The sequence below is a fragment of the Lathamus discolor genome, chromosome 3 (assembly GCF_037157495.1).
Source record: "Lathamus discolor isolate bLatDis1 chromosome 3, bLatDis1.hap1, whole genome shotgun sequence".
Taxonomy (NCBI): Eukaryota; Metazoa; Chordata; class Aves; order Psittaciformes; family Psittacidae; genus Lathamus; species Lathamus discolor.
The window spans coordinates 43,009,328-43,153,506 of record NC_088886.1 but is presented as its reverse complement, the minus strand read 5'-3'; the positions used below and the strand labels follow the sequence as shown (position 1 = coordinate 43,153,506).

At 37.4% G+C, this 144,179-nt stretch overlaps 1 long non-coding RNA gene across 2 annotated transcripts; it reads left to right on the top strand.

The window, feature by feature from the left end:
- Positions 1–37,350: 37,350 nt before the first annotated feature.
- LOC136010953 (uncharacterized) lies at positions 37,351–133,904 on the top strand. Of its 2 annotated transcripts, none has more exons than XR_010611103.1 (3): positions 37,351–37,491; positions 102,787–102,949; positions 133,460–133,904. It is a non-coding gene; the product is annotated as an uncharacterized LOC136010953 (long non-coding RNA). The 2 variants fall into 2 exon arrangements; XR_010611102.1 differs by lacking the exon at positions 133,460–133,904 and adding an exon at positions 112,030–112,184.
- The last annotated feature ends 10,275 nt before the right edge of the window (positions 133,905–144,179 follow it).

Sequence of the window (144,179 nt, the reverse complement as noted above, 5' to 3'; positions counted from 1 at the left end):
TTAACAGATGGAACTGCTTAAGCCTCTTACTGTAAAGCTTTTTTAATACCCTAGAATCATTACTGTTTTTCTTTGCATATTCTTTTCTATAATTGTAGCAATTACAATAAAGGTACTGGTGCAGCAAAGTTTTTTAGATAAACACTCTTTTCCTTCTCAGAATTTTCTGAACTTTTCCTTGTGGAGGCTAAATAAATCTTTGATAGCATCTTAAAAAACATTAATAATGATTTTTCTTCCTGTAGCATAATTCGACAGTGTTTAAATAGAAGGGGAACTATCAATTTTTTAGTTGAAAGAGAAAAATCTATCTCTAAAATAGCCATTTTGAAATTGAAATGTGAAACTAATGGACATTTTGAAAAGAAAGTTTGGAATTATAATAATTATCAGAAAAAACATACAAGTAAAGCAGTATGTATACAATTACCAAGTTAAGTAATTGGAAGCAACTGTTCTCTTTGTTCGCTGTGAATACACAGGGTATAGAGACTTCAGATTATTATAAATTTGGACATGTTGGGAAAATTTTCTAATAATAAGTACACTTAAGTACTAGAATGAATTTCCAACATAGACTGTGGAATTTCTATTACTACAGGATTTACATACAGATTTGCCAGGAATGGTTAATGGTTGATGGGGATTTGGATTTGGGTGATGAAGGAGCAGATGCCATTGAAGATACTTTTAGTGTTCCTTTGAAATTTTTTGACAATAGATATTTCTGCAGAATCCTGCGAACCTGTGATCCTATCAAAGTCATCTTCCACTGAATTCACGAAGTGGGAAGTTGAAACTTGAAGCTATCAAACAATCTGATGACCTGAAGTTACTCATATGCTCTCATCCCCTAAATGTTCACAGGGAGAGGATGATGCTGGTGACTTCCTCTTACCCTTAATCACCTGAAGCTGTTTCGGAGCAGTTGAAGGGATTAGGTAGAACACCAAAGTTCTTTTTTATTATTAATTTTTATTAATTCTAAGATTTAAAATTTGCTTCTGGGCAGCTTCGTGAAATATGGCTATGCATACAAAGGTCTCATAAAGAACAGCCTGCAGTAAGGAATGCTATGGATAGGCAAAGCCATGACATGTCTTTTTGGTTTTTTGCACATTCTACTCATAAGCGTTATTAGGTGTTTCCCTTGCCACCTTATATTTGTATCTCTGCTGAGCCTCAAGTTCATTTTACACCCGTTTTAAAATAACACTTTTCTCCTTCTTAAAAAGGGCAAAAATTAGATAATTTTCCAATCAGAATAATTATTACTTCTTTCAGGCTTTCCATTAGCAGGAAGACAGTTATCATAATAAAAAGAAATACCTATGAGCTACCCAGTGTCATTAAGGTGACCAAAAGAAAGATTAAGTTTTGGGCAGGGTAAGCAAGGAAAACTTAGTGGCAAAAGTAGGAAACACTTGCAGTGAGCTTGCTTTATTGATAGATGTAGCAGGAAAGATCTGCCGGATCAAGTGTCTCAGAGCTTGTCTGAATGAGGATAAATTGTACTGGCCTTTCTTCTTATGGTTAGCTCTGCTGAATAATTGCTGTCATGATGCCTTGATTTCTGAACCTTTTTTTTTTGTTGTTGTTAAGATTTCTTATGTAGCTGTAAAAGCTTCTCTGTGCTTCAGTTCCTTTTCATTTCCAAAATTAGAGTGTTATTTGCCTGCCTCAAAGTATCTATGAAGCAAACTAAGATCCTTTTAATAAAGTTACCCTAATCTATAATGTATCCAACTAGCATAACAGCAAAGGTGTGAAACTGTGCCTACAGAGGGTTTGGGGGCTGACTTTCTAAAACTGTTGAAATGACACATACAAGAAGCGTCATTTTTTTGCTTTGCAAATGAAGACTTGAGGTGATACAAGGATTACAAAAAATAGTGTCTTAAAGTTCTTAAGATTCTTATAAATTTTGCAAATGAAAAACAAAGTTGTTATTTTTTCATGATAATAACTCGTATACAATGTAATAACTATATCCTAGTATACAACTAATAACTAGCTCACTGGTCCTGTTTGAAGACTGAGTTCACATGAGGATACTCAGCTTCAGACAGCCTCTTATAATCAGATTTTGGAATGTATTTATGTACTTAAGAACACAGGGAACTCCATAGAAGGATTTCTAGAAGCCTCCAGGCACAATCTCCGAGTAGGATTAGGTGATTTTAGACTTGACTGTAAGCTTAGAAAAGGGAGACATGCAGTTCAGTTGTGGCTTCAGAACAAGTTCCTGCCTGCTAGCTCAACCATCACAGTTGTCTTTGTAAATGATATTTTACCTGTTGTGAGGTAAAATGTCATTAAACCTCAGTTTAAGAGTCTTAAACAAATGTACTTTGTCTAACATCTAGGTGGGTTAGGAACATTCATAATGACTCTGCTGCTAAATTTCTCTTGATTACATTCAGTTGTGCATTCCTGGAAAATAATGATACCGTTACATGCCATTTATACTGATTACGTATACTGAGAAAATGGCCTCCAAATATTCTCTGACAGCATTTATTCAAATATATGGTGAATTACAGTATTTTTTTCTCTAGTTATTACTCTATTTGTATAGATGAAGATAAAGCTATTTACCAAGTGATCAAGTGAATCACAGGTTTGTTGGTCTGCTATAAAGATGACTTTGTGCTCTAATAGGAATAATCTTGACCCATAGCTTTAGGGAAGTATCTTTAAAGAAATGAAAAAGGCAAAGACCCACAACCCACTGAAATTTTGTGACCTCTGAAAACTTGAGCCTGAATGTTACCCATAGTTTAATGCTGACCCAAAGGTATGAGTTCTTGTGTTTTAAACAATTTTTCACAGTCAGAATTAGCCTGGTGCTGTGCTTTTTGGTTTTGGGGAGGTTTTAGGTGGTGTGTTGTTGGATTTTTCGGGGATTTTTTTGTTTTGTTTGTTTGGCAGTTTTTTGTTTGTTTGAGGCTTTTTGTTTGGTTGGGTTTTTTAATCCAAATTGCTTCTCTGAAGTAAACAGGATTCCTTTCCCTCTTCATTTGCAGGAGTTGAGTTAGAAACTCTGGTTTGACTTTGCTCTTTAATAAACATTGCTGACTAAAAGCTGAAGTTGAAGATTTAGTGATGAGATCTAGACTATTAAAAACACAATTGGAAAAAAAAAGGCATAAATATTACTCCCTTCGAATTTTCTGATGTCGTTTGCCTGTGAGATACTGCCTAGACTTAGTTCAAAAAAACAAATTTAAATTGGCAAAAGAGGGAAAAAAAATGCTTGAGGAATCTATTCTACTGGTACTACTAATTCAATACCTACACTTAATTATAAACTCAATTTTGATACTTTACTGAGGTCCATAACTGAGTCCTGAGTTATAGGGCAGCTCTTAGCTTTCATCGTTCCATAGATATTTCAGTAACTTACTATATTGCTGGTCTCATGTAGATCTCAAATGATTCCAATAAATAGCATTTGTGCGCAAAAATTAATATATAATTAAACAAACAACAAAAAAGTCCTAGAACATGTTTAGTATAATACGGGATATCATCTATCTATGTTTTCAGTCTGATGGATGAGAAAATTTTGCCAGGTTTTAAGGTGATTCTGAATTTACTACATCAGTTGAGTTACAACAGTCCTTTGAGCATCTCTAGTAACACTGAAATCTTCATGTCTCTGGATTTCGTGCTCTGCATTGTTAGGGAGAATTATTCATTCTAATGTGACATGGACCCAGCAAGGTGAAACAACTGTTCATGTGCTCATACTGGACTGTAGGAAAACCTTCTTTTTAAAAAATAAAAACCAAACCAGAAAATAAGGTAGACTCAGGTTCAGCAGGCAGTCTGCTTGTTTGTTAAACAAAAACTAGTACTTGTCGGGTAATGGGAAAAACAATTTCTGTAATATAGAGAGAAGGAAAGAAAATGTCACTTGTATGACTTAGGAATTGCTCCTTGGTTCTAGTTGTCCTCCTACAGAATCATTTAACAGAAAAGAAGGGTGATGGTGACTTAGAATTTTAGATTTTCATGAGAGGAAGATACTGAAAGGAATGCAGTGGATAGATTTGGGGAGAGTTTCAGAAGCTCTTCAAAATAAGCTCTTCATAGCTAACAATATAACTTTACCGCTTTCTCGAAATGAGAAAGCTGCTTAAGCATTTTATAAGAACTAAAGAATGTTGGTGAAGTTAAACGATAATACTTTAAAAAGCTATAAACATTTTTAACATTTAATTCCAGGTAAACTTGTGGAAAAATTGTTCATGTCAGGATAGATCATTAACCCTTCACGGTATGACTCCTACTGAAATAACAGATGACTGGAATTCCAGTAAATGGTTCTTGTAGCCCAGTAATATTTAATTTATCAACTTCTGCTCATTCTGAAAAATCTAGCCTGGATTTAAAAAGCTGAACTGATGATAAATCTATACTGCCTTGAGTTCAGTGCCATAATTTCTGTTTAGCTAAATATGTTCTGAACTAGAATTTGGTTTATTCTTTCTTAAAGTATATGCTGGTTTACAATGTAAAATAATTATTATAACACTTTTTCTAAGGTTCATGAAATTCAATAACTTTTTGAAATGTGGACACAAGAGCTAAATGCCACAATCTACCAAAACCCTCATTAAAATCCTGGTACAGAGATATAACAGTGCCCTGCCCTTCAATCCATATTTCTGTACTTAGTTTTTGAACTCTATTTAAACTCAGTGGCTTGTGTAGTTTTGTCTCTGCTGTGGTCCTGAAATCCTTTTAAATACTACCAATTTCTATGAGTTGATTTTTTAGGTTTTTTATAGCATCACCTCTACTCTTTGTTTCGGTGCATGCATTTATTTATCTAACTACATTAAAATAATAAGAATAAATACCACCTTGAAACAGTATTCTACAGAGACCAGGTCTTAAAAGCAGTAAAAACCATCTTATAAATTTCTGTGGACATCCACATTTAAATGAACAAGGATAAAAACCCATAAAACTCAAGAATTCTTATGGTTCAGCATAATACAAATTATAACTGACAAAGACTGGAAAAATCCAAATACTGCAGGAGTAAGGATAAAGGTAAATGCAGTTGAAGTATTGTCTGAAATCTCTGATTCACTTTAGCCTTAAAATCTGTCCTGCTTATGCTAAAATGTGTTGAGTCAGAGCCCATTTATAGGGTTTGCTTGTTGGTTTGGGGTGTTGTTTTGTTTTGGGCTTTTTTGCTTCTTTGTTTTGCTTTGTTTCCTGTTACCAAGTTTCAGTTCCTGCCCTTAATTTTTACAGAAGTGTCAAAGTGTTTTCTAACCTCAGGGTCCACCTGGAGAGTATCTAGATCCTGCACTATATAGAACACAGACAAGGCACATCATGGGAAAAAACAATTACAAAACACTGATTATATAACTAAAATGCAATATGGGAGGTTCTTATATTTTAAATTCAAATTATATATAGTTTTAATAACCTGCAGCTATCCTGAAAAGTTGTGCTGAGTGCATGAACATGGAGGGAGGAAAAATCTAAGTCATGGGGGCTGGAGATATAAAAGACATACCTGATTGCCCACCTGATCTCTTGGAAGTGCAAGATTGTTTCGTGTTGCCCATGTTTGACAAGTTGCAAGAATGGGATATCAGCTAAGTGGTTCTGGTTCCTTCAAAGAAGGACTGTTTCCTGAAAGTTTTGTGATATTAATTCCAGTATGACAAGAAGCATACTTTTTGAATTGCACTGGGATAACAGCAAAATCTGGTAGCCACAGATCTCAGGAGAGAGCTTAGATGGGAGTCATGTGGGAAACGTCTAGTTTCCACTGTGATCTAACTTTTTTATCAGACTAGGGACATATTATATTTACTACTTGCTCAGAAAAGTATGTAGATAGCTGCGCGGCTTTGAAATACAGACTGCATCGCTGACAGGATGAAAATTTCTGTCTTGGAATAAAACTGGATTAGAACTGTAGGAAGACGCATTTCATCACTAAGGGCTCACATTAATTGAATAAATCTTAAAACTCTTGTTCTCCTATTCCACTTGGGCACTGTAAAGATTTTTCTAGGCTACTTCTGCTTTTTGCAAGATTAATAAATCTGTTTCTCAATATATATTCTATTGAAAAAATTATCCCATTTACATTTTAATTGTTTATGTGAAAATAAATCCTTCTATTTCACAAAATAAATATGAACATGAATTTATCTTTTCCCCTACAAGGAACATATTTGCCAAAGTGTAGAAATGGTGCTGCTTTCTAAAAAAAATATGCCTATTAGGTGTTTTTAACCCATTCAGAAATAGAAATTATGTTCCTATTGAGTCAACCGAAAGATTCTTAAAAGTTACAGTTTGTGTAGGCGATAGCAATGGAATTGGAATATGCTCAGCTGGAAGAGAGAAACTGCTCCACGAGGCAGCTCACATTTCTGAATGACTTTTTTGCAAGGTTACTAGATCAGGTGTGCTTCTTGCTGTTCAGTGGTAGTGGAATACTCAGAAGCTTGCTCCAATGTTACCATTTCCTTTGAAAACACCACTCATGTTAAAATATCTGCTCAGACACTGGCTCTCTAGAGCCTCTAATTTATGGCAAAAAATATCTTTAACAGGGCAGAAAGATTTCTTGTATTATCCCCTTAAATTTTTTTTTTTAAATATCATATTGAGTATTTGTAGCTGAATGTGTACCTTCAAGCATTTCCATTTTATCCCCTAATTTTTCCCATTCTTAGAGCATAAGTGACCAATTTAACATTCAATTTCTCTTCCATGGGTTTAATAGCACTTAGTTTGGTATTTATGGAAATTTCATAGGTAAAACCAATCTCTGTCAGCTTCCCCAGGGTGGAAATTACAGGGTGTGGGAGAGAATATGGAGCTACTGAGGGAGAACTCCCTGGAGTGATCTCCCCTGTCTTCCTTTCCAAAGCATATTAACAATAATTTCTGAAGTGCCACAGCTATATTTGGATTATTTTTTTTTTCTGACAAATATAAGAAAAGATAAAATCTTTTGCAAAATTATCAAAGCTAAAAGCTTTGCCCTTCAGAATCTTACTGCTGGATGTGTCAGCTGTGCTCGTAATTATGAGATACTCCAGTGATGTTAATAAGATGCCACTATGTCCAATAGTGTTCACAGCACTGGAGTTCAAATTACAAAATTACACCATTGAAGAAGATCAATCCTTTTCCACAGCTGTGAAATTACTGACTCTCAGAAAATGGCAGAATATTTTTTTTAATTACTTCCCAGCTTTTAAATTAATACTATCACTGTGGATTAAAATCGGTCACACGAGTTCTGCTGAAAATAGTCTCAGATTCAGTGGTTGCCGGTTTCTGTGGCAACATAAGTCTTATCAAAAAAGCTTAATTTTATTGTGAAAGTTTGTGACGCTTTTAGTGCCATAACCCTTGATATTTTGTTTTGAAATTACCTTTTATCCAGTACAGTATGATGCATATATTTTTTCTTAAACAGAACAGCAATGATTGAGAGAAGTTAGTAATAAAATATTTGGGTTGATGTATTATCACCACTAGTAAAATATAGGATGTATTTTAATCAGCTGTCGTTGCCTGCAACCTTGATAGTATAGGAGGGGGTAGTGTTCACTGTTAGGTCTTCAGTTATTTTGAAATGGGCTGGATGTTTTTCATAAGTGCAAAACCTAAACCAAACAACCCATCTCCAGCTATCATAGATATGTACATCCTTCAAGTACCAGGTGATATTTATACTTGTTTCTTTATAAAATTGTAAGAGTAATATCTTAACTAATACTCACTGCCAAAATGGGATTGCTGTTCCTCATGCAACTTCATGGGACAACTGGAAGTAATGGGGTAAGAGCTCTGGGAAAAGTGGAGGTTCCTACTGGGGACAAGTTCTTCCTCTGCAGGCTTGAATGGATATTTCGAAATATGTTACTTGCTGATAGTAGCTGAATGAGATTCATACATACAAATTTTCCTGAAGATAATGGTAAAATTCTGTAGAAGTTGGTATTTGCTTTCTACTTCTAAGCAAAGTTGGCATGATATTGAATTCACACTTGTTTTACACAGCCATAATTTTTTTTCAGTCAGGACAGTTTCCATCCCTGTTTCTGCACAGTCTTTTTTACGGGCAGGTAGTACTCTTACTTGTATGTCTTTGATATCTTTGAAGTCTCCCACCTACCTCAACTACATGTAGTATACCGAACTTCTAGTCTTTGGGCCATTCAGTTCTCCTAACCCTGATTATGTTGAGGTGGGCTGTGATGAGAAACTGCAAATAAATAAGTACGTATTTTTCCATTAACTTGTTTTCATATGTTAATATTCAATGGGAAAGTGTGACCTGTGTTCCTAAGTGAGTGAGATTGGCAATAAAATACAAAGTAAAGGATTTATAGTCCTCTCTCTCATACAAATATTGGGCACTATTTCGTCTGAGGTGTCCCTTTGAAGGATATGGGTAAGACTCTTTTAATATGAATGGAACAAGATCAGCCTAAGCTCATTTGTAAGATACATATTGCAGATCACCATTACAATCGTTCAGAACTGAAATTTCTTCTATGAGTGTTTGATGTAAACCATATAATCACCCTTGTACACAGAACAATTGGAAGTCTGAACTAGTTGTCTACCTGTCCTACCAGAACAAGTATGACGAAGTAGCTGTCAAAAATTGCTAATGACATGCACTGATAAAGCTGCGTGAATACTTTTATCCACGTTATGGCTATGCAAACTGCAACAGATGCCGAGTTATTACGATAAATTATAGAGGAATTTTTATATAATTGTATATTCAGATCTGTGAAATATAATTTAAATGGAATGAGATAGGCCTATAGATGTTTGATGCTTCATATGATCCCACAGTGGTCATTCAGTGAAAATATGACCTCTTGCCACAAGCGCCATTACCAAGTTTCATTATGCCTTCAAAGAAGGCTTACAAGAATGTGTTTTCCCCAGTTGCAACAGATGCTGAAGTCACTACATGAAGAGGATGGGGTTGATTTCTGACTCCAGGTTGTGATTGCTTTGGTCTACCTGCCTAGATCAATGATGAAAAAGTGGCTGGTTTAGCAAAATATTTAAGGCACTAACTTCAAGCACCTAATTTAAACTTAAACCTAATTTCAGTCTAATTTAAATCAATGGGATGTTTCATGTGCCCAACTGCATAATGCAGCATTAAGATCTTTCTAAGTAGGATTCAAGCCAATATCCTTAAGGTTCAAGGTTAGTTTTTCTTTAGTGGTAGATTCTAATTACTGGTATTCTAAGGTTCTGTGGAAAATGTTCTTTAAAACCTTCTGAAAATGTTCTATAGAGAAAGGAAGCCAAGAAACTAGTATAACAATATCCGTGTATTCTGGTAAGCTGGTAGTACAAAGCACAAGCCTTATTGATTTTTGATAATGGTCAGACTGTAGACAGCTTTTCCTATTTTTCTCTCTCAGTTTCACCCTTATTCCCTTAAAATATTAATAGTGGTCATCTTTAATACATCAAAATAAAGAAACAAAGAGTAAATTGTCATGGTTACAAGTTTTTCTTTTTTAACATGGCATTATGGGAGGGTCAGATTAGTTTAACAAATGCATAGCTCATTGTCTGGAGGATAGTCACATTGCTGGATACTGACAAAATTCTGTTAATCTTTTTCTAGCTAATTTGGGTTTATATGCCCTTTTCCTGAAAGAAAATCCTATTCATAAATCTAGTACGTCCAGGACTTATGTTGTTTGCTTTTACTATTATTGCATCACTGTTTCAGTAGTTCAGTTTTAGAACTGCAGTCAAGGAGATTTACAACTGACAGTTATCCTAGCATTTTATAGCTCAGATTGCACTACAGTTCCTTTAAAGACTTAACACTTATCCTGTGACTTCAGTTTAAAAATATAGTTTGTGTCTTTCTGTTGATAAAAGCTGTTGGTACCATGAGATACTGGAATAATCTGTTGCCCACAACACCTTTTTACTTATTTTGGGTAGAATTCTGAGTTTCCAACAATAATGATTTGCTATTAAACTAGAAGTTCAGTATCAAAATGCACTTCTTCTTTCCAAGCACATCTTTTCTGCCCACTCTCACTCACTCTTAGCACTGCTGTTTCTTTCCATGCTCTACATTCCAGACCCTGAGAGCAGTGAGTGAAAAGCTATGCAAAAAACCCCCATGTTATTTCCTGTCCCCATTTTTTAAGGGTTTCTAGAAAGAATTCTGAAACCATAACCAAAACTCTGCTTTGTCAGGGTTTTTCTGTCACTGTCTTCAGTTTTTTACCAATATCCTGTGCTTTCCTGAATGTTTTACTTCAACTATCTTTCCCCTTTCTTTCTACCTACAAAGAGCCAAATTAATCAATATATCAATATCCTTTCTTCTTGTCACTGTTACTAATCTGAAAAATCTCCCTCCACCTATCCACTCTCAAAAAGGAAATATCTACGTCTTCTCTTTTATACTCTGAAAAATATTTACCACTCAAATGTTCTGCTTGATAGGCAGTTCACCTGCTGGTTTTCCTGAAGCAATCTTTCTTTTATAAATCTCTCACTGAATAGGTTATCAGTTCAACATCTCATTAGTGAATACAAGTGGGGGGGAGGAGGGGGGTGAGTGTGTGGTCAACCTTTGTGAAAATCATGTAAGGAAAGAAAAAAGAAAGAAGGAAGGAAGGAAGAGGTAAAATATGCAACCTCTTCTTACCTGTGTATTACTATTTTTACTAATCATTTGTGTGTACAGTAAATTTATACATGCAGTAAAATAACTGAGAATTGCAATTCTAGAGCAAAAAAGAAGTTGTTCAGAAAGGGCACATCATTTCAATATGAACAGGGGAATTAATGAGGCATGGCTTCCTATGGGTTTATGTCCTTGAGCTCTCAAATCCTCTTTTCTGACTCCACGACTTCTGGTCCCTTCCCAAGTCTCTTGTGATGATCCCACTGGAAAGAGCACTTTCTACAGTTAACATGTGGCTGCCAAAGAGAAGTATATAATAGCTGAATCCTGTCTGTCTTTCCCTCTGTTACAGCACTAATGTATTTCCTTCCTGTACAGCTGCTGATTTTCTGAATGTGTGCAGGAGCTTCTGACTTTAATCCATGTTTCAATTTTGTACTTAGCTGGCCAGTATTTACTATGGGAAAGGAAAGTTAACAGGCATGTACCATTATTGAAGATGTCCTTCTCCTTAGTTAGCAAATTTAAAATGAGATCAAGCTAAAACATACAATTTCTGTAGAATAAAGTAATTTTAGAGCATTGTTATTCTAAAAGAGTCTTTTACTCTTGTAATAATTACTGAGTCTATTGAATAAATAAAGTGTTAGTAAAAGGATGCACAACTCCAAGAATTTGAACCCACATATTTTATTAACATGACTGAACATGAAATATAAAACAGCCACCTCATTGACTGTTCTGAGTAATGGAGCTCTCAGAATTCATAACCACTAAAAGATACTTTAGGCAGGACAACACTAGCTTTCATCAGTGCTAGGTCAGTTGTCGTGGTTTAAACCCAACCACAAACCTCGTTCACTCACTCCCTCCACTTCTTGCCCTCCCCCTGCTCCTGGAGGGATGGAGACGAGAATCAAAAAGAATGCAACTCCCATGGGTTGAGATAAGAACAGTTTAGTAACTAAGGTATAACACAAATCACTGCTGCTGCCACCAATAATAATAATGATAAAGGAAATAACAAGGGAAGAGAATACCTCAGCACCAGCCAACAGATAACTCGCCCCACTCCCCCCAGCCGAGCACCGACCGATACCTCGTCCAACTCCGCAGTCCCTAGCCCTTCCAGGTCCCTCCCCTTACATCCTCGGCATGATGTGCTGTGGTATGGAATACCTCTTTGGTCAGTTTGGGTCAGGTGTCCTGTCTCTGCTTCCTCCCGGCCTCCCCTCCTCCCTAGCAGAGCATGAGGCTCAGAAAGTTCTTGGCCAGACCAAACATTCGAGCAGCAACTAAAAACATCGGTGTTATCAGCACTGTTCCCAGGCCAAAAAAGCAAAACATAGCACTGCACTAGCTACTAAGAAGGAGAAAAATGACTGGTACTGCTGAACCCAGGACATCAGTGAAAGCTAACAACTGGGCATGAGTCCTTAGCCCTTGAGGTAGTGCTCTAGTATATTGGCAAAAGATGATCAGAGAACTGAAGTCCAACTGGATGATAAGTCTTGGATTCAAAAGAGATACTAATTTTATGGCACATCACGACTTTCCACATTGTCCTTTCCACTTAACTTTTCTACATTCCAGAAATGGTCATTTTCTTTCTGCATCTCAGAGAAACTAAGGACTTCATTGCTCCCCCTGCTTCTGTTTTCTTGGTGTTTATTTCTCTTCCCACCAGCCCCACTGTCTGAACACAGAACAGTTGACCTTGCCTCTACCAGGCCAAATAAGCCAAGTTTTCCCATATGGGGAAGTGTGAAATTAAGCCAGTTCTTCTGTGCACCTATATCAGACTAATGTTTTTCTTTAATAAAATATTTGAAAAATTACAGCCTAATATTGTTAAAGAAACAGTCTTGAAATAGTATTGATACAAATCAAAAATTGCATAATAATCCCTCAAAAATAGGTACCCAGTGCCTCGGAGGTTACAGAATGTCATTTCTCCAGCTGAATCAGTCAAGTGTAATGGTCTGTGCATGCCAAGTAGCTGGATGACAGAATATAAATATTGTATAATAAAATATTGCTCTCTAAAGAACCCAGGCACACATAGTATAGAAATGGAACTCTTAAGGAAGCATAAAAGCTGAGTATTTGCCTCTATTTGCTCTTTCAAATATATAACATAAAATATAAATCCATATAAAAATAGCCTTGAAATGGTAGAAGGAGTTTCCAGAATTAATGGATTAGAAATAATTAGTCATTTTAGCATATTTCTGAGTACTGTGTCAATTTATTTAAACTGTTTTGGTGCCTAAGGTTCTCTAAATCATTGTAGCTGTTGTAACTTGTTTTGATGAATGCTTTAACACTAGCTCAAGGCAGGAGATTTCAAGGTGTTTACTAGATTACTAATAATTAAACATAGCTATAAATATAAAAATGGAAACAATGAAAGGGGTGAGAGTAGGACAAAATGCTCTGGAGATCTGTAGAAGTATGGAGACAAGTTCATTTTAAGGCCTAGACCCTTGTGGTATTGAAACCGCAAAACACCTCATGAAGAGGCAACCAGAAAGTTAATTTGAAACATAATCTACTAAATTGGAAAAGCCTTTTACTGCAGTCTTCTGAAAGTACTGTTACAAACCTGAATCTAAATTCTGCTCAGTAAAGCAGGTAAGAAAGGGGAAGAAAAGTTGGCATGAATCTGAAGGAAAGTTTTGGTTTGGTTTTGCTGTTTTGGAGTTCCTGGGTTGGTTTTTTTTTTTGTCGTGGGAGTTGTTGTGTTTTGTTGTTGTTGTTTGTTTGTTTGTTTGTTTTTTAAATTACCTCCCTGTGTGAATTAACCTTTTTATTGAATTAATTGAAAAAAAAAAAAAATACCAGCGCTGCATACTCACATACTTTGCTGCAATGAGACACAGCTTGCAGGAAGAAAGATGTGGCACAAGTGGTAGCTTTTTAACTGCTTCTCAACAATGGAAGCAGAAGATACTTTGTCATGGTTTAAACCCAACCACAAAGTCAGCCATAAACCACACAGCTCGTCCACTCACTCCCTCCCCTTCTTGCCCTCCCACTACACCCGGAGACGGAGAGGAGAATCGAAAAGAATGCAACTCCCATGGGTTGAGATAAGAACAATCTAGTAACTAAGGTATAACACAAATCACTGCTGCTACCATCAATAATCATAATGATAAGGAAACAACAAGAAGAAAGAATACAACACTTCAACACCAGCTGACCAATAACTCGCCCCACTCCCCCGAGCCGAGCACCGACCGATACCTCGTCCAACCCTGCAGTCCCTGCCCTTCTGGGTAACTCTCTGTTACTTCCTGGGCATGACATGCTGTGGTATGGAATACCTCTTTGGTCAGTTTGGGTCAGGTGTCCTGTCTCTGCTTCCTCCCAGCTTCCCCTCCTCCCTGGCAGAGCATGAGGCTCAGAAAGTCCTTGGCCAGACCAAACATTGGAGCAGCAACTGAAAACATCAGTGTTATCAGCACTGTTCCCAGGCCAAAAAATCAAAACACAGCACTGTACTAGCTCCTAAGAAGGAGAAAAATAACTGCTACTGCAGAACCCAGGACACACTTTTAAATACTTGAGCTAAAACACATTATCAGGAATGCATTGCCTTTTAAAAGGGTACATGGTAGGAGCAGTTTCAAGAAACTCCATGAATATTTACTAAAAATTTTAACTTAAGAGCAAGAAAAGAAGAGGCTGAGACACTGTGGGTAGCTTACTGTACCATATAATGTATTCTGTTGTTGATTCATTAGGTTCTGTTTGAAGTTGGTAAATGATGAATCCTTACTTTAATTAATAGTAAACATGCAAGCAAGGAATTTGTGAGAGTGGACAGTAAAAGATGTGTGTGACTTTCGAGCAGGTTATGCAAACACGACATCTGGATCTTCGTTTTGGTGTCAAAATTATATGCCTTAGAAGGTACATGATCTAGAAAACTGTAAACTGGATGGCAACTAGATGGAAACTAGAACAAGTAGAAGTTCCTCAGATATTTCTCCCAGGGACATCTGGATTCAAAGCAGTTCTATTTCCCTGGCAGATTACTTCCAGCCTTTGAAGAAGCCTTCCAAAACTCATTTTCCTCACCCTGGTGTTTCTGTCTATATTAGCCCATCATAGTAGTTATACACTTTACCTCTGGAACTTCAGCCCTTAGGATTTTCAGTGTTTTCTAGAGCCATTGATTTAAATTTGTATTGCAAGCGGGAGACTACTTCCAAATTCTACTGTCCATTAATTACTGCCAAAGACAATCTCTTTTTTTCAGCATCCTGTTGGACGAAGAGTCAGTCTGGCAGAGATTAACTAGTTTTGTTTCATTCAGTCATTGCTGGACAGCAGGCAACACCTCCTCATACACATCTCATTGCTCTCTTCATCATCATTGCAGAAGTAATTTAATGATCTTGTCCAAGCATATCTTGAAGGAGGAAAACTTTTGAGACACCCTCTCCTCTGCATCAGTGGTAAAAACCAAAAGGAATTTACTAGAAATTAAAAAAACCAAACCAAACCAAAGACAACCAACCAAACAAATAAACCCACAAAAGAAAACAAACAAAAAAACCCCACCACCAACAGAAACATCAAAAAAACCCCAACCCCACCCCACTGCAACCTCCACTCCCAAAGCAAAAGATCCCAACAGCTGTAGCTTGTTCCAGAGTGTCTGATCACAAAGAAGTGTTTATCATAATACCTCAGCCAGCTTCCTGCTCTCTTCTGTCTGTTCCCAGTAGGCCAAATGGACTATCAGTATTCCCAGGCAGACTGCAGACTAGTTCCAATGTGGTTGGATAAATGTGATCATATTTTGCCCTGTTGATTTTGTAAGACTTAGGGTTGTCATGATGTCCCAACATCTAATACTTCTATGTTTCACTTCCACTCCTCTGTAGTTACAGTAGTAATATGTTTTCAGTTCATTACCAAGTCTGCAATATGAAATTTATTTCTTTAGGTGTTGAATCTCCATTTTTCCAACATTCTTTTTAAACTCTTCTGAGTCTCCTCATTTTGGTATCTTACCCAGTCTTCCGCATAAGCCAAATCTCCATGACCTAATTACACCATAGATCTTTCTAACTAGTCTGTGTCGTACTTAAAAAACCCTGCTAATTTTTGCCTTTTGCTGGTTCTATTTTTGTATAAAGAATTGACTAGCATAGGACTCATGCTTTCTCCTCTCCTCACCATTTCTCCAACTCACTTTCTCCCTGCTGCTGTGGAAGTGACTCTGGTTGTTAGTTACTGGTTAGTTTTATCCTGGATTGCTGTTGCCCAAAATTTAACTCTTGACACTGTTCCATAGAGTATTCCATAAGAAGAAATAATGTTCCGTATATGTTTTTGTTTCTTTAAAACAAACAAAGAAAAAACCCAACAACAACAACAAAGGAAAAATAATCACTTTCTGCCATGTTTGACTACTGGTTTCAGGTTAAAAAAGTATATATATACATATGTTAGCCAAACTCATGTGCTTATGTTTGCGCTGTCATTGTTGCTTATTTTTCTCTTAATTTTCCCTCTGTGATAATCCATTTGAGGGTAGGGAAGCCAAGCAGCTGGGATCCCTTTCTAGAGAAGGTGGCATTGATGAGGCTGTTGGAAGACAGACACAAGTTCTCAGCTTCTGCAGGTGACTCATGTCCAGTGCGAAAGGAAAGGTATCCCTTCAAGGAAGATGCTGTATATTGCCCAGGCAAGGCAAGTGGACTGCAATAGACAGATATCCAGTACACAAGGGAATTAGCTGTGCTAGAGAAGATTTATTATGGCCCAAACAATGCACAGTTACCCCTGATCCAGACATCACCCACATGTCAGAAATGTGTACAGAGTACCCCATTGTCATACGCCAACTTACTGGCAGTAATAAACTGGAGAGGTGAAGTGCCCTCGATGGTAGATGAAGCGGGTCACCAACTCTGGGAATACAAAGACAGTATCTCTTCCTCCCTTGTCTCGGTGGTGGGGAAACTGTTCTGGAGTTCCAGCAATTTTAAAAGGATGTATCCTATTCCCTGCCTGTATGAAGCAGCATCTCAGCTATTAACAGTAAGTGTCCTTTTGCTCAAGAGGATATAAGTGCACACCGTGGGGTACCCTGTAGTTTTACCTCTGGGACCACAGAGAGGACATGAGGAAGTGGGATAGAAAACCAACCTCAATTCTGGAGGCACAGGTATGTGAATTGCAAGGAAAAACAGTCTCAGATGTGGAACCTTCCAGGGAATTTGCTGCTCCAGTCTCCAATGGGCAGTTTCTCAAACGGAGAGGAAAGGTAGATTTTACTCCTAATCCTACAGAAAGGAATTCTAATCAGATTTTAGAAGAAGTAAGTGGAGAACCCTATGACCAGGACTAGAGGGGCCCTGCCTCCAGGCAGGTGGAGGAGAGGAACAACCATGTTAACTGGACTGCAGGGGTCAGATGCCCTGGAATGTCAGACCCACAGAAGTGTAAGGCTCTAGTAGAGAACTAGGGTTCACTCTTTCTGGAGTTACAAGGGGATCCCAACAGCTGACTGTATTGGAGGCTGAAATCATCCTGATGAAGAATGAATGGCAAAAGCACCCCATTGTGACTGATCCAGAGGCTCCATGCATCCTTGGCAGAGACTATCTCAGGAGAGGGCATTCCAAGGGTACCCCAGTGGGTACGAGTGGGGTTTCAGTATAGCTGCCTTGGAGACAGAGAAAATTAAGTAACTGTCTAACTTGCCTGGTCTCTCAGAGTACCCTTCTCTTGTGGGGTTGCTGAAGGTCAAAGAAAAACAGGTGCTCAATGTCTCCTCCTCGGCTTTTGGAGTTGGAGATACAGAGGATCTGAGGCCCACTGTGTTCCAAAAGAGATACTGGCAACTTATGAATGGGTTCAGCCTGCTTCAGAAGTGGTTGGTACTGAAATACAACTCTTTCTGGCACTTCAGTTGCCCATGCTGGCCTGGATGTTCAAAGGAAGGTCTCCTCTACACATCATGCAATAGATGCTATGTGGAGTAAGTGGATTAAACTGATCACATAAAGAGCTCAGACAGGAAATCTCAGTTGTCCAGGAATCTTGGAAGTGATCATGAAGTGGCCAGAAGGCAAAGATTTCGGAATGTCACCAAAGGAGGATGCAACGCATGCTGAAGAGAACTCGCTGTGTAACAGATTACCAGAAAGTGAGAAATACATGCCTTGTTTACACTCATGGGTCATGCCATATTTTATGTGCTGCGCATAGTCAGCCGTCACAGGAGGTAAGACTATTCCAGCAGTATCTTTTACCACTGGGAACATTTACAGAGTAGCGTGAGATGTATGGGAACTGAGAGGTCTTCAGCTGTCTTGGAGCAGAAAATTAGACAGGCTGGAGGACTAGAACAGTAGTGCAGAACAGGGACACTGAAGTGAAATTGTACCCATATCCTCCTCCTCTCTAAAGCGCTTTCCTCTAACATTATTTACAGCAACTATACTGTTAAATAGTCTCCTCAAATCTATGTCAGAACTTGCAACTCTAATTTGATTATTTTTAAACATGTAAGAAGCACTATCACACTAGAAATTAAGTAGTTGCAGGGAGGAAAAACTGTTACGAAACAAGTAAACCGAAGCAAAGGTGCTGCCAGAAAAGAAGTGTGATTTTAAATTTTATTGCAATCCCAGGAGGGGTAGATAACTTGTAAAGATTCCAATAAGAAGTAGACAGCTGACAAGACCAATGAGTTTATTGTTTCAAAATATTGAATTGAATAACACTTTAGATTTATATTACAGATCACATTAAGTGAACAAAACAAATCAGACTGCACTTCTGAGACTTGAAGAATGCTGCATTCTTAGAATAAAAACCAAAGCAGTTTTATAGGAAAAATCAAAATGAGGGACAAATGTATGAGACTGAATTTGGTCTTTTGGATTCATGTCTTTCAGATTCATGGAATTTCTAATTCGAGGACAAAAAAAAAGGACCTGAAAATACAGAGTGTGTGATTTTGTATAAAATAAAAATGCAAATAATATGGCAGAATGCTCAGAGCTAGTGTTGTGGCTTTACATAAAGGTGCAATGTTTGCATTAAGCAACAACAATTTCTGAGAGTCCATATACAAATGGACAAATAAGTATACTTATACACATACTCATACATATTCTCGCAGAACAGATTGAAACAGAAGGTGCTTGCAGAGAGAAGATGAGTGGATTTCTTCGCGTAATTTGTTGAGGAAATGGTTGCATCTCTTTTTTGGGCATAAATTGTCTTTCTTTGCTTTATTTATAAGACGTTCTTCACACACAGAGACAGAACTTGCAGGTCTCATTCTGTCCTCTTCAAACTCCTTTTTTGTTTTTGATGCTCAGTAGTATAAATGTTGCTGTATTAAATGTTTGCCTTGTTACATAATTGCGCTCAGTAAAGATCACACAGTTATGGACTCAGACACAGACTTGTGACTAATACGAGTGCACGAGAGCAGTAGTAATATTATGCAAGTCTTGCATTAGGGTTTAGTTCATTTCTGGTTGTTCAAGATGAAGGAAGATAAGTTAAAGCTAACACCCATGAAAAGACTGCAAATATATGTGAGTGGGAAAAGTATTGTGAGACTAGCAAAGCTTTGTGTAGTTTAGCACAATAAAAAAAAGAGGAGTTGAGATAGGATGTATTTGCTCATTGTAAGGGGATTTAATTTAATCACCTTAATATATTAATTTAAAATTAATTCAAATTAATTTAAGGGCGTAAGAGAAAGTGAGAACAAAAGAAACACCAGGGAATAGAAGGAACTGTTTAAGTGAAAAGTCAAAACCTAACACGGGCAAAATTCTGTATAAGTTACTGATGAATAAATATATCACTCATAGAGGAAATTACAGGAATTAATCAGTCCTGTACTGGTTCAGTAATAGTAACATTGTGGTTAAATCAAGAAGTCTGATCTCCAGATAGACTATATGAACGTTCATAGATCTTTCGAACCTTAAGGCATTATTACCTTCAGTACTAAGAAGGATTGGAATTGAAGCTATATTCAAATTTTGCATTATTGTTCCTCCAAATTTACTGATTAATCTGATACATGAAGTCTCTATAGGTCAGCCCCCAAGGCAGCGGTTTGTCTTGGCTCTGCCCCCCCAGAAAGTACCTTAACTTTATTTACTATTTGCTCTTTCTCTTTCATGAATAACTATTTTATAGCCTTTCTGTGAATTACTATGCAAAATATTGGAGAATATTGTTGTGACCATTGCTTTGTTCAAGGCTTTTAAAGGTGAAGGTTTGATTTTTTTGTTATTGTTGTATAGGTAGAACTGGAAAAATATTTGTATTCTCGGTAGCTGCCTTGTTCAGGGCTGAGGTTCTTCTGAAGAACCAGCCTCATGCTGCAGGGACACAGAGTCTGCTTCAGTGTCTTCGCTTGCATTCAAAATGGGATTCTGTTATCTCAGAAAATACTGTTCTATGCATGCAGTTTCATGTGATTCATGAAAGTACAATTGAAATTTAATTTAGTATTATTTTGAAGATATTTTTTATTGCTGGCAAAGAAGTGAATATTTATATGCATGTAAAACAGAAGGCCAATATGCCTTTTGAAAAGTAATCATGAAAAATGTCAGAGGAAGTTTTTAAAATTGCAGCTTATTTTTGCAATCAGATAAAATAACACGTTTGAATCTGGATATTATTCTCTGTGGACGATGGAAACAACAGTTTGTTTCTTTCTAGATCTACCTTTTCATTATGTTATTGTACAGGCTGTAATACAAAGGACAAGAATTGGTATTTCCTCATTGTTTGATAATAAGCATTAATATAAATAAAATTAAATAATGTATGAAACCTCAACAATAACAAAAATCCTTTGAACAATCTTTCTTGAATGAAAAATATTTTAACTTTTTTTATGAATCTGGGCATGTGCTATTGATTTATTACTCCCACAAGAGAAACAATCAGTTCAACCAATATTTCACCACTGGCAAGCTAGTTAATGGAACTTTCTTTCCAGCCCATATTATGACAGGCCTCATGCTCCTAAACAAAAGCGTATTTTAATCAATTCATTATTAGTTTTCATTGAAGGTCTAGGTCAGGTCACAAACTTTTTTTCAAAGACCCTGTGACTATTGCTTTCTATTCCAGAGATAAATAAGGAAATGATGGATGAAACTTATTTACCACAGTGAAATTGCCAGTAGAAAATTCATCAGCTAGTCCAACAGGGTAAAGAAACTTCATAAATTCAATAAACCACCAGCAGTATAACATGTATACATGAGATGCAAAAAACCCTAGAGATCAACCAAGGTGATTAGAAAGACAGAAACACATTAAAATGCGTGACTGGTAAACTCTGAAGGAGGCTGTTTGATGTGGATAAGCTTCACACTGTGCATCTATGCTTGAAATAGCTGGAAATTTTATAAGGAGAACGTTGTAGAGGGTGCAAGTTGCTGGTGTGGAAGTCAAAAGAGAGAAGCCAAATACTTTTCAGTTATTTCTACCAGGTCTTAGTAGCTGCCTTCTCTGCTAGTCATAATGAGCAAGGGTTTTTCCAAACTACATTAAAGACTTTGGGAAAGAAACACCTTTATTTAACATGGAATTTTTCTCAGCCATTTTCAGATACTTCTGACAAGCGAGTAATTTCTTACTTGTCTGTCAGTTCCATTGATTTTGTTAGGACTATTTGCAGATGCCTCGGTACAATAAATATTGAAGACTATATTTGAAGTTAAACAGCAGCTGAATGCTTTGATGGATCTGGTCCAGAATGTGAAGTATTAGTACTACTTTTTAATAACAGACTTTGACTCTCAGTGCCACCTTGCTATGTTAGCAACAGCTTTAGCTTATGGCAAGCCAAAATATGTTTTGTCTGTTTCATTCCTTCATATTAGCCTGACAATTAATTTCCTTTATATCCATAATAACTTGCAACCATTTCTGGAGGTACAAATGCTTGTTATATACACATAGCTTTTCGCCCTTTCTCCCCCCCTCCCCCCCAAGTCAATTAATGCACTTCTCCCTTCTGTGTCAATTCACTATTTTAGAACACTGAGGGAGAGATGAAGCCCATGATAGAAACAAAGAGCATTTTATAAAGAAAGAAAATATGAGGTTTTCTGTGATATTTTTGTCTCAAGCACTTGCGGTGTTATATCTGTCCACTGCACTGATAATTGGTATTCTGTTTCTGTTCTGAAGTAATGCTGAATCAGTAATGCTTGCATATGACTTTTTAGGCTTTCTGTAGGTTTAATACAATAACGTATTACTCCTGGTAGTATCCCTCATTGATGATACCAAAGCAATGCATATAGATTCCACCACAAACTGAGAGCCTATTCTGTAAACACTTCTATGTTTGATTAGTCACACAGTGGAGATACATACTTTAAGACCTACCTGTAAAGCATTGCTGATGCACGGTGGAACTAAGTAGTATTGTATACAAGGAGAAACAGCACTACTCCAACTTGCAATCTCGTTCATCCTTGTTCAGGGAATGTCACTTGTCACAAACAACCCTAATTAGAATTTATGGTATAAAAGACCTTAAATAATTGAGCTCCATATGAATAAGAAAATATTTGGGTGCAGACTAAAGAAAGCCTTACCACAGGACAACTGCTTGCTTACAGTTCTATTTCGCCACCTGTGGAGGCTTGGAAGGGAGCCCAGCATTTGAACAGTACAGTACATCTGGTCGTTGAAGCACAAAAGACTGTTAGTTTTGTCTCTTTCAGAACATGTGATTTTGGCTTGAATACAAAGAAGCATCTTGAGATTTGTGTCTGATGATCAGTAGAAAAGATATTGTTCGTTGGCTGTATCATATTATCTGTGCTTTACAATGACATTTCTTCAGAGTAACACAGCTAACATTTTAATGTGGTTTTATCCTCCCCCCCCCTCCCCGCCCCCCCTCAAACACAGATGTATTTTATTATGGAAGTTTAGATCTATGTTGTGTAGAGATATATTCTTTGTCATAAAATAAAAACAAGGTTAACACATTGAAAAATATTACCAAGACCGTATTCATTAATGAGATCCTTCCAAGGACTCTATTTGTTTTGATTCACAAAATCAATCATTAGACAGTGGACAATTTTCAAATACAAATGTAAAAGTGCATTATAGTAAGTGTAAAAGAATGTAAAAAGGTTTAAAGAAAATAAGAAGGAAGGTTGGAAAAGGGTTGGAAACTGAGAAAAAAGAAATGCAAAAATGATCTCATCTTTGTTCCAGTGCTGCTGGCAATCTACCTTTTTAGCACTCTGTGTAGTGTTTTTACAGATTTTACTATCAAACTCTTGCATGTAAAACTAGAGGACAATGAATTCCCACACAGTGCTCAACAGCAAAGAACATGACGTAGCTCTTTTGTGGACTTCAAACAACTGATGTTGTTGGAGCACACAGTTCAGAGAGCTCCTTTGCTGCTTGATTGGTGCAAGCTCTTTCGATCTGTACAAATATGGGAAGAATTTTGTGTGTGGAGAGTTTCAGATGTGACAGCTGCTGCTGAAATGTTAGCAGTCAGTCTGAGGCCTCTTTGAAAATGTGATCCTGAGGAATTTTACACATGGAAGGGTATGAAGATTCCGATTATCATCCTAGCAATCAACACATCAGAAAGTGAGAAGGGAGGTGACAGGCCGAGGGTGAGTGTAGTGAATAGACCCTGTTAACAGGAATTACATGCTGGCACAGTAGGAAGTCAGGCTGAGGGCAGAGCAACTGGATGCCAACACCAACAAGCACACTAGTGTCTTCCTGGCCTTAGTTTAGAAGATCATAAAGTCTTTATGTCTGTTCCTCTTAGATCTGCATCTAAGTGCATCTAAGGAGAGTAAAAAGAAAAGTGGTTTCTTTCTTTTTCTTTTCCTGATTGGCACCTGGGATTTTTATTTATTTATTTTTTTAATTGATTTAACTGAAAACAAATAACGTGAATGAATTATTGTAGATTAGAACACATGAGAACTCCAATCCTCTTCAAGAGACAGCAGACTGGTAACAATACTTACAGTCTTGTTAGTGGTTTATTTTCTTGCTCGCTTTGTTTGTAACTATCCAGAAGAAATGCCACTGAGAATCTTTGTTACTGCTGTCATTCTCAAACACTCAAGAATACACATCTATTGCTTTTTGCATGAAATACCATTCACATAAAAGTCAACAGCTAAGCTCCAATTTATTTGAGGAGATTAAGATTTTACTTTCTGAGTCATCTGTATATCAGCAATGACAGTATTTACAAGTTTTCCACTTTCACTAGTTTTGTTTTATTTTGTTACTGCAGTAAGAGTTTTACTGTTCATAAATTTAAAAAACAAATTGTCTGTAACATGCAGCATTTCATTTTTGTTACATTGCTTCTTGTAAACCATACTGGCCCAGAAAGCATGGAAACACAAAGGATAAATTACATAACAAATCCTGGCAGATCTGACTGAAGGTTAGTGCCAAAGGAAGGAGGGTTTTTTTTATTTGTTAGGGTATTTTTTTGTTTTGGTTTTGTTTTGCTTTGCTTTGTTTTTCAAGGAACACGAAATACTAAGTTTTCAGCAAAGCTGTGTGTCATAAAATGAGGACGGAAGGTGACCATAGCAATGTAAGTTTGCCTAATAGTTCCAGCTTAATGCGTGCTTTTCAGTTGTTCAAGTTTTTTGAGTTGTAAAAGTTCATATTGAAATTGTTAAGCTTATTCCCATTGACAATATTTTTTGAGTGGTCCAAAGTGGAATTTTGTCAAATAATTCCACACGGTTTCAGTTCTATTAAAGGAGAAAATAGCTGTTTGACAGTTGTCCCAGGGGTTTTTGAGTGGTTTTGGTTAGCTGGTTGGTTGGTTGGTTGGTTGGTTTTGTTTTCCTGGAATATAGCTTACTGTCAAGAGTTTGTAGCAGAATTTTGAGATTTGACAGAGGAAATAATATTACGTACCAAATTTCCATTAATATCTATGCAGTAAAAATTATTAGCTGATTGCTAATGATTCAGTTTAGTGATTGCTAAACACTTCATCTGCAGGACACAAGATCCATAACTCCTGTGGACAGGACACGACAAAATTAATGCTACTGCCTGTCTTGCCCTTCCTCCCTTATTTCTGTGAGGTGAAGTTGCGTGATTAAGTGTGATTTTAGTGGTAGATGCAGTCAGTGACGGGATTTTTGTTGTTTCTTTGTTTTTTCCTGTGGCCATGCCTCATAACTTAGGTTTGCATTTTGCAGTCACTTTGGCCCCTCTGGTTTTTGTAGTTATAGTAGAAACACTGTCCTTTTATTAGAGACAGTTTATGGAGATCTTTTCTGCCGCAGAGTTTAGGTGTAAAGACTAGGAATGGGATGAAAAATTCTTGTTCTACTATATTGAATTTTGGAAACTGTATTAGTTTTCTCTTCAAAATATAATATGATCTTACTGACGGCAGGCCTGGTTGTTCACCCTCAGTTTTGCAAAACATGTTAGGGCTCTGTTCTAGCTGTGCTGTTTGCTACACTTACTTTGAAGTCTCAGCTGCTGAGGATTTTGCATTTGAAAAATAACTACTCCTATGAACAGTAGCCACTTCTATGAATGCGCCTGAGTTACCCTAGTGTTGTCACTGTATCATAGGTAAATTGAACCAATTCCATGATATCCCTATCCCCAGAGATATTTCAGTGCGAGCATCTCTTAGCGGCACTTCCACAGAGATCAGAGTTTCTTAGAAGAGAAAAAATAGCTGTGCCCTTAGAATTACATTGCATCCGCAGGGCTTGAGGGAGGAGGAACATAATGTCATTGTAAAGCATCAGAGATATTTTCTCTTTCTTTAAATTTGTAAATATCAAGTGGTTTACTTTTGACAATAAACTTCCTTTGCAAGCACATTTTAGTTGCTGTTAATAGTGTTTTCATTGTGTCAAAAGTGTATTGAATTTCATCTATTAAAGCTGTATCTCCTAAGACACAGTTTCAGTGGGAGGATCTCTTGCTGTCACTTCCATTGATATCATGATTATTTGGAAGGCAAAAAATAGTAACTGTGTCATTAAAGTCATACCATATCTGTAGGACTTGGTGACTGTGGTGTCAATGGAAAATGTCACGTGCACTTTTTCCTTCTTTAACTTGCAGGGTTTTAAATGAAAAATAATAAAAAAGAAAAAAAAATTAAAATATGCATCTAAAAGATTAACATAATATTGTAGATTCAATTTTAGTCCCTTCAGTTCTGCTCTCGTGTCCCAGTGTCTAAACCAATAGGAACTGTTGAGCAGCATTGAAACACCGAGACTTACGTACACATTTGAAAGCAAACATGCAAATTAAAAAGAACAAAATCTGCATTTGTCTTGTGCCAGTCACCAGCAAAGATGAGCCTAGTACCAGGGGTCAGATGCAAGTGTGAATCTTGAAAGTTAAGCCATGAAGCATCTGAGCCCATGAGAGCTGATAAAAACTGTTTCCTCAGCTTCACTGGATTTTGTGTTGGGCTCAGGACTGGAATTCAGGAGCTATAGCACAGGGATATGTATGGTACTTGTGGCTTGCAGGATTCTTCCTGTGATGCATACATCTATGAAGGGTGATAACAACTGTTTCTGTCACTGCCCAGAAAATGAAAAAGAGGGCATGTAAGCCTCTAAGACCTATCTGAAGAAAGAAATGATGCCTTGTTACCCAGCCATTTGGCTAAAAGTGAAAAAATACATTCTTCTCTTTGTACTGAGTTAATAACTGCTCAGCCAAGGTCCCAGTTCCATAAATTGAGAAGTGATTATAGTGCTGAGATACATACATGAATTTTTTAATGTCTAATTTCTGTGGCTACAGGTACTTAGTCAACACAAATCGGTTGCTTTTTTGATATGTAGTTTTGGACTTTCTGGTAAGTGCGGTAGGAGGGTCAGGAGACCTCCATGGATGGATAAGGAGATGCTGAGGAAACTTAGAGGGGAAAAAAGAGGTTTATAAAAGGTGGAAGCAAGGACAGGTGGCCTGTGAAGAATACAGGGATGTTGTCTGGGAAGCTAGGGACCAGGTTAGGAAAGCTAAGGCCCTGACCAATTTGGTGGCCTTCTATGATGGGGCTACAGAACTGATGGACAGGAGCAGAGGCAGTTGGCGTCGGCTACCTGGACTAGTGCAAAGCATTCCACACTGTCCTACACAACATCCTTGTCTCTAAATTGGAGAGACATCAATTTGATGGATGGACCACTCAGTGGATAAAGAACTGGCTGGATGGCCTCACACAAAGAGTTGTGATCAATGGCTCAGTGTCTGGCTGGAGACCAGTAACAAGTGGTGTCCCTCAGGGGTTGGTGTTGGGACCAGTCCTGTTCAACATCTTTGTCAGTGACATGGACAGTGGGATTGAGTGTGCCCTCAGCAAGTTTGCTGATGACACCGATCTGTGTGGTTCAGTTGATACGCTGGAGGAAAGGGATGCCATCCAGAGGGACCTTGACACACTTGTAAGGTGGGCTGATGCCAACCTCACGAAGTTCAACCATGACATGACAAGTGCAAGGTCCTACACCTGGGTCGGAGCAATCCCAGGCACAGCTACAGACTGGGCAAAGAAGAGATTCAGAACAGCCCTGCAGAGAAGGACTTGGGGGTGCTGGTCGATGAGAAAATGAACATGAGCCAGCTTCAGTGTGAGTTCACAGCCAGAAAGCCAACCGTATCCTGGGCTGCACCAAAAGGAGAGTGACCAGCAGGTCGAAGGAGGTGATCCTGCCCCTCTACTCTGCTCTTGTGAGACCTCACCTGGAGTATTGTGTGCAGTTCTGGTGTCCTCAACATAAAAAGGACATGGAACTGTTGGAACAAGTCCAGAGGAGGGCCACGAGGATGATCAGAGGACTGGAGCACCTCCCGTATGAAGACAGGCTGAGGAAGTTGGGGCTGTTCAGCCTGGGGAAGAGAAGGCTGTGTGGAGACCTCATAGCAGCCTTCCAGTATCTGAAGGGGGCTTACAAGGATGCTGGGGAGGGACTTTTCATTAGGGGCTGTAGCGATAAGACAAGGGCTAATGGGTTCAGACTTAAAATAGTGGAAGTTTAGGTTAGATATAAGGAGGAAATTCTTTCCTGTGAGGGTGGTGAGGCACTGGAATGGGTTGCCCAGGGAAGTTGTGAGTGGTCCATCCCTGGCAGTGTTCAAGGCCAGGTTGGACAGAGCCTTGGGTAACATGGTTTAGTGTGAGGTGTCCCTGCTTGGAACTGAATGATCTTAAGGTCCTTTCCAACCCTATTCTATGATTGTATGATTCTATGCTACTTATTGTGTGAAATGGGCTGAGAAAACCTGTAATTTGACTTCTTGACAAACGTGGATCTACTTGTTATTTTATTCTCAAGAACACATGAAATAGCCCTTCCTGTAGAAAATCTGACAGTAACTTCAGCTGCATGCCCCTTCTCCCTTTTGCTCACATCTCATAAGTGATATTGTTCTAATAGAATGAAAATAAATAACTTGTACACCTTCAAGGCCAGGTTGGACAAAGCCTTGGGGGGCATGGTTTAGTGTGAGGTGTCCCTGCCCATGGTAGAGGGGTTGGAGCTAGATGATCTTAAGGTCCTTTCCAACCCTAACTATTCTATGATTCACAGATGAGCCAAAGAGCCCCATGTAAAAACTAATTTTGATAGTTTATGCTTTCACCATTTCTGTGGTTTAAATCAGGAGTATGGTGATCTCTGACCAAGAATATCTTAGATATAGACAAATAAAATAAGTTACTTGAGCGGCTGGAATTAGCAAGTGCCACATACTATTGTCTTTTTTAATTTTCCACCTCATTAACTTCTGCAAATGAGTATGTAAGGCTGAGCCACAGAGTCATACTCTTCTGTCATTAAACATGTTTGCTGCTAGCAATAACTGGCTCTCTTAATACTGTTTTGCAGATAAATGTGCATTTACCCCCCAAATACAACAAAATGGATAACTGACAGAGTGTGTAATCAATACATGTGTCCTGAATTGTGGGACAGTTATAGCTAACTATCCCAACTCTGTGGCATCTGTCTTAAGAGTTGCAAGTTATAAGCAGGTTCATAATAAGTATAATTCAGTTTAAAAAAATCTGTCAACCACTGAGAGACAGAATTTTCTTACTCCAAACTAATAATGACCAAATCTCAAGAGAAGATTCTTCTCAAATTAAGCACCTCTGTTAAGCTTTATATCAGATATCACACAGGGAGATAGTTTTTCAACGATGTTTTTCCTAATTATCTAGTTTGAAAGTAAATGTAGAATACTTTTCTTTGCAGTTCCAGCCTGCAAAGGGCTCAGTGAGTTTTGCTCATACAGAAATAAAGGTGAGGCATGATACATAATGAATCCAAGTACCAAGTATCTATATAGTCTGTATAATATTGTCCCACCATGTACGGACTGTAATCCTGTTATAATCGTTGAATGAATCACACACACTCATTATTATGAAACTGTAATTCAAACCTTGGATTCCAAACCATCATTAGCTATCATTGGAACTAATGCAAAGTTGTGCTCCTGTGGAGGTATGAAAGGGTCATTTCTCAAAGCAGCGCAAATTTGTAGACACTTTGTTCAAACTGAAACCAGCAATTTTGTAATGTGTATGACCAACCTTATAGCCTTCTATGAGGAAGTGACTAGGTGGAGGGATGATGGTAGAGCGGTAGATGTAGTTTTTCTTGATTTCAGTAAGGCATTTGATACTGTCTCCCACAGCATCCTCATAGATAAGCTAAGGAAGTGTGGGCTTGACGATCAAGTAGTGAGGTGGATCGAGAACTGGTTGAAAGGAAGAAGGCAGAGAGTTGTGGTCAATGGCGCAGAATCTAGCTGGAGGTCTGTGACTAGTGGAGTTCCTCAGGGGTCGGTGCTGGGACCGGTGCTGTTTAATATTTTCATCAATGACCTGGATGAGGGAACTGAGTGCACCCTCAGCAAGTTTGCTGATGACACAAAACTGGGAGGAGTGGCTGACACACCAGAGGACTGTGCTGCCATTCAGCGAGACCTGGACAGGCTGGAGAGTTGGGCGGGGAGAAACTTGATGAAATTTAACAAGGGCAAGTGTAGAGTCTTGCATCTGGGGAAGAACAACCCCATGTACCAGTACAGGTTGGGGGTTGACCTGCTGGAAAGTAGTGAAGGGGAAAGGGACCTGGGGGTCCTGGTGGATAGGAGGATGACCATGAGCCAGCAGTGTGCTCTTGTGGCCAAGAAGGCAAATGGCATCTTAGGGTGCATTAGAAAGGGAGTGGTTAGTAGGTCAAGAGAGGTTCTCCTCCCCCTCTACTCAGCCTTGGTGAGGCCGCATCTGGAATATTGTGTCCAGTTCTGGGCCCCTCAATTCAAGAAGGACAGGGAATTGCTTGAAGGAGTCCAGCGCAGAGCCACAAAGATGATTAAGGGAGTGGAACATCTCCCTTATGAGGAGAGGCTGAGGGAGCTGGGTCTCTTTAGCTTGGAGAAGAGGAGACTGAGGGGTGACCTCATCAATGTTTACAAATATGTAAAGGCTAGGTGTCAGGATGATGGAGCTAGGCTTTTTTCAGTGATATCCAGTGATAGGACAAGGGGCAATGGGTGTAAACTGGAGCATAGGAAGTTCCACGTTAACATCAGGAAGAACTTCTTTACTGTAAGAGTGACAGAGCACTGGAACAGGTTGCCCAGGGGGGTTGTGGAGTCTCCTACACTGGAGATATTCAAGGCCCACCTGGACAAGTTCCTGTGTGATGTACTGTAGGTTACCCTGCTCTTGCAGGGGGGTTGGACTAGATGATCTTTTTAGGTCCCTTCCAACCCTTGGGATTCTGTGATTCTGTGATTCTGTGCCTATCTGGTCCCTATTGCCATACTCATCCTTGTTAACTGCTAGTAACACACGATGACAAATGTAGCCTTTTATAAATCTTTAATAGGTTTTATAACATCACCTTCTTTGTTGTCCTATGATCAATACATTTGGTTTACTCCAACAACTTTTCAATGTCAGTACTGGTTTTCAGTTCTCTTAAAACTGCTGTCATCCACATATCTCCTGAAATCCAAGTTCATTGGAAAAGGATTAAGCAGCTTGACAAACCAGAAGGAACAACTTGACCTTTATGGTTTTGACTGTTCTGTCTTAATGGCATCAGAAAGCAAAAATAAACAATATCTGATGATGTTCACATATCAGGAAAGACTGGAAAATGGCTTTTCTCAGACCTGACATTTTGAGTGGCAGATGGTATAACAAATAACTTTTCACCATCTTTTCTCGTCAATATTTAATTTAAAGCATTGAAGCTGATAAATATAGTGCATTTTAGTTCCACAAGATACGAATATCAATATGCTTCTCTGGCCTAATTGCTAATATGTTGACAAGAACTGAATCATAATTTGACAAGAAAGCAGATTTTTTTTTTTCATATTTTGATACGGTGAGCATAGTGTATTACAGTGCTGATGAAAATCAGTATCTCAAACATCAACAAGATCAGTTGTCAAATATTCTCTACGATGTTTTCAAAACATCTGTCTTTCAGTATTTTGAGATATTTCTCACTGAAGAGTTGAGCAACCAAATGGCACCAAGTGTATCACGTTTCTAAGTTAATTGCTCTGACTTGTGAACCTCAAATGTTTTAAGTTTTAATTCATCCAAGACTATACAGTATGGATAAGACCTTTGTAAATATAAAACAGTTGACTATGCATATATTGTTCTAATTCTAGTGGCTGTGTAGACCTATGTCATCACTTGTTCCTGCTAACTAGCAGTTCTTTCTGACAGTTTCACCTAATTCCTCCTAATTAGGCTTGCTCTTCCTATCAGTCTACGGATTTTCAACAGGGCCCATCACTATACAATTAAACTCTTTCCCTGTCAGTTCCCAAGTGTCTCCCAGTAGGTTTTGGAAGTTATTTACCCTGTTGTAAAGTTGTTGTAAATTATTTACCTAGTTGTAAAGCCTTACTGAATACACTTTGCTACTAGCTAAGTTGCATCTCTTAAGGGATAAAACTGAACACTAGAGCTGGATTTGGTTTGAACTGAAGGTCAGCTGAAGCTGGAGCCATATGCAATTCTTAAAAGTATTTAAGTGTCTGAAAATTAAAGGAGGAATTTAGCAGATTTAAAAAACTCCCACTAAACGTGTTTAAGTGCAGCAAAAAAATCCCACAACTTCTATGTCCTATCTGGAGGCACCCTCAAGTGCCTGTACAACTCGGATAATTGACCAACGAAACGGTTATATTTAGATGCATGAGTATCTTGTCTCAGTAATAGCTGCAATAATAGAATTTTAATTTATGTATAATTGATCTAAAGCTTGCCTTCAGTCATGGTTTACTAGGAACTTTTTACTTCAGTCCTTCTTTTCTGCCAGTAATTTCAGAGTATAAATATATGAAATAACATGAATATATAGACACATAGAGTGTTAAGTTTGACACAGCTATAATTTAAGCTGCTTGGAAGCCTTTGGGGGAAACTGAATGAAATCTTTACAGTATTTATTTATTTCTTTTTATTTTTTTTTATTTTATCTCTACAGATACAGACCATTTCAGGTTAAAGGGATTATAGATGTTACAACAAGTTACTTAGAAAAAAACCATGTGAAGTAAATTTGACATTGCTGTTCCTGATAGACTGTAAAAAAATATGCTATTTGTTAATCATCAAGACATTTCTTCTAAGTTGCATGAAATTACCACATTTGTCTCCCAGTTAGTATTTCAGTGTCATGTAAGATCATAAATGTATGATTCAGGGTAGCGATTATATAACATGACAATTTTACTTTATTTTTTGCTCCATAAAGTGTTGCTTCTACAATAGCATTTTCTTTGTTAAAACTAGAAAAGCCAATTTTTTTGTTTGAAAAATACTTTTTAAAATAATATTTATTTTACAGTTAATTTTAGAATCATAGAATCACAGAAGAGTTAGGGTTGGAAAGGACCTCAAGATCATCTAGTTTCAACCCCCCTGCCATGGGCAGGGACACCTCACACTAAACCATCCCCCACAAGGCCTCATCCAACCTCTTTTAGTAGGTATGTCTAGCCCTTCTACCCTAAGGCATGAATAAAATACGTTCAGGAATTTTTCAGTCTCCTTAAAGGATAGAAGTTTTAGAAGATAAAATCATGTGTGTTTCACCTAGATAATACTGTTACAGCACTGGGTTAACGTTACAATGTTGGGTAGTCTTTTTCTTTCCCACTGAATTCAGGCCTGCCACTGACTGAGGTTATTTCTCGGTCAGAACCTTATGCTGTCAATTTTTGTTAGCCAGCTCTAAAAACCACATGTAAAGGAATGACCTAGCACCTCTGTTTTTGGGGGTATGTAACTGAGAGCTTTGCAAAGAGCTAAAATGCCAGTGGATTATTTTGCACAGACAGATTTTCTGTTGGATTTCCTTGCTGATGGAAGTGTGAATTTACATTTTTAAGGACTAATGGGATGCCATGGTTCCCGGGCTTCTCAAGTAATTTTTAAAGATTCACTAGAACCAGAGAGGTGGCTATGGAGGTGGAGAATTGATAGGGATACATGTTAGCATTAAGCCAGTTTCTGCATGCTGGCTCTTTTATGCATATTTTCTCAAACTCTCACACTCAAAACTTTTTTTTTTCATTCCATGTAACACTGCAGTTACTGTGTAAAGTGGCAAGCAACACTTTTACATCTCTTAAGAATATATAGACACTTTAAAATATATACAGGTTATCTTTAAAAATATATAGATATCATTATCTCAAACAGTCATATAATGAAATTAATTTTCTGACTTTAAGGAAACAAGAAATAAGAGCTTCTTCACTTTCTAAACCAGACATGCTGTCTACACATGGAGCAGCTTTTCTCCTCTGTATGCTCTCAGTGTACAAGCATATTAAATTGCAAATTTGGTGTGAGGTTTGGGTGGGGACCTGTCTGCAAATTCCATTTTCACTTTGCCAGCAAGCCCTTTACTCTGCTCAGTAGCTTGCACCTTTTCAAGAAGCAGAATAAGTTAAGGTACTTCTCATACAGTCATTAATTGGCTGTTCCTAGTGGGATCTCTTCGCTGAGTACATGTTAATATTCGTGATGTGGGTCACAACTCTGCATTGTTATTTTCTCTAATTACCATCCTTTGGTGTTTTTTCCCTCAGCCGGAACATTGTGTTCTCCCAGGCACAGTGTATGCAAAAGTGGAGATATCACAAACTGAGGGAAAATATAACCTAATTATCTTCATGGTCTAGGAAGGTCCAATTAACAATTAGGGAAATGTGTTGAAATAAAAATTGTATATTGCTACTTTTGACTCTGTTTCTAAACTGCTAAATTCACTGCTCAGATTTATCCTGGGATTAACTAACTGCTGATAAGAACACTTTTAACACCAGAGCTTTAATATTTCTGAATGCAGACGGTTTGAGGTGTTTGCATGAATTACTGAACTATAGTATCATTGCAAGGTTGTTGATTGTTCACTGAGCCTTGACTGGAAATATACTATAATGCATGCTGCACCATGGCTGGATGTGCAATCATCATAAATGAACATGCATAGTTGCCATGTCAAGAATGCAAGAGAGTGATCTCATGCACTGATTGACCTATGAATGTGCAGTCGCTCCTCATTCCCACTCCTTGCATAGCTGCATAAAACTGATCACTCCTTACAGAACCTACGGAAAGAATAAGATCATGGCATGGGTTTATTCTGAGGTTTCATAGTTTATACTGAATTAAAAAGTAGTAAAGACTGTTGTGGAAGAGGAATGCTTTATTGCCGGATGGCTGACATGACATATTTTCTTTGTGAATCTGGCTTCTCCCTCCTTCAGTATGAACTACACCTGAATTACAAGCTACAGTCTGAAAAAAAAAATATTACGAACCAGTATTGCATTGGAGAAGAAAGTAAAAAAGAAAAGGGATGCTGCATCCAATCTGTAGTCAGATCCATAATTTATATTCCAAGGGTTGATGTGGTTATATAATAGCCTTCATTTATCATTTATACTATTATGTATCTACTTTGGAAGGTGTCTACATCAATCTTAGAATTCATTCTCTAGGAAGTCCTAAGGGTAGGCATAGCTTCCTACTAGCATGCAGCCTGAGCCTGGAAGTCTACTTGGTGAAATGCTATTTATTAAAACCTGTGAAGGGAAACTAGGAGAGATCAATGTAAGCACGCAGGTAACAAAGAATTTTAATACTTCTTACTCTGCAGGATCTCATTTATTTTTCCTTTTGTCCAGATGAAATTGGAAGCTTTGAAGTTGGTAGCTGACAGGAATATATACATACCTTTTCAGAAAAGTAGTATGCTATATTCAGTGGTGGTGGGGTAGGCCATAATGAGATGTCATAATAAACCTTGTAGGATGCATATTACAGAAGGCACAGAGGGTAATACCTGTGTTTTCCTCCTTGTCCTAGGCTGAAAAAAATAGCTAAAACCATGCTCTGTTTACTATCATATATTATGTTACCTCATCCATCCTGTCATTCAGTTGTTCTAAGCATTTCTTTTTGCATCATTTGGTCTTGCAGCGTGGATCATGTATAACCTCTTTTTCTTTTCAGACTAGAAGATACTTTTTATTTTTAGATTTCATACTCAATGTATTTATTCTCTTATTTCTTATTCTGAAGTCAAACCAATTCTTGACCATGCTTCGCTGCTTGGATGCACCATACAAATCATGCTGGAAGAATAATGACAGGCATAGGTACTCACTGTGCATAAGGCTTGAGTGCTTAGAATTCAAGATTGCTGTATATGAGCATTTAAATACAAAAGTGCTTGCTAGGGTATATGAAATGTAATGTTAATGTTATGCCTCATTGTTACTTAGATGTATTCAGAAAAATGTCTTTAGTAGTTTTGCCTTGTAACAGAATTGTAAAAAATTGTATCCATCTTGACTCCCACTGCCTTTTTGCGTTCCGTTCCCCTAATGATAAGATACTTCATAACAGGATTCATTTGCTTGTGCTAGAAGTATGTCAAGGGAGGCTGGGCCATACTGCTTCAGGATAGAGATGAGATCTGGGAAACTATTTTTCCATTGACTTCATATCATGTAGGATTTGGACCATGTGGAGTAGGTCAGACAGAAAGTAAAGAACAAGGATGTAGAAAACATGAGGTATAAGAGTGTGGGTTTGTTTATTCTAGAAGGAGACAGCCACATCTCCTTTGTCCAGCGAAAGAAATGGAAGGCCACTCCAGAAAGGAAAGGAATAACTTATATAACCCAATAGATAAGAGAAAGTAAGCTGGCAAAGAAGATTTCATTTAGATAGGATAAAAAATAACAGTTGGGAAAGTGAAACATAGCACACAGATTGCATATTTCCATGTGGTAATGTGGCATTTTTGCCATTGGTACTTTTGAAGAACAAGTGAAATGAGCATCTCTCAGCAATATCAAGGAGCCATTAATCCTTCCTTGGGACAGGAGAATGTGTTTGGTCACGTCTTAAAATCCCCTTCAGGGCTAATTTTGCATTGACCGCATGAAGATTTTACAAGGAGCCTTTCAGCCCAAAGGGTTTATACTAGGAAGTCCTGTGTTGTTTTCTCTGAGAAGTTTTAGATGTTTTTTCTCCGGGATTAAATGGAAGATGTCACAGGGGGAATGTCTGGTGAAATAAATGAATTCGGAGAACTAAAGTGCTTTACAGATGTTCAGCAAGTAAGTCTGTAAAGAAGATTCCTGTGGTTGCTATAATCAATGTCAAAAATCCTATTGACTTAAGCGGTTAGAGATGCAAACCTTAAGCTACTTTGAAGATATCAGTTAATCAATTTGAATGAAATTCTTCTGCTATGTGTGTTGAACCAAGCAATAGCTTTCTGTTCTCTTGAGAGGTGACAATCTACCATGCCAGTCTCACCTGCCCTCTTCCCCCTCCCCCATTCTTGGGCATTTATTCTAATTAATATTAATTAAGTTTGCCTTGAGCAAGTTATTTTGCTGGCCAGATTTTGTGAAAGATTTTTCATTTTCCCTGGCTGCCTGCTTTCTCACCTTGGTGCATCCATTTACAGCAGATGTAGATGCAATATAAAATATTCATTTATCAATTTGCTGAGGTTAAAGCACTCTTCCCCCCCTTCTCCTTCAGTCGTTTGGACTCTGTACTGCTGTGGGTGTAGCTGTTGGAGGATGGCTTAGGGTGAGCTGTACTCGTTTCAGGGCAGCTGGCAGAGGGCACTGCTGGGTGCCTCAAGGTACAGAGAGAAGCCTGGGGCAGGTAAAGCTGGGTTTGGAGCCATCCTTGAGATTGCCCCTGGCTGCTGTTGAGTAATAGGAATCAGGTGTGGAAGCAGGGCCCTGCCTGCCGTGTAAAGAGAGCGGCTGAGCTTGGTTATGAGCCTGCATCTCTCGATTTCAGACTAAGGCAAACCCTTGGGTTTGGGTGTCTCTTGGCTCTTCCTGAAGAGATGCCTGCAGAGCACAGCTGCTTACTGATGTGATGGCAGCGTTCAGGTGAAAGGGGGTCTAGTTCCTTTCAGGGGGGGTGAGGCACAGTTAATTGGCCCTTATATGGCCCTTCCCCGCCCCCCCCCCCCCCCCCCCCCCCCCCCCGAGAGAACTCCGGTGTGTTGCAGTGTTGCCTGGCTGCCAATGAGCACCGTCACAAAGTGAAAAGTGCCATGAAACGTGAGCGACTGGCCAGCGGGCAGCGTGACGGTACTGCGTTGCATGGCTTCTCCGCTGGCAGGGTGCTGTGGGCTGGCGGGTGACCGTGCTGGAGCCCATTTGGGTGCTGAGAGGTAAGTGTGCATCCTGCCGTGTAGCAGCGCTCCGGGCATTGCTCGAGCTGCGGTGTGGCCTCGCTGGAGAGTGGCTGTGATGCGCCTTTGGCCTCCCCCCTCCCTTGGGTATCAGCAGCCTGTGCATATGGCAGCTGTACCGGGAGTCCTGTGCTGTTTAGATCAGACACATCTCAGTTTTACTTGGCTTTTAAGGAGCGCGTGGGCAGTAAATCTGAGCTTTTTTAATGTGAAATGCTTTTCTGGTTGTTTCAAAAAGCTGTGAGTAAGAAGTATGCTCCTAGATGGGCCTTAATGGCTGTAGTGGGAGATTCTATGTTGTGCCATGGGAAAATACTGGGAAGGAAGGCTTAAGGGGGGGGGGGGGGGGGGGAGAGGGATCTCTCCTCCCTGTTTTTTAGGGTTAGTCTATATTTGATATTAGATTTGAGTGAACTAGAGAGCAAAATAACATGGTGTTGAAGTTTCTGAAGTTGTGAATCTTTGTTAATAGGCAGCCATAACCCTCTGGGTTGGTTTGGTTTGGCTGGTTGTTTTTTCAGTTTTGAAAAGTGACAGAGTATATATTGCTATATTTCAGGTATATCTCAAACTGTAGCATTTCTCTGACTGCTTTATCTTGCTATGCTGAGTATCAAAGAGTGAAATAATGCATCTTACTGCACTGTAGAAAAGTTACGTAATTCTGCTCCCAAACCCCATTTTCCCACAAAGCATGTGTAATAACTGCTGTGTCATTTCCACCTTTCTCACGTCCTTTCCTGATTTAAAACTAAAACATACTAGAATCTAGATTTAAAATTGGATTACAGCTGCCTGTGCTCTTAATCAGTAGAATAAGAAGAGTGTCTGCTATGTAGTTGATAATGTTGTGCTAGGCACACTAGATATTTCAGTCTCTGACTTGAGCTTTTTCTTTTTCTTCGGGTGCCTAGTTGAACATTGGGTTTAATTGGATATACTCATCTGTAGCGAAAGCACTGTAACTATGGAAATGTTTTATATTTGATTGTACTATCATATATACTGCTGCAGAGGTACAAGCTGTAATAAAATTTAAATTAGAGTAATTTTGTTAATGCTTAGAAAGCTAAGACAGATTTACACTTTTTCATTTCTGTGAATTAAGGGTAAATTTAGGGTTTTCAAAACTAAGAAAAAGAAACTTTTAACAAACTACTTAACTTATGTTTTAAACTACAACATGCTCTTTAACATGGAAGTATCATGCGCATTGAGTAAGCTCAAGGTTAGTATTTTGGCAGGTAGCTTAACCTTTATGTAGCATAAAATAAGACATCTGTAAAACTTACATTAATTACTGGATGTACAACAAGCAGTTTTTCTGATCATGGGATTGTCTTGTTTTAAGCTGAGCTGGTTTTCTCAAAAAATGTTTTTGGTGAGTAAAAATACTCTTAAAACTGATACTTTGAGCATCTAGTTTGCGAATCCCTGGGAAAATCTATATTCCTTGCAGAAGTGAGAGTACTGGTGGTATGGGGGAAGGCAGACTTTGCCCTGACATGCTCTCTTGCAGGAAACAGAGGGTTGGAAGGGATCTTACAAGATGTGAAACACTATCACCTGCCTCTAAGCAGCTGTTGCACATAGTGCTGTTTAGAAGTTGATGTTACTTGCTCACACATGCGTCTTTCCATGACTTCACTGTTCTGATAGTTGAAATCCTCCTTTGCTTCTCTGGCTATCATTATCTACTTACAGATTAGACCTGGTAATTTTAATCTATTTTTTCCTCTCCTCCTTTGTTGGTTGTCCTGCTTCCATGGAACTTTATGGACAACAGTCATCCTCTCAGCTAGTACTGATGAGTAGTCACTCCTAATTAACTGCTACAAGCTCCTTTTCCTAGGCAGTGGATGACTGACTAGCAGTTCAGAGGTGGTGAATGGGGTGCATGGGGAAAGGCCACTGCTATTATCCCAGGCTATGACTGCTTTCATTTCCTGCATTTTTCTGTAGTTTTCCACATTCTCCACAGTGTAGTGCTTCTGGATTTCTCTTTTTCCTCTCTGCACCCCCCTTCCCTCCCAGGGATCTGCTGGGGGCTATAGCAACTCTGCCCCAGGACCTTTGTTTCCCTGCTATGCCTCATGCCCCACTTGGCTGTGGATGGTTCCTAGTGGAGTATCCCAGATGGCTGCCTGGTTAGGAGAGAGGCAGAAGTAGATGACTTTATGGTTGCTGCTTCTATTTTTTTATGACTGAGGGAACAGGGCCAGCTGAACACTTTATTTTATCCTCAGAGTGCAGTAGGCCAATGAAGTGGCTTAGTGGAACACATACAGCTGAAGAGTCATATGTCATGCAGGCCTGGCAGAACTTGGGGACTTCATGCAGTCCTTTGAATATGGTTCATCTTGGAAGAATGCAAATTCCTCTCTGTCTGACTGATGGACAGGAGCTTGTTGTGCACCAGTTAGGCAGGAACCCCAAACACAGCTATTGCAAAGCCTCATGCTCACACCCTTTTAGTGGGAAACCTTTTCATCAGTGTGTTGTTTATCCCTTAAGCTATCCATATAAACTTTGTGAGCAGTTAGGAGCAGTCTTATAAGTACTGCTGTCTGTCATGGATGCCAGCTCCTTGTTGTGTGACTATGAGTACCTGTCTGTTAAATCTTGCTGTGATTGGAAGGAAACTAATTGTATTCATAAGTCTTACTGATAGCTTTAAGACAACTCAAAGCTATTTGTCCCACCCTTTCTTAGTCTAGATAACATGTACCAAGACTGAGAGTATCAACAAATACTTGGTTACACTATGGCATATAAAACTACCCTCTGAAATGAAAACTTTTGTTTTGATGTTGCAGCTTTTAAAAACTGTTGTCTGTGGATCTGAGAAAGGGTCTATGGTGGATAGACTAGGAGTGGGATTCACCTGCAAGATCATTGTTTTCATGCTGCTGCTTGATAATATCCTATACTTGTCTGCCTCAGAGTGGATAAGGCTCATGTTTAGCTAGTTTCCTTAGCAATGTTTGGCTTTCAGAGATTGTATTTACTTACCAGATTTAACCCCAAAGTGGGTTTTGTGCACTATTATTCCTTTGGGAGATTATTAATCATGTTTGATAACTTAAGAGTGGCTATTCTCAATATTCACACAAGCACTGTATACAAGACAGACCTAAATTTTAACTGATAATGTTTATTTTACCTAGAGGAAGCAAGGGGCACCCCAGTAAGATATTTGGAAAGGTGTATTTATATCAGTTCGACCATTAAGTGAAAATCGAGTGAACAGGTAAAGTGAGTTCAATGAAAACATGAAGGAATCTGATAACTGCATTTCTTTATGTGTGTCTGTGTATAAATATGTTGTGCTCCTTACTTGCAAAGAGTGTCATAGAATATAAACAATAACTTTCAGTGTTATTGCCAGATACTTCTGGAGTGGGGAAAACAGTCTGAGGACAGATGAAGCTCTTTTAGTGGTAAGAGTAAGAGGATTACTTGGCAACCTCAGAAATTTGCTGTGGGTCTCAAGATGAAAGCATGTCTTGGAGCTACGAGGGACTCCTAGCTGTTACAACATGACTGTTATGACTTGCTTGATAATATTTATTACTGCACATTTATGTTTATTGCCTAGTAAACTTTAAAGGCAATTTTTATATATCATTGCAACTGGAAGGAAAACACAAACATCTCCAAGTCCTAGACTTGATTCATTTTTTTTTAATACGTCTCCTTATGATTTGAGCTATATATTTGGTTTTGGAGCAGTGCAGTGGTATATAGCCAGTTTAAAACAGACACATCTGTTGGAAAACTGGGTATTTAGAAGAATTCAGATGCAATTCTTGGTTCTCTGCAGGACATCCCTATGTGGAAATAATACCCTCTCTCCATCACCCACCACTGCACCTTCTGGTGATGCCATGGATGTCCAATGCTCTGCCCTTCATCACGCTTTACGTTTCTCTCTTTGCTGAGCTTGCTCAAATATGGTTGACTTAGAGTTTATTGTGAACTTCGGGGCTTCTTGTTGGTCCTTTGTCAAAAACTTTGGGTTTGTTAGTCTAATTAGTCTGCTACGATGGTGTTTCCTTCATTTATATTCCTTTGTGAAAGATGTCCTGGTTCATATCGAAGCTTACAAACTGCATTTTCAGTTAAATGGTATTCTGCAAGACTTGCACATATATTTTTGCTAAACTAATTTTCTTTCGGGTTCATTGATCTCTTTAATGAAAGTCGAAGCATTTTTATGAGCCAAAACCTCATTACACTGTACAGAGGCTGTGCTTTAAACCTATCTGTTCTGTTACTGTACATTTTAATAAAACTTTATTAGATTTTTCTTCTGATGAAAGACAGCAGGAAATGTTTCCTTCATTAGAAAGCTTAAGGTGCTAGGAAACTTAATGTTGCATTCTTGTTTTCAGATTAATTATGGTTTCTGTTATACCTGGTTAATGGGTCTTCTATGAAAGGCATTCAGTTTGAATTATCCCATAGAAGATAACTGAATTCACATCAAGATTATCTTTACACATCTGATCATGTGGCTTCTTTTCAATGAATAATAATTTTCTTCAGTCTTGGTTTTATTAAGTTTTTCCTGTTGTAAATGGGTATGATACACGTTTTATAACAGGGCATTTTATCTAAATTCTGCTTCTACAAGTGACACCACTTTGCTACAGCAGCAGATGCAAATCTGCAGCAAATGTAAATCTGCTGGAATGTTTTTTCTTCCTTTTAGTGAAGACAACTTCATTTCTTTAAAGTGGTTTTCTATGTGACATAGGGTACAGTAATCTGTATAGCTATTAGTTTGGCTGAATGGGATAAAATGAAATTCCTATTTCATAGGAATGAAAGCATTTTTATATAACTTAATTTTGTAAAGTCTTGAGTGGCATCTGGAGGGAAGAGCATGATGGGGATTAAAAAACTCTGGGGATTTGCTCAATATGTTGAATCTGCTCCAATATTGTATTTTTCCTTCTATGACCACTGCACATATGTTTGGGCTGCTACTGATAGCAGGAGAACATGCTTAACAGGAATAGGAATGTTGTCATTGTTTAGTAGCATCATTATCTTCCTAACAATGTGTCTGGAATAGCTTGGGTTATATCAATTGTATTTGCATTATGACTTTGGCTTTTAAACTTTGTGTTTTATTTGCTGCTGGTTTCTTTCTTGGTATAAAATAGGATACAAAGGTTCTTTGCTGCAGGTCACCAAGCAAATTATTCCCTTGAGCAGCATGCTCAAAGGGAATGTGTTGTAGCATGAGGTGTCTCCAACTCATCCTAATCCCCCATGACTCTCTTCTAGCTACAAACAGGTTATGCTTTGCAGGCTGAGAAATGCTCTGAACACTACAGGTGGAAAACTGAAAATACTGTGAGAGCTCTAGTGTGTCTCTAAGGCTTAGATCAGAGTTCTGATCCAAATGATGTGATGTGGCATCCAGAGCTGGAGCTGCTGCTTTTGCACCCTGTGGAGGCATGGATTTGTTGGTTTTGGTGGGTGTTTTTGGTTTTGGTTGTGCAGTTTGTTGTTGTTTTGTGGGTGTTGTTTTTTTGGGTTTTTTTTTTTTTTTGTTTTTGTTTTTAATTGCATTGTTTTCATTTTGTTTTTTGGGGGTTTTTTTTTTTTTTCTGTTCAGAAGTTGGTGGCAGCTAGATCCAGAAATAGCTGCCTCTTTCAGAAAGGATCCTCCTGACTTTGGCTCAGTGGGTTCCTCTACTGTTACAATAGTAAAGCTTTTTCTCTTTAAGTGTCAAGAACTGCATATTCTCTTGGTTCAGCTTCAATTTGCAGTAAAAGAAACATTGACCCCGGACTTGATTTTATTCTCTCCCTCTTCCCCACTCCACCCTCCTCTTCCCACCCCCCCCCCCACACCCCTCCACACCCCCCCCACGCCCCCCCCCCCTCCCCCCACAAGACAGAATGGTTGGTTGGTTGGTGGTTTGGTTGTTTTTTCACTACCACTTAGAGTTACACTTCCAAACACTGGAAATGCTTCACAGTTAATGTTTAATTAGCAAAATCTAAGAAGCTCTGCAGTTTTGGATCTCTTCTAGACTCATTCTGCTGCCTAGTCTAAAAGCTTATTGAAATGACTGGTGGTGAGATGATATTGCAGCAAGCATCAGAGGCATAGTCCTTGACCCTGTTTTCACTCGTCTGTAGCTCTTAATGCTGTTCAATATTCTGTATGAATGAGAATAAGCTTGTGAAGTCTTGCAGGGTAGATGGGTTAATGGATCAATATTGACCTTTGCCATTACAACTGCAATTAACATTGTGTATGAAAGAAATGAGGGTGGCCATTTAACCATAAATAGGGTGGGTGTGGGGGGGGGCTTGGGGGGGGTGGTGTTTGCCAGAAGATGTTTTAATCTACCACTATTTTATACTATCTTGGTTGTCTCTGAAAATATTACAGAATTTGGAATAAAGATGTGTGGAGAATGCTATGAGGATGTGGATAGGTTTAAATCTGTTACATGTGGGGTTTTCAGTGTTCCTGACAGTGTGGAACCTCTTAGCAGTGAGTATAAGCTCCCTTCATTAAAAACCACCTGTGAAGTTAGCTGGTATTTGTTCTTACTTGCTTGATTTCTCTTGCTGCACTTGATGTGTGGCTTGGCTGAAGAGATGATATTTAGGTCAAGGAGATCTCACAAAACAGTGTGCAGACTGGATTAACAGCATAGTGCTGTTTGTGGGCCACGGTAGTGAAGCCAGAACAAAATTTTTCCCTGCCTGCATGCATGCTTCAGAAGTAGGTTCCACCTGGCAGTGTGATGGCCTTTGAACACCTCTTGGGTATGTTTTCACATCTTGTGTGACCACCTACATCAGATGTTAAGTGGCCTGGTACTTCTGAGTCATGATAAGCGAATCTTTTTCTTCAACAGGTAGAGAACGTGCTTATTAAAATACAGCCTTTGGGGCAGCTGGAGAATGGAGGCCCCCAGCATCATCACAGGCTTTTGATTTTTTTATTATTATTTTTTTCTATTTTTTTGTCGTTGTGTTTACTGTTCTGATTTAAGCTTGTGTCTGTGCTGTCTTGTTTTTGTGGTGTTTGTTTAGTTGCATTTTCGGATGTTTTTTTGGTTGTGTTTTTTTTTTCTTTGGAGATGTGGTATGGATGGGAAGGAGAAAAAAGTTTCACAGACTTTGTATTAGTACATTATGAAAATGAGAACCAAGAATGAGATTAAAAAGAGGAGGGGGAGTGTTTGGGTGGAGGGCCTTGAAGACAGTCAGTCCACCTCAGAATAATTTATCTGGTTTTAAAAAAATAAAAAGTAAAAAGGATTTTCCACTGCGTACCAAATCCTCAACTCTGCATTCAAACAGGGATATACATTTGTGGGTTCATTTAACCTTAGTCCTTCTTACCTGTTGCTTTCATGGCTATGTCATATTATGCAATGCAGAAATATGAGATAGTCTATTTTAAGAAGCAAGAAGAAACATCAGATAGCTGGTCTCCTGTAATTTTGGCCAGCTTTGACTATTAACTCAAGACATCTTTGTTTACAGCTAAAGAAAGGGGAAAAGAAATGCTCATTAATTCCTTAGTCTTTTCCTAAAAATATATTTGTGGTAGAAGGATAAAATGAAATGGGAAAAATGAGAATGAAAAACTTCAAAGTAAATTTAAAAGTAGCCAGGAGACATTCAGTGACTGGGTTGAGGGCAACACAATTTCATCATTGAATAGTGCTGGATTTTGCTCTCCTGCTACCTTTACTAAATAAGTGATTTAACTTTGCAAAGACTTAAAAGCCCTCTCAAAGCTCTACTCTTGATGGGAGAGCTACTGCCAGCATCAAAATACAAGATTTTAATTTGTCCAACACATTTGCATGCGTGGAAACAAAGTAACGAAAACGTGCTTTCCAAGTTGGACTACATAGGATTCCCTAATCAGGAAAAAAAATTCCTTTTCCACTGGAAATGAATGTGGTGCTGTAGATACAGCACCACAGAGCTGTCTTGCTCTGGCCCTTGTGCTAGGAGCATAACCAACAGCCAACCTCCTGCTGTGTGGCAGTGGAAAGAAGGCCGAAAGGGCCAGGGGAGATTGATCTTTTTGGATGGGTTCAAGTGCAGGGTGCTCCCCAGGATATCTGGGAGAAACAAGTAGTATTGATTTCTTCTGTGGGAAAGCTAAACTTGCACTGAGCAGAAAAATCTCATTAAAGCTCCCAAGATGCCCTTTGCTGCTATTGTTGGGGGTTTTAAAGCATTTTCTGTACAACTATTTTCTTTAGATTAAATAGCCTCAAGTGTAACAGGATCAATGCAGCTATCTGGAGATTTACTTTTGGTAAACAAAAATAAATGTAATACAGCAAATAACCTATTTCCCATGTTATCTAGTGGAAAAGCAAGGCAGAATATTTAATTTGTTCTAAAGTGTTGAAAATCTGTAATGCCAGCTCTCTGGGGTGATTCTTCTTTCCCTCCTGTGCTGGGGCATGTTCTCAGTGTAGCAGGTGATCTTACCAATCAAGGCAGTTTACTCTTCTGTGTGTGTGAGTTTCCTTGTTGTTGGGTTTTGGGTTTTGTTTTGTTTTTCTTTAAGTTAATTCATATGTTTGAAAGTAACCACTGTTGAAGTGGGATTGTAACCTTTATTACACTTCACCTCTGTTTAAATTAATCTGGGTGAGACCCTTTCTTCTTTGTCCTCTTGAATTATTAATGAGGTGGTTATATAAATCATGTCTTCTTCATGACCTCTTTAGGCTGCCGCAAGTAACATTAAAAAATGTGGTAGTTATTGTGTCCATCCCTTCTTATTCCATATATAGATGTTTCTCAGTAAATATTTAAGTGAGATACAGTCTTAGATGTGGGTTAATGGTTTGCTCCTAAATTGTTTCTGAACATTAAAGTTCGGGTTGAGTTTGATAATGTATCACACAAGTAATAACTTCTGGTTGCACTAGTTTTTACCTGAAGAACTCAAAATTATGTTGGAAATGTATTGTTTATGATGTACGTTTGGTATTGTATAGGGAGCTTTATGAAACTCATGACCTGTAAAACCATGTATACAGGCAAATCTAATGTATGGAGATTATTCGGAAAGGAGACCATCTCTGCTTCTGTGCCGAAGTTGTGGGCATGAAGCTCCCTCTAAGCACCAGATGACTATCAGACTGTCTTTTATCCAAGTTTGACAGTGATAGACACTGCCAAGCAACTTGCATCACTTCCATTTACTTTTTGTCTCTCAGCTTGCCTGATATGCAAACATACATGTACAAATTCAATCTGCCAATCTTATTTTGAATTAAAGCATTAGTAGTGATTCAGCATGCAGAAAAAGGGTAGTTTGATTCCACAGCTAGTACAATAACAGAGGACCTGGCCTCTTGTGAACCATCACATCTGAGAAAATGAATAAGGAAAGATTAAGGCTCTCTCATTTGATCTAGTTTCATTTTTCTGCAAATGTGGCAAGCTACTAGTAGTATAATCCCTTAGACCATCATTTTTACTTGACAGCAGCTAATTGCTCACATCTTTGTCAACTTTCTGACCTTTTAATGGTGCCACTTTTGACAGCACTTGAAAATAGTGACTGCTTTTAGAGGAAGCAAGAAGAAGCAAGGCATGCATTTCCACCCTAATTAGGATTTGTAGTGCATTAATGACAATCATGTTGTCAGAAAATTTTACATACTTGTAAGGTTGCCATGATGGGCAGTTGTTATTCCTTGTCATCTTCCTTTCTTTTTTTTATCCATAAAAGCGAAGTGTCTCCAAGGGTAATGTGACTTGGTGCACAGTGCAGAGGTGTGTTTTCAGTAAAATGCTGGTAGTGATATGAGGGGGGAATCACTATACAATGTACTGCCAGACTGTATATAGAGAGAAACAAATGGGGAAGGAAGGTTGTATGACAGTGCTCGTGTTGGTAGTTGCATGATGTGTCTGAGCATCTCCTATGCTTCATGAGTAATACCTGACTTGCTAGATAATCTGGACAAACAATTTTGAATGCGGGTGAGAGTTGCATGGTCTGGGTTTCTGTATTACATTCTGTCTGAAAAACTTAAGACCCCACAGTAGGGCCAGCTCTGACCTGTGCCATAGGTCTGGGCTTACTGCAGAGTTCACAAGGAAGCAGGCTGGAGCTGATGGTGGCTGATGGAGCTTTTTGCTGTTTCACAGACCACCTCAAATGTTGGGGCTCCATTTCTGTTGCGTGACTTCATGGGTACTTGTCAAATCTTTGGGGAGAAGGTGCAGGAGAAAATGGTGATAATGATGTAGATGCCACCAGAATAGTTCACCGAGCTTGTAAATAACTCTTTGGTTTTGTCGTTGGCAAATGAGACCCTCTGGGAACAGGCTGTGAAGCATATTAATCACTTGGTTTTCCCTTAGTGTAATGCTTGTCTGTAACCTTAGATGTAAGCATACACAGATCTTTCACGTCTGCCTTTTCTGGCTCATGGATTGAAGACCCAAGCACCTAGTAAACTGGTCTTACAGAGCTGTCTACTATACTTGTACAGAGAACTGTACAAGTCTTCTGAGACCAGTTGCCATTTCTTAAAGAAGCTTTATATAAAATTAAGATCACTGCAGAAAAATGAAATATACAGGAAAGTTTAAGTGTGCATTTCAGGATATCCTAAGCTTCACTTTGCTGTAAGACTGTTAGAGGCAGGTTACAAAAAAAAAAAAAAAAAAAAAGAATATAAAGAATAAATGCTGTCTGTATTTTTGTTGGGATTTTTATTTTCAGCAAAGATTTTCTGATTCACTTTAGAAGGGGTTTGTGTCTGTCCTACACTGTATTTTAATATTTAGTTGTGGTCATCTTATATGAAGCAGACTTCTTGTGATTCCTAGGAGAAATATTTATTATCCTTCCGCCTGCTGTGAAAGTAGGTGAATCAAATCACTGAGCTTTGGTATTGTATCCATAAAACCTTTGTACTAGATGGGTAACCTCGAATCACTGAGCGTGTGACTTCTGAACTTCTCAAAGAAAGGTCTACTTTCTTAAAATTTCATTAATTTGCTGTTTTCCCTGACTTGAATGGTCAGTATATAGTGATAAGCTGTACAGTACAGAGAGGTAGTAAAATGACACAGCTAGTGTCACAAACATTCGACCTTCATAATAGCAAAACCAAGACCATTCTAGGAGAGAGAGATTGGATGCAGCTGCCTTAGACATGCTTTTGGCACAAGTAATGTGGGTTTGTCTGGCCATGTTCTGGGGTTTTCTCCCTTTTATTTTATAAAGACCAAAGGTTTGACCCATCAATTGGAGATAAATATGCCCTTTCTACTTTTCAGCAACATGTAAAAGAATGAAATGTGCTGGTTTTGATCTTGTTTAAATATCTAAAATATTTTCAAGTTAAAAATATACTTACATAAGTGAAAAACCTCAGAAAGTATAAAGATTTCATTGGTTTGTTATAAATCCTGAAAATAACTTCTTTAGTTACAAAACCATGAATATTTTAGGGCAGTCCACATGTTCATAATACCTCGACTAGAAAAATAGTGACTGTAATTGGAGCATGAAATTTTAAGGAACTTGCTGTTTTTATCCTGTTCTGCACCTTGTGATAAAATTCTGGGAAGCACTCTGTAGCTGAATGGCTTATTTTGTAACTAGTTCTCTTAAGACCTCACAAAGGCACTGTTCTTAACTGTTGGCTGTGTATGTTTAGAATTTAGACCTGTGTATTGGGTTTGCATGGCAAGGTTCTTTGGTGGGGAGACCACAGTACAAGGAAGGCTTCTGTGAGGCTTCTAGAAGCTTCCCCTATCTCAGATGGAGTTAGTGCCAGCCAGCTTGAAGACGGACCCACCACTGGCCAGTGCTAAGCCCAACAGTGATAGTGGTAAGACATCTCAGATAATGCATTAAAGATGATGGCAGGGAGATAAATCCTATGCAACAGCAATTGTAGCTGTGGAGAGGAGTGAGAATATGTGACAGAAACAGCTCTGCAGACAGCAAGGTCAGTGCAGAAGGGAGGAGGTGCTCCAGGAGTTGGGGCAGAGCTTCCCCTGCAGCCTGTCGTGCAGCCCACAGTGAGGCAGGCTGTCCCCCTGCAGCACATGGGGATCCATGGTGGAGCTGATACTCAACCTGCAGCCCATGGGGGACCCCACACTAGAGCAGAGGGATGCTCAAAGGAGGCTGTGACCCCATGGGCAGCCCATGTTGGAGCAGGCTTCTGGCAGGACCTGTGGCCCTGTGGAGAGAGGAGTCCATGTTGGAGAAGGTTTGCTGTGGGACTTGTAACCCCCCAGGAGACCCATGGTGGAGCAGTTCATGAAGAACTGTGGCCTGTGGGAAGGAGTCAGGTTGCAGAATCTCATGGAGGACTGTCTGCTGTGGGAGGAACCCTACACTGGAGTAGGGGAAGGGTGTGAGGAGTCCTCCCCAGAGGAGGGAAGCAGCGACAGAGATGATGACGAACTGACCACAACCCCCATTCCCTGTCCCCCTGCACCACTGGCAGGGAGGAGGTAGAGAACTTGGGAGTAAAGTTGAGCCTGGGAAGAAGAGAGGGGTGCAGGAAATGTGTTTTTAAGCTTTGGTTTTATTTCTCATTATCCTATTCTGATGTGATTGGCAGTAAGTTAAATTATTATTCTCCAAGTCGAGTCTGTTTGGCTTGTGACAGTATCTGGTGAATGATCTCTCCCTGTCCTTATCTTGACCCATGAGCCTTTTGTTGTATTTTCCCTCTGTCCAGCTGAGGAGGGGAGTGACAGAGCAGGCTTTGCAGGGCACCTGAAGTCCAGCCAGGGTCAACCCACCACAACCTGCAAGGGGGACATGCAGAATTTAACCTTGACGATGACATTGAAATTTTATTTGTTAATGGCCTGTAATAAGCTAATCTGAGTCCTTGTACAGCCTGAATAGGATGAACGTATAGAGGGGAAAAATGCATTTCCGCCTCCCTTGTCTATAACTCTGTAGGGGTTTACTGCTCATTTTCCTTTGCTAGCTCCACGTGTGGTCTTTAATGTGAATTTAAGGAAATTGAACATTTATTAAAAACCAAAAAAATATAGCCTGATAAGTTTATATGTAAGTTGAAAAGGTAGAAAACCCTCCTATTTTTAAAGAATGTGCTGAGAGGTGCATATAAGCAGCAATTCTTTTCATGCAGAATTCTGCTTAAGGCTGTTAAAACATCATGTTTGTAGGCAGATACTGTTTCTGCCTCTCATGGGAGACAAAAAAAAAAAATCAAGAAATTAAAAATCAGTGAATGTGACATATTTTTCAGGAGAAATATGTTGGCCTCTTGGTATTGCCATTGTCTGCGCTGGTGAAAGTGTGACCTTATTTTGGAGCTGCAGGCTATTTATGCTAGGCTCAATGTGCCCTTAGAGAACATGAGCAGCAGTTCTCTTTTGTCTAAAAGAAGCATGCCCAGCTTCAGTGATAGAGAAAATGGCTTGCTTTAAAAATGATAATACCCAAAATTACGCCCAAAGACTCTAGAACAGGAAAATGGTTAGCTGCCTCTCACAGTGTAGTTTATTGATGCATGTTTAAATACTGCTGAATCAAGGCATCAGTTATTTTTCAGGCTTGTGTTTTTTCTATTTATTTTTCAAAGGACTTCTTGGAAACATATTCTCAGAGAAGATAATAATAGGGCATACGCTGACAAAACCAGATTTCACCTCTGTTTATGAGATGCTTTTATCCATTCCAGTCTCCCTCTGCGTGGGGCCAGAACCCTGCAGTGCAGATGTTTGCCCGATCTATTGCTTACATCTTGTTTTAAATACTGCTTTCCAGTACAGTCACTTATTCCTAATTCCTCTACCAAATATCTGACCTTGTGCTTGTCTGTGAATAGCTTTGACTAGCAAATCAAGATAGCTTGCTTTTATGGCTATCTTACCCCTCTCAATGCATAGTACTACTCCAGTTGCTCAGTCATGTACAGCTTCATCAGCAGTGGCCTTCCTATTTACTTCCAGCAAAAAATTTTTTGTTGCCTTTTTTAAAAAAAGAAAAAAAAAGCCAACCAATAAACAAAAAACCCCAAAGAACAAACAAAAAAACGAACTCTAACATAAATCTGATCCAGAGAAAGAATTACTTATAAAATTTGCAGATTATGTGTTTTGGAGACATAACCAGCACTGAAGGTAGAAGCACCTGAAGCTAGATTTTGGGTTTACATCAAGGAAAAAGCTTATCTTCTGACTTTAATTTCTCTCTCTGAATTCTGCTCTCCCTCAGTGGTGGCATGAAGGGATCAGACCCCATTTATATGTGAAAGAAATGGTTTAATGTATCTCTGAGCACATGATTCCTTATAGTGTCCTGCTGTAGTCCAGCATGAGAATCAAAGGGCACTCCTAGAATATTTACCAAAGACTGTCTGCATCTGGGAGATATCAGACGTGTACTTTCTTATCTTAGAGAGTGACGGACTTTGATAGTTGCTGGTCAGGGGTTTGCAGTGCCTGGGGAATGAGTTCCTGTAAATAATGATAGGACTGAAAGGTTTTAAGAACCTTAACTGTTTCAGTGCCTTAAGGATGTAAAGAATGCATCCAATAAGTTACCCCACTGTGACCCCTTAGTTTCACTGTTTTTTCTCCCTTTCTTCTGGAATGTTTCTTGCCTGATAAAATGTCTCTGCACACAAGGGATTACTCTGAAGGTGTATGATGCAGGCACTGAAATACAGGGTAATGGTTCTGTCATTCCCTTTCACAAGGAGAGAGGGGAAAACATGATTCTTTGTGACCCAGTGACTCATCCTTTGATTTTTGTTTCTCCCTTCTTTCTTTTTTTATTCTAGGAAAAAATCCCATAATTGCAAGGTCGTTGGTGGCCATAATCAATAGATCATCTTCATTTCACTAGGCAGTGCTCAGAGACATTAGGAATTCTGGGCCATAATTAAAGTCAGTGGAAAACACAAATAGGTGTGAGACATCCATTGTCTTTCTTGTCTTAAGATGGTATGTTTCAATAACTGAATTGTGAGCTCTTCTCAGAGAGGCTGCACATCCAGACAGGGGTAAGTGATTGCAGGAAATGATTTACAGATCTACAAAATACTTGGGCACAGCCAAGTGCAATTATCAAGATGGTTCATGCTACTCTTAAATCTAGTATTTTGACATGTTTCATGCACATATTTGTGCAAGCAGTGGATAAAAATAGTAAGTTTTGTTACTGTGTTGCACTTTGAAGCTTGTCTGTCTCCATTCGTTTGAAAGATTGCCCTTTCTCTGCATTTTAAGGCTGTATCTGCAAGTGTTAATTAACATTCTAGTTTGTGTTTTTCAGAAACTTTACTTAAAATCTGTAATTGTTTTTACATTGATATCACAAATCCTTTTAGCTTCATATCTTATATTGATGAAAGAAAGTGCAAGTCCTTCTGTGTGGTGTGGTGTTTTGTGGTTGGTTGGTTGGTTGTTTTCTCTTCCTCTGACTGCTAAAGCAGTATCCATTTAGAGGGACATAATAGAAATAATTCTTACTAAAGTGGCTTGGTAGGCAGACCGTGGGTAAGTAGGTCAAGGTGACAATATAAAAATGTATAGTTCAGAAGCTGTTTGACAATTAAATTCCTTTGTGTTCCGTGATTTGTTTGTTTTGTTGTTTTGTGTGTTGTTTTTTTTTTTAATTTATTTCAAAATATCAGAGAATTATTTACACTATAGTGTGCACCCAGACATAAGCAGAGTTACCTTTCAGGAGGTCCACTGTTACCTCACTGTGACTAGAGGCAATGGATTTATTTCCAGTTTTGAATTTGTAAAGACAAGAGATGGTTTTTAGATATAGGTTAACAATGGCTACTCTGTGGTTGTAAGAAACCTGGCAGACAATTAATGATGAATTAACTCTACTGCTTTGATTTCTGTTTGATAAATATCTATGGGCAGATAATGATTTGCTGTTCATTTCAAATGACTTGCTGTTCATTTTCTCTTAAAGCCTTTTCTTCCCTGCAGGTATATTAAGCTTTGCCTCTTTTGTTGCCGTATCTCCATTAGCAAAAGCTTTAGTACAGTATCGTATTAGCAAAACCAATTATTGCTTAGCCCAGTAACTTTAGTTTGCAGGTTTGTTATAGTGGCAAAAACGTTGCCATGTCAGTATAGGTTATGTTTGGAGGCTTTGCATTCTTACAATTATACCAGAAAACTGGTGTGCCTTAGCACCATGCACTATTGCTCCCTTCTCAGAGAGACCCATGCAGTCGTTTCCTTCATGTCCAGGGTCATCTACCTAACCTCCCCTTTTCTCTCTTGGCAAGGTTTCTCAGTCTCCTCTGTATCAATAAATGTAGCTTTGATTTCTTTCTGTCACACAGCATAATATTGTGCATGCAGATTGTGCTATCTGAAATGATTGCAACTGTTTCTCATCCTGGTGGTATATTGTTCAGATGAAGCCAAACAGGAACTTGAAGTATAACAGGTACAAAACTCAATTGCTTCTGTTTGAAATCTGTTTGCTTAAATAAAACTTAAGAATCTTGTGGACCACTAAAATTAGCAGATTTTCAGATATTTTGTAATATTTTTCCTCTTTTAGGGGAAAAAAAAATACTTAAAGCAGGAGAAAGAGGAAATTCTGCTTTGCTATTTCATATGATTATATCTTGTTAATAACTGGGAACAGCCATCATGGTCCCATTGCTCTACTACTGTGCTGGCTCAGAGCAGAAGGGAGGAAAAGTGTGTAGAAGAGTATTGCTTTGGAGGAAGCTCCTCTGAAAAAGCTGAGCCTGAAAATGGGTTACTACTGCAGCTTTAAATGTCAGAGGTGTACCTCTAGTTTCATTCTTTGGGAACAGGCACCTTGGTTTAAACCTGGTAGGGAGACATTACCATTGCCACTTGTCATGAGCTAATAGGATGGAGCACCAATCCCCAAAAGTGTGCTTCCTCAAGCTCACTGAAATGACCATGGCCCTTTAACTGTGTGATAGGAACTAATGACACAGAGGGGTATTGCATGTCTGTTAGTGTCTTGACAAGGAATAAATTGGAGTGCAGATAGTGAAATTAGATGGTTAATCTGTAGTACACATCATCGGTTGTATGTGCCTGTGATTTAGGTTTCTGTTGCTGTCCCTAGGGGTAGGTGCAGGATGGTAAAATCTTTTTTCTTTCTTTCTGTCAGAGACTGTCTTGTTTTCATGAAGACATCTGCAGCTGCTTTTCCCTGTGTTAAGAAATTGAGTCGCAGATGGTGGAATGGTGGTTGTCTGTCTCCTGAAAGACAAATGTACTGATGTGATAGAATGGCTTCATCTGAGTATCTTCATAAGATTAATGACAAAACAGAGAACAAGGCATGTGATGTGGGTTGAATAGGTCTCCTAGTCAGAGGAACACAATTCAAAGTATCATTAGGCAGTTGCGTTGGTTGAAATAGCACTTAATTTAGTACCATGGAAATCTTAAGCAACTTCTGCCTTTCCTGCTGTAAAGGCCTACAGAAATTGCATTATGTGTGTGACAAGTGTTACTGATTAATCATGAGTTGTTAATAAGAAAATATGATCTAGACACATATCTAGATTTGGATGGATTTTGGAAGAAATTAATGGTCTGGAAAGAGCTAGACAATAATTTCTGTGCTAATTAGTAAGGTTAATGGCAAAAGATACAGTATATACAGAGCTGGCTGAAAGGGAGCTTAGATTTTCAGGTATCACTTAAGGAAGGGAGAACATGAATTTGGGTATGGGAGAAAAGTCAGAAAAGGGAAGGTAACAGAAGGGCTGAGGATGAACAAATAGGGGAGAGGAAGAAAAATAAAACTGAGGAAGCATGTGCTGCTCTAAAAGCTTCCCAAAGCTCACATTTGTTGTTCCTCATGACCCTCCTCTTGTTTTTTTTTTTTTTTGTGGGATTTTTTGGGTTTGTTTTCTTTGTTTCTTTGCTTACCTTCACGAAGCCAGTACGTTTGGTTCCAGAAATTCAAGCTGACCTTTAACAGATGTGCCCAAAGTATTCTGGTGCATGACTATCCCAACTAAATCATATTATGTGCTTGTTTGTCGCTATAGTTCTGTGATCAAATGTAGATATATATCTGCTTTTTATTTTTTTAACAGCTGATGTCAATGGTATAACTTTTGTTTACAGAATGTGAAGAAAATGGAGAATACGAAGTAATTTTGAATTTTTTTTTTCTTCTAATGAGCTGCATCTAACTACACTGAACTGTATCTAGCTGCTTTCAGGTTTGGAAACTTGAAAGCTTATCTCTGACTTTACAGTTTATTTCCCAATGGCAGGGAATTGTATCAACACTGTTCAAATTGTGATGTTATAATTAGCACCTGAGTGTACCAGTGTATTTAAACAGTGGTGTGGAAGGACAGCTTTACAGAAGATACTCCAATTAGAACTCTTCCTTAAAAGGGAATGTTGAAAAATGAGCCAAAATGATAAATCAGCAGGCAATCTTCAGGGCGGTAATGTCACTTATGTTTTTCAGCTTTATGGAATATGAACCACCAGCCTGCAGGCAAGTATCTCTAGGTAGGCCCACCACCAATCACTTGGGCTAAACAGGCTGCCAATATCCACTCTGCACAAATATGTTTTCAAGGCAGAGGATCTATGGCTTTTTTCCCTATTCATGTAGCTCCCATAAATGTCAAAGGGAACTATGTGTTTGCAAAAAGAAAATGGATCCCCTGAGGGTGTCAAGTATTGTAAGGTAATGTTCTTCTGTTACGTTTTATGCACTGCTTATTTTTATGAGTTGTAGTAATTGTTTAGTGTGTATGACTGCTTTAGGGCCCGCTGTCAGGTGTGGATTCATTGCATAAAAAGGGCTCGTGAATGAAATATTGGGAATACAGAAGAACAACCTCATCCTTTTAATGTCAGCAAAGCAAATATAAATATTTGGAATAGGAACTTACTTAAGGAGCAGCAGAAGCTAAAACGAGCTTGAAAACTGAAAATGCATGGTCCTAACTGACCAATTGATGCCTAAATTTATTGACGTTCCGGTAATTCATTAAGGTCTGTGTCAGTTCTGAAACAACCAGTCTGCTGGGAAGATAGCTTATAAAGGCAGCACTGATTTAATACACTGAACCTGAGAAACTGGATTAGTGGTCACATTTCTAATATGTAAATCAAATATGTTTACAATGTGAACAACTTCTTTATTCTTGTTTTTGAGTAAACCTTTCGACATGACAGAACTGTTCCAAAGTAATTGTGAACCTTTTGTCTTGCTTTGTTCCATCAGTCACTGAAAATTAGTTACTCCTAAGCAGTGATCAAATGACTGCTTTTTCTGAGCTCTAATAATCTGGCCATTTATTAATACAAGCAATTTGTGTTACTACTTTCACCACTATTTGAAAACTGGTGGATGGACTTCTTTGGTGTTGGCTGAGTAGAGGCACTGTTAACAGTGGAAACAAAATTTAAGAGTTATTCTGAATGTGAATTCAAGCTGGATAAAGATGACAACTCTCAACTTTTTAAAGGTTTCTATAAACACAAAATTTTTTGTATGTGCTACCTGAAGTTTGTTCTTCAGAGAATTTCTAGCTGGGTGGAAGGATATTTTAAACTACACAGGGTGGGAGGAGTTTCCCCTGCTTCCTCAAACTTCAGTGCTTTTCTACAGTTGTGTTCACCCTCAGGAGAAAATGTTACCAGGACTGAAATCCTGTTCCAACATGATGTTCCATAGAACTATAGCAGGGCTGTAATAGTTCACTGCAAAAGGGTTTTTGTTAAGGTGAAGAATTACTGCCTTGTCTCCTGTGCTTCCACTTGATTACAGTTATCTTCGGCGCAAACCTGCTCATTTGGAGTTTAGTCCACTCAAGTGGTTCTACTGCGTAAATAATGCATTAGCACAAAAGCTGTAAAAGTGAAAGTAACTTTTTTTTATTAACATAAAATTTTCTACCTAATCCTTGGTGCTAGGAGTTAACTGTTAACTGTCTGGTGTGGGCTCAAGTGAGGAATGATGAATTATATCAAGTTCAGTCTGATAGATCAGAATCGTGGTTCATGATTGATACGGATTATCACCAGAATATGGGGACAACCTGTCTGTTACATGCTGATGTGTCAGTCAGCAACCCAGTTGTTGACTCTTCTGATATGTAAACAGTGTTATAGCTCCAAATAAAATTCAACCCTCTGACATATTAATGAAGCAGCTTTTTCAGAACATTCTTCTACATTGAGAAAGCATAAACCAAACCATGTTGACGCTTGTCTACTCTGATATGTTCTTGACAAAAGCCATTACTGATTACTTCAATAGTGCTGTTTTTAATAACCAGATCAGTTCTTATTTTTCTTTTTTTCTTTTTTTTTTTTTTTTTTTTTACCAGAAAATGCAGTAATTCCCTTTTGTCTTTCAAGTGGATCTCTAATACCGTAACTAGGTTACCAAAGTGGCGCAATAGGCAAGATACCTGCTTGGCCAAGTCTGCATGTCTGGCAAGACAATATTGCATATGCAGAAAGAAAATACTTGTTTTCAAGAAACATTTTCTGTGGCCGACTTCATGTCCTTGAGCTTCTTGCAAACAACAGGTATTTTTATTCGCATTACACAGCTGAAGACAAGAATTGCATTAATCTACTCATCACTTTCTACTATAGAAATTGATTATATCAGAAACCATTATTTTTCTTATGTTCCCTTTCATACCAAACTGCTTTCTTATTTCTCTCCAGTAGCACAGGTAATGCTTGGACTGCAGGTGATCTTGTGAATTAATTTTGAATCAGTTTATTACTTCAGTGACCACTTGGGTTCTTCACAATGTTACTTTTCAGTGTTGAATTCAAAATAGAATTCTGTAAAAATCAAATTATGTTCAAGCCTAGCTTTGGGGAACAGGAATAAGTAATTAAAAAGGGTTATATGAGAATTACTTTTTTTTTTTTTCCCCAGTAGAAACTTCAAACAAGTTCCCAGCTTGAAATATACATTTTAAATTTTTAAATGCATTGGCTTGTATTTTAATTTGAATGTTCCATATTCAGGTATACTAATTTCTTGTGTTGCCATTGAGGTGGCCTTAGTGCGTGAAAGGTGATCTTTCTAATTAAGACTAATTGCTGAATTAATCAAACAGTTGAGGTGTAGGCTTGCCAACACAGGGCTGCTCTACTGCGAGGTTGTTCTAGCAGTCTCAGGATAGCATGTGGCCCTGGAGCTCCAGGAAAAGTAGCATCTCCTTGAATGGTGAGTGTCCCTGCAAAGGCTGGGAGGATAATCCTTGTCAGAGCAATCCCAGGCACAGCTACAGGTTGGGCAAAGAAGAGATTCAGAGCAGCCCTGCAAAGAAAGGACTTGGGGTTGCTGGTCGATGAGGAAAATGAACATGAGCCAGCAGTATGTGCTCGCAGCCCAGAAAAACCAACCGTATCCTGTGCCGCATCAAAAGGAGCGTGACCAGCAGGTCGAAGGAGGGGATCCTGCCCCTTTGCTCTTCTCTCATGAGACCTCACTTGGAGTATTGTGTGCAGTTCTGGTGTCCTCAACATAAAAAGGACATGGAACTGTTGGAACAAGTCCAGAGGAGGGCCACGAGGATGATCAGGGGACTGGAGCACCTCCCATATGAAGACAGGCTTAGAAAGTTCAGCCTGGAGAAGAGAAGGCTGCATGGAGACCTCAAGCAGCCTTCCAGTATCTGAAGGGGGCTATAAGGATGCTGGGGATGGACTATTCACTAGGGACTGTAGTGACAGGACAAGGGGTAACGGGTTAAAACTTAAACGGGGCAAGTTTACATTGGATATAAGGAAGAAGTTCTTTCCTGTGAGGGTGGTGAGGCACTGGAATGGGTTGCCCAGGGAAGTTGTGAATGCTCCATCCCTGGCGGTGTTCAAGGCCAGGCTGGATGAAGCCTTGGTTGACATGGTTTTGTGTGAGGTGTCCCTGCCCATGGCAGGGGGGTTGGAACTAGATTATCTTAAGGTTCTTTCCAGCCCTAACTATTCTATGATTCTATGACATTAGTCACACTGCCTAAGGGCACTGGCTATATTCAGCTTTGCTTTTCAAAGTCTTCCTAGGTTGATGAGTACACACAAGTGAAAATACAGCAGTATGTAGGGTAAGGTGGAAAAAGAAGAGACTGTTACCAAGCTGTATCTCAGTGTGTTGGCTTTCCTTATGATATTTAGTTTGACTTAGTAATTTTTGAAGTCCAAGGCTGGAAATTTCTGGCCTGCCTCTTCATCCAGGCCACAGGGTTGTTTTACTAAATTGTAAAAGAGGACTTTAGTCTGCTTGGGCCAAAACACTTCTGCAGCTTTTACTCAGTAGTACTTATTAAGAACCAGACTCCTGTCATTTGGGGATGCAAGTTAACTTATTTTTTTGACATTTGCAGAAAATCATTAATTAGTGTCCTTGCTGAGGTGTCTTTTATTTGTATGGTGTTTACCAGAAGAATCAAGGTAACCTATTCTAACAGTTTGTTTGGAAATGTGTTTTTATCCTTAAATACAAGAGTAACTTTTTTTAAATTTCTTTAGCATGTTGTGTGCTTATTGTGGATAATACAGTCTAAAAATACAGGGTGAAAGGGGTTACAAGATCCAGCTTTCTAAGCTGCAAACTGAGTTTTTTGCAGTTACTTTTCAGCTCTAACCCTCAGTTGATCAGAGAAGGAAACATCCAGGTGTAGTGCCTTTGAGATCTATAGATTTGTAATAAAGTGTGTATTAAAGGTGGGTATGATGGAGTTGGGAAAATCTACAGCTTAAACTCAAAGTCTACTTGAAACCTCACTTTCCAATTGGAGAATACAGAATCACATTCTACTGTACACTCACGTTCTTCAGGCCTGAGTTGCAGCCTTTTTTAGCAACTCAAAGTGCTTACTTTGAAATGACTGAAGAGCCGCAAACTTGAGCTGCTATGGAGCAAGGGGAATGAAGTCTTAAATCCATCTGTTTCAGCCGAAGTAGTGTTTTATCTAGAATTGTATAAACAAAATATGGTGGTCTTAAATGCTTGCCAGTGGAAATTTAACGGAAACTCTTGAAGCATACAGATTACTGTAATAATGGTAATAGAACTTGATTACCCTTTAAAAAAAATCCAAACTTAAGATCATGCTATGGAATATAGTAAAAATCCGATTATACTTGTCAAATGAGCAAAGACCATATTGCAGTGCATATTACACTTTCCCTACGTGTATTTCCTCAATTTCTAATATATTTTTGAATTTTCTGTGGGTGTAACAATCATTAAAGCTGACTAAAACATTATGATGGTTTTATGTACATTGTAATTTCATGTGGTGAATTTGACTTGCAACATATGTCACTTTGTTTGCCTGTTCCCTCTTTTGGAGGGAGGCATATAAATGGGTAATATCTTCTGTTTCAAAGCTGATGGCTTTTAAAGATCTCTTGGATGTGCTGTTTTTCTTATACTGAACATCATTCACAGAGCTCTGCAGAAGAATGCATAACATTGTCTCTGCCTAGAGACAGATTATGAAATCTCTGGTCCAAACAGCGTCTTCATATGAACTGTGTGATTGCAAAGTAAGGTTGTATCTTAGAGTTTTCAATTTTACACAACTGTTTGAAACTTAATCTTACAACTTCTATGTAGAAAAACAGAGTTCTTTTTGGCATTTCTGAATCACGAGAACTGTTGGCTATTGTTAGTGTGGCTGTAAGTGGATTTCTCTCTGTTGTATCTTTGTATAGGAGGAAAATGCTGTTGTTTTTAGATGATATTTAAAATCCACTTCCCATGTAAAGAAATGTGAGGGAAGAACCCCCACACCTTCCCTCTCCCACAAAAGTATCTGTTAATCAGTTCAAATGGTTTATTAAAATCCTTCCTCCTTACTTAAAAGCTATAGTGTAGTTACAGTCAGTGAACCAATTGTCCCCTTCACACGGGCACACTGAGCTGCCACCCAGATATGCAACAAATGAAAGTTAAAAATACTGTTCCATGCTTTAAACTGAACTCTATTCAAGATAGCAACACCTTCTTAGCTTGGAAAGTCTGTGAACTCTGCTATTATGAGGTGGACAAATCTGATGAGGTGATAATTTTTTATTTATGACTGCGGATCTGAATATATTTATTGCCATTTATACAGGACTTTTGTCTTTCAAACAGGCAGGAAGGTGCTGAGATTGTGGAGAAAGTGGTTTTCTGAAATACTAAAAGAGCTGGAGTTGTGTATTGCATTGCTAAAATGTGCTGTGTGGGCATGAATCAATAGTTCACATCATGTCAGGCAAGTCTAATTTAGGTCTACCATTCTCGACAATGTCACTTTAACAATAACTTCAGCTTTATCTTTCTGTGCGATATTTTCAAATATAAACTCTCTGGAAATTGTAGCTACTGTTTCTGCAGCATCTGAAAGTAGTCATAAGTTTGGTAAATACCTTGCTCTGCCTTTGTCATTGATTTATGTGGCCTGAGAAAAGGGAAATGAAGTAAACTTTCAGACATGGTTTCCATTATGAGTGGTAGATAAAGCAAGAATTATTTCTTTAAATCTGTTTCTAGAAATATGCACTGTACTTCTTTGAGAGAGCTGACTGTACTGAACATGCCAGTGGAGGCATGGCATGTATGTTAAGGATAAGCAGGATGGGTTATGTTGTCCATAATGCTCATATCTATGGGGACTTAATCTGATCCTGAATGCTAAAAAAAATTTAACAGCTCCTGAATTAAGGCATTTTAAAAACAAATATTTAAAAGTATATTTTAATTTGTTGCTAGACTTTGATTATTTAATGACACTACCATAGTGGACTTCTGCCTCCCCAGAGTTATTTTTTTTTAATCTAAAGCTGTGAAATACATAATACTGTTTGTAAGCTGTGTCATAAATTGTGTCATTATTATTATTTTTGCCTTGAGTCTTACTAATTTGGTAACACAATGATAACAGATAATTTCTCGCTGTTTCTCTATTAGGTCCTAAGATAGCAAACAGCTGGTGCATTTATTATTAAGATCTCTCTGCGTGCATATGTTATTCAGCAAAATCTACCAATTATAAGTATGCCCAATATTCCAGTGCAGTTTGTTACAAAGACTTACAGGGTGGTGCTTTGAACATCTCTAGTGCTTTCCTGATTGGCAGATGCTCATCTTTCTCTAAATATTAATAGAATTTAGGTAACAAAATTCATTACTGTGCCTTGCCAGTTCTACTACTGGTCATATCCAAGCATGTATTATGCTAGGAGAATGCTTATTTCTCTTTAGTACTACAGTATATGTTCTCCTGTTTGGTTGTTAAATACCCAAGACTAGAATCTTGTTGATCTTTAGCAAATACCTTTTTTCCTCAGTGTAGGTGTGCATATGTACATAGGCTAGACTAGGCTAGGCAGTACATGTTCTGAGGCTCTTTAAGAGGAAAAAAAATTATTCCTTTGTACAGATATTACTTATGAGTGATATGAGCCACTCGCTAAACAATTCTGGTGGCTCTGGGGTTTTACAGAAATAAATAAAAAGAAAGTGGTGGGAGTGTTCTTTTCTTTCAAAGTACCTGCCCAAAATTGTGTTCTTTGAACACAGTGAATGGAAAACTGTCCTGTAGGACTGTCCGCCCTCAGGTATCTCCGAGTTCTCAGTCTTCAGCAGGTTTTTTCATAGGAGGCTGTTCTAATGCAGGTATTTATTATATTTTGTATGTGAGCTGAGTAGCTTATGGGTAGAAATAAATTGGTAGAGGTGAGTAGTTAGAATAAAGCTTTATATAAGTCACATGAGCCTCAATACCTATTTGGTTGCACTTTTCAAGGCATTGTGACAGTTTAACTTAGGTGTACAGAGCAACAAATGTAAATTTTTTTTCCCCATTTTACACAATTTTAAAATTGATATAAAAGACTGTACACAGAGCAGGGCAGAAAGTTGTTTCAGTGAATTGGAGCTCTATCAAAACTGTTTAATACCTAGTTTTCCTATTATTGGTGAAGAAAAGATGAGGTTTTGTGAGTGTGTTTTGTGTCTGTCATTATTGGTTAGGGAGCCTAGTGATTGCTACAGTCCAGAATCTGTACGCCTGCTGCTTTCCCCTCCCTCCTAGGGGCTAGCCCACCCTTTCTTGTGCTTTCCAGCACTTTCTCTATCTTCTCTCCTCAGCTGTGTTGCAATGAGGGAGTGCATCAGGAAACTGTGCAAGTGGTGCATGCTAAATAGTCAGTGCTAGAGATGAAGTGATAGCTCAGGAATACTCTATTCATAAGCACTTTTTTTCAAGGCTAGAGTGAAAGGCTCTGTTCTAACAGTGTCCTTAAATATCCTTAAAAGTCCTTAAAAATGCTCTGGTTTTGCACATATATTAGCTTGTCATGTTTTATCAGTTGCCTGCAATTGTTCAACAGTCTTAAGGATTTTCTGTTCAATTTGTGTTAATAAAATTAGCAATTAGGAATTCATGAAAAAACTAACAGGTGTTCATGTTAGAATTATAGTGGGATTCTTAGGAATTCTGGTGGAAAATATTGTCATGCTGTAAAGATAACCAATAAGAAAAGCTACGCATGGTTATTGATAAATTGTATGTATGCACAGACAGAGTAACTTCCCTTTTATATTTTTTTAATGGTCTCTGAAGTTACTATGCTGTAAATGCTCTTGTTAGAATATGAATCTACCCACTTAATACAGTTAATTACAGCACAGACCAATTTCTTCAGTTATTAAATTATAAATGAAATTAACTTGTCATATTTACTACTTGCATAAAGACCAGGATTCTTCTCTAAAGTGTATTTTTTTTATATTCATTTACAAGGGATCTGGGTTTTAACTTCCTTATTCCTTTATTTTGAGTTATTTGGTTAGATTGTTCTTTTTAAAGTTTTTAATAGTGTAAAACATCACTGACCTGTCCTCTGCAGTGTCTGAAAATAGCTCAGTTCTGGTGAAGAGGCCTCTGAAAAGAGCTGGTTTTAGCTCCCTGTTGGAAGCTGCATAATGCAGCTGATGGCTCAAGCCTGTTTTGAGAGCTTACGCTCCACCTAGATCTGAGCTTCCTTCCTCTGCCTTGTATGGGGTATTACATGACTTAATCTATAATATTTCAATTCTGGTCCTATACATGCAGTTATTAAATGTCTCTTTGGCTTCTCTAACTTAGAGTAGAACAGAGGAGATGAGCTAGCTCACTTGTCATTTAGTCAATGCTTTGAAAGCAAGCTTAATGTATTGGTGTTATTTTACAAAATCTTAGATGTGAAGCGTCTATACAAGTTCACCAGGCTTTTGGGATGTAACTAGCAGTTAATGGGAAAAGGATCAGGCATTCCTTTAATTGGCCCCAATTAAAAAAGTGGTGTGTATTCTCCCTAGGAAGACCAGTGATCCTTCTGTGTTTACTGTCTGGGACTTGGGGAGTGGAGGCTGAACATGGACCCAAGGGTCTAGAATGATCTTCCTCATCTTAATTTTCTCAGCATTGTAAATGGAATCAAAGTTTTGATATTTAACTTAATGAAGATTCTACAACAACGTTCAACAGGGAAAAATAGAATAATTAATCATTGCTTAACTCTTTAGCCAGTTTGTTGCTTCTGTAGTTACTGTCTTCTGGCTTAGCATTATTAAAGCCTTGGTAATGCTTATTCATTGTTTCTCGCCAGAAGCTGTGTATTGTTGGTGGAGCTGGTAAAGAGCCTTCCATCCTATATGGTTTCATTCAAGGGAAGGCTGCTTTTATCCATCTCTTATATTCCCTCTGGGCAAATCAAGATATAGTCTTAGTACAGAGATGTATGCAAGAAAAATTAATTGGCTCTCATATTTAAAGAGGAGATTTGGTTTTATTGAAGCATTCTAACAGTGCCTTTAGCTCTAGATTGTGTGAATATGTGAGCCTTCATGACAAAATGAAGATGGATACAGATGGTAATAGCTCTTAGCTGCTCTGTTTTATTATAGTTGCAGCTGTAATATCAACAAGCAAATATCTGCAAATGAAAAAAAAATAAAAACTGTGCTATGCTAACCAGGGTCTGAACCACATTATCTCATCTGTGATTTATCTTCTAGCAGACTAAATTAGTTTTTGTCTTCTTTCATTGCCCTTCTTGCAATTACACTTGTCACAGTCTAATAACTTACATAGTTGCACACCTTTTCTTCCTGGTCTTCTGTATCTTCCTACCACCCAGGAGAACAAGAATGGAAATGTTCCCATGGCTTTTTTTTAGGTCTCTAACGATATATATTTTTCTGACAAATTAGTCTGTTTCTATAACTTTAAACCTTTTCAATATAGTAATACATTCATGGAATTAGTTGAATATTATGACTAGAAAAATAACTGGAAGAAAATAAATACATTGCATCTCTTTTTAAAAAGATTATACAACAAAGTTCAATGGACAAAGCAAGAGTATTTGATTTTTGTCTGACCTTTTTGTTCAGCATTGCATTTCTTTTCTTACATAGCCAGCTATGCCATTTAAAGAAGTCTGTTGATACTTAGGCCTATCAGAAAAAACAATATTATCAAACAGCCATTCTGTATATCCTTCAACAATATTTATTCATAGATTTGTAAAACAAAAGGAAAGCTTGTCAGGAAAGCATTGTTTTCCAACAGTCTGGCAGCTAATACTTGGCCACATCATTGAGTACCATAGAACATATTAATTACAATTGCAGTTTACTCTGGGATTGCTAATCCAGTTGTTGAATGAGAGCTTCCATATGAGTCTCACTTTAATAATTTAACTGTATTCCCTTTTCCAATTATGACATTTTTTTTAATTCTGTATTGAAGATCTGTGATGTCAAAGCTCTGTGCTTTCTTCACCACATCCTTTCTTGACACCTGCTGCAGAGTGAAATGTTTTTGTCCCTGAAGTCAGACTAGAAGTACACAAATGCAAATTTCTCCATCCTGCCTGAATCAGGGGTGTGTGTGTGTCTTAGAAATTGTTCTAGTCTCATTCAGCAGCAACACTTACAAAGCTGGACTTCTTATGAGGTATAAATCCACTCTTGAGAAGAATGAGATGGTAGTTGCCAGCGTTTTTTACTTGGATATTCTTATGATCCTGGTCTTTATTTCCTTATGTCACCAGGCATTTTCAGGGCAGGAAATGTGGACCTGAGTGTGGGTGCAAGCAGTTTATTTGGTGCTTCTTCCCCCATACCCTGGTCCTGTCTAAATCCTGATCCTGTGGGCATGCCAACATGCTCAGCGAGTCATCCTGAAAAGCATGGCTGGCCATGGGACACCTCATCTGTAAGTGTAATTGGTGACAGCTGGGCCAGGAACTCTGAACTATTTGAAGGCCTCAAGGCTGGTCACAGTGAGGAGTAGAACTGAAGTGAAAGCTGTGGGCTTAGACGTCCAGGAGCCTGGGCCTGAGCCTGAGCAAGGTTCTGAGTATCTAGTTTTGGAGATGGGGTATCTGCATGAGTAGTAGGGCAATACAAGTAGTATTTTTTTGTGTGTAGCCCTTGTTGACTGAGATGTAGTGAGCAGGTCCCTCTCTAATGGGCAAATTTAAAAAAAAAAAAAATTTTTTTTAAATTCAGAGGTTGAACCACTATCAAAATATTTTTTTCCTGGTAACGTTTCTCATGCTGCCTAATCCGCTGTTACCACCATCCTTTTTTTTTTTTTTAAGAGTTGGCCTTCAGTGCCTATGTTGTTGTTGTATTCATTAATTGTAAGTGAACTGGTTAAAATGCCACGCTGTCTAAATTGAATTTACACTTGCTCTAGTCTTCAAAAATTATTTCTAATTGTTCTTAAATGGCTGTGATCTGAGCTCATTAAATGGACTCTGTTTTCTGTGTCTAAAAAACATTTGGGTATTTAGTTTTTGTGGGGAAAAAAACTCTGCCTCTGCCACTGAGATGCATATCATAATCTTATAGATGCATAATCAATAGAACAGAAATTCTGAGCCTATTCCAAATTTTCCTACAAGCTTTTCAGCATTATTTATTCAGTCATTAGCCATACCCATGCACTTATTGATCTTCCATCTACAGCTAATTGTTTGGTGTAAATTTTGCAGCTACACAGATGTTTTTGGTCATTTCAAATAGGCAATTCTTTTATAAGAAAAAGGGAACATGATAGGCTTCCACTAAACACTAACTTTTTGTCTTTTTTGACATTGGTATTTCATCATGGTCCATAAAGTTCTTGGGGCATTTCTGCCTGGTTATTCCATTGCTTTACTACCATTGAGCTGCAGTCTTGGACACCTGACTTGGTGCTGCTCAGAAGAGATATTTTCCTGCATTCCTATCTCTCTCTACTTTTCTCCTTTATGTTTTATGATCTTTGTTGCAGAGCTAGGGGGGAGTAGTGTTTTTATGCTCCGAGAAAGATGAGTCAGCTAGAAAGTGCCTTAAACTCTGAAGAGAAGCTGCTACATGATGTCTCTTTTAAGCTGTGGGCTAGATACATTGGGCATATATGTGGTGTTGAGAAACTTGTTACTGCTCTGTACTGTACGCTGCTTTGTGCTCCTGCAGTAATGTGTTAAAACGGAAAGACTGCTAATGCCTATGCTCCTACTAGAATGCAGGATACTGACATATCCTGACAGGGTACTTGGCTTCCCTAACAAATTCTTCATGATTTCAAAGCATAGATATCTAGAATAAGTTGCTGATGTTTCTCATAAAATCTGGTTTCTAATAAAAGCAGGACCCTTTGTTCCTTCTCTGCATTTGGTGTACTATAGCTTTTTCTGAGTTGCTGTCCAAGGCACTGGGAACTCCGGTGCCACTGCAAGCAGTGCAGTAAGCCTGCATGTAACATGGTAATTGCAGCGAATGAAAGATGTAGCATCATTTGGAATATTGTGTAGAAGCTTGTTATTCCTAGGCATCTACATGAGCAAAGCAATGACCTCCTTAGGCCACATATTGATCTCAGCTGGGATGATTTAGCCCAGCCATCCTAGGACAGTGATACAGCATAGAACAGCTTTGGTCTGTGCTTCTGGTGGAGGTGGGCAGTGATAGACCATATGCTCTTGCTCAGTACATTTCTCTTGGCTCAGGCTTTTGTTGCCATAGACTAGCACAATAAAGGAATATCTGGGGGAGCGTGGGGTGGAGGGATCACTGTATTTTGGCAGAGATAGTCTCTAAGATCAACGGTTGTTTTCACTATGCCCAGTAATAAATACATTCAATGCAAGTATTCTAATCCAGATAAATGTTTCTGCTGGTCTGGTACCAGTGCTGTCTTTCTGAAGTAGCTTAGTGTCTTGTACAGGGCTCACTTCCCGGCTGCTTGTCTTCAGATGATAGAGCAATGGTGGCCCTTCTCAGCAGCCCGCTCTATGGGTATTAATGTGAAATGAGGGGAGGATGGTTGCTCACTCTCAAGGAGAACTGAAATATTGGATATGTTCTTGTGTAATAAATTTTCCAGCTAGTATTAGGTTCTATATGGAGAGATAACTAATTTTTCTAGGTTGATGACAGCTTATTTATGCCTTATGGTACTCCTGTACATGTGCAGTAGGCCTGCAGTAGGCTTTCTTACAATTTCAGTTTGACTTTTTTAATACCAAGTTTCAAGCTGTTGCACTAAACTAAGAGGTTTGGGGCAGCTTTATGTGCAAGAGCTGCTTGCACTGACAGGGGAGAATAGAGACTTCATTCCACCTGCTGTGAGGTACCGTAGTACATTTTGTGAAAGAATGAATAGTGGGCTTATTGATTTCTTCAAGTCAAATAAGGTAAGGTTCTTTGTGTAAACTTTGTGTGTATAACATTGTTTTCATGTGCTTATAAATAGCAGCTGTTTGTCCTGTATGTGAATTGTCAGAGAAATGGCTGAAATAGTAATTTTTGAATGCTTTACATGACATTTTGAAAAATCTAAGAAAATACTATTTCACATCTAAGTGCTGAGAAATTGGAACATTTTTAACATTATTGGAATAAGATGCGGTTCTCATGTTAAAAATGGTTCTTAGAATTAAAAGAAAATAAAGAAGGACAAAACAATGCACACAAAGATGAGTTAAATACGCTGATGGAGAGAGGATGAGGGCAAAATGTTGATAGAATATTACAAATTTTGTGGTGGTAACTCATATACTGTTATCACAGTATCTGAGAATTTTCATCTTTCTCAAACCAAGCTGATTATGAAGAGAACTGTTAGCTCTCCTTGCAGGGTTTCTGTTATTCCTCTGCCTCCTGGATACATCATATTCAGTGCTCTTTCCAGGTACCTGTCTCCCTGTCCTGCTTGCTTTGAGCCTTGGCAGGTTGCTAGGGAGCTCTTTAAAGCTGTGGTAGAGAAAGAGAAGGTTGAGAGCTAATCAAACTGCTCTTTCTCATGTTGCCTTTCCCCGTTTTTGCAAAGTGTTTAAGGTTTATACACAACTGTGTGCAGTGTGATGTGGTTGGATGGAGCATGTGCTAGAAAACAGGTCCCTTTCAGCTCAACAGGCTGTGCCTATAAATCAGGAGGTATACAGTAATGTTCATCCTACCTGCATTGGCATCAGCTGGTCTTTGTTCCACGACTGAGTCATAAAATGTCATTTCAGACATGAGCAGAACAGATTGTGAGTGCAGTTTAAGTTGGGGGTGGGTGCAGGAGAGTTTATTTTATGCTTTGAGGCTAATCACCTAAAAACAGTTGTTAATGTCAAACTACAACATTTTTCATAAATGCTGTCATGAAATTTATAAAATACAGGTTTCTGTAATCTCTGTGTACTGTCTTCAAGCTGCTAGGAGAGGGAGGGGTAAGTTTAATTATTTCAGAGTGCAATTTCCTTGCTAAATGCATCCAAATTTGCCTCCTGCTTGGAAGGCAGATCATGGCAGAGGATTTTCTAATGCCAGTCCTGGATGCTTTCCATTTTCACAGATTTAGCTGAATTTTACATATGACTGTGCAGATATGCAGCCTTCGGAGTGATTGGATTCTGAGCCCAGAGCCATTAATCTAATACAAACAGTCTTGTGGCCAAAGATCTTTCCTAGATCTGCAATTGTATATTGAAAAAGGAGCTACTTTGGGTGCCTGTTTTTCACTTTTCTGAAAAAAAAAAAAAAAAAAAAGACTTAAAAAATCCCCAAACAACTCCAAAAAAAAAAAAAATTATGCTTGTGACTTGTGTTCAGAAAACAAGAGTTCATTTCAGTATTTGATATTCTCATTACTAGAAGCTGAACTTCCATTTAATGTATGTCCTTAATCATTGTATTTGATGAAACTGGAAAGTATAGTTCAGAAGTCATGGTCAAGAGAAGTCAGGTAGTGCAATTCAGAGAAAAATGTATTGCAATCACTCTCCTAGAGCATTTAACACAGGCATCAGAATCTTTCTGCCCAGGGTTTATAATAACTAATTTATGTCATTAACCACCAAAACTTTGGTGCCTAACCATGGCACCTAAATTGGGAGCATTTATTAAATGAGTAGAGAATGGTAGGGGCTTTGAGAGGCTATTCAGATCTTGTAACTGAAGCACACTCTGGAGGTACTTGTCTGGTCTGCCTTCACCAGTTATAAAGGAGGATGAAGGTGTTTGTCCTTGGATGATTATAATGCAGTCTGATTCTTCCCTGCTTTTCCCTAGTGTTAGCTGTGCTCGAAGGTGCAAAACATGGTATGTGTAATAGATTTCATTGTGTTTGAAAGGTAGGGAAAGAAGACCCAGGTTAGCTTTAAATTAGAAGTGAAAGGCTGTCAGTTTGAAAACCATCTTTATTAGCTAAGTCATAATTTTTTTTTCATATGTGAGTAAAAAACAAATAGAACAAGGCTTTTTTTTTTGGGGGGGGGTGGTTTGTAGGTTTGGGTTTTTTTTTCTTTAACATGCATTTTAACATTATTTAGACTTTTGGAAGCCTTGTCAATGTTTTGAAGACCTCTGAGCTTAACAGCAGGGATCCAATTACCGGCTTGTCAAGACAAAAATGGTACCCAGTTTGTCTTGTTCTAGATGTCATACTGATAATTCTGCTTCATTCACTCACATCTACCTATAATACATCTGATTTTATTTTAACCTTATTGTAAACGTACATCTTGCTTTCTTGTTTCTCTGTCAATTTTCCACAGCAATTAAATAAGCAAGATGTACTATGAAGAATCCAGGATGAGCAGTTACTGTAAAATGTAGTTTCTAAGTACATTGGGGGAAAAATGAAATCCTAATTGCTATTTTGCTGTCAAATATGATGAAGCTGTTTATATTGGTATAGGAGACAGTTTATAATATATAAGCATTACTGATCTGAAGGAGGAGGAAAGCACATGATATGTAATTATATATCCTTAGCATATGGCAGTAACAAAGTTCACTCAAGTCGGGTGAATTACTGATTCATGATACTGAATTGTAGCAGCTAAAGCCAAGATCTTCTCATATTAGCAGATGCAGGTATCCAAGGGATTTAGAGCATCACTAAAAGAATCTTCTGGAACTGAATGATCATGGTGGTGTTGGTGGTTTTTTGGTTTGGACTTGTGTATGTGTGTGTGTGTGTGTATCTCTTTGCTCCAGAGCTCTTGAGGCAGTAAAGTTTCAGAGTTCTGGAAGAATGATGTTCCCCTAATATTTTACAAACAGGATGATTTACCTGAATCTTAGAAACAGCCAGTACAGCTGTAGAAATAATGAGCTATCTAATGTGGTCCTTGATGAACACAGGAGAGATATGGATCTAAGACAATTAGTATGACTTTGTGACAGACAGTAGTGTTTATGAGAGATTCTCACTCAATTCCAAGTTTGGCTAAGTGATTAAAAAATAGTATTAAAATAAGAGCCTCAACATGAGGAACGTTTTAACACGGACTGTAAGACAATTTAAAAGAAGAATAAGTTATGCAAAATTAGCCAGGCTTGCATTATGTGGATAAGTAGTAGCTTATGATAATTGAAAAATGTAATTTTTAATAGAAAAAGACTGTACTTGAATTGTTCTAGATTCCTGAAAATGTTGGTATCAGGTTTTTTTGAGCAATAGTAAAATTAATATTTAATCATTACTTGTATTTACAAATAATCTCTGGAAAAATTAGAGAATACTAAATAACCAACACAGGTCCTAGCCATTCTGTATCATTTGGGTAGCTTTATTCAGTCAACCACACATGTTTGTTGTTTGCAGGCTTTTAGTTTGGTCATGCTTCAGTAGAAGTTGTACATTTGAGGACAGGAACAGAGTTCTGGGAAATAGTTATGAAAAAAAGGATGATTATGATGGCTAATTGTTTATCCCTTCTGACCTTTCAGGGTGTAATTGCACTTAAAGCCCTTATTCAATTCTTGGATTTTAAAAAAGAGAACTATTTAGTAGGAGCAGTAGTTTCTGTATTTGGCATCGGTATGAGCACAATTGGGATCATCTAGAGTCCCAAATGTAAGTAGGAAGCTGGAAAATTGGTAAAGATAAATAAAAAATGCTTAAATAATCAAACGTACGTTTACTGAGTCCTGTCAATTTATCTTAAGGGGCTGTTTTAGATGTTTATGTACTTTTGTGGGACAAATACTTCAGTCAAATTTGAAATAAAATTTCTACTTTTTTATAATCAAACTTCAGTTTCACAATTTGATACTATTTTTCTGTAAAAATTGCTCTAAAGAGCAAAGCTGCAAGTAAAAATAATTGTATTATTTTGAGTAACAAGTTTTCTTCAGGAAAATGGGTATAGAAATACTGAAAGCAATAGAGAAATCGTATCTATGTTATTCATTGGAGCCAATAATGATGAATTATCACAAATCTACATTTCAGCTGTTTCATTCAGTATCTATGGTATTTATTTATTGCTTTATTAATGAAGAATGAGAAGAGCAGACTAATAAAAAAGAAAATTCAGTAAAATTGAGCCAATCCATCCAGACAAATGACTAAGTGATTTTTGTTATGAAACTTATCATGAAGCTCATATTTTAATTAAGTGTTTTGCTGAACGTAACCAGTCAGTGGCAGTGTTCCCAGTTCAGATGTGGATACAGTCTACAGAAATTAAGTTGTTTAGGCCTTGCCAGAGCCTAAATGCTATCATGTTTGTCTACTAGAAGAGAAAAAGCTTTTCTGTTTTGTGCAAACTGTGGCACATTTTATACCGTAAACAAGATACTGATGTAGGGGTTTTGGCTTCTTCATTGTGGTGAAGAATGCTGCCACTTCAGTGAACACCAAGCTGGCTTGGTTTTACTTTCAAATTATCCATGAAGGTCAAATGTTATTACTGTAAAATTTTCAATTACCTTTTGCCGTTTAACTTGAATATTGGCAAAATATTTTTAACTTCAACTTTTCTGTTTAACCTTGTGGCAGAGTGTGTAATCTCTGTGATATCAGTTCTACTCCTAAACTGGATGCTTCAGCATTAAAGTATTTATTTGTAGTTGAACAAATATTCACAGTTGGGGAAATCTATCCATGAATTATTGTGCAAACAAAATCCAGTCACACAGTTAAATGCTCATAAATGGAACAAAAATCATGTTTATGCAAAGGAAAGGCACAAACACTATGCTTCATTGATCTCTTGCTGAAGATTTTTACCTCCTGAGGGCCACAAGCCATGAACTGGCTCTTTGAACGGAAGGATAATTTAATTTATTTTCAAGAAGTAAAAATGTAAATTAAAGATGAAATTCTGTTCCTGATTATGGCAGTAAACGTAATGCTGGGTGTGACCCACGATCAAAATCATGTACTGAAAAAAAAACTGTATCATGGAACACAGTAGTGATATCACCAGTCCCTCTCTTGGTGGGGAGGATCTTATTGCCCATGACAGATGGGGAAAAATGTGGCCCATGTAATTTGTTATTCATTGAACTTCCTTATGAAAATCTAAGAATTGTTAAAAAAAGTGAGTTGACCCAAAAGATTGCAACGTGAGAATAAGAAGAGCTGGAACTAAGGCAGTAATTTTCAGCAAGTTGCTATAAAAAATTTAAAAAAAAAAAAAAATCCTGCTCCAAACAAGAGCAAAGGAGGGGGAAAATGCTTTTGTGGGGACTAGGAATGTGGCCATTTAAAGTGGAATGAATGTGCATTTATACAGATTCAGATGCAACGTTCTAAATGAGCTCCCAGCATGTTTTCTGGTATAAAATCTGAAAATACAATCAAGTGTTCATGTCTTCATTAAAAATGAAAACCAAAAAAAAACCCAACAACAAAAAACCCCTACCTGGCTTAAGATAAAAAATAAAAAACTAAAAAACCTTTGTTAAACATCTTATACATCACTGCACTGGAGTTATTTTTGTTAAGGAATTAAATCTGTTTCTGCCAAATGGTTCAGTCAGCTAAGTGGAAATTCTGTATTGCCATGGAAATGAAATCGTAAAGTGTAATTGTCAGATTTAAGAAGTCTAATGCACAATATGATGGTTTTTTTTGTCTTTCATTCATTTTCTCATTTCTTCCTAGTTCATTTTACAATTAAAAGCCGAGTGACGATTAGTATTCAAGGTGGGATGCTAACATAAAGAACAGAGTCAGAGGTGAAATAGATCATTGTTTAAAGTTGTACCAAGTTAGTCGTTTTCCTCTTATTTAATTATTCTGGGGAAATTTGGATCGTTTATTTTACTTTGTGTTTGTGGTGACTCAGAAAGATAGAACACTAATTTTTTGGGGATGGAAATACTTTGTATTAAGAGCAGAAACACCAAATAACTGCTTTCAGGGCTTTAGTTACTGATAATGGAAGAAAAAAAATGTTTTTATTTGAATAATGAATCTTTCAAAGTTCCTGTCTTTCTCTATTTTTTGGCTTAGTGATTGCAGTAAAATTTTAAAATATGACTACTTGCCTAGAGGCGAAGACATGTCTGCTGGGTAGTTGGTGCTTTTCTAGACCAGGGCAATTATTCATTATCTCCAGGTTTCACTGTTGCTAGTAATCATCTGCATTTATATCTGCCTCTAAAATGAGGCAATTCCTGTTTTCATTCCATATCCACTACTTTATATAAAAAGTAGTTGCTGTAACTTCACTAAGGTTTCTCTTATCTGACATGCCATTTATATAGCTTTTTATTTACTGGTTGCAGTGGCTGGCTTCTGACTAAGATTCTGTTAAAATTTATATTTGGGTCTGGATTTTTTACTCACTTCTTCCCCTGACTCCTGAGATGGTTCATCATTTCTTACTTTTCTCATTCTATAACAGCAACAAAAAAAAAAAAGCTAACTGCGAGGCTAGGGGAAGTAAATAAGTTACTTAACTCCATTTTGCTTGGAGTTGAGTGTAGATTTGACTGTTGATTCTCCAGCATCCTCTTTTTATCTATCTTCAGTTTGTATTCTTCAAGGCATAATGGAGAGGCTCCTAAGAATGCTGCTGTAGATCTGGGAGCAGAATGGAGGAAGGTAATCATTCTGCCTAGTCCAGCAGATTATCTCGCTTCTCAACAAGGTTGGCCTGTACTGAGTGATGGTCTCTCTAGCTTTAAAGCTCTCATAGGTTAAAATACATGATGACATGTAAAAAGGGGTATGAATAACAAACACATAAGATGTTGTTTGCCACTTATATAAACAAAGAGAATGATCTTCTTTCTCAAATAGTCTCACTGAAAAATGTATGGCAGAAAACTATCTTAGCACCAGGAATGTGAAAATCCCAGCTCTCCTAAGAAGCTATTCAGGGTATAACAGGGCTTTACATGGTGATATCCTGCACACACCAGAACCAAGGAAATGACAAAAGAGATATGGTTTTATACTTTTGAAGTTACAATTCTCTCAAACATCAAAAAAAATATTTGCAGGCAAGGGGGAATGAAATTAATTTTTCAGCTGTATAACAGGATTTTTCTTGATGTGAAATTGAACTATATCCCACAGTCATGCAATTTACTTGTCATAGACCTGTGCTACTTACATTCCTTAAGTTTATACTTCCTGGAATTGCTTTTAGAATATATGTTTTACTGGAACTGTGTCATTCACTGAGACCTACTTTTCAACATAGCACTTAAAAACAAAAAAACCCCAAACAAACAAAAAAAACCCAAACCAAAACCAAAAAACCAAGCAACCCGCCCCAAAAAAACCAAGCAACCCGCCCCAAAATAAACAACCCCCCAAAACCCCCCCAAAACAAAAAACCAAACCCTATACAAACAGAAAAAAAACTCAAACAAAAAACCAGAAGAAAAAGGAACAGCCAAAACGAAAACCCGCAGATGTGTCTTCCTCAAAAAAAAAAAAAACACATCCATCCCAAACCCCCAAAATAATGAAAAATGCGAAGAGAAGATAAATCAGTGTTGAGAAGTAGGGATACTGCATCAGTAATCTCTTATGAAATAGTAAGCTTTTCCTGTGTACTTTAACTTTTTTTTTTTTTTAAGGGGTGTGTGTGAAATTATTTTGACTGTGTTCACAATGGAACTTGGATCTCTTAAGCCAGTTGCATCTGGATATCACTTATTTGCACTTGTGGTTTACCTTACATGAGCAGTGTGTTAGTTCACACTAGTGAAAAACAGCACTTTTGAAATCTTTCTTGATCTTGAGTCAATTCCATCTGCTGTCTGTTGGTGGGCTGGGGGAGAGAGGAATAATGATCCTAGTAGGATGAATCTGGAGTCCACTTGCTGGCTAAATAACAGCCCAGAAGTTGGAGGGAGTGTTTCCAGGTTCAGGTTTTGTTGCAAATCATTGTAAACTGTGGTGTTCGTACAACTGCAAATTTCTGTTTAGTAGGTCACTCTGTGAAAAGCCTAATGTAATATTTGGTAATACAGTTATCAGGTGTTTCAGGTAATTGTTCATTTGAGTAATAACTAAATTAAAAAAGGTGTAACTTTTCACAGCCATCTTGTCTGAAATGAAAATACCAGTAATGCCCCAGCCTCCCTCATCTTTGCTGGTGTAGAGGACTGTGGAAATATTCTGAATTAACTTGTCAGCTTTTGGCTCTGTGTTGCTTCTAGCTTATAGGCAAGTTGTATAGCCTTCCCCCTCCTCAGGTGCTATGTTTGAAATATAGGAATAAGGGTGCCAAGATCAGTGGTGCTGCACTGAAAAGAAGCATTTTATGAGAAAAGCTAGTTAGAGGATATAACAGCATTATACAACATTATGCAGTTTCATGCCTCTAAATAAGGATTGGCGTCTTTTTATCAGACTGGTTGATTCCAAAAGCATTCAGTAAGTGCACACTTTCGTGACTTTTATTTAAACCCTTCTAAAGATAGCCTTCCTTAACCATGTTTTCTGTTTCAAAGAAACTGGTAGTGTGGCCTTTGTATTACTTTGTGGTTTAATAAGTTGCGTATTATAACATTGATACTTAATTAGTTAATGATACCTTGGATTGGAACGATGTTGTATTCAATTAATTTTCATTTTCCACTAATTGCTGTTGCTGCTAATGCCTGTAATTCAAGACGTGGTTTTGTGTTCATTCCTATTTAAAAGAGGAAAGATAGATCTTTCCAGACTCAAATGCATTTATTATACTGTGTAACTACATTTGAACTTGTGAATTGGTGGCACCAGGTATGTAGGTGTTTGGTTGTTTTTTTTTTTTTACATGCAGTGCTTATGTAATCTGTACCCTACTCGTACTTCCACACAAAGATTTATATCAGCCTTGAATCTGACAATGTAAGTGTCCTCCATCCATTTCTCCATAAGATCTAGGGAACTAACAGGGAATGAGCTCAAGGCGATTGGGAGAAAGGAACTTTCTATCATTTGATTGGGTTGCTGCTCCATCTAGCTTTTGGTGATTTGCTAGACCACAAGAAATTCAAGAAAACTTAATTCCTTTTTGTCTTAATCTCTCTGACACTTAAGGGTGTCTGATATTAATCAAAATGTACAAAACACCAGTAAGGTGCTATTGTTCTGTAGCCCTGAATCCCTGCTAGAGACAGAGTTGGGAATTTCAATTCATTGTTCTTACTTACTTCTATAAAGATAGGGAAAAAAAAAAGTGTGCCATTCTGTTACAGATGGGTGGAGAAATCTCATTCCATTTCATTGCAATTCTCCATTTCATTCTCCAGTTCATTCATTCTTTCTGGTCTGGAAAGGGAATTGAGTGCTTTGAAATATTTTTGACTTGAGAAGGTCTCTCTGAAAAACACCAGGACAGGAAGTGATGAAACTCATGTACTAGGATCTTCAGGGTGGCACAAAGTTGGAGCCAGAAAGTCTTTGGTCTGCAACACAGCTCAGGCCTTGGAATATGTTTTATTGGCAAACTCTTTATGTCCTGCTCTTCTCATCATACTGCTGAAGGACTGCCTAAGAGCAGAGCTGGGACAGCCCAGGCTCTGCAGAAGCCACTGAAGCTGGCTGCTGGACAGGTAGGCAAGCTGGCAGCAAACCCAGTTGGTTCTGAAGCCTTCATGTCAGATAGTTTCCACTGGAGCTCTGACTTGGGTCTCTTCAGCATATCATGAAATTTATGAACTTTCTTAGGTAATGCTTTATTTTCAATATAGGTATGTTTAAGAAATTTAAAAATACAGTATTATTTTTTGGATAAAGAAATCTGAAAATGACATCAATGAAATGTCAACCTGATACAGAGTTTACTGTGAATTACAGTAATTTTCTTGCTTATAAATGCAAAAAAAGACAAGCTACAAGCAATTTTTTTGTAGTGTTTTGTCTGATGAGTAGTCTTAGTCTCTCAAAGCACCAATAAAGGCTTTATTCAGAATTTTTCATATGATTGCTACCAGACAATGACAAGAAATGAGTGGGAGGAACTTCTAAGAAAGGACCGATTTGTACCATCTGTTCCAGAAATGTAAGCTGAGGTGATACCATAAAAGGGGAAAGCCAAACACTTATGTCTAAAATGGTGATCAGTGGCTGTTTTACATTCCTGTTAAAATAAATATTCTGCTTATATGCTTGTTCTGTAACTAATAAATATTTTATATAACTAAAGAAACCATATCTTGACTAGATTTTGCATTGCCTAAGTGACTGGCATTGTGGTTTAGCTCTGTGTACAGTGCAACTTATGTGGAGAACCCTAGTGGGCAGTTTTGAATGTTTTTATTTATAGCACTGAAGGATCTCCAGTTCCTGGTAATATCAATTGGTACTATGCTTGTGAACAATACTATTTTTATGTTGATATGTTGTGATATATCAAAATAACATGTAGGAGTGCCAGAATGCTCTGAAGTGTCAAATGATCTATTGGGAACTAGTGGCAGTTTTAGTTTGCAGAGTAACGTTGCAACTTGTAACCTCATCAGCCTTTTTGATGCGATGGACTTCTACAGATTTTAAAGACTGTCTGGTCTATTATGGCTAGAGATCACGTGTTTTTTATTTGCAGCTCTCACAGAGCTTTTGCAGTAGTCTTAGAAAGTGCTGTCACAAATCACGCTTGAGTTATGACTCTCTTCTCAGTTCTTGAGGTACGTGGTCTGTGATCTTTTCAGAGCACTTTTGTAATAACTGTGTCAAGTATGTTAATATCTTCTAAACTCTTCACTAACAAAAGATTAGGTTGTACATAAATTTGTTTAGCCAGGTCTAATAACTAATATGGAATTTTTGTTATGCTAATATGGTTGGTTTAACTATTTTGGTGTCATACAGGAATATTACAATATGCAAATAGTAGAAATATAGGGCTGTATTTTAAGTTTAGTATGTCGATTTGAGCCTCTGACCTTTTTGAAGGTAGTAGGAAGTATTCTGGCATTGGACTCATGATTCCATTTCAATATGAAATTTTAGGAAAATAGCAGAATTTATTCTAATCGGTAAAGTCTAATTTGTTTTCAAAAAGACTTCTTAGGTTCATATATGATGAATTAATTTCTACCTGTTGAACAGATGACAGTGGTGTGATTATAGAAGCTGGTCTAACAGTTGTTCTTCCTCTCTTCAGAGGTTGATACTAAAGTTAATTACAGTTTTCATCCTAGAGACAAGTTTTCATTGTCAGAAATCTAGGGTGGTTTTTTCTCTTATTTGTTTGTTTGTCATATTGGGCTGGCTCTTTGCATATTTTGCACCTCGGTCCTGTGTTTTACATGCAGGGAGCTCTGTTGGAAATGTGAATCAGCTGGCAAGTACTGTGTCACTTTGAGGGATAATGTTTGGGAGAACTTGAAGACATTAGTGTTGCCCCACTGCTGGATATAGTGTTCCTGCAACAGTGATCTGTTGGCTTTTTGTATGAACTTGGTCCTCAAACCCAGATGTTAGAGTTGATGGCAGTTAGGTAACTTCTGAAGCTGAGATTGAAGAATGAAGACAAGTATCCTCATACACACCTAAAGGAAGTGGTTTCTGAAACAATCTGTAGTTAGTTTCCTGATATGAAGCAGTAATGGCTTCCACAGTGCATCTCCTCTGGGATGATTTAGATCTGATCTCTCTTGCATTTGAAAAGGTACAACAAGGCCTATATAGTTGCACTTCCAACAGCCAGAGCAACCGTAAGTCTGTGGTTTTGTTTTTTCTCTCTGTAGCTTTTGCCCTTCTCCTAAGAAGTTAAGTTGTACTTAAGTGCCAAGTAAATCTCTAATATCATTAACTGAGAAGGGCAAAGAACCAGATAGTACTGACACCAGTTAGTTTTTTTAAATTATATTGCCTGGAAATGTTTTCTTTTAGTAAATGAAGCATTTCAGTATTCTGGTAAGAAAGAAATGGAATAATAATTTTTGTAACCTTTGCTGTGTACAGGTTGAGACTAACGTGTAGAATTTGTATGGCTTGAAGAGTGTAAGTTCTTGAAAGTAAAAGAGCAGATAGACTCAAACTTATCTTTACTCTTCACAAATATTTGACTCTATACATACAGCCTTCCTTACAACACCCAACCATGCCACTTGTAGTCTGTCATTATTATAATGTATGCTGTGTTACTCTCATTAAAATAAACCTTAGCATTTTGAATCGTCATTTTTTTCTGCTTTGTCAACAAAATGATCTTTGTCAGAAATGCAATGCATTCTCTTCACAATCTCATTAAATAGTAAAGTAGGTCACTCAGCATGTTTGTATCAAGCTAATGTAGAAACTACACAGTCAACATGTTAAAGCCGTGTAGAGTAACCCTTGTTCCTACCATGGATGACCTTATATTAAAACTGTCACTTCAGGGTTTAAACAAAATCTGACACACTGTAGGGGTAACATGTCAGGAAGCAATGGTATTCTGACTAGAATGTTTCATAGTCCAGTACCAAACTGAAAAGTGAAGTGAGGTGATATTTGTCAGTTATCAGCACACAGAGAAACAAATCTTTTGTAGATGCTTCCTTTTTCATGAGCAATTAAGATTGCAGTGCTGCTTTTAATCTTTGAGAAAGAACAAACAAAACAAAATACAAAACAAAGAAAAAGCTCCCACAACTAGTAATACCTTAATTACAAAACCAGTCATAAAAATAATTATTCAGGTTCTCTGGAGGATCATTTGCATCTAGATGAGCCTTTTTTTCATGGACAAAAAGGAATGTTTAGCAATTAAGTGAAAGCTAATATTATGGATGTGTCCAATTTTCTTTTAATTGCAAGAAATTTACCATGTAAAGCTGCTTTATCTTTGATGTTAGATTTCCATTACAATATCAGCCTCTAAAAGATATGAACGAAAAATGCCTTGGTAATTGTATAGCAACTTCTGTCCGTTACTATGCAAAATCTGGAGCGAGTGGTAGGCCATAAACAAAACATAGTTTAAAATGCAAGTTTGAGAAGCAATAATAGTCCTAGATGCAAAAGTAAGCTGTGGCTGCTTATGAACTGGATCCATATTAGTTTGTGAGATGAAAATTGAGTTTTCTGAAACAAAAGTTTTCTAAACATACTTCCAGTACCAGGTGATCATTGTATTGACTGCATTTAAGATTATGCCCGTGGTAGTCTTCCATTATTTTGGATAAAAATGGGGGAGCACTAACATGTTTGGAAAGGTAGACCTGCATTGTAAAGGGTTTTGATCTTACTACAAGATTTGGTCAGCTAGAAGATTTTTGTCAAGAGGTGGTGGTAATGTGAGTAAAAACTAGATGAGAGTGTGAAGCATTAATAGTTTGCATCAGTTTCCTGTTCAGGTGGCCCTTGTGCAGTGCCACTTGCTCAAGTGCAGTGAATATGAGCACATTGACCGTTTTCAAGACAATGTATGGTACAATCTGACAGCAAGGGGCGGTGTGTTGTACGTAATATAGCTTCCAGAGATGTGTATATTTTTTGTGCTCATAAAATATTTTGGACCTATGAACTGTATTTCCCCTCCCCACCCTCCTGGAAAGTTGTTAAGGTCTTAATTTCATAGATGTGCTTAGGATCTGATCTGAAGATTGATGCTATGTATTGAGTGGATTGTCTTGTACTAGAAGATGACAGAAGTGGGCCTCCCTAAAGGTTACACCTGTAGAATTTAACATGTCTGTTCACTTGTTCCATTTTCCTACTGCTGCTCCCAGCTAATCCTATGGTGGTCCTACCTGAAAATTAAAGTAAACTAAAAAAATAGGTAAAACTATTAGAAGAGGTGTCAATGTGCTCCCTGTCTCACTTGTGTCAGGATTTAGTTTAAGTCTTGTACCAGACTGAAGCTTTTTAATATTGCCTGGAGAAGCACGAGATCAAGTGGCATAGGTTCCAGGGTTGTTTATATAGCTATGACGTGGCTGCTTCATGCAGCAATACATTTTTTTGAAATAAAAAGATAAAAGATAAAATAATTGGAACTTCTTTGTTTACATGTCACCTAAAGAAAAAATTGTTCTGAAAGTATGCATCTTGAAATTAAGACCATATAATCCCTTTTAATGATTCTTTAAGTGAGGTTTGCAACTATTGCTCCTTAAATCTGTTTAATATTAGGTGAACTGGTTAATTTGCCTGTCATGGTATGTTTTCCTTGAATAGGAAGCTATGGGAATAATTTCTGATCGTGGAGGTTTATTAGCAATTATTTTGATAATCTTTATGTCACTTTTTTTGTTAGAATTTGTCTATAGTTCAATGAAGTGACAGCCATTTTATTTTCTCAAAGTTGTGTGGCATTTTACTATTTTGGCTCAAAAAAATAATAATCTGTGAAATAGTAAATTGATCCTACATCTGTATTAATCTTATTCACAGAAGCAGCCTGCAGCACTGAAATGTGGCCTTTTTAGAGCACAATTACTGGTATATTTAGCAGAATAGTTCTTTTTTGAAGAATTTTGATCTTGGTCTAAGCAGACAGATACAGCCTAGGTGGGAAATATCAAGCAGACATGAATAATGTTATATTATTAATTTGTTTAGGTTTCAGTTGGAGAAGAGGAGGGGGAAAAGACAGACACACACACACACACACACACACACACACACACTCCTGAAAAAAAGCCCAACCCCAAAACTTTGTCCAAGAGCTATTATACCATAGCTGAAGAGGTCTCCCTCCACTTCCCCAAAGAGTAGGGAAGATTTATAAACCTGTCATAGTCAAAGTTACCACTATTGATACAATGTAGGTAACAGTGTTTGAATGCAATATTTTATGGAGAGATCCTCAATATAAATTGTTTGGCTTAACCTTGAAAATAGTCAGATTTTATTGAGTGCCTAAAGTGTATATATAAAGAAGATACCAATTTTTTGTAGGTTAGGTATATCTGAGGTATGACAACACTCCATTACTTGATGTGATGAATAGCTTAAAGGTAGTAAGGGAAGGTAAGGATTATCTACAGCTATAAGCACGCATTTGTTCCAGGGAGGTATCTGTACTGTGTCATAGACGTATTTTCAGGGAGGAGACCTAAAATATTTGTGTCTATCCTAAGACCATTTTTACATAAAAGAATAATACTTCCTCTAGGCAACCACTTAAGTTAAAAATAAGCAAAACAAAACAAACCCCTCCACCCCCCAGCAAATAAATAATTGCAAATCAGTCAAGTGAGTTTGAATTACTTCTTCCTTCAAACTCCACAGCTAACTATAAATTGATTTTTCCACCCTCCTATCTCCAAAACAAAATGCTACAGATGGGATACATTTAACCAGGCAGTTATGAGAACAGGTCATCTTTAACTGTAATTATTCAAATAGGAATACTTGAGATGTGGGCTTTACTCATTATGATTTTTTTTCCCCTGGAAATGCCGCTTTGTGCATCGTAATACTTTTCTAGGATTCAAAATGCCAAGGGTTTTGAATGGCCTAGACTAAAGTCCTGAGAAAATATTGCTACCCAAGTTCTGGTGTATAGGACAAAGAAAATCTCTTGTTGTTTAAAGCTGTGTATGAGATAATATACTATGCAATATGAACATTAAACATGGATTACATAAATATTAAGAAATATTTTATAGTTTGGATTACTCTTAAATTGTATAATACGTCTATCACTTGATAATTAGAGTGAATTTTTGGTATAACTTATTTGAAGAAGGATAGTGTTTATTATTACAGTCAATCCAATGTGTGAGTACATTTAGAACACTTTATTATGGAATATGACCTAAAGAACAGACCAGTTTTCTTCAGACTGTTACAGCTTATCTTATTTAATAATAGTGTTTAATAAGTCCTGATTCTGGTCTTCCTTATAAAAGTTTAGATAAAGTCATTATAGAGAAGTTACTGTAATGAAAGCAAAAAAAAATTAAACTCGGGGTTACAGATTTGCGCTATATACAAAAAGTATTAGGTCCTCAGCTATTCTCAGTCTGTTTTATGCTGGATAAAATGTAGGGATACATGTAATTTTTTTCCCTCTGTAAAAATGGCAGAGGTGTATTCCTTTTCTGTGGGAATTACAGCTTTTAAGGTACTTTTAGTGATTTTTTTGTTTTGTTCTTTTTGTGATGCCACCACTGTTGAATGTGTTTATCAACTTATTTAATAATGAAATATTGGTGTGTGGTAAATGACAGGTATAACTTACTCCAAGCATCTTTCTTAAATGGCTTCAGCACCATCCCCATGGATATGGCTGTGATAAATGGGTATGCTGAGGCAAGTAATGATTTTGGACATTGAGTAGGTTGACTTAATAGTTTAAATAAGTTCAAGAGTGTACACTTTGTCTTGAATGCAAGTTAATTGGTAATAAAATAAGTAGGTTTTGCCAGGATGTAGCCCTTAGACTCATTATCAGAAGAGGGGAAAATTGTATCAGTTATTAAAACAGTATATAGGGGAAAACATCAAGGAATCTGGTTAATATACCAGATTGGTATGTTAATAGAGTGTCTGTTTTAAGAGTTGCAAATGAGACTTGTCAAAATGGACCACATGATGTAATTTCTAAATGGATCCTGTAGGATCCCTTTCCAGCAACCCTAATAAATATATCCACTGTTACTTGTGACTCAAGGCTATTAAACAGAGTAAAATCTGTTTTCATCTGAAATCTAATTTAGACTCTTTAGCCTCTTCCAGTGGAATAGTTGCGCAGAGAAAGTTTCTAGAGATATGTTTCCTGCACATGCTATCTTAGCACTTGAACTGTTTGTCTGGCCAGAATGGTGGTAATAAAATCTCTGCAGATAAAAAAGCACTTTTAATTGACAAGTTTCCAGGCAGAAACCAGCAAGGTGGTTGGTTTTTTTTTTTTTTTTGTTTGGTTAGTTTTTTGTTTGTTTGTTTGGTTTGGTTTGGGTTTTTTTTTAATATATTGCTGTAGGGGAAAAAAACAAACAAAAAAAGAAAACCCCGACAAACCCTGAATGTCCTGAGAATACATAGCATCATCTGCCTTGGTAAAGTGGCCTTCAGTCAGTGTTGCTCGTTACTTTACAGTCTATAGCAAAATGGTAACTTCCCAGTAGAACATGATCGGATTTTTATCACAATAGTTTGCTTTGGAGATGTTCTGAATGACTACAAGACCAATCAGAATTGTTAAACGCAATAGATATTCCACTAGTGTGTCAAAGTGTGCAGTGCAACAACCTGTGCTGCATTTGATCAGGCTATGCTAAAAATTCAGATAAGGCTTAAAATTGTGTTTGGCTTTTCTGATGACATATGTTGGTTGCACTTAGAAATAGTTGTTCTGAGAATTGTGTTCTTAACGTGATTTATTACTTTGTGAGCTATTTCAAGTGCTTTATGGTGTTGGACTAGTCTGCATTATTTATCAGGTCTGTGTGGACGCTTACTGGCTCTCAGACATGTGCCTGAGTCTGATTGGAACTACCCATGCTAAGATGCAACAGCTTGTGAAGTTTTAGCAAATTGATTATCTGCTAATTTAATGCAGATGGGATTTCAGAACTTCAAAGTTTTGAATATCCATAATAAAGAGGCTATAATAAATTTGAGAAGCTTGTTTTCTGAAGTGAGATTTTTATAAGAAAAGTAATTTCCATTGTCTGTTGAACTAGGCAAGTTATTAGTAGCCACATTTTTGTGAAGAAAGTGTAAGGGAGGGGGTGGGGTTTTTTCAGTCCTTTTTCTCTCTTTTTCTACATGCTATCCTTCTGCAGCTGGGCAATCTGACATATTTCTTTTAAATTGAGAGTTAAGACATTCTTTTGACAGTAATGATCCAAGGAACAACTTCTGACTTGATGCCTACACTGGTAAATGAACATATTTTATTTTATTTTATATTTTTAGCTTAAATCAGGGGTTTTCAGGTTCTTCTGTTTTCTAAAAGAAGTAACTCCCAGATCAGTTTATGTTTCTGGGGCAGCTGTAGCAAAGCTAACTTGTCAGAATTAGAATTGGGGTATTTCTCCAAGGACAGATCAAGAAAAACAGGTGATGACATCAGGGTTGGTGGGCTATAGGTGAAGTAATAGTTGTCTTAATGTTGATTGGATTGCACTTGTAATACCATGGTGGAAAGAGTTAGAAAACATCACAGTTTTAGGACCCTGGGTACAACATACAGTTGTCAGATGACTGTGCAATCAAAACCAGTGTTTTTAACCAACTTGGTACATTGTTAGTGGGAAGAAAAAGTGGCACCTTTAGAATGGGGGTCATAAGCATTTAAGAGGACTGGGCAGCCCTTATAGCTGCTGCTGGATATGTTAGTGAAAGTAGGAGTGATGATGGGCAAGCCTGAAGTGTCCTGAAGTAGACTAAAAGAAAAAGTTGCAAAGCAGTGTGGCTAAGGCATCCTTTCTGCTTCTCTGCCCCCACTCCAGGGAGAACAACTTTAGGAGGAGCTTTGAGTGAGCAGCTGGAGATAGTTCCAACTTGGTCAGCCAGTTTCAACTCGGGTGTACCAATGCCACGCTTTGCTACTGCTTAGATTCAGCTGCCTTCAGCAGTCGATTGTAGACTTGCACCAACCCTGCTTTTGGTAGTCCCATTAAAGTCCTAATGATGTTATATCACTTGTCCTCACAGGGAAAGAAACTTAAGATGACTGTACTGTAAGGTGGAGTTTATTGGAGAGGGGAAAATCTTTCAGATATATTAGAAAGCTGAATTAGCTGTAGGTGCAGGGGGATGTACTAAGGATAGGACAATGAACGTGGAAGTCCACACTAATAAATACTTGAATAGTGTTGCTATATCAGACAAACTTGGAACTTTCTTTAAAAAAAAAAAAAAAATTACCCTAAAAAGCAGAACCATCTCTTCTAGAAGAGTTTAATAAAACCAAAGCTATTTGTTCTGAGGTGTTGTTTTTTTTTTTTTTTTTTTTTTAATTAGAAAATATTTTCCTTTGTTTTTTCCTTTAGGATGTAGCATGATGTGGTGTGCTTAATGATAAAATTTCACAAATTGCCATGTAACTTCTAATTTTCCATTTTATTTAGCTGTTCTAAGAAAATCAAGTTAACTGAGTAGCAGTGATGGGATCTCCAGCTGTTGCTACCTAATCATTAATTTCTTCTGGACCCTGTTTAATACAATTGGTGTGGAGTGTTTAATAAATCATGAAAAAAGCTTGGATTTAACTGAAAAATAAATTATTTAAAACCCATAACTGCAACCTATTCCCCTACTCCCAACACCTAAATTCCTCTTCATTTATTAAAGCATAATTGAATTAAAGCAAAATGAAATGATAAATACGGGATTTTTTTCTTAATGAAGTGAATAAATGCAGATAACTGAATTTCTAAATGTAGTCTGCTCGTGATCCATGCTTGCAAATACCACACTGTTGTATTTCATGAAGTACTTCCTACCTCCAGCACTATCAGATTTAGTAAGTGGTTGGTTAGTGTTTTGCAGCTGTGATTCCAGCCCTGGTCAACAGCATAGGGCATATAATGATTGCCTGCCTGCACAGCAGGCTCAACACAGAAGTACCCTGAGGCACTCGAATGATGAGGGCCACAAACTCACAAGTGCTTCGTACCTCTGAGTAGATTTAATGAAAGCTGCTCATTTATATAACTTTACTTTGGGGTTTTTGTTCTTTGTACTAAATTTGACAGCTGGTTTGCTCTTTGAACATCAGATCCTGGTGGCATGGAAACATTAGAAGAAGAGCAGAAGAAACTTTCAGCTAGTATAAAATGAAGTAGTGAACTCTCATCTGCTCCATACTGGATAGATGCTGAGTATGGAACTTTTGTTTACAGGAGTTCAATAATTAAAGAAAATTGAAGCCCAGCTGAATAGCCTCATTAGGATAAACAGATTCCTATTCTAGGATTAATGGGGAAGGAAAATATTTTACTAAGGCTTTTTTTTTCCTCCAACAATCTTATACTAGACAGAAAACCATATCACATGTATTTCTCTTGCTTAAATTTATGCCTACTTACAGGTCCTATTTTCAGCACACTGATTTTGAATACTAAGTGGCAATGAGAAGTGGCATTTGCGAGTGCACACTGCTAACATCCCCGCATAATGGTAACTACTGAAAACCCAGGGGTTTTGATCCAGTGCGTGTTTACCAGTGTCAGTCTTCCCAATGGCTCTAAATTTGGCCTTTGATGATGATGAATTGACCTATTTCCATGAGATGAGTAGGAAAAACTTGCTAATGATGGTAAATGGTAGCAGTGGAGGGAACCTAAGGGTGATTTCTTTTCTTGGTTTTTTTTTTTTGAGTGGGAACTGTATTGTATATGCAGTTATTATAGAGAACACAGGAAAATTTTTACTGAATGTGAATTTGTATTGGTTTAAGAATCATGAACTAGTGCAATGGCTAAGAAGTGTGTAAAGTCCCTGAGACTCTATTATCTGATCACCTTACTCTTTTCTGTTTCCAACTTATTACAAGCCAACTTTATTTCATGTAGCTTGGAAAATATGTTCACTAATGATCAGTGTCAACCCTTTGAAATTCTGTTTAAAGGATTAATAACGAAGCTGTGTGACCAGCCTGCATAACTCTAAGTGCCTCTCTCAATTTTAGGATGTTTGTCTCTGTACTGAACTATTTGGCTCATGCAACTTAGCAGGTGACACTGGCTTCATGTTAAATAAACTTCAACAACCACAGAAAAGAAAATGCGATGTTTGCAAGAAAAGACGTCTAATGTCAAATATTGTTGCAGTAAAAGCCATGCCCAAATGCCTGTTGCATTCCTTAACAGAGAAATGATCTATTTATTTCCATAAATAGACATAATTCTATTAAAGCCAATTACAGTTAAACTCTGACTTTAATTGACTTGTGTCAGGTGAGGCTATTTATAGCATTGTATTAATTGCTCTGGAGGTATTCAGTGGCAGAGCTGAACCAGGACATAGAGGAACAAACCGAAGTATATGAAGGAATATCCAGTTGCGCCAGAACTGTGTTGAACCTTTGCGTGAAACAGTCAGCAAATCAAAGCTGAATATTTGCAGTTGGCCGGTTCATAACTGTGGCTTCTGTGGAATCCAGGCAAAACACATAAATAGATACTGGGTTTGGGTATATACCTCTTAATATTTCTTAACTGTGAAAAGCAAAACTGAAATAAAAAAGGGGGAAAATACATAATCTCCTGCCACAAAAAGTTCACATTTGGAAATAGCTTGAAATGAGTGGAAGCCTAGAAGTCATGAGGTAGTTTTTGTGGAGTTTCGAGGGGGTTTGTGTGTGTGTGGTTTGTTTTGTTGTTTTATGTTTTTGTGGTGGTTTGGGTTGGTCTGTTTGAGGGTTTTTGGGGTTTTGTGTTGGTGTTTTTGGTTTGTTTTTCTTTGTGGTTGGTTTTTTTTTTTTTTTTTTTTTGCTGTTCTGGTTTTTGTTGTTTTTCAGTGGCTTTCCTCTGTTCTTTTAACTTTGAGTTTGGATCCTCAAGTGTGCAGGGTCTTGAGTAACATCTGTGTTCCTGCTGAATTCCTAGCTCTGACTCAACAGACACTGCAGAGGTAAAAGAATGGGGAGGAGGGAAAATAGAGTAAGTGTCAAGAGTAAACACCTGAGCCCCCTTTTGTAATTTTTTTGACACAAGAATTCTGCATGCTACTATGGGCTCGCAGGTAAAAGGATCTGACACTGAGGAGTCCACTGTACAGGAGTCACTGGATGTGATAGGTAAGAACATGGTTTGCTTTGGTTCAGGTCCTGTGGAAATGAAAATGGAGACTAAGTGCTTTCATTGCAAAATTCTTGGCCTTTACGACTTTGGTTGTAGGATTATACAAATAGACTTGAAATAATTCAGGAAAGATACCCCTGACTCTATTTCTCTGCAGCCAGAAAGGAAAGCAGATATATCCCCCTCATAAGAGAAGTAACAACAACTGTATTTTCTAGGAAGTAGAGAATTGCAGCGTTTTTTGTAGCTCTCCACACTTCCTAATAAACCCTATATTTATAGTTGGAACAAAACTACTGCAGTAGCTCATGAAAGAAAACATTCTTAGCTACTTACAGAAGTGAATGTTGCAAGGTCTCTGAGCCTTATAGCAAAATCACTAAGGGAAATAGTAAACTTTTCATTTTAAAGAAGGGACGCTGAATATTCTCAGGCACTGCAGTAATATCAGCAATATTCCACATAAAGAGGAGCAAGCAGATATCTCCTGTGTACCTCCTAATTTTCTCCTTTGTTTCCTGCCCTGTAGATGAGGTGTTTGGAATCATGGGGGCTCTTCGGGGGAATTGCTGTTTCTCAGGTTTACCGATTGCACAGAAGATACGTTATGTGGTCATATTTCTCCCAACCAAAGGTACTAATCCAATGCAATGCGCTACTGTGAAGCTGCTCAGATGCAAAAATTAGCTGTCCCAGGGTAGCCTAGCACTTTCCAGGGAGGAGGAGGAGAAGAGAACATGTCTACCAGCTTCTAACGGTAGAGCAGACCAAAAGGCAAACCAAAGCTGACATGTTCTAGGGTGAGGCATCCCTGAGCATGGCAGGGGGCTTGGAACTAAATGATCTTAAGGTCCTTTCCAACCCTAACCATTCTATGATATTTTTCTGTTTCCTGCACAGAGGCTAGAAAACAGCTAGGCATTTTTAATGCCTACATAAAAATGTAGGCATTTTTAGCCATTATTAATCTATGCAATTGTAACCTTCATAATTTTCTCCCTTCAAAGTGTGAAGACACTGAAATAACAGTGTAAGCAGGTTTGGAAATTGGGAGTTGGCATTTAAAGCCTAGTCAGCTTGCATTGCATTGTGTAGTAATTGCTAGTTAATGTAGTAGCAAAACCATTACGGTGACAAAATCTTAAGAGTGTATTTCTCTTTTGATGTGTAAATTAAGTTTGTCAGAAAGCAGTCCCAATATGAAAAAGGCCCCCCTCATGCATTCTAGCTTGAAAACACTTTGCTTAATCGTTGGCAGCATGTATATACTCTTTTGCTTGTGTCTGCCATATTCACCAGTATCATCTTTCATGCAGACCAAAGGAGAAAGATTTATAGTGGCTATGACATGTTTCAGAGGTCTTCAGGCTTGAGCAAGTTTTCTGTTGGGGACAAAGCAGCAGTGACTTTTAATTCAAATTCTGCTAATGTTTTTGTAGCAAACTATGTGAAATCTAAGCTGCTTAAGGCTGAATATTTTGGTACATTATTTATTTTCAAGTAACAGTGCAGGATTAAAGAAGTTCAGGAGAGAGAATGTTTTCAGGGAATCGGGAGAGAATTTTTGAGGTAGGCTGCTAGCCTATTTGTAGAAGTTACAGAAGGTTCAATAAATCTGAAACAGAAACCATTTGTTTCTTCCATTCTGTAAATCTTAATTGTTCTTAGTATGGTACAGACATCAAAATAGAATTCCCTATTTTTAGCTAGCACATAAAAATGGCAAAAGAAACTTTCCCATTTTGCTTTCTCACTTTAGCAGAATTCTTCATAAGTGTATTTTTCTGCCAAAGATCTCAAGCAGTGAATTACCAATAAAATGTCATTGTAATATTTCCTCGTGGAAGTGATATGTGGATTGACTCCACAACTCGTTAGAGTTGTAAAGTAGGTATGCTTTATTCAGCGCTGAGACGCATGGGGATTGCTTCTCCAAAAGCATGAGCCCCTTTTCTTTGTCACTCAGTTCGTTTGTATTACATATAATGATTATCCAAACATGAGATTGCTTCACGCCTAATACATATGCAAAACCTATTCCCGTCTAATATTATAACTAGTTTTCCGGCATTCGCCCCATTGGCGTGCCTGTGCAGTGCCTCCTGGTGGTGGTCGTTAGGGGTTCGTGAGGATGAAGGCCTCTAGTTCCTCTTCATCACTGCAAGTAACCTCTTGCTTTCACGCAGACTCAATAGGGTTTTGGCTCCTATCCAAATCTCAGGTTCGGTACAAGCCAGTTTTATGTGTCTTAAAGCAGAAACTTGTTAAGTTTGCAAATTTTGTTACTCTGGCTATCTTTTGTTCCTTTTCTTTCTAAAGATACTACTTAAACAAGGATGTCTTAAATATTAAGCTATGAATCTTATCTACTACAATTCTGCCTAGCAGCTGTAACTCCTACAATTCTGCTTCACCATTCTAGCAACTTTGACTCCTACGATTCTGCTTCACCAAGCACAGCGACTGCTTAAGCAAGCAGGCACAATGTTAACCCTTTATTCCCAGGTATCAGAAGAGTGAAATATTAATGACACTATGGCTGTTTCCCCTCACATGCATGGTTGAAAATCTTTGTGCTCTTACCTCTTTCTCTCCCATTCCAGTCAAACTTAAAAACAATAATCAGGGCTCAGTAGCAGTGAATCTGCTGCAGGTTGTTTGACTGTAAATTGTGCATCTTTTCTTTAATTAGGACACAGTGAGGACCTTGGAATGATTGGTGGTACTGTGACCCATTTCAGTGTCACTCGCCTAGATCCTGATCCTTTATATTGGTCCTTTCTTCTTTTTTTTTTTTTTTGTTTTCTCCCCTAGACAATTAGAGCTTGCAAACTAATTGTGGGGCAGCTTCCATAGGTTTATGCTATCTTCCTAAACTGTTCTTGTGAAATAGTAGTTTGGTGGGATTCATGTGTGCTGAAATAATGAATCCATTCTAGGGAAGGGAGGGGGAAAAACCCAAACAAACCTAAACCAAAACACTGTACTGCATTACACTGCAGTACATTCACCAAAACCAGCAAGCTTGCAATATTAATAGTTCAATGCCATGAAGGAAATAAGCAATAAAATAGCTAATTGTTTGTCATATCAAACAAGTGACTTCAGCTGGTATTAGCAAAGAAGATGGGAATTGCTGCTCATTCTTCTCCCACAGCACATCTCTACTTTGCCACTCTGAAGGCTGCATTGGAAGAAATTCGGGACTTCTGCATTGACTCAGAGTGTCTTATTCATAGTGAGGCATACATCTTGCCTGTGAGATGCTTCCAGAAAGGGCCTCTGTGACCACAGTGTGACAGCTACAGAGCCACTCTCTAAATGCAGTGTGCCATTTCACGGTTGTATGTAAATTTCCTTCAGATCAAAAGTCCAAGATGTAAAATTCATTTTTCTCCAGTGGTTTCACTGCATTTGGATGAACTGTTTCCTCTGCCCTGCGTTAAGGATGAACAGGTAGTTTGTCATCACTGTGTTGCTTAATGTTGAGGACTATTTCTAGTGGCTCTTTGATCAATATATGCAAGGTAATAACTGTGAGGCAATTAAAGTGTGGGTGGGGAAAAAGCCACTTTGAAGTTGCTGACAGAAAAAGGAATTATTTCTCAGAGGCTTCTTTCTTAATACTTTATTCTGTCCAGTAGAGAAAGTTAAAATTGGCAGAATAATTATTATGTTAATATAATGGTATTTAGAAGGTCTTTTCTCCTCCTCCTTGCAAATGAACAAGGTCTGACCTGCTCTGTACTTTTGATACGGAAAAAAAAACCCAATAAAATTAATTTATTTCTCTTCCATTAAAAAGAAAGCAAAAGTAGTCTTAAAATTCCAGTAAACCTGGAGTCTTGTAACTTGTAAATTAAACAATGGAAATGTAAATTTAAGCACCTAGCTAATTCCTCAAAACATTGAGAAGGAACCTCAGAAATATTAATGAAAAGAATGAAAGGGAAATAGTTCAGCGGTAGTTTGGGGTGTGGATTGGATTGGTATTTTCACCTCCCTGACTTGATTTAGAAGAAGAAATACATGTCATAGTTTGAGGAACCATAATGAAATGAAATCTAAAGAAGAATTTGTTAGGAAAAAAACTTGAGTTTCTTTCTTAAACCAAGAGTCTGACATCTTAGAAGGGGAACCTAAAGCCTTCCTCATGAAGATGGGAAAAGATGGGTTGTTTTCAGTATTGCTCTTCAGTGTTTTGACACCTGGCTAAGGATGACAGGGACATACCTCCCTGCCTTGGCAATTTTTTGCTTGAAGCAGTGGGGGGGTACTGATAGCCTTCACAATCTTTCACAAGCAATGGCCTTTCCCTCTTCCTCCCTGGCTTGATGTGTTTTTCTGCTTTAGTAGTGTCGTGGTTTAAACCCAACCACAAACCTCGTTCATTCACTCCCCCCCCTTCTTGCCCTCCCCCTGCTCCTGGAGGGACAGAGAGGAGAATCGAAAAGAATGCAACTCCCATGGGTTGAGAGAAGAACAGTTTAGTAACTAAGGTATAACACAAATCACTACTGCTACCACCAATAATAATATGATAAAGAAAGTAACAAGGGAAGAGAATACAACAACTCAACACCAGCCCACCAATAAGTCGCCTCACTCCCCTCAGCCGAGCACCGACCGATACCTCATCCAACCCTGCAGTCCCCTAGCCCTTCCAGGTAACTCTCCGTTACATCCTCGGCATGACGTGCTGTGGTATGGAATACCTCTTTGGCTAGTTTGGGTCAGGTGTCCTGTCTCTGCTTCCTCCCAGCCTCCCTTCCTCCTTGGCAGAGCATGAGACTCAGAAAGTCCTTGGCCAGACCAAACATTTGAGCAGCAACTGAAAACATCGGCGTTATCAGCACTGTTCCCAGGCCAAAAGATCAAAACACAGCACTGCACTGTCTACTAAGAAGGAGAAAAATAACTGCTACTGCAGAACCCAGGACAAGTAGGTAAACTGAGTTTTGGTCATTGAGAATACTTTCTGGACAACAAGTGCCTCACACTGTTTGAGATGACTCTTTGGTGACTTGGTATTGCTGAATTTAAGGCTTGTTACAAACAATACGGAATAATACGGTGCAAAAAGCACGTGTTGATTTTGGCCTTCGCCCCTCCCCCTGTGCCCCTTTCCTAGATGCTCAGAACCTTGATTAGTTTACCTAAGAAACTTGGTATAATAGGGGGGAATTGCAAAAGAAATATCTTGATTCTGATAAAGAGTGAATAAAAGCACTCAAAGTAATTACTCTTGACTTGCTTTCATTTCTTCTACTTCTCCAGTAGATGAATTTGACATGCTTTTATTTTGTTTTCTTAGCAGCTTTGTCAACCTAGCGCTGAAATTTGATAAAGGGTAGGCATTAACAGGCAAGTACTTTTCAACTTTGAACTCTGTAAAAAGGCTGTAAGAAGTAAATTATCATGACTTAAAAGGTTTTAGGAAGTATCCAGGAGGCTGCATTGCTGCTTACTAAAGCCTGTGCTAACAACACCCTGAATGTGTGAATTTGCTCCCTTTCAACAACTTACCTCACTGACCTGTAATCAGTCTACTTTAATGACTGTATCTTTATTATTCCCATAGCTGCACTTTATATCATGGTACCACATTTAGTCTCATCAGTACTTATTTTTCAGCTCTTTGTCCTGAGCACAAGGTTTTGTGTTCCTTTTCAGGAACTGGAGGGGTAACTGTTTGTCTGACCATGGGTGGGCCTGGCCATGAAGACTGTACTTGACTCTGAACATTTTGCAAACCCTTTTAGTACTTCTGCAAATAAGGAAGAAAGCATTTTTTTGTTGTTGTTGTTGATGTTGTTGGTTGCTTTTTGGTTTTTTTTTTTTGTTGTTTTTTTTTCCCCAAAATAAACCACACAATCTTCTTCCCCTCAACCAAAATCCCAGACCTTTACTTAGTAGTTTCACCCCCCTTCACACGTACCGCTATGTATAAGCTATCTAATTCCAAATACTTTGAAGCTGTGACACTTGTGGTTTCTAAATCCTATTCATTCTTGCCTGTTAGCTGAACCAATCTTGGCAGTTCTTCACCAGAGGTGAGAACAGGAGTTTAATCTGTTTAGTACCATATTTTCTAGGACAATCTGATGTGAACTGTTAATCTACTAAATCATTGGAAAGAGCTGTCACTTTAATGATGTATTAGTGTCACATATCATGATGGTGAAAAGCAAGGTAAGAAATGTTATGCAAAGTATGGTGCCTTCTATGGAATGAAAGTAAAAAAATAAACCAACCCCAGAACGCCCAAACCAACACACCGCCGCCAACAGCAACAACAAAACCCTGCAAAAAACCCCAAACCAAACAAAACCAACCCTCCTTCCCCCCCCCCCCCCCCCACCAAATCTCCCCAAAACCCCCAGCCTGAAACCAGACAAATCTATTCTAAATTGTTCTTCAGTGACAGTCAGGCTGATTTTACTTTACCAGTTGTATAACACATGGAATGTAGCATTACTGTATTTGAGTGCTGTAAGTAAAGTAAGAGAAATATTATAAGGTGTGGTTGTTTTTTTTGTTTGGTGTTTTTGTTTGTTTTTAAACACAAATAATTTTTCCTGTTGTGTTTTAGACAGGTTCACTAGAACAAGTGTACAGGGTATGACTGGATACACAAGCAGCTTGATGTGGTTTGGCCTACTGGTTACAGGTATTATTTTACTGCAGGAGAAGGGATTCTGCATTATCAGTTTTCCCTTGCAACCAACAGTGGGCTTTGAAGGGTTTCCATCCCTGCGTGTTTTCTGCCAGGAGGTTTTGAAGTTCCTTTTACTTAACTCATAGCAAAGCTCTCATGTGAGATACGAGAGACAAGCCAGAACCATTAGTAGTATTTCCCAGAGGACTGCAGAGACTATTGCAGTTATGAGGAATGAACACCTCAGAAATTTGCTGTCTTGGGCTTTTAGTTGCTCTTGAATTAGTCATGTCTATGTTCTTCGATTTCCTGCAATGGAAACCTTGGTGCCAGAAGTTCTGGAGTAACATAAGATTGCTGGTTGGTGCTCGCTGGGGAATGTGCAACTGCTGTGAAGGATGTAGTTCAGCCCTCTGCTTTGGCAGATTTTATTTCATGTCACTTAGCCACATGTCCATAAAATTTGGGTTTCTGAAAATCTGCTAGGCTTTGTGGTTCCAGTGCTGCTCCTTTGACCCTTGTGACTTTTCTCTGGGTGTTTTCTGAAGTGCTAGAAGCAGTGACATTTGAAAGGGTGTATATGTGTGTGGTGGTGGTGGGTGGTCAGAGTTAAATGAATTCCTGAGATCCTGAAAGTATTTTGGAAGCTTGGTGGGGAGAGGAAAGGAAGGGGGGGGGGGGGAGAATGTTTTTTTCTTAAGTTGTTGTTGGCTTTCTTTTTTCCTATATATTTATGATAAAAAATGTTAGTCTTCCTTTCCATGAATGAAACACACCTGCTGTCAGGGATTTATCAGAATCTTGGGTATCTTTTGCATGTGTCTGACAAAGGTTGCAGCAGCTTTGTTTCCATATGGCCTCTAGAGAATTGTGTGACTTCCTATTGTGATTTTTCTATTGACACTGTTCCAACATTGGACTGCGGAGTACATTGATCTAACAAAATATTGTGGAAAGGTAGTTTGGCTGAAGTTTAGAAAAACAAAAAAAAGTCTGTTTTGACTTAATAGTTCGGTACTTCTGTTATAGCTAATAGTTACTGTGGTATATTGTGCTTGTAATACAAATAGCCACTAGACCTATATGTGATTTTAAGTGTTGTATCCACCCATATTTCTGGCAGCAATTCTTGTTTCTTTCATCTTTCTTTATTTGTTGTACAGTAAAAGGATATATGAACTCATGGTGTCTGCTTGTAAATCGCTGCTGTAAATCCAGATAGCTACATCCTGATATAATTAACCCTGTAACTGTTGTATAATGTCTACTCTTTCATCTGCTTAGGCCTATGAAAGTGGAGAAGAGCTGTCCTTAAACATAACTCAGCTGTTGGGATAGTGAGTGATGGCTATTAACGTATGTGTATAGTAACATATATAAATAAGTGCACTGGATCACAAATGTGTGATTTAGGAAGCTTTGAGGGAAGATAATAAAATTCTAATGGATAACTTAAAATTACTATGGCTATAAAAACAAAGAATCCTATTATCAAGTAATGAATCAAAAACTTATGCACAATAAAAACAGTTAGAAATTTAAAATTGTTAAAAATGACTTTTACTATGTTATTTGCAATGGCTCCCTCTCCCCTTTAGCTTTAGAGATACAGACTGATAGCTAAAAAGGAAGAATAAGGAAGTAAGAATATGTGATTATGCTTATTAGCAAAAATAGTCAGAACTGATTAGTGTGGGAGGAATTAATTATTAAATCTACCCATGCTCTCTTTTTTAATTTTTTGCTATTCAATTATGTAGCAGCAAATGTTATCATGCAATCACTGGTAAGGTGGTAATTAGGATTTGCTGCTTTTTATTTCTGACCTTTTGATAATTTCCACTTGAGGAGATGGTTTTAGGTATACAGTGATATTGGATAACTGTATGTCTCCCCCTACCCTCCCCGCCATCATTCTGAATATTTGATACATTGTTGCAGTAGCAATGACTTAAAATTCCCTTTTATTTTGCTTATAAAAATGGAAGTTTTAATGCACAGAAAATTGCCCCTTTAAGTCACTGTATTAAAAGGAAACAATTTTAAGTTAGGTAAGCAAATGTGTATGAATGATCAGCGAAAAGTACTGTAAAAGGTATTAAACTTCTAAGATTAGACTTATCTAGGTGCCTAAATTGGATTTAGATGCCTATGTTTAAACAGACACTTACAAAGATTTCATTTTTTAGTTACTTATAAACCCTGTAACACAGCAGAGGTCACTGGTGTTATCTTTGCCAGCTAATTATACTCACCAGTATGACTTCATTCTGGGGAAAAAACCATTTTTACCCATTCTGAAACAGAAATCACATGTTCCTCATCTTCCAGTTTTGTAAATGTCCTGAGGTGAGTAAAGGGGATTGTGGGAGTGAGTGGTATCACAGCTAATCAAAGTAACTGAGGGGAATGTGATGCTACTCACAGTGCTGCTCAAAAACTTGTCCAAATGAGGGCTTCCACCATGGAAGAAAACCACATTACTACTTTGATTTCCACCCTGTCCTGCTGACATGCTGTTTCTGGGATGAATGCTTCTGTGGGTGCAACTATGCCAGAATCTATTTAAATCTTCTTCACTTTAGAGAGGAGGGAAAACAAACAAACAAACAAAATGTGAATGGGGAAATGCTGTTTCGATTAACTGAGAACTGAAAAGAGGGCTCTGTAATATATACACAAAATTGCACATTTGTGTTTTATCTTAGATTTGTGTAAAATGTTTCGCTTTAATATTAAGCACCCTTTCTTGACGCTGAGAATTCATTGCTTATTGGAGCACTCCACTGTCCCTCATGGGCAAGATTTCAGGGCAGTTGTTCTCTTGAGGAAATAAGCTTGTCTGGATAAGAATTGCAGAATCTAAAGTTGAATTAACGTGACTCATGTGTTTTCCAAGTTATATTACTTGCCTCCAAGACAGAAGATTGCTTTCTAGTAGGCTGATTTAAAGCCAGTTAAGGCACGGAAAGATTGGAGAATGGAGGCGGCAAATGTAAGTCAGCTTTGATGCAAGAAAATTCAATCTGATCAAAATAAGTCTCTCTGGTCGTACAGTACAATGTAATCCTCTTTAAGACTGCATAGCTGCCTTGTGTTCTAAGAGTAGTATGCTGTTTTCATGATGTTGTCCATTCTCAATGAGTAGCCTAAGTGGAATAAATAAGCCATGGCTAGGGTGTTTTGGGTGTTTTTTTGTTTGTTTGTTTGTTTGTTTTGGGGGGGGGGGGAGGGGATTGGTTGGTTGTTTTTTTTTTTTTTTCTTTTTTGTGAGCTTTTGTGGCTTAGTGAAGTTGGATATCTGCATGTAGCCTTGTGCCATCCAATGCGAATATGCCCTAGTCTCCATTTTTTTCCCCCCACTTGAACAGTATAAAATAACTTTGTGGAGTTGATAATATTAAATATTCCATTATGGTTTAGATGTAAAATTAAAGTCAAGGACAAATTATTTTATAATACTGTGGATTTATTTTTTTTTAGTTGTTTTGAAATGTACTGAGTCATAAAGGTGCTCCAGCCAGGCAGTAACTTTGCCACTGAAACTGGATATGGAAAAAAAAATATACTGAATTCTTTTGCCTTTTTGCCAGTGAGGCTGTGAACAACCTGGTCTAGAGGAAGGTGTCCCTGCTTGTGGCACGGGGTTAGAACTGGATGATTTTTAACGTCCCTTCCAATCCACACTGTTCTATGATTCCTTTAAAAATACAGAAGTCTGGCAAAACAAAGTTATATTAGTGTTATAGTAATGTGATTTAACTAAGTGCAACAACAATTCTTTGAACAGCAACATAAATAAAGACTCTAATTTTACTTAACTAAAAAGTACCCATGAGTAAAATAGGTAATTTTAAGTCTCCAGGGAAAAAATTGGTCTTACTTTTTTTTCTGATAAAGAAGTATGGTTTCCATTGCTAGTTATGTTGCATTAATGAATAGTCATTGTTTAGCAAAGCAAATGGAGAGATTCATTAAAGCAGCAGTAAAAAGAGCAACATCTTAGAACAGTTATGTTTTCTTTCAGAACATCTCTCTTCTGACTTGAATTTGAGTTTATTCTTGAGTACTCCCTCTTTTGTTACCTTAATATCTGTTGTGTTTGTATCTTTCATATACTGTCTAAATACAGATACTCAGTTAAATTATAAAATACAATTTGGTGTTTGTGAGATGAGACTTTCGCGTCCAGTTTAATTTTGTGATCATAAGCACGAAAACTACAAACAACTTAAGTTTCCCTTCAGATCGGTCTGCATTTGTTTAAGTTTCTTCTACTTTAAGAATTTGAATATAAAATAGCTCCAAGAAGTTCTATTAAAAACCAATTTCTGTGTGCACACAGAAAGACGAAGATTTTTTTTTTCCCTTTTCTTGTTACACACCCCCCACCCCACCCCCACCCCCCGTATTTAAGTAGAGCATAATATTTGTATAATTTCAGAGTGTTCAGTCCCTAATATAATCAAGCCACCTTAGCTGGGAGCTGAACTGTGATCCTTAATGAACAGAGACATAGCTGAAGTCAGTACTTCTTGCATCTGGAAAAGAACAAAGTAATACTAGGGAGTTGTGGAAAGAGATATAAAGGTGCCCTTTATGAATGATTTATGCAAGTTCATGCTTTTTCACACACAACTAAAATGGAACTACACTTTGATCTTCAGAACTTTAGCAGTAGTATTGTCTCACTAAATGTTACAATAACAGATGGAAATCTATCGTTTTGAAATACTTACAAGCCATTTTTGTCTATATTAGGAGAACAGTCTGTTTGAGTAGGGACACTGTATACATGACCATCTTGATTTCTGCATTCACTACTTAAAAAACCTAAAATGAAGTCCATACTTCTTCTGTAGAGTATTTTAATTTCTTGACCAACATTTTTCTTCATTAGCCTTTTGCAAACCACCATACAATGATCTGCAGGACTTCAGTTCCAAAACATAGTAGGACAAATAGGTCTTGGCATTCTGGAAGGCAACTGCCTTTGCATTAACTGCTTCCTGAAGTTTGTATTTAGAGGTTGACTAGAACTGTCTCTTTTTGCCTTCAGTCCCACTATCTTCCATGCATATCTCAAGATATGATGATAAACTAGTCTCACTAACTAATGTTGATTGTGTAATAGTAGCATCCCATTGTTGGTAATTTTCCCTGAAACACTAAAGCAAGATAAGGAAATTATTAATATTGAATGTTTTTTCTTTGTATTTTTCAGATTCTCTATAATACTTCTGCTACTCTGTGATGCTCTAAAAGTTGTAAATCTGAGATGTGCCCATGCTGTTTCACATAATCTGTAGTCGGTGCCTGTCAACAAATTGCTGCTAGTAGCCACTTCACCTGAAAGGCACACAGTCAAAAAGAAAGGCTTCTGAGAGGTAAGAGGGCTTACTCTTTTTTTCTCCTTATTCTTTCCTTTGTAATGATGGCTTCCCATTTGTATCTGTGCAGTTGTGTGAACTGAAATTTGTTGCTGGAAAGCAGGAAAAAAAATAAAGGTGGAAAGGAAGAGAAATCTTCAGCCTCAGGTTTTGAATTTATCCTCTAAGGTTTATCTTCAGTTTTCAAAGACAGATTTTGCTGTAGTTAGGGTGTCTGTTTCTGTTTGCTAAAGAATTTGTATGGGGTTCTTTCTCTTACATTCAGAAAATGGAAACGTAGGACCTGAGAGCTGAAAGGCTTCTCATATGCCCTCTGATGCTACAAAAGACTAATCAGCAAATTAATATACATTTCCAGGTTATGCCCCTTTCTAGTTTATGGCAGTTAGCCACTTTCGTGTCCTTTTATGATAAAGCGGTTGAGAAAGCAGTAAAATACATCTTGAAGTCATGCCTGTTGGGAAGTAGAGACTAGAAAGGAACTACGAGCAACATGTAGATGAGACTGATTTAAAGAGGTTCCATAGGGAATCTGACAACAGGCTTTGCTGTGGACACTTTAGGATGTCTCTTGCTGCTATTGCTGTGCAAGGTCCTTGTTACAGCCATTTATATTAAGCTGCACCCTGGAGTAATTAGTCTTCTGTGAATGGGCAAGAGAGCTATGACTGTTGTATATGGCTGTAATAAAAAGACTCAATGTTTGGAGAAAATTTCATGGATTGGATTTCACCTCTGCAGGAAACAAAATGTGGAAGTCCTTGGAACTCTCACCCAGAAAAACAGAAACCATTCATTTCCCTCATCAAATAGGCTTCAGCAGATTAACTTACTTTTCTGTTGCTGTAAGGGCAAAAGCCCTTCTATATCCATGCTTCTTGATCTTGCTGTTTATTATTTTTCAATAGCTTTAGCTGAGGCAAGACGCACTTGTTATGCTTGGCTTTATAATTTTCTTCCTGAGTATGAATATAGTGAAAAATATTAGACAAAAGAGTAGGAGAGGAGGGAAAAGCTTTTGGAGTTGTACATGTTGGCTTTAGCTAGAACCCCATAGATGAGTTAATTAGCTTGGTGAGAGCCTGCCTGCCAGGCTTATTAGTATGTAACATTTTACAGTTGGTGTTTTGATAATGCTCTTGAAGGCTGCTTGCAGAGCTGGAAGATGCTATACTGTGTTATTGTCTGTATGTTTTGTTGCAGCATTTCATCCTTCTGTGAGGCTGCTAACAGTGAGTTCATGCTGTTGCTGTGATTTTTTTTTTTTTTTAACATAATTATCTCAAAAGCTACAAGCAAAAGTCTGAAAAGTCAGGAAGCTGAAGGCAAGAAGGGCTCGTCTGTTTCATAACTGAAACCTGTCTTTAAAACCTTTGTCGCAATTCACACTTTGACTCTTAGAGATCTGAGTTAATTTGTAGAAGTTTGAGTCTTTACTGATCAGCTTCTAGCACATTTTGAAACTGATCAGTAACTTATTCCTCTAAAATCTAATGGTATAGTAGGCACAGGGCAAAAGGCTCTGTCTTTCAATTTCTGCCTCATAGGTTTGTAACAATTTGAGATGTGTGTTTTGCCTTTCTGTTGTAGGGTATCCTCTCCTGAAGTAAAAGCAGCAAAAATAGCATGTCATTGACTCGGTAACAGCCTACTGGCTTGTACTCCACCAGCTAAATCTACAAACGACTGTGATGTTGAAAACTTTTTTCCCTTCCTTAGTGAGCAGTATAAAGCAGAGAGTAATATGAGGACATAGCTTACTCACAGATGTTAAATGCCAAAGTCACTCAAACCTGTAACTTGGATGATCTGGCAAAGATCTGAGATTCTGGGAAGGTCTTTTGGGATCTTTCTGCTACCTCAGCTTTTTCCAGAGTCTCTATAATGGTTGCACAGAGAACAGATCTGTCTTTATTGTCTGAATCTCATTTACTTCCAGCTATTAAATCAGGACAACAGGTCATAATATTTTAATAAACATTTGACACTTTCATCCATAATGCTGTTCTCTCCCAATCCCTTTGTGTATGGATTTGTAGTGTAATGTTGAGCTAAAGTACAGAGTCTTTTTATAATACAAATTCAGCTATGCAAATCTGCCAACTTCTGGTGAGTATATTGGGAGAAATTTACTCATTCATGGCAAATACCAAGAGCTATGTCAAAGGAAAGCAAAAAGATCTTGCCACAGGTGGAGTTGTAATTTAATCTTTTACGCAAGTAAGGTAGATGTGATGTTAAAAGTAATCAAAAAGGTGAGATGAAATAATAATAAAAGGTATTGGATAAGACGAATATTGTGAGCTCTAAGAATTTCTGAAACAGCAAAGAGTTTTACCTAGTATTCTTTAGCATCTGATACAGACATTAGGTATTTACGTATAAATAAAAAGCATTAGCTGTTAATATTCAGGCAGTTAGATTCTGAAATATTTTGTCCTTTTGCTGAATTTAAAATACTAATGAATGATTAGGCTTCACTAACAGACTGCCTAATTTCACTTGCAACAATTTAACAGAAGTGTTTTCCATTTGGGAGATACTAGAAAAGAAACAACTCTTAATTTTTGGCAACAGATTTGTTAATTTATTGTTGTTTCTGAGGTTGCGTTATGATGGAGTCCTGTAAAGGGAGTTGTTGGTTGTTTCTGAACCCAGAAAAATACACTTGGGTAATGTTGTTAGAAGAGGAAAAAATTATCCAGAAGACTATGTGAACACATTCTCTACAGGTTTTTCTTTCGAAGCATAGATTATTGTAGTTTTCAAAGCAAAGAATCAGAACTTTAAGAGGGGTTATTCAAAACTTTGAGGCTTATTTCTAGAGTAGTGATTAGGAAATTCTGAGAGCGTGCTGCAAAGCTCCAATAAATCCATCCATATGTTATATAGCAAAATCTAAAAGGAAATATGTTATGGATGTTTGTATTGAAAATACTTTGTAACTAAGTAAAAGTACATTTACAGTGTATTTCTGTAGTTTCTTAGGGCACATAATTCTCATAATGCAATATAATACAACTTTTGAGTTGTAGCAGTGTCAAGAACCAAACAGAAGGTAGGACTTTTTTCATTCAATATGGACTTTCTGTTTAAATAGAATAGTGTGTGATGTTGTCTGGAATTTTCAGCATGTCCTTAAAAGCTATATTCCTTCTCCCTCCTTCACCCTTTTCTTTCTGTTCCTTCCAGTTAATTTGCTTGTCAGCTGTAAAGCTTACCCTTTCCTAAGTTTCCTAAGTTAAGGTTGGACAGGGGCTTTGGGTGACATGGTTTAGTGTGAGGTGTCCCTGCCCATAGCAGGGGGGTTGGAACTACATGACCTTAAGGTCCTTTCCAACCCTAACTATTCTATGATTCCATGATTCTATGATTCTAAGTTAGCTGTTGTAGAGATGTGAACAGATAGACTACTGTTTGGTTTGTGCAAATACAAATAGTTTTTGGTTTTTTTTTTTGTTCTTTTTGTGATTTATGAACTAGAAGCAGAATAGACATGTGCAATTCAGGCATCCTAGGTAATGGAGAAAACTAAGAATGGTTTTGCTACCGGTGTTTCTATTAACTGCTCAGGGAGAAAGGGATACCTACTGGAATATTTTCATCCCCTTTGCATAAAGAAGATTCCATGGTTTATGAACTCGATCTTATAATGTGCTCATAGAGTGCTGTCTAGCCAGCAAGAATGTGAATGTAAACTGTTTACACAGGAAATTCCATTAATCTCTACTATGGCTATGCATGCATTTAGAGCTATATATGTCCTTGGATCATGGTCACTCAATTCAGAACCTTGTAGCATCAAACCCCCAGTCTTTGAAACGTATAGGGTATGTCAATGCAGTTCCATCGTGTTCATTGACATACTCAAAGTAACACCAGCAATTCATTGTGTGTATGAATGTGCTCCAAGAATGACAAAGGATGCTTGCCAGAAATTAAAAAACATGCAGAAGAAAAAGGCTTCTGTGTCATGGTGTATGTCATTGTGGTGAATGTCACTTATAAAACTGAAGAGAGGGGCTTTTCTCATAATTGGATTGTTGTTATAGACATGTTACAGATTTTTATTTTTTTTTTTGTCATGTGCTTGTTCTGCTTATTTTTTACTAATGTTGGCAGCCTCCTAAGTTTTCCTAAATGGAAGTTTAAAAGTACAAAATAACTAGAGGCCAGTAGTGCTGCTACTCTGGGAAGTGAAAATATTTATGGTCAATAAATTCCTGTTGACTACCTAAGATCAGACAATAAATGACTTCTGTATCGGTGGTTCTTTACCCTTATTGAACTTAAGTAGTGACCCCCTTATTTTATTTCTCCCTTTAAAATCTTGAAAGGGGGAGGAGGGAGAAAAAAAATCAGGAGGAAGAAGAAAAAAGGTTCCTCTCCCTGGCATTAACTAAGCTGCAGTGACTTTGGTTTTACGGCCACTTTGTTCTGCACTGCAGTGCAGAAAAGTGACTTAGATCTGAATCATCATATTGTGTAAGGTTTAAAAGCTAATTTTCTGCTCTCCCGTGCTAGAGAGGATCCCTAGCATGTTCATGTATGTAAATATATCTTATTAAAATTAATTCAAATACAAGTGTAATTATTAGTAAGCATGAACTGCTATTATGAAGTTTTGTAGTTATTTCTGAAGGGGATAGGTCTTGGGTTTATTTATTTTTGTTTTATACAAGGTTATTAGATTCTTTTGCATCTTTTTTCACCCAATGTAAGGACTTGTTTATTTAGGTAATGTAACAATGTAATGCTAATTAGGAAATTGTACAATGAAAGAAGACCCACCATTAAAGAAAATGCTATTCCTTAAGGATTCTACATGCTGGATGTAAGTTAATGTTGTTTTCATTAGAAGCTTTCATTGTGTTCCATCTATTTGAATGTACAACAAGCATGAATTATTAATATTCAGTCCTGTAAGAGAACAATTCTTTACTGGCAGAAAACAGTATTTGGTTTGATACAGGAAATTAAATCACTTTATGCTTGTGAGTCTTGTTAATTATATCTGAAGTAACGAATTTTAATTTATCTCAGTACTTGCTGTACAAAGTCATTTTCTTTGCTTGAATGTAAAAGACTTCATATCAATATTTTTTTTCCCCTGGTTTTATCTTTAGTATTGGTTTAAGCTTTTTTAAAAACAACAACCACAAAAAAACAACAACAAAACCACAACCCCTGAACTCCAAACAGTTTTTTTTTCAACAGCTGATAGTAGTTTGGTACAAACATAACTTGCCATCTATTCAACTTTCCAGTAACTGGAAAAGAACCAAGCACAATCCTTAACTTTAAGGTAATAACTTGCTAAAGAAATGGTTGCTCATTAATCTCTAGGCAGCTTTCATATAGACTTATGCAGTGTTAGTTTTACAGCCTTTCTCTGAGGCTTGGACAATGGGTTTCTCTCCCCCTCTTAGGAGAATACTCGGGGAGCATCTTGGGCAGCAGAGTACCTGAACAGGTGCCTCTTCACAGTGCTGAGTAGTAATGTTGCTGAAGACATTAGATGCATGTTACTGGCAGCAGTGGCTGGCAGAGGAGTTTCTGCCTTGTGGAGCGGCAGTCCTTGGTCCCCTGATGGCCCTTTTTGACAGGTTTCATGCTTGCACAGCTAAAACCAGCTTTCTGTTAGCCTTACATAGAAAGTCCTGAGGATTTTTGTGACTGCTGCTGGACAAAAAGGCCTCTTTGAGGGCAGAACAAGTCCTTACCTCACTAAATCATGTGGATTTTTTTCGTTCCATATAAAGAAATAATTTGAAAATTAAAAGTACATAAAAGTACATTGATGGTTTTGAATGTGATATTGCAGTTTCATTCTTACTTAGCCAATCAAGCAAGTTTTTAGAGTTTGCTTACTTACATAACACACAAGGTAGAGAAAAGTATCAAAAATCTGAGTTCTTCAAATTACAAAATCCATTTAGAGCCGGAAACCTTGAAGCAAGGCAATAGGTAGTACCAGTCTATTGGGGTATCAAAGTTCAGTTGATAGTCTGTCCCAGCTCTGATGGCGCCCCATATTGACTCCTACTGTGATGTGTCTGATTCACAAGGAACTTCTGTGCAATTCTTATGCTGGTTGCAATTTTGGAAGTGTTTCCTTTGGTTTAAACCTCTCTCTGTGTGTGATAACTTCAGCTTTCTAAAGACTTGAGATACTATATTTCAGTTCAGCTATTCTAACAGATTTTACAGAGATAATGGCTAGGTAATGACTAGATACAGTAATAGTCCAAATTGTCCACTTAACCCATTTCATTTCAGTTCCCTTGTTGAGGTGGCTTACTGATCCTGGAGGGAGGAGGGAGAGAGGCCAAGAAGAAAGTTTCTCTTAATAATACTCTGTTTTCAGTCTCAGTCCAAAATATGAAACTTTCTGCAAGTCTTCTGTTCATCTCATCTACTGACCAGGCAGTAGATACATTTGATTCTTGTCCCTTGAATCTCTTAATGCATCTTATTATTTCCAGTCCCTTGCCTCATGTGACTACAATATACTTTTTGTAATTACTAAGCTTTAGAATGCATAAATTTAGCCTCAGTGAGCCAAATAGTTGTGGAAATATACACCTTTGCCTTTTTAACCAGCATAGTGCAGACAGTAGTTTCTTTTTGACGTATGTTTCTGTCTGTTAATATATTTAATGAATGCATTGAATGGGCTCTTAAATGCTATATGGCATATGTGATATTTACCAAGATACCTTAGGAAGGTTGAATATTTAAATCCAAATAACAGGTCTGGCTATAACATGAAAAAAAAAAATTAATTTGTGATTTGGGGATGAGGCCCAGGATGGAAATAGGAAGCACAGTAGAAGGAAATGATGAGTATTACCTCTGCTGTTTTCTTATCCACTTGTGTCTAGAACGTTCACAGAGTGGAGCACATTTCAAGGCAATTGAGTGCTGGAGGCATTCCTTCCTACTGTGTCCTCCTCCTCATCTACTTTTATAGCACAGATGGAACCTTATTTACCAATCAAAAGCACAGATGAAGCAATTGATGGAGCTCAATTTTTGAGGATTAAAAGATGTGCAGTCAACTTCAAATGCTGTTGAAAAAAATAATAAATGGAAGTGTAGTTAAACTACTTGTATTAGGAAAAGTTCAATCCACTTTATATTTCTTTTATGAAACACTTTCATATATTTTGCTTTCATCAAAACTCAAGTTTTTGCCTAAAAGATACTTAAAGGAAGTTTCCATCCAATGTAAACATGAGTCTGCCTGCATGTTTGTGGTTGTTGAAGATTAAAGGGCACTGGAATATGACAGGTAGTTGTATGGATATGTTTATCACATATGTTTCCTTACTCCTGTCCTCTTCCTTAGTAAGGATCAGTATACCTGGGGTAGCGTAGGTGACAGGATTATTTTATTCCATTGCATGAATGTTTTGAAACTCTTCTGATCTGGGTATTGAGTAGCTAAATCCCAGCTACACGTTTCAGATGTGTTCTACCTGAGTCAGCCTTCCTATGATACCAGTTTGTGTTCTGGTAGAAAAAGAAAGCTAAGGTATTTAGTAAGAGCCTGAAACTCTGCAAAGAGCCAAGTGAGAATTTCTTGCCAAACTGGATGCTTATTTCTCTGACAGGAATCTGAAAAACTTCTAGAGATACTGGACATCTGTTTTCCCACCATGATGAAAAAGAGCTGACAGCTGCAAAAAGGGAACAATTGAAAAATGATTGTAGTGAATAACTCTTAAGAGGAAAGGGTTTATACTTTTGCTGAATCTGCCATTTCATTTTTGCATTTAAACAGGATTTATGATTTTTGTGTGAATTTAACACAGTTAATAAGAGGGAAATGTAGCACAATACATGATATGGGGGAGAAACTACTGATGTGCATTTATCAGGAGCGAAGGGAGTAATCTTCGCAGGAGTCGCATAAGGGAAATTGAAGTCTCTGCTGAAAGGTTAATAAGCTGTTCTCCGCATTTGAGTAGATGTGTTTTACAAGAAGAGATGAAGTCAGAAAAAGTTTTGCTCTGTAGGAATCCCCAAACATTTAGTGTGTAGCTTTCATTAAAAAAAAAGCAAACCCAGCTTAATGACATGAATAAGATGTAATATTTCATGTAAGTAATGAAGTCTCTTGTGAAATTGCTGAGTTCTGCATCTGTGTTACAAACTTATGGTAAAAAGGAAATGCCTGTGTTGTGTTCTCCCAGCAGAAATGACTGTGTTAATTGATCAATTTAACACCAGTTGTACAGACATGTTATTGCAGTAGAAGATGCTATGGTTTAAGTCTTCAGTACACTACAATTTTGGGCATAACCAGCAATTCAACTAAAAAGCATATTACAATTTTTTATTTAAAGTTTGTAAACTTCAAAAAGTAGAGCTATGTCCTGCTAACTGCAAAGACAGCTTCCTGAAGCATGTGATAGTGAGAACTGTGATGCACTAAAAACCCCAGGTGTTTTGATTTTTTTTTTGTTTATAGAAATACATAATTTATAGAACTCTATAGAAATATATAGATTTTTTTGTAGAAAATTTATAGAAATCCTTAAATAAAATTATAGAAATACTTAAGAATTACCATAGAAGAGGAAAATATGTGTAAGGGCTCAAGTCACACATAGGAACATGATTTAAATATATAGGGATGGGACATAGCATCAGGGATGCAAAAGCAGGAACAATGTAAGCAAATGGGGGAAATGGATTTTGGAATGGATCATTCTTCCACAATCTTTTAGCTGTTTGATCTGTGTGACTGAGTACTTTTCCATCACCCTGTTTGCCCTTCATAGATGAACTATGTGAGATCTTTCATCTTCTGTTGACGGGGGAGAGGGGAGTGTGTGTATGATAGATAGTAGTTTTCAGAAGGGTACTGATTGATTAGTGATGAAAGTCTAAAACCGTGGATGGAAAAATGATGGTAATGTGAGGTTGTGTATACTTTTGGAAAAAATCTATAAGCACAGTTGTAAGCACTGAAATGAAAGCATATGATTGTGTGGTGAACTGGTATGTACTTGTTGTAATGGTGATTCCTAAATGTGAAACTTAGGATATCTTGTCTTTTTTCTTGAAAGGAACCTGGAGGCAGAGAAGTGTCTATGGAGGACAAAATGATGGTTTCTTGTCCCTGTGTCATGTGTGTGTCCCTCCAGCTGTCAGCAATGACAGTGCTATGATTATATTTACCCTCTCCTTCTTTCAACTTGCTTTTTACTTTCTTCTTCCAACAAGGTGCACACACCACTGATTTCATGGTAGTTGTTGTTCTGCATTTGAAAGTTAATACAGCAAACCTGATCTATAAAGAAAAAAAAAAAGTGGCTTTGGTTTTGTTTTTTGTTTTTGCCTTTTTTTTTTTTCCCCTCTGGTGGAATGTCACCTAGGTGATTTTTAGTGTTACTGTGATTGAAACTAGGATCAGACAATATTAATAAGTACTGTGTGGTTGGGAATCTATGTTTAACACACTTATCCTATCAGTTCTCTAGCACAAATGCTGCATTTAATTTTTTTATTCTTAGCAAAAAGAACATTACTCAGAATTGACAGATAGAAGCTGCCTTCCAGTGATTTATAATGTACTTGTGCGCTGATGCCCCAAGTAATTTCAGGCACACAACATACATTGAGTTGAAGTAGGTCTTTGCTGAGCAACAGACAAAATACAATTTAAAAAGTGAGATGAAAAATGCTCTGTGCATTTTGTTCTGTGTAGAACAATCAGTTGACTTTGAGTGGGCCCTGCAGAATTTCACTGTTGAGCTTAAAACTGGTGGCAAAGCCAGTCTGCCCAGCTGTAAACCTGAGTGCAACCTGTACAATTAGCAGACTATCACCCATAAGCTGGACATTAAGATGGAATTGTGGCATTGAGCAAACTAATGAGGGGCACCAGTTTCTGTTTTTTCTTGTTGCGATTTCACGTAACTATGCTTTTAAATCTTCACAGGGAAAAAGATTTCCCAGTGAAATGTATCCTTGAAAGATCATTCTCAAATATCTGTTTGGCCATGTCAACTCTTCTCTGGTGATAACAACTTGCAAAATCATGCAGTTTTTTGTGCTAATGAATGTTCAGAATCTCTAAGGGTAATATCTAAACTTCTAATGTAACAAACAAGAGGAAAATAGTGTTGTTAAATGTAAATGGCTGTTAATATTTAAAAGTATTAACATAAATCATTATTTGGCAGCAGTGAATAAAATTTAAAGGAGGACAATAGCTATTTTGATCTTGGGTTTTTGTACTCTGTTACTGTCACAGATGAGAATAAACAGTCAAAATAAATGTTTGAAGAAAGTATTTGTTTTGTAGTGATCGTGTCTAGACTGAAGATGTATGCTGTCTGTACTTCCTCATTACGATAGGCCCTGTGTGATGCTTGTTGGTATAAAATAATGCAGTAAGTGAGTTTTTGTCTCATAGATTCAAGTATTTGTGATTTAGTTTAATTTAATGGCATGCCCATGCCAGTAAGCTCTCCAAAGTCTGTTGAGATCATATGAGTAAAGTCTGGCAGACAAAACTTTTGCTGTAAATTTAGTTTGGAGAAAAAAAAACCAGGCCTGGGTGCGTCTTCTGGAATCTTCTCTGTTGGATGCATAGCAATTGTCATGAGCCACAAAGACCAGCACCGTATTTTGTAATTTAAATTTTTGGCAAGCTGACAAATCTGCTAGTCTGAAAAATTGGTACTAACCCCTAAAATAATTGCTTATAATGCCACTTCATGAAGTATTAAATTATTTTCAAATAGTTTTGCAGTCAGGTATTAAAAAAAATATGCAAGTATTTCAGTACCCTGACACATATATTCTATAGATCCTTGGTATATATGCAGTTTTCAGACTCCACTTGTGACTTGCCATGTATTAATTTTACAGTATGCTTTAAACTGGGGGAAAGAAGTTATTTTTCTTAAGCCTTTGTGCAAACATGCTTGCCAGAGTTTTGTTTCAAATCAGAGCATTATGGAACCAATTCAGGTGTTGTGGCATTAACTTTTAAAGCAATAGATTTTAAATAACAAAAGATCTACTCATTATTTCTGTTGCAACAAAGTTTGGTTTATAAAAACTATGAAGAAATCACCTGTTTTTGCAACTAAAGGAGCACCACCAGAGCGATTTGGTTTATGATAATTACAAAAACAGATACCATGAGAAGCAGATGTTTTGAGAAAGCTGAAAAATTGAGTTAAGTTTTAATGAGAGCTATTGTTGTGGTTAAATAATGCATACCTCCAGCTACATAGATGCTTACATTTAAAGATTCTAAAATCTTATGTTCCAGTATGGGTACAATTAAAATTTCTTTTTGTTACCAATTTAAATAATGCTTGAAAACTAACGATTTCAAGTGTCTTCCCTGAAGCAAGAAACTATTCAATAACAATGGCTTACTACGCCCTATTGTGCTGCTACATTTTGCAGCAGTAGCTTTTAGAAAAGAACTAACCTTCAACAACCTGTGAATTGCTGAAAGCTGGGAATTGAGGATGTTATCTGGAACAGGAAAAATGCAATGATACAAGCATTTGATGGAACTGCTTTACATGATATATACTGTTCAAATAGTAGTCTTTCATACAGTGTTTTTGTTCCAAGCTGAGTTTAATGACCTCATTTACACCTCTTCTCCCAATCAACTCTTCCCTTTAGTGTTCACACGATTTACTAGATATGCTAGAAATTTTATTTGGTTTAAGTGAGTTTTGGATTCTCAGGAAGTCCCTTCTGGAGAAAGTGGATTAAGGGCTGTGAGGCAGGCAGACTTTCAGGGGGTGTGATGCAGTCACAGGTATTTCTGCCTCCTGTTTCAGGCATGGGCCTTTCTGCCCTACCCTACTGACATGTGCTAATCTTGGTCTTTCGACGCCCTTCAAAATTTACCCCAAGTACTTGCTCTGTCAGGCAATTCCCAGGCTTCTCTGTTTTCTTGTATAACTCCAAGACTTCTTTTTCCTTCAGTAATTTTGTGACGCATCTTAGTTTTTCATTGAGCATTTTCTTCTTTTGAACTTTTTGACTTTGGAGAGGACCCTTGCTTTTCCTGTAGAAGATCAAAGGGAAATCATTGTTCCCAAACCATCACTGCAAAAGCAAGCCTGACTCCCCACAGTCAATGTGTGTCCAAAGCAGAGCAAATCTTTGCTGTTTCCTAAGACCCTAGTATAATGAATATTAAGTCTCACAATAATGTTTGTCTTGAAGCTTTTCAAATGAAGGATATTTGGGATTTTTTTTTTTTTTTTTTTTTAAAGTAGAAGTGTGCAACTAGTGTATGTCTCCAAAACAGCTGAATGTGTATGAAAATATCTGGTAAAATAGCATATGGATGAGGCTGTGTTAATCATAAGCAAATCTGCAAGCTGTACTCCAGCACAGTAAATTCATTCAGATCATAGATTTCTGAAGAATGGGGAAATAATTCAAACATCCTTGTTAGAAATTATTTTTTAAAAGACTTCAATAAATGCAGTTATATGTCTTAATAACCAGGAAGTTCACTGTAAGCAATATGTAAGGATTGGATGTGTAACTGAAGTATGGTGTTTGCTCAGAGGTCTGTGTAGAGAAGTTGAAAGTAGTTATCAGAATGATATTTTAACATAATTTTTGGAATCCTCAAGGCATGTCACTGTGCTCTGTTGCACTGTATGTACCATCATTTCCCTGCGGTACTCTGCTTTGTCCTTTTCTGTCTTCTAATGTCTATCACAGAAGTCTTGATGGAAAGAGACCATAATAAAGATCATATTTTTGTATACAGTTAATTAGAAGGAAAAAATGCAGAACTTCATAATTGTCTGTTAAAGCCAGCAATTCTTAAGGGACAGTGAGGTTAATTTCCTTTCTTTGTATTTTGTATGCATATTGCTACTAATAATAGAGATCATAAGCTAAACATTGCTGAAAATGTGTTAGCTAAATACATACAGCTGGCTTATGATATACTTCATAAGAAATCTTGGGAGAGCTAGAGATTTTGCCTTGCATAACAAACTGTTAGCATTTTTTTCTGAATATGCTTTTGAAATAGAGCAAAGGCTTAAATCACGCGGTCAGACCTTTATAGGGCCTTGAAAAATTAGGTGCCCATTCTTATTCCTTAGTATGAATTTTATTTATTAATTATGCTATCTTAAAAATCTGCCAACATATTATTAGTGACTTGGTTATTGCTGAAACATTATAACTTTTTTGTTGGCTGTGGATTTGGGAGTTGGGTGGTTCTAGGTCAGCTGTTGTCTGGAAGTTTGATCTAGAAAGAATGTGAAGCATTTTGGTAGGGGACTGGCACTGCAGGTAAAAGTTTGAGTTTTTAAAAAACAACCAAAAGCCCAAACCAAGGAGTGGTCATCTGTGTGCTTGACAAGTCTGTTCCCTAACTTGGCATTTTACAACTCTGAAGAATCCTGACATCAGACTCAATAATTGAATTATTGTTAGATATAACAATTTTATGTGAATTATTTTTAACACCTAATATGCCTGCCTCAATATTTTGTAATGTCCTCTGGTTTCATTCATCAGTCTAATTGTGACTGAAGCGGTCACAGAAGTGTGGGTGCTGAAGGTCTAAGCTGTATCTCAGCTCATAGTTTCTGAGTATCTACAAGAAAATAAAAACAGAAAATGTGCCAGGTGAGACTTTTCCAAATGAAAATAAGAAGCCAAGTGCTTTCTCCAGCACAAGAACTTATGACATACCTTGACAATGCAGTTGCTTTCAGTCTGCTAACATTAGATGTACTTGAGCATTTTGACCAGCATCCAGCTGTTCTTTCTCCCTGTGTAATTCTTCTCGTTCTCAAAATTAGCAGTTGTATCTTAGTTTAACTGAAATTAGTTTATTAAAAAGTAAACCATCTTCAAGCTAGAAAATAACCATCAGTTTAATGAACTGTTCCTATATGCCTGCAGACCTTGAATTGCCACTGAAGTCCAGTTATTCCCTTGCCAAAAGGAAGGTTATGACAAGCTTTCTCATCAGCTACGGAAGACAAGATACACCTGTGTAGTCAGAGGAAGATTTTTTCTTTTGTTAATTCATAATAACCACCCAGTTAGTATAACCATGCAGCGCTCATTTTGTGCTACGTTACACCAGATACAGTTTACCTGGTGACAGTGTGAGCTGGTTGACATTCTGGTTCATTTTTTAAGGGCCTGTTAGCCAAAAGGGTTTTGAGGTGAATCTGAGATTTTCACAGTGAATTTCCTGAAGAAGGTCAGATATAATTAACACTGTATAATAAAAAAAAACCTCACAGTGACTAGAAAAGGCAGTGTGATATGCCAGCTGCTTGAGCTGAACTAAAACAGTGAAAATGATGAATATCAGGCTTATTTTCCATATGATCCTGCTGCTTAAAATACTGCTGTAGAGCTGAGAGTGCTCATCTTCAGTCTCTAGGGAGAATATCATGGCTTGAAATACCAGCTGGTTATTTCTGCCCGCTTGCGTGTAGTGGATGGTGTCTGCTGTGAAAAGGTTGCATAAAATTTTAATTAGGAAAGGAAGAAAAGGCATGGGAAGCACTCTATAGCCTGACAATGTCCTGCACAAGTTCTCAGGTCACAGAAATGCTATTTCCCCCTTACTAAAGAGGCAGAAAGTGATTGCTCTTGGTTTAGTAAGCAGCATTCAAGTGGTAGCTTCTCATTTACTTTGTGAGACAAAAATAAATGAAGCTATTTGTTTAAAGCAGAGTAGAAAGCTTTGCACAACAAGGAAAGACAGCTTTTCTCTCTTCTTGTGAAAGAAAAGTGGAAAAAAAGCTTGTACTTGCTGTGAAATACATGTCTTTGGCATCTCTATCCTGACTGGTTTTTTTGGGGGGTTTGGGTTTTTTTTGTTGTAGGGTTATTTTTTTCTTTGCTTGTTTTGGTTGTTGTTTGTTGTTGTTGTTTGTGTTTTTGGTTTTTTTTTTTTGGTTTTTTTTTGGGTTTTTTTAAGCTTTTTCAGGGTTTTTCTTCATCCCCTGCTTGAAGGATCTCCTTTAATAAGCTATTACTCTTACTGAGGAGGACTAGGCCTTAGATCTATAACACTGCTAGTACTAACCATGTATCTGCTCTTCCCTAAGGTACTAAAGATGATGAAAGGCTTTGAAAGGCCAGAGCTTTCGTTTAGTTTAGCTTCCTTAAAAACCTAGGTTTTCTAAACTTCCTTACACTGTTACATTTAGTTCATGAGGTTTTGAGAATTTGTCTTCTTCATTAAAAATAGATCAGTCTTCTGCAACTGTGTCATGCATGACTTCATGCTATGTTTATTTGTATTTATATAAAGAAGGCTTAAGGAAAGAGAAAAGGATGATACCACTGATTCTGACTTTTAAATATTTTACTTATCTTAATTATGGTTGCAGTTTCTTTTTGCATTTGAAATGAATGTTTTAACGACTATACTTTTTGCTGAAACAAAAGCCTACACTTTAAAAACACTTAAAAATTCAACAGGAAGTTCCAAAAAATCGGATTGTTAACATAACTTTTCCATTTTAACGTGATTTTGTGATTGACATTAAATATGGAATAAAAACGTTTCATTTCCCCTGTTCAAAAGTTGTCAGTAGTGTTAGTCCTATTTTCAGTGATGTTGTAGGACTTCTGGGCTGTACCTCACTGTACCAAAGGCTGTATAAATCTTCCTGTGTTGTCTCCAGCAACTGAGGGCACCAGTGAAGGAATAAATGAACACTAATTGTATGTGAACTTAGGTAAGGAAGGTGGTTCATGTGTTCTCTTAAGCTGGGCAGTGCCTGGCAGGACTTGGTTTAAAATATTCAGAACTGCATTTTAAGACAGAAATAAATGGCTGAATTGTCAGTGGCAAGCTTCACTGAAAAAGAAGGTATTAATAGTGAAATGCTAACTTTCACTTTAAATCCACTATACAGTATTTTGGAGAAAAACTGAAGGTGTTCTTTATGGGCCAGAAAAGCAACATGGAAGGTCTCTCATTCTCTGTTGTAACTGTTTCTTCATCAGCAGTTACTAGATACAGTGAAAAATGCTATTCTATGGAAAGGATATATTAAAAACATATATTAAACTTTGATCATTTAAGTATGATTTCTATCTTGGAAATGCCCCTTAAAAGTCCAGGAATGAAGTTAAATTATTTTAGTGGAGCTTAGCATCTAAATAATTTTATGAATCGAGTCTGTTATTGTTTTGGTACAGTTATGACAGTTATGTGTTCTGAATAGTTAAAAATTAAAGGGAAAGTTGTTATTAATTAAAAAAAAAAAAAAAAGCTAAGACACTTCTTTTCTAAAGAATAATTGATGAAAAGCCTGAAGGTTTTCATGTACCGTACAAACTGAGGTGTCGGTTTGCATTTAGATCTGCTACTAGAAGTTTATCTGTTGTCAGGTAATATGGCATTTATTTCACTTGCTGGTTTTGTAAAACTGGTGTATTGTTGTATTGTACAGATTGCTTCCATTACTGCTGAATTTTAGTTTTCCTGATGAGAAACATGGAGAATGCCAGAGAATACCCAGTGTGCTGCCAAAGCCAGTTCAAGACAACAAAGAACCTTTTGTCTTGTAGAGGAGTTTTGTTTGATCTGATTTCTAGCATTTTAAGTTTTACTTGAGGTACAGGGATGCAGGGGAACCTCATAACTTATATTTTTTCCATCACATCAGTATGGAATATATCCTGAGTATTCTATTGACTGAGTTAGGGAATAATGAAGATACAGGAATGGAGGTTAGGCTTTCCTGGGGAAATATTTGCATTTGGCCTAATTTATTTCAGATGTCTGGATGCAGTTGACAGTCACCTAGACTATGTGGTGAAAGCATACTGGTGCTGACAAGTCCTGGCACTGTTATTTATGAGATCTGATGAAATAACAGCATGAGTTAATATGGTTTCCTAATGTAAATGGCACACAATATTAATCAAACTGAAGTTTACAGGTCTTGAGTTGTTCATGTAAAATTTAACCAACTTTTAAAAAACAAAAGGTAAATAACACTGTGATCCGTCTCCAAGATTTAGTTATACGAAATCCAGCAATTTTTACCTTTATAGGAAGCCACAATTCAACTGTGACATCCTTCATAGCAAAAATGGTATTCCAGACATCACAAATGACATTTCCTTTTGAGCTCGGCTGCAGATGAAGAAGCACCAATACCTGTTCAGAACCTGATTTAGAGCTAACAGGGGAATAATTTTACTATGCTACAATCCTGCACTGACAACACTTTGTAGCTGGTCACAGTGCTGATAAATATATTTTATGGAATATCTGCTTGTAATGTGCAGATAGAGGCAGGAGAATTCTCCATTTTATTTTGGTTTATTTTATTTTGTCATTTTAATATGATTTAGAATAAGCCTGGTAGGCCATTAAGAACTAGGAGATATACTTAGCTTTTAGTTACACTGATGTGAATTACAGTTTGATGTCTTGGTAATGTTATTTCACACTTATAGAACAATTTGCAGGTTGTAGCTATGCCTTATGGCATTACAGAGATGTAAAATCAGAGAAAATGAAATAAGCGTCTAATCCTTCCTGGAAATTATTATTTTATATTTTTTTAATCTTGCATAAAAAAGTAAAAGAAAACCACTATAAAACATCAACAAACCTTCTTTGTAAGATCTTTGTGTTTGTACCACACTTTTACATCCTGGAATAACAAAAATCTCTTCTGTTTAAAAGCAATTTAAGTTTTAGCATTGAATTTATAGGATTTGGTTTACTTACATCTGTTTGCTTTTCCTGTAGAGTGCACCCCAGGATAATCAGTCTTAGCAAAAAATCTTGCAGTTCTTCCTCTTGCTGCCCCAAACTGTCAATACTATATCTTAATAAGTCTAGTTTACCTAGACATTCATTAGACACTCAGGTTTCCTGGAGAGAAACCAGTATACTATACCAGTATAGTGGTGGTGATGTGTATGCGTGTGTGGATTTTAAAAGCAACAGAAAATGAAGTGCAGACTTAATATTAGCTAAGCTGCATCTGTGCTACAAACAAAAATGCATGTTTCTTCCTCTGAAATATGCCTATTTTGCCTTAACGTTTTCCTGTCTCTCTTGTACGCATCTGTCTAGCCCCACAGTCTAATCTCATATGGTTCTCATAAACAAGATTCAGAATGTGCCAACAAGGTTAAAATATATTAATATGAATTCATGAATTTGAAGCACACTCTGGATCCCACCCCAGGGTCTTTCTTTCACTGTTCTCTGTTTACAGGTGCTAAGATGGATGACTGTGAATTCAGTAGTATACATCTGAGTGCCGTTGTGCTTTATTATGCTAGCGTGATAGACCACATAAGCTAGAAATAAATCTCTGCTGATTGCAGAGCAAGAACTAAAGATACACAACTGTGACATCTGGCTTTAGCATTGTCCCTTAAGAGCCCTTAGACATGAGCTTGTCGAATGTTAGTTTTTTGATTTATGTGGTAGCTGGAGAGTCTGCCTTGTTACTTCAACTAACAGTTACGGTTTTGTATACCTTCATGAATATGTTTTTACTGTGATGACTGTTTTCCAGATCTGAGTGTTGACAGGGTCTCTGTATTGGTAACCACATTGTGAAACTGTATTTTAACAGCGTTATCACCAATTTTGCCTCACTGGGATTTAAGTGCATGCTTTGCACAGGCTTTTGTTTTGGTTTTCTTCTGAAAAAAGCTGAGCCACACAAATGTTTCTCACCATAAGTTGTGGGAGAAGTCCTACATCCTCCTAGTAATGGTAGAATAGTTACGGTCAGACAGTGAGGGTCTACGTGCTTTTTACCTTCTTGCAGGCTCAACTGGCTAGCAGTCCAAACTGGAGGTGTTATCTGAGCTAGGCAGTTGAGTTAAAAGCACCACTGATTTCAGGTCAAATAGTTCTGTGTTTTGGTAGGGAAGAGGGTCAGGTACAATTACTGTGGAAGAGTCTGGATCAGCTATGGTGTAAATACAAATACTTGACAGTAATAACACAAAGGCAGTTAAGTGGGCAGCTGAAAACAAGGCCTGCAACTTGACAGAGATTTTGCCAGTTTTGCCTTGGTATTGCGTTCGTATTGGATTTATCTTTCAAAAGTTATGGCACATTAATCTTGTACCTATTTGTATTGCAAAACTTAGCAAAAGAAAAAGCAGGGTCCTCATCAGTATAAAAACCAGTCTTTGTAACTGAGTGTGCTTGTGCTGATTTGAAAGTAATGCCACTACAGTTAACCCCACTGAGTTACAGGAACTGTAATTACTGGTATTTGTTGCCATTGTTGTTCCTTACAGCATGAAGATGACTGTAGTACCCACTCTTGCTGTTTACTTGGCTCTGTTGTGCTCTCAAAGTTTTTTCTTTCTTTTGAGATACTTGCAGATTTTTATTTTTCTTTTAAAAAGAACAGCCAGTTCAGGTCTGAATATTTAAATCCCTCTAATACCACCTCTATTGGGCACCTTGCATCTGTCATCTTCTCTTCCATCAGGAAGAAACAAAAATTAAATCATTGGAGAAGATTAAAATAATTTGATTTGCTTTCTTCAATGATCACACATGTGAACACACAGAGAAAGGTGTGGGAAAACAAACCATATGAAGACGTGCTGAATCACACTCTTAAAGCTATGATATTCAAGAACCTTTATGGTACACATGAGTATGAAGGCTTTTCCTGCCGTGGTCTGTAGAAACTCTTTTAATGACCCTTGCAAAGTAGTAATTGTATTTCAAAAATATTCCTTTAAACAGAGCTGATATTTCACTGTAGGTTTTTCTACCAGAAATATTCTATGGTTGCTGTGTAATGATGCAATAAATTCCTGTAATGATGCAATAAATTCCAGGAGCTTGTTACAGTTAATAACCTGTAAAGGGCAAAGGTATTTGGACAATGCACATTAAATTAGACCTGTATCAATTACTAATAGTGTAAGTTATTTCTTCTTTTGTCCTTCAAAGAATTGTCATTTTGTGGAAGAAAAAGAGGTCAATTTATTTTGTATGTTTAATTTTTACAGCCAATGACTTCTTTGTGAATAAATAATATGCCTTGTTCAGAAGACAAGCATCAACTCTGAACAATTATCAAAGACATTAGGATACAATGCTAATGTATTTCATGCTTCAAAAGCTACAGCTGCCAGAAGTTCACAGCAATCAATCAACATTTTTTTTGTGCTGTTTTTTGTATATTAGCTATCCACCAGGGGTAATAATTATGACCCTGTCTACCCTTACTCTTTTAAATAAGTTTACTGGTTATATTGATTTACTTAATGTTCCTCTGTGGCTATTTCATAAGCACGTACCATTTCAGAAGACAAGCAGCGTCTTATTTCCCTTTCTCTGTAGAATGCTAATTTCATTTTTTTTCAGACAATTTAACACATTTCTTTATGTTTGAATTAAATTACCTTTTCTACTACTGTAATCTGTAAATTAGAAAGCCGAACAAAAGCGCTGCAGTAGATAAAGGCTTTGTCTTTCATAGCCTGTCAAGTTAATCTTTGTTTCTTTAATAAACTAAGTCTGGTGATCATAGTGCAAGCTCTAGTGTAAAGCAGTCGGAGAACCATCTCTATTTATTGGAACAAATGTTTGTGTGGTTGAGGTCAGAAAGGTCTTTGTTAAATTCTTGCATATAGGCTGAATTGCTTTACAACCTGGCAAACTATAGATGCAGGGGTTTTCTAGGTCAAAACTTATGCTGTCGGCAGAAGAATTTGTATTAAAGGAATTTGCATTATGTGCAGTCTCCATTTAAAAAACTTAAGTTTCCAATCCTGTCTCCCTTGTTTGACCTTCACCCAGAATAGACTGTAATAAAAACTATTTTTATAAGTCACAAAAAGGAAGCACAGGCACTGCAGCTATAACAATGTAAGATTACCTGTGGATTTACGAGCAGGGAATGTTACTTGCTTGGTTATAGCAATGAATCTCACTTGTGCTAATAAGCAGTACTGTCTCTGCCCTGCCAGCACTGGGGCAAAGTCGCTGAGATGCTCTCAGCCAGAGCTAGCTGTGCACTGTGGCAATTAGCTCTGTTTTCTGTCTTTCACCCTGGATAAAAATGGAATCTGTTGCAAAGAGGAAAATAGAAATTACAAAGTGCCTATTTGTAACTTTGCCTTGGTGGATTTTTTTTGGTATTTTTTTCTCCTCTACCCTAAATTACTGCATCTAAAAGTCACTTCAAAATTAGTTTCTCAGAAAAGGAGCCCTAATCTTTCATGGCCATTCGTCACTGTTATTTAGATAGCCAAGCAAAACCAACCTGAACAGGCATTCCCCCTCAGATGAAACTAGCAGCACAGAAGTGCCTTTTTGCACCTGCTTTTATTTTGTGGGTGAAATCTGGCTTGAGAGGTGCCCTGGTATCTCCTGTTTATGAAAGGAGGATGAGAGGAATGGAAGACTATTGGGCTGAAACAGCGTGATACATCTCCTGTTGGCTTTATGCTCTGCGAAATGAAGGAGTGATAGATGAGTAAAATTGTATGTAGAGAAATTAAAATAGCCTGTTGCAAGTAGAAACTGTGTTGTTAAAGTTATGCTCTGAAATGCAATATTATTTGTATGATATTATATGCTATTCTAATTTTGGCTGTTATTGCTGTAGAAATTGCGGGTAAGGTATACTTGTGTGTATATTTTCTTATATTTTAAAAATACTTCAGAGCTATTTTAACAGTTGACTACTTCTGAAAGACTGGTAAAAAATTGCTGTAGATTTTGAAATTTGGCCTGTGATATTGATACATAACTGAATTGTTTTGGGTTTGTTTCTAATGCTAAAGAAGAAATGTAAAAACTAGTTTGTGATGCTTTAGTTCAGCAGTAATAAAAGGAGTGGAGTCACTTATTGTTATATAAAATCACAGTATCTCACTTTTGAGCACTCCAAATAGCTTGTAATTTGCAACTACAGTGAAGAAGAATACAAGTCTGAGACTGTTACTATTAGACAGTTGTTTGTGTTATTAATGTGTTTCTGTGTATGTATTTGTAACCACTTTTCTACAAAGACAAAGACAAATCCCAGTGTCTGAAACACTTGCTTTCAGTTTTAGGGAACCTCAGGTGTCTGCTTACTGAAATATGGTAATTGTGTTTTAGGTAGATCTGTTGGTTATGTACACAGAGCTATGTTCAGCGAGTTTGACTTCATATGCCTGGTTCCTTAAATAGTTAAGTTAATAGCATTTTCCAGAAAGATATCTAAACTTTCTTTTACAAAGTGCTTGGTGAATATTTTATTGCCAATTTACTATAACATTGCTGTCTGTGATGGCTGGTAAGCGATGTGCCAGCTGTGCCCACACTCAGGAAATGTGAAATGTCTCCATGTGCTTTGAGCAATGAGAAATGATCTGTTTATTTGCTTATATGAAATAACAACTCCATGTTAAAAAGTAGTGGAAATAAACCCCCTTAACAGCTGTACTGAGACAGTTAACTACAATTAAAAAAAACACCAAACCACCATCAACCAAAACCACAACAGATTAGATTTAATATAAAACTAATGAAGATGGAGGTGTTCTTGACTTCCATTTCATAACTGCCTTGAAGGTCACGCTTCCTCAGAGATAAAGTATGTAAACAACAGTATTCATTAATCTTTATACTGTGCCAAGGAAAGTGAGATGAAATAAAAAGTCCTAAATATTTTTACTGTTCCTGAGAGAAAATAGCACTCTGTGTTAAATACTTAGGAGGTGGCGCTGAGTCCTCTTCCCTTCTGCATATGAGATGATGAAATAGAAGGTACCTTATTTCATAGCATCATGTTCTCAAGGTAAAGGGTTAGCAACAGACAAGATGCAAGGATAACTTCAAATCATGTATTGACCATTTATTTATTAAAAAGGGGGATATTTGCAGTTTATGTAAATTATCAGTGTTCTCCTGGAGATTGCAGAGTTATGCCTGTGTATAGGACTACTCATGTAAAGTTAAAGCCAAATAATTTTTCCAAAGCTTTTCCCCCTTTGAATTTGTGGGTTTTTGGCAGATGCACTTTCCTAAGGACTAGAGTGGAAAATAACATTTAGAAATCTATCAATCTCCATTGAATCATCAGCTACCTTGTAAGTTTTAGCCTTTTATAAAAGGTGAGAGCTATGGACTGCCAAAAGCTTTGGTGACTCAGCAGCGCTTAGCCTTAGGCCCATTTTTACTTTATCTTCATTTCCAGAGTAAAGCTTTTTGTTTATCTGCACATTCTTAATGCATGAATAGGTCTGCAAATGGATCATAAGTTTACTGAAATGAAAGCAATATTTAATATGGGGGAGAGGTGTGTGTGCCTCCCTGACCTTTATTTTTTTTGTTTTTATCTGCTTATCTCTTAAGGTATCTTGGGACAGGGAAAAGTAATTTTCTAATGGTAAACTGTGGGGGGGTGTTAGTTAATGGAAAATTAACCATACATTCTTCTGGGATGTGTTAAAAATAGGAATCATAGTTGTGACGGGAACAAAGATAATTTTTTCACCTAAGTGTTGGTAAGCACTACTTATTTTGGTGCTGCACTTCAAGAAAGACATGGACCAAGGACAACAGGAGAGATGCAGGAATAATCTCAGGTTTACCAATCTGATGTAAAAATTTGAAAGAAGTATGTTAAATCAAAGAAAGAAGGTTAAAACTTCCCTGTGCAGGCCAAGACAGTAATCCATGATGTTATATCACAGCAGCAAGGCTGTCCAAGGATGCACATACTTGCACAGACTGTAGCAAATAGTTGTATGACTGTGAGGCTTTTGTGCTCAGGACTAGGGTATGTTGTGCTTTGAAAGGACTTGTTGTGCCACTTGTGTTGTCTGTAGTGTGGTTTGGACTACCTGGCCCAGCCACGAAGGGAATTTCTGTCTACGAAGATAATCAGGCAGCAAAGCGCAGGTTATCCATCACACATGGTTTAAGGAACAAGGCAGAAAAACGTGTCAAATATTTTAATATCTGATGTGTTTTGAGATGGCAAATGGATCAGATGATCTCTTAAGATGCTGTACGACTTTCCTGTGATTTATAAATGCTAGATATTTTTTTCCAGAGTCCTTTAAGCCTAAGGTTGGTCATAATTACAACGGTGTTGTGATTTTGGTATAGCTGCTTTGCAATTTATCTCACAGTCTTGCTGATTTCCTCTTTTATGGCTCAGATTTTCTGTCTGAAAACAATCTTAACGAGAAGCCTAATGACTGCCTGTGGTGGATTAAAAGTAGAGTATGCTTGCAGCAGGGAGGAATAATAAAAAAAGCAACAAAAAAGCCAGTATTTGGAGCAGTGCTTATAGCTTGCCTTTTTTTTTTTTTATTATTTTTCATATATATTGCAGTGTAATTATGTCAAACTTCTGGCTTTTCTTTTTTTGTTAAACTGTCTCTTTTTTTGGTGTTGGGTTTGTTGTTGTTTGGTTTTTATTTTTCCAAAAGCATTAGCAACATTCTTTGTTTTGTGTTCTTCCTTCTTTGTACTTGCCTCTTACCTTTGGCAGGTTGTTTTTTCTACTAGTTGGTAGAAGGACAATAAAGTGAAAGGATAACCAAAGAGGAGATGAAGAAAGGTGAGCTAAAGGTAATAGAGGCAGTGCAGTTGTGAATTAAAAAAAAAAAAAAAGTACTTGTGGAAAAAGTACAGAAAAAATGTGACTGAGGGCAGAGAACAAAGACACAGACATACAGTCAAATACAGAAGATGCAGTCTGTAATTGTGTCTGATTCCACACCCTCCCATTCCTTTTATATGGTCACAGTGAAGCAATATAGGCTTTTAAATAAAAAGCACACCTCTCATAGAGTCCTCAAGTTCTGTGTTCTTAATGATAAATGCACTTTTATGTAAAAAGTACAAAGGGCTGTACTGAAGCCTTCCAGTCCATCTAAGAAAGTATATAGCTGCTTTGCCTTCAGCTCACAGCTGGGGTTAAACTACTTGATTTCCCTTGTTCCATGGAAAATACTATTTAATGGGTGTTTTCTGTACACGGGCATAGCCGGACTGGCCGTGGTGGTGGAGAAGCTGGATTCTGATTTGCCCAAAGGATCTTTCTTGAATCCCATTGTGGCTGGTCATGGTGCATTTCTGTGGGACCTAGCCCTGCTCCTGGTAGCCAGTCTGCTAGGGATAACAGATCCTGAAGTCAGGGTTGGTGTGCTGATGGTTTTGATTCATGGTTTAAATAAAGGGCATGAAGAAATTAATTTCTCCTGCATGCCCGTAATAGGTTGGGGTTGATTTTCTGGGAGGTGGGAGGAGAGGGCCTTGAGGTTGTGGGTTGGGAGTGTTAATTTTCTGGTTTTTAATTTGTGTGGTTTCTGATAAAATGAGCTGCAAACTTGGTAAAGATCCATTTGCCTTGCTCTTCTGAAATGAAAATTATCATTGTAAGAAGTTCAGTAGTTGCTGTTCTGCAGTTACTTAAACCTTCTCCAGCACGGTAATTTAGAAGGGGAAGGAAGGAACTCGCAGTTCTCTACAAGCCCCTATAAAAAAAACCCCAAACAATATACCTCCCCAGCCCACCCCCTACCCCCAGCGAGGTCCTTATAGTGAAGAACAAGCATTTTATTCCTGTTTTGGTACTGGTATTTGAATTTTTGAGCAAGCATTTCAGCAGGTTTGAGTAATTTCAACACAATTAGAAACACAAACAAGACATTAGAGGAATATAAGCACTGCCACCTTGCTTAGAGGGCAGTTCTTAGAGTGCTTGACTAAGTCAGTGACACTTTGCTAGGACTAGCATGCTCAGTGGGAGCATACAGCTCTAAAGGTGGTCTTTCAGAAAATGTCATTCTTGGAAACAAAACACAAAGTAGATTTTTGGTTTTTATTCCCCTCCTCACCCCCCAAACTGTGCTTATATGGGTCAAACACCACTGCCTTTATTACTATTATATGTAATTATTATGCAGTTTAATAACGCAGTGTGAGTTTTACAGGTTTATACATATTATATGATACAGCATTATTATCTCTAGCTTTCTTCTGACCTTCAAAATCTTTTTATCTTGTTCATTGTTCTTTCTTTCCCATACTTTTCACAACAACTAAATAAACTAAAATTTGGTAAAATACTACTCCTTTTCATCCCATTTTATTCCATAGTGTCCCACCATAGTTTCTGTTACATCACAGGTAAGAGTGCACTCTCTGGTATGTATTATTTCAATAAATTCTATGCAAGACTTTTTAATGTGTGCAAGTACCGTCTGCTGATATTTAAAATACAGATTAATTGCTACAACAATAAAGACAAAAAAGAAACAATAAACACTGAGAAATGTATTTGTGTTCTGTGCTAGTACTAGAAAATAGTTGAGTATAATCTTATATTTTATATGCCATCTGAACCATCTCACTGTATTTATATGCTTGTAATTTAGCCTAACCTGTACTTTCTGCATTCATTAATATACGAGGAACCCAGCGAATGAGTACCCTATTATATGCAAGATCTGTGGCCTGGGGACAATTTTATTTTACTCATAAATTTTAATATCCACTCTCTACTACTGTGAAAATAATGACCCTGTAGTGGTTTTGCCTGTCATTACAGAGAACTTTTTTAAAAGCTGTAAAAAGAAGTTGTGACTGACTGGTGTTGACCCACAAATCTGAGACTAGGCTTTTTCTTGTTTTTTTTCTGTCAAATGCCAAACTGTCTTTGCCTGTTACTAGCTTTTAACTGGGCATGAGAATGATCTTGCTTTTTCCCATTCATTATAATTTATTATAATATAATATAATATATATAATATAATATATATTATAATTATATGTACTTCGTTATAAAAGGAAAAGAGAGCATAATTTTTTTTTTTTTCCCTTGAAGAGTGAAATACAATTTTGGTTTTGCTCTTAAAAAATAAGTTGGAATTTTTAGCTTATTTTTGATCATGAATTCCATTAGAAATTGTATTCTTAGGATCATTAGCTATCAACCTAATTGCTGATTATTGACTGGTAGATTTTGGTTCAGTTTTGTTGACAAACCACGTTGGACTCCTCTGAAACACTAAATCATAATTTTCTAATGACCACTTGTGGGAGCTATTTGTGGCTTTCAGTTTTATCTAATCCACACAAATTCACAAATGGAAGATCCAATGGGAGTTTGCAATCACAAAAATTCAGTAGTTTAGACTCTGTTAAGTCTGCGGGATCATCTGCCAATATTCTGTGCATGTGTATTCACTAGATAAACACAGAAAAGCAAACATGCTTCCCTTATTGGAAAACATCTATTGGTCTAGATGAAACTGCTCAATGAGCTCAGTCCTCAGGTCTCCAAAACCTGTCGTTTACATCAATACTGACAATTTCACTCCCAAGTTTTGAAACACTATTCATATTCTATTCCATGTTTGAAAAGAAAGCTCAAGCTGTAACAAACTTAGTGCTCAGATTGTGAATACAAATCAATTTGTGTGTGTGTGTGTGTGTTTCAAGCAATGTATTTAAAAGAAAAAAGGAAGATTGCATAGTAGAAGACAAATCAGGAAAAGCACTAGACTTTTTCAAAATTAGAAGTGAATTTTCATACAACATTGCATAGATTAAATCCTGATATTGAGTGTTACGTAAGTCTACCTTGCAGAAGGACAGTATTTTATCTGCTAAAAAAAAAAGCTTTCTTAATGATTCACAAATCTTGCTTTCCTATTTTTTATAAAATTTCAAGAGTAATGTTATCTTCCAACCTCAATCTTTATATAGATATATCATCCTAGGGTTTATGTTGTATTGAATCCAGAAATAATAATTCTTTCTGCCATGTCATGAAACATCTGTCTGAGGGATGATCAGGAAATCACACGAATCACTGTAATTGAATCTCAGATACGTGTTCTGAAAGTTTGGCCCCGTCCTCTTTCACTGTAGTCTGATTTTTTTTTTTTAAACTTGTTGGGATACTTCAGCAGTTCTTTTAGCAGCATACTGTGCCCAAAGGGGAAGTGTAAAGAAAGGTGGGTTTGTTTTTTTCAGTGGAAGGTAGTGTTTTTGATTAGCCTTAATTTCCTGAGTCTCAGTTAGGGTCTGCTGAGAGTATGCCCATATGCAAACTTATTTCTTAAGCTTCCTTAGGCAATTATTTCTTATTGAAATCAGTTATTTTTTTTTTTTATATGATAGATAACTCTTTATTTATTGTCAAACTTCCCTTTTCATTCAAGTTTTGGAAATTATTTTGATTTTTCATCTCACTGTACCTTCCCTGACTTTGATCTCTTTTTGATTCCTGAATTCAAAATCATGGCCAGTCTGGTCATATAGGTGCTCCCACCAGTTGTTGTGGCTCTTTAATTGTCACAATTCCTTATTGTGCTTCCCCAATGCCAGCTCAAATTTAACAATGGAAATGGTCTTGCACCAGTGGGCAGGCTGTTGAGGATCAGGGCCAGAAAGAACATTTCAGTGTTACACATTAATAGTTTGCTCCTGAGCCCTGTACTACACTTTAAATGAACACATCAAGACTGTATCTCAGATTTGACATGCATGCGCTTTCCTAACCCATCAGTGCTGCACTTCTTACCCTAATTGACACATTGCTTCCCGGTCACATATTGCTGTCTGCTTTTTGTCACTACTCATACAACTGACAGGTGCTGATGCTCTTTGTTCATAACTTTTGTGAAGGTCACTTTCTGTGGAAAGACATGCCTGCATCTGCTCTATCAGTGCCCCGCGTTTGTGGTTCAGACACTTCTTTCTGTCTTGTTTCATCAATGAATTCTTTTCTGTGGAAAGAAAATAAAAACCATTATTCTTAATAAGTGTTGCTTCTGGATCTTTAAATATCAGTCAGGATTGGAAAAACCAATTATCTCGCTATATGTGATAAGGGCCACTGGTTTAACATCTGTAATTATTCATTTTAATAACTAAGATGATTAGTTAATGTTATATAGGTCATATTGCTCAGTATATTACATTAAATTGCAAAAATACCACAACTGGCATATGATCCCCAAATGACACAAAATTATTCTGTTTGCAAACAACACCCCAACCCCCCCCAGTCAATCTCATATTTTCCAAACTATCATAGCAGTGTTCTTAATTATAATTTTCCACTTAGAGGAAGCATATGAATCTGTTTTTACTTTGTTTTCCTGACAGGTCTGGTTTTTTTTAAGGGAATTTTAGCTTAGCTAGTCAAAATCTTAAACCTTATTATGGATGACAGTCAGTCATTTGAAGTTCAAGGTTTACATTAGCAGTCAGTTTTCTCTGATTTCTTTGGTCTCTGCACTTTTGCTCTTAACCAGAACTCCTCTTGCTGATAGGAATGCTTTCGTTCAAAATAAACAAAGAAATGCTTCTCAATTTTAAATAAGAAAAATGGAAAAAAGATGAATGAATTCTGACAAACATGATCTTAAAACCTGATGTTTTTGCTGTTGCATCTTTTGCAATATACCTTATGTTTGAAAATAAATTTGAACTAAAGCACTGAAAAGTTCCAGTTGTAATATTTAAGCTGAAAACAGTCAAAAATATTACAACTTTTTAGGAAATACTTTGAAAATAGAAAGGATATATTTTTAAGCTGAAAACAGTCAAAAATATCACAACTTTTTAGGAAATACTTTGAAAATAGAAAGGATATATTTTTATAAACTGTTTCAGTAATTGGATTGATTTCATGAATAATACTGGTAATAAAAAAGCTACTAAATTCTCAGTTGAGGTTCATGAGGGTGATTTTTAATATGCATCATTCTTCCAGTAAAAGATTCCTAATTTTTGGCCATTTAGTGGGTGCAGTGAGGTCTTTTGGGACCTTGATTTATGCTGTTTCCTCATTGAGGATGGGGGGAGAAACTCCAAACAAAACAGAAAAAAGCCAGTCATTCTGTCAGCTGAAGGTGAACAATAATGAATGCATCTGTCTTTTAGAATGGAACAGTACAGACCACTGGAGCAGTCAGTATATTAGTAGGCAGCTCAGAGGCCCCAGCAGCAGCTGTGATGTGTTTAAGTGTGTTCTGTATTATCTCCAGAGCAACCTGTTATTTCTTACAACTGCTGGAGCTATTGTGAACTTTTTGTTTCATGCCTTGTTAGAAAACTCTAAGCCAGGTATTATAGAAGTTGTAGATGGATGTCATTAAATAGCGGTCATTATATGGAATCTTTGTTATATGTGTTATTTCTGTTATACTACAATACTTTAGCTTCTGGTTACAATATTAATTCCTCGTGAAAGTTGTATGATTGATGGTATTGTATAGAAGCATACAGGGGAGGTAAGTTGAAGAGCTCAAGGAATACAATCAAATTTTCCTTTTAATCCTGTTCCCCAATGATTACGAGAATGAGAATTTGTCCAGGCATTGCTTCTCTCTGATGCCCTGCTTTTTGTGGGGAAAGGGGAACCAAACAAAACACCCCACAAAACCAAAGAGGGACAATGGGCAGCATCTGGCAGAATTGATAGCTGAAGAAATAACGTTCTTGTGCTCACCGTGTGTTCCTCTTCTCTTCCTCATTAGGGAAAGGGAAATAACTAACTGGATTTTGAGATACATGATCAACAGCTGGTCAGCCTCAGCTTGGAGAGGGAGGACTGCGTGGAATCTATCTCTGTGAAAGCTGGGGTGTGACTTCATGCTCTTTGTAGCTCAGATGGTGAAGGACCACAGGAAATAGAAGGACTAGCAACCAAGTCCTGGCCTTTGGATAATACCGTACTCCCTGGCAGCTCTTGGAAGCCAGTAATTTTGAAAGTTTGATTCCAGGTCTTTATTTTGATGCCATGGTTTTTGTGTAGGGGTGGATTGTAGCTGGGTATAGGAAAGTGTTAGTGCACAGAAAAGTGGTTGTAATGAGATTGCACGCAGTCTTAGGGAGAAGTTTGGATATTTTTATAAACTTAGGAAATTAGTTCTAAACTTCAATGTATTTCCTGTTTCAATAACCGTTCTGTTTCCAGAACAAAGTATAGTAGGTCAAATGTTCGGTAACAGAAAAATTTCTTGTAACATTTGCACCACTAATAATTCTCTTTGCTGTTGCTGGTTATAGACACAGTTGAGTGATCATTATGCTCTTTCGAGAGAATTTTAATATGTTACATTTGAATTACATTGTATAACCTTAAATACAAAACTGCAGTGAAAGGTGATGTTTTTATATTCTATATATGTCTTCTTAATGACTGCTTCTACAGAGAAGTTAGCTTCTTTCTGACAAGGGTGTGCCATGCTGCTGCTGCTCTTCATGCTTTTGGAATGGGGTAATTGTATGTTAAATTAACAAAAGTGGTAGGAGTTTACTCTTTGGTTGCAGCAGGGCTGAGATTTCTCTCTTAGGATTGTAATTTTACTTCTTTACTGTCTACAGTCACCAGAATATTTACTCTTTTTCTGATTTCATTTCTAAGAACAATTATGGCACTGAAGTAATTGGAATTCTAGACAGTATTCCAGATATTACTTATATCTATAATTTATAGAAAAGATGCAAGTCAAGCCAGATTGCTCTTGCAGACTATCGTAGTGGTTTTATTCTTTTATCTCATACTATTAAAAAGCTTGTCTCCCCTTTTACTTTATTATCTTATGCTGTTGGCAAAGATACACAAACATGCATTTTAAACAGTCTTTTAAGATCAGGAAAAATATTCCCAATACACCAAAAGTGGATCAATAGAAGCTTTTAGTGGATATATACAAACCAAACATTTGGAAGTAAAAGCTCTCATTTCTATTCAGTCCCTAGCAGTGTAGTAAATTAGGCTTATGTCTTTCAGGCTAACATGAGTTATGCTCAGACAAAATTAGGTAAAAGAATATTAAAAACATGTACGTCCAAATTAGCAGAAGTGTTTCTCTGTTGCAGATTAAGTGCTGTTTGAAGATTCCAAAGATTATTATTTAAAGTACTTCAGAGTTGTTCTCAAGCAGTTAAATAACCTTTCGTTGCAGACGTTTTTGTAACTGAACCTGTGCAAGTACAAAGACTTTTAATAGTAGTGTTTAAGACCATTTCATTGATTTAAATACTTTTGCTTTATGCAGCCTGAATCATGCACCTGCTCTAGTCTTTTACAACTGCTGTAATGAAAATCTGTAGTATTTTATATCTTTTTATGGGTTTTTTCACTTTCTCCTCACTTTAACTGTTTTCATGTACTTTTTTTATAGTGTCGCCTTATCCTATCTTCTGGTATTTTATGAAAAGTGTACTAAAGTAGTCATGAGAACATTTATTTTCCTGGGACTTCAGTGAAAGGAAGCAGCAGCAGATTTGTATTCCTTAAATTAATTCTATCCTTTTTAATTCCAGCAGTTCTGGAAATGCACTCATTTAGTAGTTCCCTTTCCCTCCCCCCCATACTTTCAGGTATGTTTAAAAAATGCTTTTTTAGTGTCAAAATCAAAGTATCATTATTGAAAACTTTTGGGGAGTGAAGAAAGGTAACTCATTTATCCATCCTCCAGGGGATACTAAAGCCCTTGCCGATTACTGTTGAGGGAGACCTCTGCCCAGATGATTGTGTCAGATGGGTTTTCAACTAGACACAGACTGGAATTGGAAAAGCAGTCTTATCAGTATCGCAGATGTACCTGACCAGCTTCATAAATTAATCCAAATTCCCTTTGAAAGCAAAGGCTGAATTACCTTTTCACTCTTTCTTTGGAAGACTCCAATCAATCAATTTTTCATGAAATTTTTTGGCTTCAGAGTCATTCTCCCCTGCTCCCCTATCTTTTTCATAGTTCAGTGTAGCAGAATAAACATTTAAGGAGGACGTTTCTCTAAGGTTTCTCCTGTGATTAAAGTATTTTACTGATAAATTGGTGCCATGGCATACAGTCTATGGAATTATGGAGTTTGTAAACAGCATGAGCTAATTGCATTGTAAATAAAAAACAAAAAGCCACGCCGGAACTATGCAGTGGGAGCTGGGTGAGCCGTGACTAGCTATGAGTTCCTCTGAAGGAAATGGGTTATTGTTGGAGAGTTAGCAGGAGAATTAATCTATACAAGAAGATATACATATGCGTAGTAAGTGCGTCCTGAAGCTTTGCACCTTAAGAATTACACAAAAGGGATAAATTGCAATATGAGACCTGGAGGAGATGTTTTACTGATCACAGGAAAATGTTCTGAAGTATGCTGGTGCACTGATACTCTGAACTTGGATATTCTTCCTGCAGTGCATCACAGTTTCAGGATTGTTTTCGGACAACACATTGCACTTCTGCAAGGTAAATGTTTGATGTCCAAAGCAAGATAAATTTGCTGATTTTTTTTTTTTTTTAAACCTAAGTGGGGGTAATCAAAATAAATTTAAAAAGAACATTAGATATGCAAATTATAGAATTATCATTTGCATTTTTAAGTTTTCAGCTTATCCCTTGAGAGCAGATTTATCTGTCACTTTCTAAGGAAAAAAAAACCAAACCCAAACCCAATCCAACCAAAAACCCAAACCAAACCAATAAACAGAAAAACCTCAACAACCAAACCAAATCTCTGTAGCATTTTTCTTGGTGGTTCTGCAGGTACTTTTGCCAGTCCACAGAGTGGGTGATAACACACAGGCTAAGACATGTTTTGTATTAAGCTGTTCAGTTACATCTCTTCTGTTCTTAACTTTACTCAAATACGCTTAATTGCTTGTAAAGGCATTATTTTTTCTTGCACAAGTTACTCTAATTTGAACCAATTAGAATATAATTACACTATTTTATGCTTAATTAGACTCTCGAGTAGCTTCTTCAGACTAAGGTTGTCCCCTTGACTCTGTGTTTTGAGATTTCTGCTGGCTCCACTGAAGACACAGGTAAAACAAGAGGGTCTCTAAACTCCAGAAGCGCTGCTGCTTTGATGTTCATTAAATTACTGTTCAGGAACTTTTCTATTCCGTAGTTCATTTCTTCCAGAACATTGGAACAAGATCCATATGGTGGCGATTCATTGCGCTTCCATTTCTACGGTTGCTCTATTATTTCTCCTTGGAGCGTTCAATCTCTGGTAAGGCCACACTGTGAATTCCTATAAGAAATGCCGTTGGAATAGAAATTTCCTCATTATCCATTATGATAAAGGTTTGTGCCAAAAAATAATTTAATTTCACTGCCGTCTCATCGTTATTTTTAATTCCTTACAGATCCCTACTCCAAAAAGGGCTTGGAATTGCTCACACATTCACCTTGATATTAAATCATTTAGATACTTCCATGTATACAGAAATCTCAAACCCATAAAGTGATGCTGAATTTTAAAATATTAATGGTTGTGAGCCAACTGTGGACCATTTTCATACATTTTTAAAGGTATTTTTTTCTGTGTGAAGAATTCTGCAAAAGGAAATAATTAAAAAATATTTTCACTGTGAAAAATTGGGAGAAAAGAACAAAATACATGACTAGGGAATATTGAGGTTTAAGTATTTCTCTGTGGTAATTCCAGTGGAATTACATCAACAGTTCATTTGCTCCAGTACCATCAGTCTGGATTTGTGCAGCTTTGATGTTTACAGATGTAACCTGTGGAGTCACTTATTATCACTTAAGATGGTTTTGTTCACTGTTTACTCATGAAAATGACATGCTTCATCATCTTCACATGAGTTGTTTACTCACAAAATGTTTACTACGACTATTCAGTGTGCTCAATTAAATCAGGCATGATGTACTTTGGACTTCTGTGTAGTCATCGGGTATATAAAGAAAAAGAAATATACTACTATATATCTTCATGAATATGGAGCAGATATTTTGGATTATTTTTAGTATATATCACTGCTACTGTAGTTATGTTGTGGTTAAGAAATGCAGCAGTGAATAAAACTTTCTGGTAGTACGCTAATCTTAAACAGTCTTATTGTCTGTATTGTGGAAAGATGAGAAAGAGATTAAAAGTCTGATACATTTATTTAATGTTTCATTTAACTAATCACTGATAACTCACCTTTACATCTTTTCAATGTGCAGGGCAGCTACCTGTTTTTATTTTCATCCTGTGTCATTCAGAGGGACATTTGCAGTGATGAAGAGTCTACCTTGCTTTAGGATTAGAGTTTTTCCCTGAAATTACACATATAATAAGCCAGGTAATAATCTAAATGATTATACCACAAAGTATAAGTGAAAGTTATTTATTAAAAAAATGAATATATCTACTTTAGGAGAAGCAATATAAAGATTTTTAATTAATAGTTAATAAATTTTAAACAGAAAAATTGAAGACATTGAGACCAGACAAAATGTCATACAACAGATAAAAATACATACAACAGATTAGAGTTTTATCAACATTACAACAAAAGAACATCACGTAACAGAGTGAGGATGTATATTTCAGAAAGAAGAAGTCTTGATATCTTATATATTCAATACAGACCACAGTACAAACATCATAGTTACAGCAAAACTTCTGTTCTCTCAGATGTTGAATAAAACTTATAAAATTTAGTGATGCTGGCATCCATGCGGTAGTAGCTTGGTGCCTAGGGCACTTGTTCGACACACGGGTGAATGACAGATAAATGACTATTTCTTTAGGTGAGGAGAGTGATGCAGCTGGTTGGATGTGTGCAGAGGGAGGGAAAAGATCCTGCATTTGTTCTGAAATATGTTTTGAAATTCCAGTGTTTTTCAGATGAGTGTAGTTTGCTGTTCAGATCCTAACCTTGTCAGGGCCAGCGATCTGCTATTGAGACTGCTAGAGTAGGAGGCTATTGTGTTGTATGAGAAAAGCATAATTTCTTCTATCAACTTAAATTCTACAGGCCTAGCTTGAACCAGTGTTGCTTAAAGATCTTTTGTTATACAGATTTAACCTACATCAATGGTATTCTCATTTCACATATCCATGTGCTTTTAAATACCACAGTTTCTCCAGTGGTGATGAATATACTAGCACTGCTTGCTTCTCTGTAACTGCACCAGAGGAGCTATGAGAGGTCTGCAGTGGATTATTTTATATTCTTCTCTGGCAAAGCCCTATTCAAGAGATAGTTCGTAATGTTTAGAAAGTGAAGACAGAAACTTTCACCTCCTAATGATAAATGCATATATCAAGTATTAGTATTAAACTTGAATACTTGAACTTCTGAAGAGCTCACATCGTGTAAAGCAAAAAGGCTTGCTCTCTCTCACCGGGTACTTTTGTAACAGTGGCATAATGAATCACCATCCTTATGATTAACTGAATTGGAGATTTAAATGTACAGACACTTAAACAGGGGCCTGGGGTTCACCCAGATGGGCTGACACATAAAGTAGCAGGAAATTGCACCAATTTGTGACTGCCCATACTCTAAGTACATCTGCTGTACATTCTTTAGCATTACAAATCTCAAATCCTTGACAGAATAACACTTTCTGAAACAGCTTTTCACTGACAACTATTGCAATGTGTAATTCCACCTGTTTGGGATCTATTCTTCAGAGTTCATATCCCCTGCAGGTGGTAGAGAGATGGTGCAATACTGCAGATGTCCAAAAATCCATGCAGATCCCTGTGAGTTTATTGTGTAGCAGCTGCTGATGGAGACTAATGGCACCCAACTATTTATATGCCCAGCTATTATATTTTCTAATTCACTGATTTTAGCAGCAGAAAAAACTGATCTCTCTAGCTGCCTAGGGCTTTGAAACCGTGAAACTTTCTCATTGCAATACTTGACCTTATCCGCTGTGCTAGAAAATAAAACAAAGCCTTGGAATAAAAAGGTTTTTAACCTGCTGTACTAATATTTTTTATCTTGAAGTTGCTTTACAGACATAAAGGGAGAATTCTGGTTGCAAATACTAGAATCATATATATGGAACTGTTGACATATAAAGTAGGATCTGTAGGGCTAGTTTTTGCTTCCCTTTCTTTGTAAGAATTTGAAAACCTAGTGTCAATTAATTTCCTATATGGTATTAATTCCATATATAAGATCTGGGAATATTTTTTTTAATATCCCTTCAAAAGTCCCAAACTGTCTCTAGTCATTCTGACAACTGTCTGCTCAGTTTGACTCTCTATACATTTTTTTTCATTCTTCATACTACACATGGATTTTCCTCAAATTTAATTATGTTCATTTCTTTATACCTTCCTAACACATCATTCTCCTACCTAATCTTATTAGTTAAGTCCTAATTCTGCCTTTGAGAAAGGCAATGTTACCTGCATTTTTATGTCAAGAAATGTTGACCTTTCATCCGAGATTAGTGGTTCCAATGCAGAAATATAGAGAGGATTTTAAAGTACTTCTGGGCAAGTGAATGAAAGTGTTTTAATTGGGAAATGCAGTTATGAAGCAAAATTAAACAAGGCAAGTATTGATATATTAAACCTAGATCAATTAAAAAGTTTTTAAAAATGTAAATATGTACATGTAGCCTATATGGAAAGAACAACCAATATTGTTTCCCACTGTATGAGTGCTGAGAGTGAAAATGAAAAGTTAACACAAGGAAACCTTGTCTATTTTAAACCCTGCAAATTATAATATTAGAGCTTTGTTTAGCATGAGATTGAATTAATGCAAGGTTTTTGTTAGGTTTTCTTTTGTAAAAACACTAAATAAACAAGCAGCTTTCAAAGAAATATAACAGATACTTTTGTGTAAATCAGAACAAATCAAACATTCATGGTTTTTTTTTTATGTGTACCGGGTGGTCTGGGTAAATGGAAAAGAACAAAGAAGAGCTTAAGTTGGCACTTTTTTCTGCTTCCCTGCTTTCAGTCATTCATCATTCACGTGTCTCATGGATGTTTAGCAATCCTTTCCTGACCCCCTCAGATGAGAACAAAGCATACGTAACACTTTTCGTCTGGTTTTTTTCTTGAACAGATGCTTTATCTGCAACGCATGCGTACATCTGATTTGTTTTAGAAGGCTCGTATAATTTCATGGTATGGTTTGAGTATTTTTTTTCCTTTAGGGGATATGCGTGTGCACTAATAAGTAAACAACTTGTACTGGAAATAACATATCATAGCATTATTTCAGTAAATGTCACAGTACTAAAATGAATTAGGACTAGTCATATAAATGGATAATGTAAAAGAAGCGTCTCTGAAGGCCTGGGGAGTGTGTTTACACAATAGAGTCACTGGGATAAGGTTTGTGGTTAACATTCAGCTATTCTAATTTCTCCTATCATCCTTTGGAACTTCCCTTTATGTGTTGAGGAATAGTTTTAACTAATGTTTTCAAACAGAATAGTGTTACCTAATGTTTGCAAACAAGAGGCAATGTTTTGCGTTCTGCATTTATCTCAGCGTTGTGCGAGGTTTTGGAGAAAATTGAACTCGGATAATCCAAGAGTGACGTGGGGACGTGGGGATTAATAAGGTTGAATTTCTGTGAAGAGTGGTTGGTAACCAGTTCTGGCTTTCAGATATCACAAAAAGGCAAGGGAGGACTCTTGGGGCTGTGTTCAGCACTGCACCAGTCTGGCAGCGTTATGAGAACTTCCATCTTCCCTTCAGTCATTCCTGGTGCCCACTGAAAAGATGGTCTGGCCAGTGAGTAGCAGTGTGTCACAAGAACAAGCAGCCTCCATCTGTGCTGTCTCTGTTGCTTCATAGCCAAGCAAATATGGTTAGACAGAAAGCTTGCTGAGGTTGCTTTCATGCTATGGAATTTGAAATTGAAGTAGTTAAAAGTTTCCAAATGAGACACTGGTGGTTTAGCTATGTTTTCACACTGTTTATGTTTTCCCCAGGCATTTGAATGCTACAGTTCAAAAGCAGAAAGAAGCATGCTTAGCAGTAGTGAAGTTAGGTGTTTGAGTACACACAAGGTTCCAGTAGACGAAGTCAGGGTGCCTAGTGAGGTGTATGCTGCATTTTGCACAAAGGGAGACTAGGTATGAAAACATGCCATTTTCCTGCATGCTATATGTTATAGTCTGTTATTTTGGTAGTGGTGGTTGGGTTTTTAGGGTTGGCTTGTTGGTTTTTTTTAATTCCTTCAGAAAGAATCAATAGAAGTCCACTGCATTTATTTATTTATTTATTTTATGGTCCAAGAGCACCACATGGAGTTGGTGCCTCATTCACACCCCACTGAATTACAGAATGTTACTGAGTGTCCTGAGAAATATTATCGTTCTTGATCTCTCTCTCTTGGTCAGAGAGACTTGGAGTATTCAGACTACCAACGACTAACTACTCCTATTTTCTCTGAAACACGTGAATCAGAATAACTCAAATTCAAGAATATGCCACTAATTGTTACACTTTTTTACCTCATCCAACTAAAATTAAAATGGTTGCTTTTGTCTTTGTGTCCCTGCTATGCATGTGTCATCCTTGAGCCTTGGCTCAATGTGGCTTTTATGTTGTATTAGAGAGTATACTCCCAAGATACTGTCAGCTTTATCAATGCATCAGAATTTTAATTAAGTATCTATCACTTTTTCAGTTGCCAAATGAAAAGGATTCATCATAAAGGCTAATGGAAGAAGCACAAGTGTGAACTGTGTGATACCTGCCTCTTGGGTGTCATCCAAAACTGTAACTACAAGAAATTTAGATTAGGTTTCTGCATACAAAAAAAGCATTCAGGCTTGGGTAAGCTCTTCACTGAAAATTAAACTGTGTGTGGATACTTTTGGAGTGGCTATAGACTCCTGGGCTCGCTGAGTACCAAAGGTCAGAACAGGGCCATAAATGTATGGGAAAATGAAGTTTATGTCACACATCATCTTGATATTTTTAATATTATTGATCAGTGAAGAAGCAGTACAGTTCCCTCTGTGGCATGTTATGATGCTGACATATCAACAATATCTACAAACATCTCTTGAAGCATTTCTGCTAGAAATGTATGGGATATTAAATGACATTGTCACAATAGGATGCAAATTATTTTTTTCCTCTGTAGCAGCTTGTAAGGCTTTCATCATTTGTGAATGATGAAAATTAAATTACACTCAGGATCATAGAAACTACATGTTAATCTATTAATAACAAGTACAGATTCAAGAACAGTGTGTAACTGAAACAATTTTTTGTTTTATCAGAAATTCATGCTTGGGAATTATACATTATTTCAACTATCACTTTTGAATGCAAGTTCCTTTCTTTGATGGCTGCTTAGGCGATATTTTTTGTGTAATTTCTGAGAAAGTACAAAAACGATCTTGAATGAAAAACATACGCAAGTCTAACAATCTAGTGTAATCAAGGCTCTTACATCCCGAGTGTTCCAAACAGAAATCGGAAGCATTCATTTAGCAGTAGCAGTAGTGGTTCTTGGGGTTTTAAGGATAGTATTTAGTACCTTAGTGAAATAGTAGAATTTGTTTGATGAAATCACAGTCATTTGGCCTTGGGAAACCCAAAGACCCATGAGCATGCAGTATGCTAAGTATTTGAGACTCATCACTTTAATCATCCACAGCTGAAATGCTTGTATAGAAAGTAAATTAATCTTTTGAGATGAGTCTTTCTGCTCTTGCCATACTTGGACTCCTTGCCAAGAGTAGGCACAGGGGAGCGTGCCAAAGTCCCAGTTCAATTATGTACCCCAGACAAATTGCTTGGACAATTCCTGCCTTTACTTGAGACTTGGAAATTAATTTCATGAGCACTTTTATACTGCTTGTTACTTGGGAGAAGAGACCAACATCTACCTCATTACATTCTCCTTCCAGGTAGTAGTAGAGAGTGATAAGGTCTCCCCAAGCCTTTTTTTTCTCCAGGCTAAGCTACTCCAGATCCTTCAGCCATTTTAAAGACTACAGTCTCAGTGCAACTGAAGGGTTGATCTGCACGACAAATGTACCGAATGTGCATATCAGTAGTTACATTGTGAATGAATTCAGGCTTCAGACCTAGGCTGCATAGCTGTGTGTCCCTGTCTGACTGCTGTTGGAGACAGTTAAATTCTGTTTTACCTGGCTGCAACTTAAATCTACATGTTTGTTGGTTGGGTTTGGTTTTGTTTGTTTTGGCTTGGATGGTTTTCTTGTGGTGGTGGTTTTTTTGTTTGTTTGGGGTTCTGTTTTTTTTTTTTGAGTTGTATATTATTATTTATTTATTTTCAACCTGGATACATCAGTCTGGTTTGCAGCTATTCAGAAGTAATTTTCAGTTCTGATGTATTATTCTGATGTATTGGTGTCTTCTTCCAGATGTTCATAGATGTTGGACTTTTCTTTGCTGCTGTGAAAGGGGACAGTCTGGGGGCAAACTGAGCAGCATTATTTTCTCTTCCAGTAGATAATGCTTAAAGAATAAACTTCAGAAAGC